This window comes from Ovis aries, chromosome Y, assembly GCF_016772045.2.
Source record: "Ovis aries strain OAR_USU_Benz2616 breed Rambouillet chromosome Y, ARS-UI_Ramb_v3.0, whole genome shotgun sequence".
In the NCBI taxonomy this organism is placed as follows: Eukaryota; Metazoa; Chordata; class Mammalia; order Artiodactyla; family Bovidae; genus Ovis; species Ovis aries.
In genome coordinates this window covers 9,771,857-9,916,035 of record NC_082741.1, presented here as the reverse complement: position 1 = coordinate 9,916,035, position 144,179 = coordinate 9,771,857, and the positions used below count along the sequence as shown (strand labels likewise).

The 144,179-nt window shown below is 44.9% G+C and overlaps 2 pseudogenes; one reads left to right on the top strand and one right to left on the bottom strand.

Moving 5' to 3' along the window:
• LOC132658891 (MYND-type zinc finger-containing chromatin reader ZMYND8-like) overlaps window positions 1-42,543 on the bottom strand; it is a 71,312-nt pseudogene extending 28,769 nt beyond the window's left edge.
• A 7,280-nt stretch (window positions 42,544-49,823) lies between these two features.
• Window positions 49,824-139,797, top strand: LOC132658890 (testis-specific Y-encoded protein 1-like; annotated as a pseudogene).
• The last annotated feature ends 4,382 nt before the right edge of the window (window positions 139,798-144,179 follow it).

Here is a 144,179-nt window from a genome sequence, read left to right as displayed (position 1 = left end):
CTTTAGGGATGGACTCTGCAAAAGGTGCACATCTGTGAGGCTGGGGTAAGCACGCCCCTCCCCCACCCCTCCCCCCAAATCCCACTGCTGCCCATGGCTTGCACTTTGGAACCAAGGTGAGCACCTCTGTAACTGAGGTAACCAGGAACTCGGTGTCAGCTGTGTGGATCCCTGAGTACATGGAGTCACCAGCTGACCCAGAGGCAATTCTAAAACACTTGAGGATGTGACCGCACCTAATAGTTGAACCCTTCCTGTTCTGAAACTCAGAAACTTGATAAAAATTCTTCTTTTATTCAAAATGAGAGGATAGATATACTAAATAAGAGACATAAGCCAAAGGCTTGGATTTTATTTCTTTAGCCACACTGACTCTTCAGCGGGGTTGGTTTAAAAAGCCGCATGTAAGAACAATCAGTCTGTGTACACCCAAGAGCTGGTCAGCAGGCCTGGTGTGAATTCACAAGTGAGCTAAAGCCAGGTCAAGAGGGTATTCTAGATCCAGGCTGCTACCATTCAAATGCCAATTAGACATCCACAGGTTATGTGACCCTGGACAAGCTGTTTTACCTGGCCAGATCTCAGTGTGCTCATCTATAAAATGGGTGTGAGGATGTCCCTGGAAGTCCAGTCTCTGAGACCTTGCTTTCCAATGTGGGGGGTACAGCTTTGATTCCCTAGCCAGGGAGATAAGATTCCACATGCCTTGTAGTCAAAAACCCAAAACATTTTCAAAGAACAGAAATAAAGCAATATTACAACAAACTCAAAAAAGAGTTTAAAAATTGTACACATTTTTTTAAAAGTTACTGATGAGAAGCCCAAGGAGACATGAGGCAGCAACCTGCTTTCATCCTACAACTATGTAGCAATTACTGTTCTAGGTCCCTGCATGGATCAGAAGGGACTCCCCAGAGACCTGCAATTCTGATGGGGATTTTGAGTCACCCGGCTCTATGATATGAACCTGCATATCACTCCAGAGCACGCTCATCTGACAGCAAGGAGATCTGCAACTTTACTTGCCTGGACTCAACGGTGAGCAAAATAGCACTTGGCAAATTAAGAGACAAGTAGGGAGGAGGGCTTGGGTGTGGGCAAATGGGACACATTGGGAATCTGAGACTATCAGATGTCAATTATTATACAGAGAATAAACAGCAAGCCCCTCTTTAATAGCACAGGGAACTACAATCAATATCCTGTGATATACCATAATGGAAAGGAATATGAAAAAGTGTATGTGTATATAACTGAATCATTTTCTTTTACAGCAGAAATTAATATATTATCTATCACTTATACTTCAATAAAATAAATTTTAAAAGACAGAAGACAGAACCTAAATGGAGAGTTTTCCCACAAGTGAACACAGAGCAGGCAAGGCTGCCTGCCACATCCCTAACAAGGACCATGCCATGAGAACAGGCGAGTCAGGGAGGGACTCCACCACTTCCTGGTCCCCTTTAGTTCCTGGAAAGATCCAAGGCTGGCCCTCCACTGTTCTGCCACTGACACCTGGCTAGTGTATTTGGTAGTGTCTGCAGCCACATCAGAGGAAGCGGTGGTAATGGGCAGGACTGAATGAAGATGCAAGGGTACTCGTGGACCCTGAGCTGGTGACGAGGGGCCACGACTAGGTGCTGGTCACCAGGGTAATGGTGGAGTTGGATGGGTTCTGTGTGATCCCTTTCTGCTGGACAGCTGTGAAAGCAAATGGTTCTTGGTCACCCCACTGCCTGAGGAAGGCTGTCCCAGTTCGAAGCTGTGGTGGGAGCCAGGGCCAATCCACACTCTCAAGTTTCCCTGCTTTCAAGAGACAATGATTTTCCCATTGACCAAACTTGAGCATAGTTCCAAGGAGCCCTTTCTCAGCAAGGCCTCCATGTAGGTCTTTAAGGACTTAATAGTTTCCAGCAGCTCAAGGCTGCATCCCTAGGATGACCCACACCCCTTTAAAGTCCCACCTAAGAAAACTCAAGGCTGCCAATAGAATTGCCTATTTGCTCCAGTCAATACCTAAGGATAGGGCCCTTTGCCCTGTCTCTATGAGAGGGCAGAAGCCTACCTTTAAGAGGAACTGAGTTAGCAACCTCACATATTTCACATGAACCCAACACCCCCTTCCCACTTTGTGTAAAATTGTCGTTTTCTGACTCTGTAGAATTCCCATGATTTCCCCTCCGTATTCCTTAATCCCCTTTTAAATCCCCAGTCCCCTGTGTACACATTGAAATTGACTTCAGTTCACGCTGGATGTTTTGCCCTTTTGCAATAGTAAATAGCAGATTAAAATCTATCCTAACTACTTGAACTAGTTCTGGCCCGTTTTGGTTATCTTTAACATGACAATCTGGGAATTATGAACAATACCAACAATGAGCTCCTTTTTGCCAGCTCCCAAGTTCCCCTGATTCAGCAGCCTGGAACTCCCCATTCCAGCCTGAAAGATCCCAGACGTGGTTCTGCCACAGCAACACTTCAGACAGTAGGATCAATCCGGCTGTACTCCCATACTCTGTGTTCAATCCTGTGCTCTTCCTCCACCCCAATCTTTGAAGAGTTTCACTGGGGGCCAGTTCCATATCTGGCTAATCTTTCACTTCACAACCTGCTGCAACTGTTACCAGTTCTCCTCCTCATGGTGCACTCAGTATGTGAGAGTTTCAATCCAAGAGCCCAGTAATGAAGAATCTCAGTGCAGGTTTCCCCATGAAACAAGACCAGTATCAATCCTCATGAGAGCCAGACAAACTGGTCCCCATCAGATCAGCACTTTGTTTGGCTTACATCAGCCCAGAAAGAGACCCCTGCTGGGAGCTGTCATTCTGCTCTTTGGCAATGGTTTGATGCTTGCTCTTCTTGCATTGGCTGGTGGGTGCTAATCCCTAGTTATTAAGGTATCCTTTACCATCCACTTCTCATACTGTACTCTTTCAAAAATTATGCCTAGTGGGTCACGGTCATGCACAAGGAAACTTACACAAAGGTATTCGTTGCAGGGCTGGTTACAACTGGTAAAAACTGGAAGCAACCTAAATGTCTATCTGTAGGTGAATACTTTATTAAATAAATTGTGGGATATTGTATACCAGTGCTATATGCACTGACATGGATTGACCTCCAAAAAGGTGGGGGAAGGTGCTGAAAGGTGGGGGAAGGAAAAGGCAAGCAATTTACCATTTTGATGTTTTCAAATAGAAAAAAAACAAAAACAAAAAACAAAAAACAAACCTAACCTGTATGAAGTCATATATATATATATACATATATATATGTATATATATATATATATATATATATATATGCATATATGAATTAGAAAAAGACCTTATGGTTAACAATACTTTTGAGAAAGGGTGGAGTATGAAATAGAAAGTCAATAAAGACAACAGATTTTTGTTGTCTAGACATCCATTTCACCCCGTTCTAAGAAGATGTGTACATACCGTTTATGAAATGAACAGGAAAAAAGAAAACTTCAAAACAAAGCTGGAAAATAATTTTTAAAAATAATACCAAATGATACGTGTCAGGCCTCCAGGATACAGTGGGTGGGCAACCACAGGAACTAAAGAAAGAAACCAAGAATGATTTTTCTCATGTCCATGTGGCAAAGAAGGACCGGGTGCCATGGAGAACAGAGCAAGGAGGCTCGGTACCTTTCACAGCCTATCTGTTCTGATATCTTGTTCCCTGGGAAGACTGAAGCTGCTGCTGGCTCTGCTGCTGCTGCTGCCGCAGACACTGCATCTTCTGCATGTGCCACTCTCAGGAGGGCGTTTGAAACTTCCCTGATGAGTTCCACACAACCTGCTGCATGGCCAGGGCAGTCTCCTTCCGCAAACGTGGCCTCTGCTTTTTCACTGGGTTTCCCATGGTGCTGGCGGTAGTGATGGTGGCCATGCAGGTAGTGATGGTGGTGGCCGTGTCCCCAGCGCTGGGTGTTTGGGATGATGAGTGGTTGAGGACCAGCATTTCAGGGGCAGACTGGCAGCCCGCTGTTGTGGATGGTGGAGCTTTACCTGCAACTGAAGCCAACACATGAAAAACCAAACAGAAATTAGACGAGACTCAGGCTGACCTGCAGGGTCTCCAGGCCAGTGAGTTCTAGGTCACCATCCCAGGATACCATGCCAAGGACCTCCCTGATAATTAGCACATTCTCACTTTATACGTGTAGGCCAATCTGCAGCATGTTCTAGCTTAAAACATCAGCCTCCTTGGGTTACATGCTTCCTCACATTTGAGATACTTCACAAGGCCTCTGGGTGACTGAGGCCAACATGACCCAATCCCTGGCCTGGAGTTTCCCACCTGCTAGTCGATGAACCAGTGGATGAACAGAATCTTGCAAGTACCTTGTTTTACAAAGTTAGAGTTCACTAAGCAATTTGAGAAAGCCAAAGTCCATCTGGACATTAACAGGAACACTTTCTTTGGCCAGGAAACCTACAGGAATCAGACAGCCTCCCAATGGCCAAAGCACCGAATAACAATGAATCACCTAGAATGAAGGGTATTGTGTTTCATCTCTTCTAATTCCTTCCAGAATAGTCTCAGCACGGCCTGGCACCTTGACACATAACACTCAAGGGAACTCCACGCCAAGGATAGAACCATCCCCAGCACAATGGTATTTATGGAGAATTTAGAAGCATTGCTTTTGTTTTGACTGCAGTTATCTATCGTGCATCTTTTATGCAGAGCACAAAATACAGTTTTACCTAAAGTCTTATAGTCAAGTTTAATTGCATAATTGAAATCAATTTTTCTTTAAAGAGCTGCTGCTCTAGATAAAACATATATTAGGGAAGTAATTGTATCAGCAGGTTGGGAATGAGAAAAAAAATGAATATGAGTGACTAGAGTTTGAATAACACTGCCTTTCAGAATGTATCTACCTGAAGGAACTGGGCTATGAGTGTGGAAGGCAGGCTCCCCCATCCCTGGGATTCTCCAGGCAAGAACACTGGAGTGGGTTGCCATTTTTTCTGCAATGCATAAAAGTGAAAAGTGAAAATGAAATTTCTCAGTCATATCTGACTCTTAGTGATGCCATGGACTGCGGGCTACCAGTCTCCTCTGTCCATGGGGTTTTCCAGGCAAGAGCACTGGAGTGGGATGCCATTGCCTTCTCCCCCATCTGTAGTGACCTCCATATCATGACAACAGTCAAAAATCACACCCCTGTAATTTTTCAGTCATCGTTCTTCTTCAAGGACTAGAGTCGCCTAGTCTAGGGTCATCCTCCCTTAGTGAGCCAGGAGGAGGTAGAGCTGACAGAGATGCCTCTTTATAAACTAAAGTGAAGATAAGTTGTCCATAGGTGTGTGGATTTATCTCTGGGCTTTCTATTTTGTTCCATTGATCTATATTTCTGTCTTTGTGCCATTCACACCAGTCAGAATGGCTGTGATCCAAAAGTCTACAAACAAATAAATGCTGGAGAGGGTGTGGAGAAAAAAGACCCCTCTTACACTGTTGATGGGAATGCAAACTAGTACAGCCACTGTGGAGAACAGTGTGGAGATTCCTTTAAAAACTGGGAATAGAACTGCCTTATGACCCAGAAATCCCACTTCTGGGCATACACACTGAGGAAACCAGAATTGAAAGGGACATGTGTACCCCAGTATTCACTTCAGCATTGTTTATAATAGCCAGGACATGCAAACAACCTAGATGTCCATCAGCAGAGGAATGGATAAGAAAGCTGTGGTACATATGCACAATGGAGTATTACTCAGCCATTGAAAAGAATACATTTGAATCAGTTCTAATGAGGTGGAAGAAACTGGAGCCGATTATACAGAGTGAAGTAAGCCAGAAAGAAAAACACCAATACAATATACTTGTTACGTAAGATGACCAGGACACTGAAAAGAGTGTCTTACAGGCTTTTTGATGGTGAAGCGCTCCCAGGAAGGGTTCCCAGACCTGAACGAGGCAGGTTGAGGAAGTCTGTGCCCGGACCGTGTTGGAGGCGGCTTATATACATTCATTGCGAGGGATGGTCAGGTTAATGGATGGGGGTTCAGATAGGTCTCCAGGCCGAGGCGTCTCAGGCTGATAGGTCCTTCTACGTGGCAGGGGTGGGGCGGCTTTAGCTGGTGAAGTGTGCTGAAGTTGGTCCCCAGGATCCAGGAGGCTCCTTCCATTAGTGACTTCCCCCGTCGGCAGGAGGGAGAGGAGGGGCGGCCCATAATGGCTCCCAGTGTCCGGCCTTACATTTTGACCCTTTTGATAGGATAAGGGGTGCCATTATTGCTTCTGGCTACTTCCTGCTGAACTGGGGTGCCGCTGGGGCTGAGGGTCATGGCCTGGTCCTGGTGACCGTTAGGGGGCCTTAGGGTCTCTGGATGGGAGTTTGGAGTATGTGGCCACCATCAACATCTGTCCAGTAGCCATCTGGTCATCTCCCTGACTCTCCAGAGGATGATCTGAAAGGCACAAGGTCCTGTTGACAGGATGAGAACAAGGCTGTGAGGGGTCCAAGAAGTGGGAGAAGTCATTTTGCCCAAGACCACTTCCACCATCCCAAGAAACTGAAACCACCTGACCCGGCCTGTCTAAGTCTGATGTTCTCTATCAGCTCTCGGACCTTGTTCTGAACTATCCCTGAGACATTAACAAAAAAACAAGAGTCTGCCCTTAGGAACTGACACGTTCCCCTTTTTCAGCTGTTAGCAGGTCTAGGGCCCTTCGATTTTTGGAGAGCCACTGCTGCCAGAGAGGTTATCTGGGTCTATAATGCCACTAGGGAATTTGCCACCTTGTCCAGGTCTCGATTGAGGTCTGCGGACAGCTTCTAGTAGGAGTGTGTGGCTGATCCCAATCCTCCTGCTCCCAGTCATAAAGCTGTGAATAGACCTCCCCTGAGGAGCAGGGGAGTTGCAGCCAATGTCCTCCGGTGGTCGTGGGTTTGGCTGGATCTGGTCTTCCATTGCCTGCAGTGTCAGAATGGTCAGGTAGGGAGTAAGGAAGACTGGGGTGTAAGGCTGAATCCAGTTGCGCAGGAAAGATTGTAATAAGGAGGTTTGATTACAGAGAAAGAATATCCCAGGTTTTCCACATATCGGAGGGTTTGGAGATAGAGGGTCTCGTCTTGAGCCGTCACAGGCCACTGTGGTTAATGAGGTGTCCTTGGCCAGGATACAAGAGACATTGGCTGGAAGGTACAATATCTCAGTGGTCAAGGGCCCCATTGGCATGGTTACTTCAGTGACATTTCGAGTGAGATTTTGGGCCTCTATCCATTTGCTGGGGATTGGTTGAGCAAGGAATGGTTGGGGTCTCAAGGGAAGATAGAGCCATCATGAGAGGTTTGGTGAGGTTTCAGTCAGGGTCTGATAGGTGTCATTGAGGCTGGTGAAAATTTGGGGTGAAAAATCTAGGGGTTTGAGTGCCTGATGAACCTGGTCTAGGAGTTTGTTGGGATCATGGTGTGGTTCAGAGGCTTCAGTTGCCAACTTTATGAGGTCCTCTTGAACCTTATTTTGGATTTGTTCTCATCTCTGTCATTCCTTAGTGAGTTTGCATGGTAAACCACAGATTTTTGTCCCTAGCTTTATAGCAGTTAGAGGCTGAGCTTGATTTGGCTGTTTCAAGGCTCTTGGCTGCCCAATATCATTTACCCCCTTGGGAGCATGGCTGGGCGGGTAAGACACGACAGTCTCGGTGGACATAAGTGTAGGCTGTGAAGCCAGTGCCCCAGCGGTCTTGTTTGGTGCCGCCCCGGGGCCAGGGCATAGGTAGCCCCGGGGGCAGGGCATAGGTTGCCCCGCCCATATTATCATGGCCAGGAGAAATAGTGGCAAGAGCATTTTAAGCTATAATATTAGAAGGAGAGTGATAAAAGTGAAGAAGTCAATTTGAGATTCTATAAAAGGAGGAAGGTCCCCTGCAAGTGTAGATCAGAAATTGCCTGAAAGAAAGAGTCACAGTCGGTGATTGGGGTAGCCAGCCAAAGGTCCTGTTAGTAGGGCCAAGATAAAGTCTTCAAGGCAGGCCAGGATGAGAGACATATGGCCAGGTCAGGCTGTCCCAATGGAGTAGCATCCCAGGAATAGTGAATAGATAGTAAGATAAGCAAGGGCTAGTAAAAGTCAAAGTATGAGCGGCCAATCCTGGGGGTCTGTGACAGCCAGTCTAATGGCAAAGAGTATAGCCAGAGTTGCGATTGGCAATAGCCACAGCAGATGAGACCAGACAAGCATTGGATGGGGCATGTCAGTCACTGGTGGGAGGCAAGGATGTCTTAGTAATGGTGACCTTGGTAGGTCCCAAGATTTTAGAGGTGTGTAAGTCTCCAGGGGTTTGGGAGAAGGTAGCTGTGTAGTAGAGCCCACTTGAGCCATGTAATGTGATACCATGGCTCATGTCCCCACAGTTTGGCTGCTGTAGGGGTGGTGAGGACCGTCGTGAAAGTCCCAGTCCAGCAGGGTTGAAGTGTTTGAGGCATCAGCATTTTTAGGAGAACCTGATCTCCTGGTGCCAAAGCAGGGGATGGGATTGCCTGGGCATGGTCTCTGACAGGTTGAGAGAGGACATGGTCAGTGTGTTTTCTAAGCAGGGACCTCAGGAGAGTGAAATAGGACAAGTAAGTATCTAGAAGGGAGTTGGGGAATCCAGAAGTTTAGTCAGCAGATATGGCCTACCGTACGGCAGTTCAAATGGTATCAAACCAGTCTTGACATGAGGAGTTGTCCGTATGTAGGTCAGGGCTGCTGGAAGGAGATCAACCCAGGAGAGACGAAGTTCTGCCATTAACCTGGTCAGATGAGCCTTCAGGATGCTGTTAGCTCATTTTACCTTGCCTGATGACTGATGCCAGCATATACCAGAAGGTCTGATGTCTAGGCATGTGAGTAAAGTCTATCTGCCAATCCTGTCCCTGCAGGTGTCCCCTCAGCTGGTGAGTTTCTTGTGGCGGTCTGAGTCCTCCTTGAGGAGAGGTCTCGGCACAGATTAGGCAGCGATGATGGACTGCCTGAATGGTAGGTCGGAGGTGTAATGGGGGAAAGAAAGGGCTAAGGAAGGTCAAAAGTGTGTGGGGCCCAATGTGTAAAGTCGTGGATCAGGGTGATAATGGACATTGTCTGTCTTTCAGGACAGACTAGTTTGTCATGGAGCGTGATCCATCCTGAGGGGTGTTTGGAAGTGCCCTCCTGTGAGAAGAGGGCCTCTATTTTGGCCTTTGAGTAGTTAGGTGTAAGGGAGGTCTTAAGAAATAGTATAGGCAGAGGCCCCTGTTGTAAGGCTATCTGTCTGGCCATCTGGTCAGCCTCATTGTTGTCTAGGGAAACCATGTCATGAGTCATCTTATGTCATTTGTAGTGCAGGATGGCTACCTGAGTGGGCTGTGAGATGGCCTCCAGGAGGTGGCTATTAAGGGGGCCTTAGAGATGGGTGATCCCTTGGTGGTGAGGAATTTCCTCTCTCTTTTTTGCATTTGCATAGAGAGAAGCTGCTGCTGCCAGGGCACATAGGCAGGGGAACCATCTCTGAGTGGTGGGGTCTAACTGTTTGGAGACAAACATCATTGGCAGCATTTCAGGGCCTGCAGGCTATATGAGGGCTCTAAAAATTATGCTCCCTTTTTCAACAGTGTATAGGTGATAGGGGAGGTTGGGATTGGGCAGGAACAGTGGGGAAGATGACAACAAAGCTGAGTGGAGGTTGTAGAATGCCTTTTTGACCTCTGTTTTTGGAGAGAGTGGTCTAGTAGGGGTGTCTTTTGCGGCTGTGTAGAGGGGTTTAGCCAGCGAAGCATAGTTGGGGACCCAGTGCTGGAAGAATCCTGTTAACACCAAAAAGGATAAGATTTGTTCCCCAGTGGAAGGGGGGCAGAGGTCTCAGAGAAGGCTGAGTCTGTCAGTAGTCAGAGCTTTAGTTGTTGGGATAATCTTTAGACCTAGGTAAGTTACAGAGGTCTGGGTGAGTTGGGCCTTTTGTTGAGATGCTCGGTATCCTTTAGAGCTCAGGAAGTTAAGAATAGTGGTACGTGTCTGAGAGAGAGCTTGTGAGGGGCTGCAGAGCAGAAGGTCATCCACATACTGTAAGAGGACACTCGGGGCCAAAGGGCATGTAGCGCGATCCTGGGCCAGAGCCTGGCAAAATATATGGGGGCTGTCTCTACCCCCTTGGGGGAGGACTGTCCATGTTAGCTGGGAGGACTGTCAGGTTTCTGGGTCGGTCCATGTGAAAGCAAAGAGGAATTGGCAGTCTGGGTGTAAGGGAATAGTGAAAAAGGCATCTTTGAGTTCTGTGACAGTAAAATGAGTTGTACTGCTAGGGATGTCACAAAGTAAGGTATAGGGATTGGGGACAATCAGATGGGCAGGGATCATGGCCTCGTTCATCAGTCAAAGGTCCTGGACCACTTGGTAGCTGCTGGCATCTTTCCGTACGGGAGAATGGGGGTATTGTAGAGCGAGGGCGTGGGGGCTAGGAGGCCCTGGCCTAAGAGATGGGCTATGATTGGTTTAAGACCACATAGGTGAGTCTGAGAGATGGGGAACTGAGGGTAAGTGGGAAGGATCACGTAGTTTAATCAGGATGGGGGTGTGATGGGTTGTTACCAGAGGGATTTCAGTGTCCTAGATGTTAGGATCAACAACGGGAGCCTCAGGGGAGCAGAGGAGGAGTAGGGGCAAGGTGAGAGATTGGGAAAATGAGAGAGGTAGGTGAATGGTGGCCCTAAGCTTAGCTAAAATGTCCTGCCCCAGCAGGGGAGTGGGGCATGAAGGGATTATCAGAAAAGAGTGTGTGAACAAGACGTGGTCAAGCTGACAAGGCTGTGGCCCAGTCTGCAAGGGTCTTGAAGACGTACCATCTATACCCACCACTGAGACCTGTGAAGGATGCAAGGTGCCCCTGAAGGAGGGAAGGATCGAGTAAGTAGCCCCTGTATCTATCAAGAAATTGATAGACTTACCCACCACTTGAAGCATTATCCTGGGCTCGGCTTGGGTTATGGGGGTCCCAGAGTCTGGGCACCATCAATCTTCATCAAGGAGAGAAGTTCCAAGGTGGGGTGCAGGGAGGAAATGTCCTTTTGGGAGCCCAGAACTCAGCCCAGTAAGGCTGGGGCCTCAGTCGCCTGGTGACAATCACTCGCCCAATGTCCCGGTTGTTTGCAATGAGGGCATGGATTTGTCGGGAGCTGGGGGTTTGGGCATTGGCAGGCCCAGTGGCCCTCATGACTGCATTTGAAGCAGGCTCCTGGTGGTCGCTTCTGAGGAGCCAGCTTGTGTCCTGTAGCCAGCCACAGGGCTGCTACTAGTGCCTGGGTGTGTCTCCCAAGGAGGTTAGCCTGGAGGTTAGCCTGTAGTTCAGCTTTTTGTTTAAGCTTTACCTTGGGGTTGGCTTCTGTGACTTCCACTCAGGTGTTATAAACCTTAAAGGCCATTTTACCAGGTCTTGGAGGGGGGTCTGAGGCCCATCCTCAACCTTGGAGAATTTCTTCTGATGTCTGAAGCTGACTGGAATATAAAATGGTTGGCTAGGGTAGTAACCCCCTCCAGAGAATCTGGGGCAATCCAGGTATAGGTGGTGAGAGCCTCTGTCAGCCTGTTAAGAAAGGCTGCTGGGTTCTCATCAGGGCCCTGGGTTATTTCATCTAGTTCAAGTAGGTTTATTGCTTTGAGGGAGGTGGTCTCCATTCCCTCCAATAGGCATTTTGCCATGTATTGAATGTTGGCTCTTCCTCTTTGTCCCTCCTGATAGTCCCAGTCTGGGTCTATGTCTGGAATAGCAGCCACTCCAGGTGGCTAGGCTGGGTCTGCTGGGTTAGCTAGATAATTTTGGTCAGCCACCACTTTTATCGCAGCCCATATGGGCTTTCTCTCCTCTAGGGCAGTGGTGGACCTCAGAATGGCAAATACCTCCTGCCAGATAAGGGCATAATACTGAGGCAGCTGGTGAAGTTTTTGATGTGGTTAGAGGAGTTGGCCAAATAGGAGCCTAGACGTTGTTAAATATGGGCGAGATATTGGAGTGAAAAAGGCACATGGACATGGGCGAGACCCTTCAGGCCAGCCGCCTGGTGGAGAGGAAGCAGGGGAGCTGGCAGTAGATTGGGAGCGGTCTGGGAACTTGTGTGTGAGCTGATCGGTGAGTCAGAAAGGGGTGGGCATGGAGGAAGTGGTGGATATAGAGGCAGAGCCAAGGGAGCAGCGGGAGGCATAGTCACAGGAGGGCTGGGCTGTGAGGATGATGGGGGAGGAGTGGATATGGAGGAAGTTGCTGAGGGCGATAGAGGGGGAGTTGGTGTAGGGCTAGGAATGGCCATGGTTAGGAGAATTTCAGAAGGGGAACAGTGGTTATATAGGGTGGGACGGGAGCTCAACAGCCAGAAAGCCTGTACACAGGGTACCTCAGACCATTTTCCCGTCCTCTGGCAGTAATTACCTAAGTCACGGAGGACGTTAAAATCAAAAGTTCTGATTGGCGGCCATTGTGAGCCATTATCTAAAGAATGTTGGGGCCATGCCTCAGAACAAAGGAATGTTAAGCATTTGGAGCGAATTTTTCCAGAGATATATAGAGTTCTGAGGTTGGTGAGTAAACATTTTAGCGGTGTAGATCAGGGTTGGTCAGCCCTGGAGGCATCCGTCCCCATGGCGAATATGAAATGAAGGTCCTAGACCAATCGTTAGCAGGGCTGGGAGTGGTCTGGTCAGGCGTCCCTGAACAGGCCACCAACTCAGTGAGGAGAAGGCCACTCAGCCAAGACGGACATCTCCGAGATGACTGGAGCCAAGGAATAGCAGGCCTGGCCTGTGGAGGAGGAGTACGGATACGTCCACAATTTAAAAGTACTGAGAAACCCAAGGTATAATCACCATGGGAGCAACAACACCCAGAACCTGACCAATAGAACTTACCCCATATCCTGCCAGATGGTTGAATGGTCCCAGAGGGGTGATGGGGTGACCTGGTCCGGCGCGGTTCAGACCTGAGGAGGCCGCAAATCCCACTTGTCGCAGGATGGCCCCTTGTCTCAGGCTCCACATTGGGCACCAAATGTTAGGTAAAGATGACCAGGACACTGAAAAGAGTGTAAACAGGCTTTGTAATGGTGGAGCGCTCCTGGGAGGGGTTCCTGGACCAGAACGGGGCAGGTTGAGGAAGTCTGCCCAGACCATGTTGGAGGTGGCTTATATACATTCATTGCGAGGGATGGTCAGGTTAATGGATGGGGGCTCAGATAGGTCACCAGATAGGTCGGGCTGATAGATCCTTCTAAGTGGCTGGGGTGTTGCAGCTTTAGCTGGTGAAGTCATTGGTCCCCGGGATCTGGGAGGCTCCTTCCATTAGGGACTTCCCCTGCCAGTGGGAGGGAGTGGAGGAGTGGCCCATCTGGCCCCCAGGGTCCGGCCTTACAATACTAACACATATATATGGAATTTAGAAAGATGGTAACAACAGCCCTATATGCGAGACAGCAAAAGAGACACAGATGTATAGAACAGACTTTTGGACTCTGTGGGAGAGGGAGAGGGTGGGATGATTTGGGAGAAAGGCATTGAAACGTATATCATGTAAGAAATGAATCACTTGTCCAGGTTTGATGCAGGATATAGGATGCTTGGGGCTAGTACAGGGAGGGAAAGAGTGATGGTGTGGGGATGGAGGTGGGAGGGGGGTTCAGGATTGGGAACTCATGTACACCGGTGGTGGATTCATGTTGATGTAAGGCAAAACCAATACAGTATTGTAAAGTAAAATAAAGTAAAAAGAGAGAGAGAAATCTAAGTAGATTTTAACATAAAAATGGAAATATTTGAAATTATTCTGAGATTCAAAAACAGTTTCAAAACTCCACCATTGATATGTAAAGAGATAAACTTGGGCTGCAAAGAAACACCATTTCAAACTTCCAAGAAAAGCTGAAAAATGGGATAAGAAATATATATAAAATAACTTGATAAGCTTTCTGATCCTAAATCTAAGACTTGTAAGCACTAAGGGACTGGAATACCATGAACATGTTATTTAGAGTGCATATAACTGTTCAGTTTAGTTTTAGTTCAGTTCAGTGCAGTCGCTCAGTCGTGTCTGACTCTTTGCAACCCCATGAATCGCAGCATGCCAGGCCTCCCTGTCCATCACCAACCCCCGAGTTCACTCAGATTCACGTTCATCGAGTCAGTGATGCCATCCAGCCATCTCATCCTCTGTTGTACCCTTCTCCTCCTGCCCCCAGTCCCTCCCAGCAACAGGGTCTTTTCCAATCAGTCAACTCTTCACATGAGGTGGTCAAAGAACTGGAGTTTCAGCTTTAGCATCATTACTTCCAAAGGAATCCCATGGCTGATCTCCTTCAGAATGGACTGGTTGGATCTCCTTGCAGTCCAAGGGACTCTCAAGTGTCTTCTCCAGCACCACAGTTCAAAAGCATCAATTCTTCGGTGCTCAGCCTTCTTCACAGTCCGACTCTCACATCCATACATGACTACTGGAAAAACCATAGCCTTGACTAGATGGACCTTAGTTGGCAAAGTAATGTCTCTACTTTTGAATATGCTATCTAGGTTGGTCATAACTTTTCTTCCAAGGAGCAAGCGTCTTTAAATTTCATCGCTACAGTCACCATCTGCAGTGATTTTGGAGCCTCCCAAAATAAAGTCTGACACTGTTTCTACTGTTTCCCCATCTATTTCCCATGAAGTGATGGGACTGGATGCCATGATCTTCGTTTTCTGAATGTTGAGATTTAAGCCAACATTTTCACTCTTCGCTTTCACTTTCATCAAGAGGCTTTTTAGTTCCTCTTCACTTTCTGCCTTATGGGTTGTGTCATCTGCATATCTGAGGTTATTGATATTTCTCCCAGCAATCTTGATTCCAGCTTGTGCTTCTTCCAGTCCAGTGTTTCTCATCATGTACTCTGCATAGAAGTTAAATAAGCAGGGTGACAATATGCAGCTTTGATGTACTCCTTTTCCTATTTGGAACCAATCTGTTGTTCTTCGTCCAGTTCTACCTGTTGCTTCCTGACCTGCATACAGATTTCTCAAGAGGCAGGTCAGGTGGTCTGATATTTCCATCTCTTGAAGAATTTTCCACACTTTATTGTGATCCACATAGTCAAAGGCTTTGGCATAGTCAATAAAGCAGAAATAGATGTTTTTCTGCAACTCTCTTTCTTTTTCAATAATCCAGCGAATATTGGCAATTTGATCTCTGGTTCCTCTGCCTTTTCTAAAACCAGCTGGAACATCAGAAAGTTCACGATTCATGTATTGCTGAAGCCTGGCTTGGAGAATTTTGAGCATTACTTTGGTAGCATATGAGTGAGTGAAATTGTGCAGTAGTTTGAGCATTCTTTGGCATTGCCTTTTTTGGATGCTTCAGTTCAGTTCAGTTCAGTTCAGTTCAGTCGCTCAGTCGTGTCTGACTCTTTGCGACCACATGAATCACAGCACGGCAGGCTTCCCTGACCACCACCAACTCCCGGAGTTCACTCAGATTCGCGTCCATCGAGTCCGTGATGCCATCCAGCCATCTCATCCTCTGTCACCCCCTTCTCCTCCTGCCCTCAATCCCTCTCAGCATCAGGGTCTTTTCCAATGAGTCAACTCTTTCCCTTAGGTGGCCAAAGTACTGGAGGTTCAGCTTTAGCATCATTACTTCCAAAGGAATCCCAGGGTTGATCAGAATGGACTGATTGGATCTCCTTGCAGTCCAAGAGACTCTCAACTCCAACACCAAAGTTCAAAAGCATCAATTCTTCAGTGCTCAGCCTTCTTCACAGTCCAATTCTCACATCCATACATGACTACTGGAAAAACCATAGCCTTGACTTGATGGACCTTAGTTGTCAAAGCAATGTCTCTGCTTTTGAATATACTATCTAGGTTGCTCATAACCTTTCTTCCAAGGAGTAAGCATCTTTTAATTTCATGGCTGCAATCACCATCTGCAGTGATTTTGGAGCCCAAAAATAGAAAGTCTGACACTGTTTCCACTGTTTCCTCATCTATTTCCCATGAAGTGATGGGACCGGATGCCATGATCTTCGTTTTCTGAATGTTGAGCTTTAAGCCAATGCTTTCATTCTCCTCTTTCACTTTCATCAAGAGGCTTTTTAGTTCCTCTTCACTTTCTGCCATAAGGGTGGTGTCGTCTGCATATCTGAGGTTATTGATATTTCTCCCGGCAATCTTGATTCCAGCTTGTGTTTCTTCCATTCCAGTATTTCTCATAATGTTCTCTGCATATGAGTTAAATAAGCAGGGTGACAATATGCAGCTTTGATGTACTCCTTTTCCTATTTGGAACCAGTCTGTTGTTCTATATCCAGTTCTAACTGTTGCTTCTGACCTGCATACAGATTTCTCAAGAGGCAGTTCAGGTGGTCTGGTATTCCCATCTCTTGAAGAATTTTCCACAGTTTATTGTAATCCACACAGTCAGAGGCTTCAGCATAGTCAATAAAGCAGAAATAGAGGTTTTTCTGGAATTCTCTTGCTTTTTTCATGATCTAGCGGATGTTGAAGAAAATGTTTAATAATTCTCTGTTGTCTTAATATTAAAAATACATTTCAAATATTTAAAAAAAAAACTTAAGTGAGGTGGAGTCACTCAGTCATGTCCAACTCTTTGTAACCCCACAGACTATACAATCCGTGGAATTCGCCAGGTCAGAATACTGGCGGGGGTGGACTTTTGAGGGGATGGACTTTCCCTTCTCCAGGGGATTTTCTGAGCCCTGGGATCAAATCCAGGTCTCCCGCATTGCAGACAGATTCTATAGCAGCTGACCCACCAGACAATAGATAATATTTTGTGCTCTGCATTAAAGATGAAATATGGATAACTGCATTCAAAACAAAAGCCAGGTGTGTTAGGGGCTGTGCATAACCTCTCTTCTGTGCCTGGGAATCTGGCCCACTCTGTTTCTCTGATTCTTGGCATCCTCCTGAACTTCCCCCAGGTGCCTTTTTGCCTGCCTCACCTTTCTGCTTAGGGATCCATGTTTACACTTACATGCCTGTTAACACGTACAGCTTGCTCCATTGGTGAGATCCCTGGGCCATTTGCCAGGATGTCAGTGCGCCAGGATGTCAGTGCTTCAGCTGCCCCAAGGTCATTGTATCTTACACAAGCTCTTTCATGTGTTCAGTGTCCATTCTTCCATCTCCCAGCCAGGCCAGTTCAGAGAGCTCACATGCGCATTTTTTTCCAGTGCACATGTGTGCATGCACGCACGCGTGCGTGCGCGCACACACACACACACACACAATTCTGAAATGAAACTTGCAAAAATGGGAAAACGTTGGTTTACTTGTCCAGTATTATGGATTTTGGAAGCACCCCTGTTTTTTGTCCCAGTTAATTTTTTTCACTCGCTACCTGACCAAGTCAGTGCCCTCTTCTACTTCTATGATATATCCTGGAAGGTGAATGGGATTTGCTCATAAGGGTGATTGACATGCAAAGAGGTTAGCAGGATTCAAAGTACTCACTGTGGACAGCTGAGTGACCTGTGCCTGTGTTCTCTATTTCTGTCGCCTTGGACTGGTTCACAGTGCCAATAAGATTGGTGTGATTCCATTCCCTGTGCTTTCCTCCCAGAAACGACACAGAAATAGAAAGGGGCTTTGAACTTGAAATTGCTCATGCACCCCTTTTCCCTGGGACAAGAATTCCTTAACAACTTTCTCTTTACAGAAAGGCAAGCCCCAATTCCTCTCACCTGGGTGATAATTTACTGACAATCATGAAAATATTCTGCATGGGTAATATCAGTTTAATGGTTAATGCAAGAATATATTTGTAGGGGTAAAAGTCAGTGTATTTCAATCCTGAAGCAGTGTTTATAGAACACTTAACCAGTCAACCCCAAATCTTTCCTGATAGATAAAAAATTTCCTGACAGATGCATTCCTGCAACATCTCTGCCCTCTGTGATACTAATCAATATTCTCACTTCAGCAAGTGACATTCTTGCCCATTGGGCAATCCTGAGATGGCTGGATGGTATCACGGACTCGATGGACATGAGTCTGAGTGAACTCCGGGAGATGGTGATGGACAGGGAGGCCTGGTGTGCTGTGATTCATGTGGTCACAAAGAGTCGGATACGACTGAGCGACTGAACTGAACTGAACTGAACTGATGGGTATTCTTGTTTCCACATGTGGATCACTGTTACCTATTCCTGCTGTAAACATTCCTTGCTGTGTACAAATATCATGGAACTCTTTTAAAAAGTCCAATTCAAGATGTTGGAAGCAGTTGATCCAGGAATTCACATGCAATCTAAAAAAGATCAACAAACTTTTTAAAAAATGAGTGAATATGAGCAACACAATGCATGTATGTTGAATAGGGACTTGCAAGAACTCAGACAGCTGTGGCAGCAGAGCTGTGCATAATGGAAAGCATGTGTGCATCATTAAAGAAGACAGGAGGTATACACAGATCCAAAGGAAGAAACATCAACTCGCATTTATGGGCAAACACAATGGAGACATCCAGTCTTCATTCTATACAGAGAAAACATGAACTCATTCAGGGAAGAGGAAGCAAATGCAGCTTTGGGTGATTGAGCCAGAATACTCATGAATTCATCACTAATCTGCAAATGTTTCACACGTATTGATATTCAGTGGAAAAATACCTTACACAACACAGTCAATTGTGCACTCAAATCTAAAAGCACCTAGACTTTAGGGCCCAAGTGAAAGCCCTCAAGAGACTGGGATACAATTCATGGCGAGTTTCCAGATAATGACCATTCAGTCAACCATCCACAGTTCAGTTTACTAACTGATTCATGACTATCTCTGCACTCTTCACTCAAGGACGGGTTAGAGCTAAAGCCACCACTCCTGGTCCTGAAGCGCTGTTAGGAAATATTAGGCATTCAGGGACACTGTCCTAAACTGTTTTTTCTTTAACTTCTTTGCAATGCCTTGCTAAAACTCTGAGTGTGGATAATTGTCGTACAGTCCCTAGAATAAGCCCAGTCCTGAAAGCCATGCCCCAATATGCAATCTCACACCCACTGCAGAGTTATTCCACCATACTTTCAGCTTTGTTTTATTTTGAACTAGCGCTGAGAAGGACAGGTACCAGCCTGACAGGGCCTCGAGGGTTCTTTGAAGTTTATAGATTAAAAAAGTAAGAAAACATGTTTCCAGTGTCTCCTGGGCTGGTTGTTCAGAAATCACCCAGAGAAGGCCAAGCCTTGCCTTCTAGAGCTGTAGATGCTTCTCTGTAGAAGAGGCAAACTGGGGTGTAGATATTCAAATGAAAACCTGGCCCTGAGCAGGAGAACTCAAAATCCATGAACTTTCACGTTCAAAATTTACCCTTTGCCCTCAAAAGAGATGCTGCTTCAAGGAGAAAAGTTGTAGAGTGAGAACTTCAAGCGGGACAGAACTTCATGTGGGACATCACAGGCATATCCACGTTGGAACCATGGTATCTGGGATGAGAAGCCAACACTGGAGGGACAGATGTTGAACTTTCCCTACCCTATTTGTACCAGTCTGTCCTTTGCCCAATCCAGAGGTGCATGCAATACTGGAAAGCAGTCATCTACTTCAGAAGGACCACCCTAAGTGCTGAGCAGTCCTTCAGTGAGCTCCATATGCTCCAGGTGTTCCCACTGGCCCTTGAACAAAGTAGTGATATAGCCCTAGATAAAGGACAGGCCCGTTGTGGCTGAAAACATTCTTTGCTGAGCCATTCAGCAAGGAAGAGACACTGTCACTAGAGGGTTCGTGAGAAAAATGTTATTTCTACACCTTGGCCAGATAGAAGGCTTTGGGCAAAGTAGTTAAGCCTTCCTGGAAGAAGAGTTATTAACCACTGTGCCATAGCAGCAGCAACAGCAGCAGCATGGGACACAGGGCACATGGCTGGATAGGTGGGCCGTAACATCCTCATTCCCCTCAATTCTGCCCCTGCACACTTTGTACTTAAACTGAGTTCCTGGAAAAAAGTAACAAAGTTCACATGAGCTCAAACATCTATGATGGGATGTGTTTTCCTTCGTTTATCTGTTCCCTGACAATTTATCTTTTCCCTGGTCATTTTTGTCAGAAACTAATATTCTTACGGCCTTCCCACCCCTCACTTTCTCCCTAGGCCACAGCCCTCTTCCATATACCTTATTCCCCCATTCCCTAAAATGTTACTGGGAAATCTAGCTCTAGAAAGTGGATCTCAGCAAAGCTGACCATGTACTCCTATACACACTCTTATACATATGGCCTTCTAGGTTCATACTGAGTTGAATGTTAAGGCTTTCTCCTTGTTATGTACTCTTTAAGTCTGACGATATGCAACAGAGAAGATACCTGGGGCACCACCTTCCAACAAAATGGCATTCCACTCTTTCAATCTCTGGCCATTGTTCACCAGACCCTTTCCATGAACAATCACATTTCCCTTATAAAACTGCCAGAAACACAGTTGATGAGCCCCTCATCTTCTTTCTCCATCCTCCCCAACTCCCACCCCACAGGAAAAACTTCATCCCCTGACACAACCCCAGCATATGACTTAACCCCCTCTACAAATCTCCATGGACTGGTAATTCCCAAACGGTAAACTGAGAATCCTACGTGCAGCTGAAGTGTTTGTTCTGAGGAGCTGCCCAAAAATATGCAGACACATGCTAGATGCTTTTTATTTAGTTTTGAAATTATTTCCAGTTTGTGTCTCCCTGTTGATCCATTTCACCACCAGAACACTCTTCATTACTTTCCCTTCCTATGCTGGCCACTGATCTTCACATTAAGCAGCTTCTTTGGTTTACTATTTTAGGGAAGGAGGACACTGCATCATAAGTTTCTCAAAATCAAGGGTTAGGGTTGAGGACACTGCATCATAAGTTTCTCAAAATCAAGGGTAAGGGGGTTTCTTTCCAAACAGAGACAGACACAGATATGTAAACCTACCCTTTCTGAAAACATTAAAGACAGCTTTAATCTTTCAAGTTAGTTTCCAGAGGAGAGAGTCTGTGAACTTTTACATTTTCTCTAAGCACATACTAAAAAACATCTCTCACTATTCTATTTTCATCTTTCTCACTGTCTTGATTTCCATTCTATCAGTATATCACAAATCCTTTCTGGAAGGGGTGAAAACAACCACCAAACAAAATATCTATTTCAGAAAGAGAGGAATAGCATAAATGTATCATTCATAGGAACACTGTCAGGGGCTGCTGCTGCTGCTAAGTTGTATCATTCGTGTCTGACTCTGTGCGACCCCATAGACAGCAGCCCACCAGGCTACTCCGTCTCTAGGATTCTCCAGGCAAGACTCCTGGAGTGGGTAGCCGTTTCCTTCTCCATGCATGAAAGTGAAAGTGAAGTCACTCAGTCGTGTCCGACTCCCAGTGGCCCCAGGACTGCAGCCTACCAGGCTCCTCTGTCCATGGGATTTTCTAGGCAAGAGTACTGGAGTGGGTCGCCATTGCCTTTGGGACACAATTCCACAAACTTCATGGAATAAATGCCACCCCTGTTACTTTCTACAACATCAGATGTGGTCCCTCAAGCCCCAATCCACACAGAGTTGGATGTTTCAGATGCTATTCATAATTTTAAGGGATGGGGTGGTGATCCGTCCTTCCTGACTGACTCAACTGCCTCTCTCTCTTGCTGCCATGTGTCATTGAGATATATTCCATCCTCTTTCAATGAACTGCCGAACTGAGGTTCCAGAACAGTTCACAATGATGCAAACACAGGAAAAAAAATGCTCAAAACCCATCCCCCTTCCTGCTTTAAGCAGCCAGACTAGGAAAACCTAACTGAGAACACAAAACAGACGATAGCTCCTGTCAAAAGCTGTGTGTTGTGTGTTTAGTCACTAAGTCATATCCAACCCTTTGGTGACCCCAGGGACTATAAAGCCCACCAGACTCCTCTGTCCATGGAATTCTCCAAGCAACACCACTAGAGTAGGTTACCATTTCCTCCTCCAGGAGATCTTGCTGATCCAAGGATCAAATTCATGTCTCCTGCATTGGCAGATGGAGTCTTTACCACTGAGCCACATAATGAAACCTGTATGTGAGTCTGAGTGAACTCCGGGAGTGGGTGATGGACAGGGAGGTCTTGCATGCTGCAGTTCATTGGGTCGCAAAAAGTCAGACACGACTGAGTGACTGAACTGACCCCTGTATGTAACTCACAAAGTACAAGAGGTTTTATGGCTATCATCTCAAATTTGTCCTTAAGCCATGTCCCTTTGGGTCCTTAATTAATTCTTCTCTTTCTCGGGCATACCATCTCCCACTTGCCAAGCCAGCTGAGAAATTCTCTGACTGCTTTGCCAATGGGACACATATCCTTCAAATATTCCTATGTTCTATAGGGGGTCTGCCTGGATGCCTGGGGTGTGGTAGGTTTGAGAGCAGCCACTGCTGGTTCAGTCCCTAACAGCCGCAGCTGTTAAGACCTGCTAACACTCAGGCAGCAGTTCACAACTAGGGGAGATTTCGCTTTGTCAAGACACTTTTGCAGGACACCACTGGATAGATGCTACTGATATCCAGTTGGTAAAGGCCAGAGATACCGCTAAACATCCTTCAATACTCAGGACAAAGAATTATCTAGAATAAAAAGTCAATAGCGCCAAGGTTGTGAAACATCAGGCCCATGTCAGTTACATGCAAATATGGCAGACCACAGGCACAGGTGCATATCATACAATGCCCCTTGGATTTCTAGAGGCCTAAAGAACTCAGCAGTCTGGTCCCACCGACCCAAGAGGTCTTATAGTCTAGCAAGAAAATGTATTTTGAGATGCTTGGGCAGCGTAAGGGGAGGTATGGTAGAATAAATTCATCAAGGTCTTTGACCTGAACACTTTCATCAGTGTCAGTCTTGTCCAGTGTCTTAACACTGACAAACATTTTAGGTATATTTGTGAACATACTGGAAAAAGAAACTGCTTAGGTTCAAAATGACTTGACTGCTAGAAGCAACTGTTCCTTTCTAACAGATTTCTTTTCCGGTGCTCAAGGTCAACCACATTGGATATCAAAAAGGTAAAAGGTGAGCAGACCCAGCTTAAGTCCTTGTCCTGCTCAGTAACTAGCTAGGTGACCAGGAGCTAATCCAAGCTTTGTTGTGCCACACTTTCTGATGTCAGAGGGTGACACGACATGCAACACTACAAATGGCAAGGTGACATCCTCAGACCAAATCAAGAAACCAGAAACTGGTACAGTCACTCACCCTCCTCCTTGGGAGATGGTTCTCTGGCTTCCTTCCTAGATTTTTGACCCTCCTGTGCAGAATGGTGGTTTCCTAAATCTATGTCAAGTCCACTCTTTGAATCGGAGTCCAGGCCCAAAAGCACTGTTCGGGATTCCACTTCACCTTTTCCCTTCAGCATATCCTTTGTGGGATGAGGCAAGGGTTTTGCTTTGTCTGAAAAGTCCTTCTCAAGCTGGGGGCTCATCTTCTCCTAGACTGCTCTTGGGTCCACTTTCTCACTGGCTGGTGACATGCTTTCAGCTCCTCTTCCATCTCCACTGGGTTCAGCAATTTGGCTCCACTGGGTTCAGCAATTTGGCCTTTTTTCTTGACAGCACATGGATTTTTGTACATCTGAGCCCCCTCTTTTCTTCAGCATCTTCTGGCTCTTTCTTGGACCTCTGCTCCTCATCACTCATAGAGTCATTTCAACTACTATCTGACTTCTCAGAATCCCTTGAATTGCTATGTTCCACAGGCATATAAACATCTGCTGAGATTTCATGTATGCCTAAGCAAACGAACAGATAAACCTGAAACAAACAAACAAACAAAAAAACCCCAGCATGTGGTGTAGTCATAGAATAAAGAGCAGGACTAAAACTCCACAAATATTTTCCATGCTCACTGATGGAATAAAAAGGAATATACATGGCATCACACTGGCCTGGAGGGGTTAGCAGTAGACTTAAATTGCAGCTGACTACAGGGAACAAATTGAACTTGCCAGGAGAGCATCATTTACTGACAGTCAAAGATGACATGGAACCAGACTACATGAATTTCTGATTTATCCAGAGCTCAATCTTGCCCGCATATATAACACACCGAGACACAGAGAATGGGAGGCATGGAAGCAAAGGCTACACAGGAGTTGTTAAAACTCATTTAACATTTAACTGTACATTTTCAGTTCAGTTCAGTTCAGTTGCTCAGTAGTGTCCGACTCCTTGGGCTCCAGTGAACTGCAGCATATCCAACTGTTTTTCTATTTATAATTGAGTCCAGAAGAAAGTCACCCATTTCCATGACTCAAGCAAAAGGAAAACAATAAAACAGCAGGAGTTTCCTACATATACAAGCAAAAATGGGAAAATCTCTTTTCTAACAAGAATTTCATTTAACACATTTGTGTTTTCTGCTCCTGGAAGTGAGTCTCATCCATCTGTAGGTAAATAATCCGATACCCTACAAGTTTGAAAAGAGGAAATCCCCATCAACTCTGTATTGTCTTCATTCTAGAACAATGGTTACCCTGAGTGGGATCATGGAAGAGAAAACCATAAAAGGGTAAGAACCACAAACAGCCCAGCAGGATCAGGAGTGAACGATATCCACCTCCTCCAGGATTCAAATGGAAAGAATCTAAAAACCAAATTGGGTTTAATTTCTGGATCTCAGGGCTGGTGCAATTAGTAACTAAAAGTTGGCCAACAGAATGACAAGCATGGCCACACACGCTTGGATACTGGATCCCAAAGTAGGTGAATTCAGATCCTGCTCCTCTGCTTCTACTAGTTGTGTGACCCTGAATGAGTAAACTAGCTGTCTGAGCCTCTGCCCTGGATAATGGGTTTGATAATAGTATCAACCTTCCAGGACAATCTACACACAGTTCAAGGGGCATAGGAAGTCCTCTGTAAATCCTTAATAACAATGACAAAACGAGGACCTAGACCAGCTGCCTGCTAGGACCCAAGACACACACCTCACTGTGCTTTGCAACTCTCTATATCTTGTCAAGATTTGGCTGGAATCTGCTGTGAATCTGCCCCTTGGGAGAGAGGAAAAGAAAAAGGAGCAGACTCACTCACCTCCATCAGGTCCATCTCAGTCTTGCTTTGATCTTGAAGACACCACCACACTCCTGTGAGATCAGGCACTGGAGGGAAATAGCGAATAACACTCATCACTTGGCTTCTTCTAGAAAACACATTCTTGCGTTCACGAGGAAAACACTTTAAATACCTCTATTGTTTATCCCAACAATATTATCTACTTGACCGCCTGGGCTGACTTGGACATAAGAGCCTGAGAGAACATTTAGCAGGTTTCTACTGAACTATAGCCTGGGTTCAATATGGAAAATGCACTACTCCAGTCAGATGGTTTCCATGAAGCTCAGCAACATTGTGGATCCTCCAAAGTCAGAGATTACACTATTTTCAACCTCAACAACAGCTAAAAAAGTGATACTGAGTCGGGCCACTTTGCTTTGAATTTCAGGCCCAGATCAGCATGGGTCTGTAACCTAGAGCAGTGCTGAGCCACGCAGAGAATATTCTGATAAAAGATGGGCCTCTGCTCATTTACCCAGAGACTTTGTTCTTCGTCAACCTGGTCTGAAGCTCAGTATAGAAAGAAAGGGAAAATAGGAATTTCCCTGGTGGTACAGACGTTAAGACTCCATACTCCAAAAGCAGGGGACCCTGGTATGATCTCTAGTCAGGGAACTAGATTCCATAGGCCGTGGCTAAGAGTTCGCATGCCACCATTGATGGTCAAACATCCCGCATCTCACAAATAAGACCCTGCCTAACCAAATAAATATTCAAAGAACGGGTAAATAGAAGACAGGCACACACTCCAGCTGGTATGCTGTACCTCCCTTTGGCTCCTGGTATCTATCTGAGGAATAGGGACTGATTAGTCTTGGACAGAAAACTGTGTCTTCCTGCTCAGGAAAGATGTCAACTCCTCCTCAAACCGGCCATGGGCAAAGGCCTCTATTTAATGACTCAGGTCCAAAAGCCCTGCCTGCCCCTACCACCACCCCCAACCCCCGCATGTCTGCTGTGGATCCTTGTTTGACCAAGCTGGCCTAGAATCCCAAGGATCCATGAGCATGCATTTCTTGAATTTCTTCTGCACATCCTCTGCTGCTGCCTCTGCTGCTGCTGCTCCTAAGTCACTTCAGTCGTGTCCAACTCTGTGCAACCCCACAGACGGCAGCCCACCAGGCTCCACCATCCCTGGGATTCTCCAGGCAAGAACACTGGAGTGGGTTGCCATTTCCTTCCTCCAATGCATGAAAGTGAAAAGTGAAAGTGAAGTAGCTCAGTCGTGTCCGACTCATAGCAACCCCATGGACTGCAGCCTACCAGGCTCCTCCGTCCATGGGGCTTGCCAGACAAGAGTACTGGACTGGGATGCCATTGCCTCTCAGTTCAGTTCAGTTGCTCAGCTGTGTCCAACTCTTTGCAACACCATGAATCACAGCATGCAAGGCCTCCCTGTCCATCACCAACTCCTGGAGTTCACTCAGATTCACGTCCATCTAGTGACCCCCAAAACATAAAAACGGGACAAAATGGTGAAAGCAGCAAAGGCCCAGAAAACAGTGAGAGACTCTGCAAGCAGGAAGCATGGGCTTTCATCCTGACATCCCCTCCAATAGACCTGAATGCACTTGGGGTCTAGTAAGGTGTGCCAATTTCCTCTGACTGATCCCTGAAAGCAGGTCAGGAAGGATGTAGGATCCCTCAAGGATCCATCAAGGACAAAGATGAGCCATCTCTGAGCTAGGTCCACTGGCTATAAGCTCACTACCTGCTTTTTCCATCTCTTTGCTAACCCCACCCAGAATGTCACCTCCAACCACCAACCTGGTACAAAGACCAAGATACAGACTTGAGTGCTGGACTGCAGGGCTCCTCCAAAGCCTTCATTCTTCCCCTTAACATGACCCTTGCACTCTGCCCAGCACCCAAGAAGGGGGGATGTTCCTAATACCACACACCAGAGATTTACCCTTTTAAGGGGCCACAGGTAGTCACCCCAAAACCCCACCCAACCCACTCATAGAAGACTGGAGCCACAAATCGCTTCAGCGTCATTCATCACCATAACAAGGGAATATTAGGAAGGGCCCTGCCCCAAGGACACACTTGGGTTTGGCCACCAGGGAGATTCCAAAAGTGAGCTTTCAGAGCACACTGGGACAGCATCCTTGTCATTAAAGAAATGGCTCTAAAGACCCTGAACCAAGGGTGCACGTGTGCATGCTTGTGTTTGTCTGGTGTGTGTGTGCACATGCTGATCAAGGGCCTTTCAGAGAGACTCTCAGGGCTAGGACTGAAGATGCTTGCAAGGAGAATGGCTGAATGCACAACTCCTTTTGAGGGCAAAGAATATTCACTCAATTTTACTGGAGAGGCATCTTACAAAGTGAACAGACAGCATGAAAGAGGGGAAAAAAGAGTAAAAGAAGAAGGAGGAGTAGGAGGACTGAAGAACATGGAAAAGAGGAAGGTCCAACTAAACAGCCGCATGATTAGGACTTCAACAGCTGAACTGACAATATGACAGTAAAAAGGGGAAGACAGGAGGCCCATCTCATCATTTCTGCTCTCAGAAATGAGGAACCACTGCATTCCAAAGGGAAAACACAGGCAGCCTTTTCATGCAAAATGTTGGAAAGGAAGTGTCTCACAAAAATACTGCCCATGAAGCAGAGTAGCAGCAGATAGTGGTGTTGCACATGTTACAGGAGGACATCCTGCTCTCTACAACATTCCTATGTGGTTAACAGATTCCACACAGCTGTCACTGAAAAACACAACTGGCCATATCAGGTAGGGGTCAATCAATTTGTTCCATAAGGAGCCACAGAATAAATGAACTTTTGCAGGAGTATAGCCTCTACTCCAAATATGCCATAATATAATGCATGAAATGAATGTAGCTGCGTTCCAATAAAGTTTTATTTATGAAAACAAGTTGGGGGCCAGATTTGGTCCACAGGCTGGAAGCTGTGCCAGCCCCTGACTGCTAACCTTGGCTTAAAATTGAAATCGCTCCCTGTGCAGTCCAGAGGTTCAGAAGAATAACCCTGATTGCTTAACCCCACCCCAAAAGACTAAATTCTCTGGCATGAGGGAAGGTCTAAGCATTGGCCATATGAATATTCCTCAGGTGTTTACAAATGGCAGGTAAGGCTGTAAGCCCCTGTATTGGACCAATGTGAGTAAAGACAATGCCTCATGATTTGCGTTAACCCTCGTGCACCTTGTATGAAACCCTCGGGTTCATACAAACAGATCTACACATCACCGCAATAATCAAGTATGAGCATGTGTGTGTACCTGTGTGTACACTGCATTTTTTAGTTTATTTTTGCTCTTGTTTTGGCCCATGTGCTCAGTCTTGTCTGATTCCTTGAAACCGCAAGGACTGCAGCCCACCAGGCTCCTCTGTCCATGAGATTTCCCAGGCTGGAATATTGGAATGGATTGCCATTTCCTTCTCCAGGAGATCTTGGCCCAGCAATCAGACCCACATCTCCTGAATTTGCAGGCGGAGTCTTTACCATGAAGCCACCTGGGAAGCCTAAAGGGCATGTTGCCACCCTGTGTGTATCTACACTAAGTGCTGTCTCTTAACTTTAGCCTAAAAACTGAATGAAAAACAAAGCACTTCTTTTTACAATATATGGGGTCAATGAGCTATTGTAATGTTTATCCTAATGAGAAACCACCAAAAGCCAGGGAGGCAACTTCTCTAGGGTCCCTGGGAGTGGACCTTTAGGAGTTAAGTGTCTCAAACTTTCAACAGTGTATGGACTCAACTGTCCTCCACAGAGAGAAAAATGTGAGCTTATCAGGACTTATCAGAAAATTAGGTTATCAAGACTCCTTCTATCTCTGCCCTTCTATATCTGGAATATCTGCAGAATCCAACCTGGCTGTCAACATTTGAACTTCTCAGCTGATAGGAAGACAGCTTAGGCTATAAATGCAAACCAGGGATTAAAAGAGAAAGAAAGAAAGAAACACATCCACATTAGAGAAATGAGGCATGAATCTTACATTGCTGAAGGGAACATAAATTGGAACCACCTCTGAAAGGGCAATCTGGAAATATCTCTCCAAATAGCAGCAGCACAGAGCCTGTGACCCGCAGCTCCACTTCTAGGAATATATCCTGTGGATTCACTCTCACCTGGGCAGAAGGGTCCCCACTGAAGCTGTTTCCAACAGAAAAATGGGAAACTACACAATAACTTAAGTATCAGGATGTATAAGTTACTGTTCACCTTTAAAGGGAATAAAATACAGCCACTAACATAATAGCATGATAGCTCTGTGTGCGGTGATATGGAAAGTCCATCTGTTAAGGAAAATAGTAAAGGACATTAGAGCTGGCGTAGGGGAGAAAAGGAGGAAAGGAAATGCAGATATGTTCTTGAGCTTCTCATGTGGACATTTGGGCCTAGCTGCTACCGCTGCTAAGTCACTTCAGTCGTGTTAGACTCTGTGCGACCTCATAGATGGCAGCCTACCTGGTCCCTGGGATTCTTCAGGCGAGAACACTGGAGTGGGTTGTCATTTCGTTCTCTAATGCATGATGAAGTGAAAAGTGAAAGTGAAGTCATTCAGTCACATCCGACTGTGAGCGACTGATGACTGGAGCCTACCAGGCTCCTCCATCCATGGGATTTCCCAGCAAGAGTACTGGAGTGGGGTGTCATTGCCTTTTCTGTGGGTGGGGGTAAAGGGCCCTGAGGAGTTCTGGCACTGAAAAATGTTTGACAGCAATCCTGACCTCCACCTACTAGACGGCAGTAGCACTTACATCCCAGCTGGGACAATGAAAGGGGTCTAGGGGATTCCCTGGTGGTCAGTGTGTAAGACTCCATCTTGCAACTCTGGAAGCACAGGTTTAATCCTGGGAACTAAGGTTCCACATGAGACACACAGTGCAGCCCTCCCCTGGACTCTCTGCTTCAAAAGTCTCTGCGTCGTTGTTCAGTCATGCCCGACTCTAGGCGACGCTATGGACTGTAGCAAACCAGGCTCCTCTCTCCATGGGGTTCTCCAGGCAAGAATAATGGAATGGGTTGCCAGTCCCTCCTTCAGGGGATATCTCAAAAGTATCTAAACAGTGCTAAATGGGGACCAGATCACACAGACTGAGGTCGAAAAGAACTCCCCAAGGAGGCTACATAGAGCTAACAGAGACAGAGGATGGACAGGTTAAAAAAAAAAAAGATCCAACACTGGTCACTCTTTTTTTTATTTTTCCATGGGGGCGGGGGTGATAAACAGGAACAAGTGATCAGAGGTTACAGGTATAGACTGGCTTTTCATTAATCATCTTTCTGTACTTTGGCTTGGAGAAGGGGATGGCAATCTACTCCAGTCTTCTTGCCTTAAGAATTCCATGGACAGAAGAGTCTTGTGGACTACAGACCTTAGGATCGAATTTTGACTGCTTGTTCCCTTGGGCATTCATTACATGTAAAAACATGCTTTTTGTTCAATTATGTGATTCTGCAAAAATCAGAACACAATACCGAACAGCCAATTCATCCCTCTGGTGTCCCTGTAGAAGAGAACCTAAGGCTCCAGCCATAAGAGGAACAGTGGTTAATACCTTGCTTTCACTACAGGTGGCAAGGTTCCATCTCTGGTCAGGGAACTAAGATTCTGCATGCCATGAGTCATGCCACACCTCCAAAAAAGCTTTACAACAAAAATATAAGCACTTCTTTTTAAGTTAAAAAATAAAAAGAAACCACACTTCTGAGAACTCAGGGTGCACCCGAGGGCTCCAATGGGTCCTTGCATGTTCAAATAAGGAGTTCCCACCAGGCAACATGAGTTGGAGCCCCTCAAGCCACTGTCGCATCACTTCTAGGCTGCCAGACCAGGTGACTATGATAAACGAGGGCTCGGCCTCTGTGGGGAGAGAGACTCGCTCCAGCTCCACCACCTCTGTTTCTGCAGTCCCATCACTGGGGCCTCCTCTCCAGTCCTCAGTCCCTCCATCTGAAAATGGCATCCCAGGACAAGATGAGCCCAGAGGGAAATGATCACCAGAGTCTGTGGCTTCAGGCAGGTTCATTCTATCCATCCCAGTGGCTTCCCGTTCATCCCTAAAACCTGGTATATTCAAAGGGCTCCAGATAACACCCCCAAGTGTTTCTTCTTTGCTTGTCTCCTGTTCCTTTCTCAGCCTCCTCTGCTCATATTTTCTAGTGCCTACATGCACAACTCGTCTTCCTGATGGAAAAGAACCCTCCTGCTAAAGCAAGAGATACAGGTTCAATTCCTGGGTCAGGAAGGTCCCTGGGAAATGGAAATGGAATGGAATACTCCTGTATTTTTGCCTAAAAAATCCCATGGACAGAGGAAGCTGGGGGCTACAGTCCATGGGGTTGCAAAGAGTCACACAGTACTGAGCAACTAAACAACAACAACATGGGCAAGTGGCTCAGTCCTCTCACTTTCCCTTTATGCTCTGGGCCAGGGTCTCTGAACGTTAGCACTACTGCCATCACGACTGCATAATTCTCCGTCAAAGGGACTGTTCCATGCACTGCGGAAATTTAGCAGCATCCCTGGTCAGCAATCACTGCCAGCAGCATTCTTCATTTCCCACTTCCCCTAAGTTATGAGACCTACTGCTTTGAATCCAAACCCATGAATAAATCTATATTCTCAGAATTACATGTTCTGCCCTGACCTGGCCTGATTCAAGCCTCCAACAGCCCTCATGTCCTCTCCACCTAGGACTCTAGCAGGCATCTCAAACTTGCGAAATTGAAAGCTGAACCCATGGCCCTGTTTCTTGTGCCAAAACCAAATCCTTCAACCCAGGCACGACGCAGCAAATCTCTGTTGCAGGGCCTGCTCCAGATGCCAGTAGCAACAGTTTCTTCACCAAGCAGCAACAATGGCTGCAGCAATCATAAAATGGCTGGACCAAAACAGAAATGAAGCTCCACTAGGGATGTGCCTGGAGATCAAAGTAAAGATCTGACCCTGTAAAGAACAGCACTGTATAGGAACCTGGAATCAGAAGTACATGAATCAAGGTAAGTTGGATGCGGTCAACAGGAGAGAGCAAGAGTAAACCTCAACATCTTAGGTTTCAAGGAACTAAAATTGATTGGGATGAGCAATGTGCAGGTAAATGACCCAGATATGTATCATGGTGTGATCCTTCACCCAGAGCCAGCCATTCTGAAGAGTGAAATCAAGGGAGGTGATGGAGTTCCAGCAGAGCTACTTAAAATCCTAAAAGACAGTGGTATCATGGTGGTGCTGCATTCAAGACATCAGCAAATCTGGAAAACCTAATAATGGCCACAGGCCTGGAAAAGATCAATTCTTTCCCCATTTCCCAAGAAGGGTAGGACTAAAGAATGTTCGAAACACCACACAATTGTGCTTCTCTCTCATGCTAATAAAGTTATCCTCAAAATCCTTCATGCTAGGCTTCAGCTTTACATGAACTGAGAAATTCCACGTGTTCAAGGTAGGTTTATCAACATCAGAGGAACCAGAGCTCAAGTTGTCACCATTTGCTGGACCACAGAATTAGCAAATTAATTCCAGAGAAACCTCTACCTCCTTTTCACTGCCCAGTCGATAAAGTCTTTGGTTGTGTGGAGTATAACAAATTGTGGAAAACTTCAAGAGGTGGGAATCCAGGACCATCTTTACCTGGATCCTCAGAGATCTGTATGCAGGTCAAGAAGCCACAGTTAGAACAGCCTAGGGAACAACTGACTGGTTCAGGATTGAGAAAAGTTGACAAGGCTGTTGACTGTCACCTTGCTAATTAACTTAAGTGCATAGCACATCATGAGAAATGCCAGGCTGGATGAGTTACCGCTGGAATCATGATTGCTGGAAGAAATGTCAACCACCTAAGGTATGCATATGAATACCACTCTAATGATAGAAAACGAAGAGGGACTAAAGTACCTCTTGATGAGGGTAAAAGAGGACAGTGCAAAAGCAGGCATAAAACTCATTTTTTAAAAAATCACAATATCCGATTCCATCACTTCATGGCAAACAGAAGGGGGGAAAGGGAAAGCTGTGCCAGATTTCCTCTTCCTGGGCTCTCAAAGTGCTGCAGATGGTGACTGCAGCCATGATATTAGAAAACAAACGCTCATTGGCAGGAAAGCTATGACAAACCTAGACAGTGTGTAAAAGAGCAAAGCTATCACTTTGCCAGATTTCCTCTTCCTGGGCTCTCAAAGTGCTGCAGATGGTGACTGCAGCCATGATATTAGAAAACAAACGCTCATTGGCAGGAAAGCTATGACAAACCTAGACAGTGTGTAAAAGAGCAAAGCTATCACTTTGCTGACAAAGGTCCATACAGTTGAGGCTATGGTCTTTCTACATACGGTTGTGAGAGATGGATCATAAAGGAGGCAGAACACCGAAGAACTGATGCTTTCTGAACTGTGGGGCTGGAGAAGACCCTTGAGAGTTCCTTGGACAGCAAGGAGAACAAACCAGTCAATCTTGAAGGAAATCAACTGTGTATAGCCACTGGAAGGACTGCTGCTGAGGCTGAAGCTCTAATACTTTGGCCACCTGATGTGAAGAGCCAACTCACTGGAAAAGACCCTGATGCTGGGAAAGATGGAAGGCAGAATGAGAAGCCAGAGACAAGGATGAGAAGGTTGGATGGCATCACCGAGGCAGTGGCTATGAACCTGGCAGACTCCTGGAAACGGTGGAGGACAGGGAGACCTGGCGTGCTGCCATCCAAAGCTTCACGAAGTGTCAGACACGACTTGGCCACTGGACAACTAGAAGGGAGTGACCTAATTTCATTCTTTTACCTTTAGCTGTCAAGATTTTCCAGCATCACTTGTAAAAGAGCTTATCTTTTCTCCACTGCACATTGCTGCCTCCTTTGTCATAGATGAGGGGACCATTTGGTCATGAATTTATCTCTGGGTTTTCTATTGTGTTCCATTGGTCCATATTCCTGTACCTGTTTCAGTTCCATGCTGCACTGATTACTATAGCTCTGTAGTAAAGACTGAAGTTAGGGAGACTGAATCTTCCATCTCTTCTTTTTCTTTCTCAAGACAGGATAGTTCTTTAAGGTCTTCTCTATTTCCATACAGGTTGTAAAAAATTTTTTTCCTGTCTTCTGTGAAAAATGCCATTGGTACTTTCACAGAACTGGCACTGAATCTTTAAACTGAATTTCGTAGTCTAGCCATTATCACAATATTGGATTCTTCCAGTATGTGAGAGTAGTATCTCTCCATCTCTTTGCATCACCTTTGTTTCATCCATGCCTTATTCTTTTCTGTGCACCAGTCTCTTCCCAGCCTAGGTAGGTTTATTCCCAGGAATTTTGCCCTTCTTGTTGCCATGGTGAATGGGACTGCTTCCTTAGCTTCTGGGTTTTTTGTTTGTTTGTTTGTTTGTTTTTATTGTATAGGAAAGCAAGAGGTTTCTGTCTGTTAATTTCATATCCAGCAACCTCCCTAAAGTCCTTGACTAGTTCTAGTCATTTCCCAGTGGCATCTTTGGATTCTCTGGGCATAGTATCATGTCATGTGCAAATAGTGACAGTTTAATCTCTTCTTTTCCACTTTGTTTAAAAATTGTTTTCTTCTCCTCTGATTGCTGTCACTCAGAGTCCCAAGACTATACTGAATAACAATGGTGAGAGTGGGCATCTTTGGCTTATTCACAACCTTACTGGACAAGCTCTCATTTTCTTACCACTGGGAATCATGTTTACAGTGGATTTCTCCATATGTGGCAGCCTTCATTAGGAAGATTGATGAAGATTCCCTCTGATTCCACAGCCTGTCCTGGTTTTCCCATACACCCATCATAAATGGGTGTTGAATTTTGTCAAAAGTGTGTCCTGCATCTGTATTCTAAATAGTTTCAGGACCTCTTCTTGGAAAACTTAGTTATCTTTCAGTGTTCTTTCATCCTTTCACCCCCTGATGCAGAGCTGACTCTTTAGAAATTGCCCTGATGCTGGGAAAGATTGAAGGTAAAAGGAGAAGTGGTCAGCAGAGGGTGAGGTGGTTAGATAACATCATCAAACTTATAAACATGAATCTGAACAAATTCTGGGAGACAGGGAAGGGACGTCTGGCAGACTAGATCCCATGGGATTCCAAAGATTTGGGTATGATTTACTGACCGAACAACAACACAAATTTTCTCATTCCTGACTATTTCCTTTTCTAACCCACTTCACCCTATCCATATCTCAGTTATGTTTAATTTCACTCCTTATCATGCATAAATATTCAGCCACATACCACTGTCTTTATTGCCACCCCCCTGGCCCCAAATATGTGGGTTTCTCAACTGGAGATGACTCAGTGGTCTCCTATCCATTCTCTAGCATCCACGTATGTTTCTGGTACACTGTCTACCTTGCTACAATCACCAGCTAAGCCAAGTGACAGAAACCAATATCTTGAGAACTGCCAATGAGGACTCTGAATTCTACCTTACTCTCAATCTTCACACTGTTCCTTTCATTCTATTCTGCAATCACAGTGACCTTTCAGTCTGTGCTCTGTTCTTCTTGGTCTCACTGTCTCCTTATGCCACTCATTCGGCTTCTCTTGCTTTTTCCATATTATTACTATTTTTTCTCCTCAGCAACAGTAACTGTGGTGGTTACATGCTATTGATCACATTCCGATTAGGAAGAGCTTTTCAATAGTAGTCCAGGGCTCTTAATGTTGAGTGGTAGATTTCTTGGATGGATATGTCAAAGATGAGCAGTAAGTAAGGTCAGATTGTTGTTCTACCTGTGGCTATTCATCAGAAACAGAGAACCTATGTATAACTATGTCAGGAATTTGTAAGTGCTATGAATAAATATGCTCAAGTGCTCCTCACACTATTAACAACTTAGTCTAAATAGAAGTGATAGTGAAAAACGATTGTAATAAGCATGCATGATACATATTAACGCACAGACCCCAGACAGACTACAGGTCGTGATATATTTGTTGAAGCTTATAGATGTTTCTGTAAGCTTCTGAATATAAAATTATATGTGAGTTAGACCTGTAAATACGATCAGGATTTGGTAGAAGAGACTGGGAAAGAAGGGAAGGGCAATTCAGGCACAAGAAAGAATTCTGACATGGTACAGAATAGGGAAAGAATAAATTATGGAGACTCAGGGCACCTGAATGACAGGCTATGTGTGGACACTTGCAATGGGCAGGGACAGTAGAAGAGATTTAGAAACATCATAATATGTAGGTAGTGAAACTTATTAGAAATGCTTAAGTGATACGTTATGATATCTCTTCTGTGGAGGAGCGATAATAACAGACTTTTCAGGACCCACTGCCCTTTCATTTCAGAATGCTATATCTTCAACTTGTCTGAAATTAGCAGTACCAGTGGAAGAGACTAATGTTTGCCCTAGTCCTTAATTCAGGACATAACAGCAGCTCCAGCTTCAGGGCAGCAAACTAGTGGAATTTTCTCCTCCCTGGACATTTCTTGAAGGGATAGGATACAAGATGGAATAGGTATTAGGATCTAGTGAGGGAAAATGTTAGAGCCATCTTTGAAATTCTGCAGCAGCAGCCATAGTTCCGCATAGTTCTAGCAGCATGATTAAAAACATTTATTTTCGGCAGCTGTTATTTGACACCAACAGCCCAGTAAGACTTCCCCATGGGCACCGGTGCTTCTAGATACACACCAGCCCCTCTCCAACCCAGCACCAAGCTGCACTTATTATTTCAACTGTAGGTACAAAGACTACCACTGTGCCTCGTACCTACTGATCTTGTTGCAGACCATGTCCAGGAAAGGTAAGTTCTAAGAACTTCTTAATCTGCAGTTGGTTCTGCATGCCTATGTGTTCTGTGTTCATTTGGGACTTGCCAATACGTGGTCTCTAGAATCTATGACTAGAATCTATGACAAAGAACATAAACCCTAGACGTATTGGCTTATGCCTGGAGCCCTAAGGGGAAATCAGTGTCACTAGCTAAAGGGCCTGATACTACCATCCCCAAGGCAACGCAAGATCTGCAGCATCATTATCTTTGTGCTGAAGTTTTGGGAGATGAAGTCTAGAAAAGAGAAATGTGAAAATATAAAAAATTGACTGTGTTGGACACAGAGATTCACATTCCTCTTCTCTGCACCCTACTCCATCTATCTGCCTATTTCTCCTACTTCAGGTATTGGATGGTGGAAAAGAATGGACTTTGTGTGTGTGTGTGTGTTTAAATGGGACTCAATGAATTGGGAGGTAAACCAGATTTCTAGAGTTTAAGGTTTTTTTCAATCTGTCGTTCTATGCTTTGTCTCATCCCAGTCCACAATATCATAAAACTGTCTCATTCACAAGTGTACCTCTGGTATTTCAGAAAGACTCTGTAGCAAAGAGACTGCACAGGTTACTTTGTCTTGAAAGAGATGCAGGAAAATACACAGGTTAAGGTTTTCTTTAGCTCTAAATATCTAACTTAATAGAGTAGGGAATAGCAAACCACTCCTGTTTTCTTGCCTGGAAAATCCCACTGACAGAGGGTCCAAGCAGCCTACATTCCATGAGGTTACACAGTCAAACATGACTGAACACACACACACATCTAATTTACATTCAGATACAAAATTCTCCCCTGTTTTTGAAAGTGTTACATTCAGTTCACACTGGTGGGTGAAACCTTGTCTCTAAATTATCTCTGTGCTATTTTTATGGAACCAAAACTTTTTCCTCCTATGCTGAGAGACTTTTGCTTCATTTCCTCTATAAACATTTTGGAATTTCTTTCCTTTTACCTGAAATAAGGATTTCTACTTTGTCTTGGCTTTAGGAGGTCTGGTCCATTGGTATATTTTCTTTTCGGATCTGGGAATAATAAACTCTAATGTAATGTTTTCCTTGGGTAGAGCAACAGGGAGTGCAATGGAAGGCTCTGCAAATGAGATGCAATGATAACCTTGAGAACCCCATATATCTTCCTTATCTAGGAGCAGCAGGCTACTTTACAACTTGAACAGATCTCCAAAAGCACTAGAGAGCCACAAGAACTCATCTCCTAAGTGTATGTTGCTCTGCTTCCTGTGTTTGCAATGCTGTCATGCTTACTTTTACATCAGAAGTAAAGACGTTTTCAACTCCATTGTATTCCACAGTTATTTCCATAGCAAGAATGTGAATCTCCCACATATTCCTTTCTCAAAGCTAATAGACTGTGTCCAAGAATGTATCAAGAAGGCTGAAAGTCCATTCTCTGAAGGAGTTCCCGAGTGTTAGTGAAGTTTTCACAGGCATTTCACATATTTGCCTATTTCATACTGTAATAAGATTGATAAGAAGTCATGAGGTCGGTCACAATTGTCTCCATGAGAAACACATCAGAAGTACAGCTGGAGGTATCTGGGTGCTCAGAAGCTGACGTTAGCAAGATGAAAGCATGGACTCCACAGTGACATATGTGAAGGTGTCAGAAGCAATTGCTCTAGTAAAACAAAGAGGGATGGCCAGTAAGGTCAAAAGTGATCCTGTCAAGAGTCTAAGCAAGAAGTTGAAATCTGTGGTTTACACTCGAGAGCAAGCAGGATCATTGGCAGTGATGGGGAAGACTGAAGAAAAATTAACTGGGAGAAATAGGACCTTATTGATATCTATGACAAATAAACTATGTACAAGTGTTGCTGATTTCTCCTCAGAGCTTACCCCACACTGTTAAGCCAATCAGCAAACTCACAGCCCACTCTCCCATGGCCTTTCTTTATTTACAACAGTCCTCAGAAGCTTAGCATGTCTGGACTTCTGCATTTTGTCTCTCTTTACATTCACTTGTGAACGTCTGGTATGGTAGGAGGAGTTACTATAAAATGGCCCATGTTTAGTGGCAGGAAGTCATTCAGCACAATCGTTACAGATGGAAAATTGAGAGAAAAGACCTAACACAAAAATGTGGCTTCCAGGTTGTTGCTATCTTCACTTTGTGTAAGGAAAGATGTATTCAAAGGTAAAGGAAGAGAAATCCCAGATAGGTGTTTATATGATCTCTAATTGAAATATTATGAGGATGCTCCAACAAAACCCTCATCCTTATCCATTGGAAACAGATGGAATGGAAACCACAGTTACAGAAAACTAACTGTACTGAACACTTGGATCATAGCCTGTCTAACTCAATGAAACTATGAGTCAGGCGGTGTACAGCCATTCAAAAGGGACTGTTTGTAGTGGAAAGTTCTCACAAAATGTAGCCTACTGGAAAAGGGAATGGCAAACCACTTCAGTAGTTTTGCCTTGAGTACCCCAAGAATCATATGAAAAGGCAAAAAGATAGGACACTGAAAGATGAACTCCTTGGGTCACTAGGTGCCAAATATGCTTGGAACAAAGACAGAGGTTCATAACATTGTACAGGAGGCAGTGATGAAAAGCATCCCAAGAAGAACTGTAAAAAGGGAAATTTTTGTCACTCAATAGCTGAGTGAAGAAGAGAATGAAAAGCAACAGAGAAAAGGAAAAGTATATCCACCAGAATGCAGAGTTCCAAACCACAGCAAGGAGAGAGAAGATAGCCTTCCTAAGCATTCAATGAAAAGAAATAAAGGAAAATCATAGACTGCAAAAGACTAGCGATCTCATCAAGAAAGTTAGACGTACCAAGGGAACATTTCATGCAAAAAGGGGCACAATAAAGGACAAAAATGACATGGACATAATGGAAGCAGAGGATACTAAGAAGAGGTGCCAAGAATACACAGAAATACTGATAATGACTGAGATAACCATGATGGTGTGCTCAATCACCTAGAGCCAGACTTTCTGGAGCAAGAAGTCAATTGGGCCTTAGGAACCACCACTATGAACAAAGCAAGTGGAGGTGATGGAATTCCGGTGGAACTATGTCAAATCCTAAATGATGAGGCTATGAAAGTGCTGCACTCAATACCCAAGCAAACTTGGAAAACTCAGCAGTGGCCACTGTATTGGAAAAGATCAGTTTTCATTCCTATTCCAAAGAAATGGTATGTCACAGAATGTTCAGACTACCAACAATTGCACTCATCTCACACACTAGCAAAGAAATGCTCAAAGTCTCCTAGCCTTCAACAGCAAGTGAATCAAGAACTTCTAGATGCTCATGCGGGATTTAGAAAAGGCAGAGGTTCCAGAGAGTAAATTGCCAACAACCACTGGATCACAGAAAAAGCAAGAGAATTCCAGAGAAACATGAAGTTCTCCTTCACTGAGTACACTAGAGCCTTGGACTGCATGAATCACAATAAACTGGAAAATGCTTAAGGAATTGCCAACACCAAAATACCTTACCTGCCGGCCTGAGAAATCTGCATACAGGGTAAGAAGCAACAGTTAGAATCAGACGTGGAACAATGGACTGATCCCTAATTGGGGGAAAGGAGTACATCAAGGCTGTGTATTGCCACTTTGCTTACTTAACTTAAATGCAGTGTACATCATATGAAAGGGCAGACTCCATGAAGCACAACCTGGAATCAAGATAGCAGGGAGAAACATCAACCTCAGATATTCAGATATGCATAACTCAGATGTGCATATGACAACCTCAGATACGAGGATGACACCATCATTTGTCAGAAAGCGAGGAGGAACTGAAGAGTCTGTATGGATGAAAGTCAAAGTGGGCAGTGTAAAAGCTGGCTTAGAACTTAACATTCAAAAAACGAAGGTCATAGCATCTGGTCCCACCACTTCATGCTGAATAGAAAGGCAAACAGTGGAAACACTGACACACTTTACTTTCCTAAACTCCAAAATCACTCCAGATGCTAAATGCAGCCATGGAATTCAAACGCTCTTCCTCCTTGGAAGAAAAGCTATGACAAACCTAGACAACATATTAAAAAGCAGAGACATTAATCTTCCGAAAAATGTCCATCTAGTCAAAGCTATGGCTTTTCCTGTAGTCATGGTTGGATGTGAGAACTGGACTATAAAGAAACCTAAATGGCAAAGAACTTATATTTTTGGACTGTGGTGTTGGAGAAGACTCTTGAGAGTCTCCTGGATGGCCAGAAGATTAGCCAGTCAATCCTAAAGAAAATCCGTCCTAAATATTCATCGGATGGACTGATGCTGAAGCTCCAACAGTGTGGCTACCTGATGTGAAGAACTGACTTACTGGAAAAGATGCTAACACCGGGAAAGACTGAAGGCAGGAGGAGAAGAGGATGACAGAGGATGAGATGGTTGGATGGGATCACTGTTTCAATGCACACGAGTCTGAACAAGCTAGCAGGAGCTGGTGATGAATAAGCAAGCTTGGCATGCTGTAGTCCATGGGTCACAAAAAAAGCCGGACACAATTGAGCGACTGAAATGAACTGAATGGAATAATGCTTATGAGAACCATCCACTATATGGCTATGAAGTATATCAAGTATTAGAACACGTCTCATACAAAAAGTACACAAGTTCCACTGCTGCTGCTGCTTCTAAGTTGCATCAGTCATGTCTGACTCTGTGCGAACCCATAGATGGTAGTCACCAGGCTCCCATTCCCTGGGATTCTCCAGGCAAGAACATTGGAGTGGGTTGCCATTTCCTTCTTCAATGCATGAAAGTGAAAAGTGAAAGTGAAGTCACTCAGTCGTGTCCGACTCTGTGCAACCCCATGGACAGCAACTTACCAGGCTCCTCTGTCCATGGGATTTTCCAGGCAAGAGTACTACACTGGGGTGCCATTGCCTTCTCCAACAAGTTCCACAACACGCCCCAAATAGCTCTTCAATTTCTAAGTGGTGACACTGCACTTGGTCTACTTTAGTACGCTGAGGCATTGATATTGTAAAAGCTTGGATGCCATATGTCCCCAAGTCCTTCAGGCATGTCTGAAGCAGCTCCCACCCCTCAGGAAGTCAGACTGTAGCTCAGAAATCTCCCCTTCATTCTCCTTTCCAAATTCCTACATCATATCACCCACCAAAACATTCTATGTCCCTGGCCTGGGAAAGTTTCTCTGTTCTTGCAGCCTGCACTGAATTCCACAAGTGAACATGCATTGCCTAAATTTTGAGGTGCCTGCTGACTGACTGGAAACATTTGAGGAATGGAAATGAGAGGCTGGAAACAGGCCTACAGTGAAATTTATTAAGTTTCATAAAGGAACCTGTACTTCTTTTTAGCTAAGCTGAGTGCTGTTAGTGATTTGAATCCTATTGACCTCATCATCGAGGAGATGATCATTTTCTCTCTGAAACTGGTACTAAAGGCTTATAAATGGCTTCACTTTTGGTATCCCTCTTCTCCAAGGCCTACTGTATGTGTACTGTTACATCCAAATATTCTCAGTTGAGTATGCCTTGGGCCTGATGTGCTGCAGTACAGTCTTCCAGGTGTGACTAAAGTGGATGGTGGAGAGGTCTTGCTGGCACAGTTTCTCTAGTTGGTAGACGACTTGAAGTCTATAGTCTTTATCAGTCCTGGGGATGTGTCCCTGGCATGGCTGAAAGTGTTAATGGTGAGCTTGCCTGGAGCTGTGGTTTTGCTGCTCACAGTGGCCCTTGTTGGGGTTGAGGACCATGTACCTCTCCATGGGTTGGGACCCTTCAGTCTAGAGTGGATTGTATTCCTGGTTTATTTTTTCTTTCAGATATGTAGTTAGGAAGCAATCCAGAGGACTGGAGAGAGGCATGGCGGCCATAGAAACAAACTCTGCTGTGGACAAGGACCCCAACACGCCCACCTGGCCAACTGTGTGGGGGGCAGGCCCAGGCGGCTCCAATGGTTTGAGAGGCATTGAGATCCTCTAGGCTGCCTCATGGCTACTGCAGCCTAGAGTCTTGGTGAGGGGAGGTTTAGGGAGGCCTAGACCTCCCTCCTTACCATGATGTCATGGTGACCATGACATCACAACTGTGTGATTTCACTACAGCAATGGGCAGCAATGCCTTGGTCACTACCATTCGCCTCCTCGGATTTAAAAGGAGAGGACTGTGTCTTTTTAATGAGGTCAGACTGCCTTCCTGATGTGTTTGTTTTCTTCTACCACTTTCTGTGAATTATGCTAATTCTAATATTTCCTAGGTCAACTTCACCCATGAAATAGGATTACGTTCTAGCCCAGCTGAATCTCTAAAGAGACAGTGAAAGCTCTTAGGGAGCATGAGGAATCTGTGAGGATGTCCCCTGAAAATATGTGTAAGAAAAGGACACCTCTTTTGGAACTGACAGCTTCTTTCCAAGAGAAAGTACATGTACTGGTTTGCTAGGGTTGCCATAACAACGTGCCCATACGAGGTAGCTTCAATAAATATTTTCTGCAACTCCTGGATATCAAGTCAGTAATCAAAGGGTTGGCATATTTGTCTTCTTCTGACGTCTCTTTTGGATTGTGAGTGGCCATTGTTTGCCTTTATCTTCACATAGTAATGTCTCATTGTTGTTTGTGACTGATCTGTTCTTTAAAGTGCCAGTCGTATTAATCCAACTATCTATGTAGAGGCCCTATTTCTAAAAAAGCTCAGAAAGAAATTATGTCTTATGGAGTTTTACTACATATAATGTATGGAAATGCAAAAAACCTCTAATAGGCAAAACAATCTTGAGAAAGTAGAATGGAACTGGAGGAATCAGCCTGCCTGACTTCTCGCTATACTACAAAGCAATAGTCATCAATACCGTATGGTACCAGCACAAAGATGGAAACATAGATCAATAGAACAAAATAGAAAGCCCAGAGATAAATCCATGCACCTATGGACATCTTATCTTTGTCAAATAAGGCAAGAATATACTATGGAGAAAAGACATCTCTTCAACAAGTGGTGCTTGGAAAACTGGTCAACCACTCAAAAAAGAATGAAACTAGAACACTTTCTAACACCATGCACAAAAAATAAATTCAAAATGGATTGAAGATCTAAACGTAAGACCACAAACTGTAACACTCCTACAGGAAAACATAGGCAAAACACTCTCTGATGTAAATCACAGCAGGATCTTCTATGACCCATCTCCCAAAATGGGAATAAAAGTAAAAATAAAACAAATGGGACTTAATTAAACTTAAAAACTTTTGCACAACGAAGGAAACTATAAGCAAGGTGAAAAGACAGCATTCAGAATGAGAGAAAATAAAAGCAAATGAAGAAACTGACAACAAATTAATCTGAAAAATATAAAGCAACTCTTGCAGCTTAATTCCAGAAAAGTAAGCGATGCAATAAAACAAAAAGGGCCAAAGTACTAAACAGACATTTCTCCAAAGACATACAGATGGCTAACAAATACATGAAAAGATGATCAGTATCACTCAGTATCAGAGAATAGCAAATCAAAACCACAATGAGGTACCATCTATTTATTGTTACAAACAATAAATGCTGAAGAGGGAGGCAAAAAAAAGGAATCCTCTCTGTTGGTGTGAATGCAAACTAGTACAGCCACTATGGAGAACAACATAAAGATTCCTTAAAAACTGGGAAATAGAACTGCCATATGACCCAGCAATGAAGTGGATGAAACTGAGGCCTATCATTCAGAGCAAAGTAAGTCAGAAAGAAAAATTAACACATATATATAGAATTTAGAAAGATGATAACAATGACCCTATATGCGAGATAGGAAAAGAAACATAGATGTAAAGAACAGACTTTAGGACTCTGTGGGAGCAGGCAAAGGTGTGAGAGCACAGCATTTGAGAGAACAGCATTGAAACATGTATATTATCATATATGAAATAGATGGCCAGTCCAGGTTTGATGCATGAGACAGGGTGCTCAGGGCTGGTGCTCGGGGATAACCCTGAGGGAGGTGGGAGGGAGGGTCAGGATGAGGAACACATGTACACCCATGGCTGATTCATGTGAACATATGGCAAAAACCACCCCAATAATGTAAAATAACTAACCTCCAATTAAATAAAATTTTTAAAAAGGTAAAAAAAAAAGATTAGAAAATATTTTAATTGAGTGATAATAAAAACACAGCATATCAGAATTCATGAGATGCATATCTAGAAATGCTTATAATTTTAAATGCTTGTATTAAAAAATAATAAAAGCTTAAGCCATTGAAAAAAAAAGAAAGATTGCAAACTCCCTCAAAGATTTCCACAAAGGCTACATATAGAAAACGTGAGGGAGGAGTGTGATAAGTTGTTGCAAACTTCTTGCTGTCAGATATTGTTTTCTTGATGTAAGGTGATGGTCAATTAACTGAGTTCCTGTAATCCTCAAGGGAAAACGAATATTATTCCGTATGCCCTGAAAGGTGATTCCCAAAATTGACTTTCACCCTCCAAGGTCCTGGTTGTGAGGAGGGGGTCCCTGTGTAGGCCGGTTATCCTGTCTGGGAGCATACATCTAACACCCAGTCTTGTTACTTCCAGAAGTGCCCAGTCACAGCTTGAAAAGGCAGTTCTCAGTTCTCTGTGCCCTCCTCTTACCAAGGCCCCCATTACCCTGCCCAGCCACCTTCAATGAAGGAGCCAGGTACCCAGCATGAAGCTGGCTCTCAGCCTCCTTAGTCTATCCAAATGGAGAGCTGGGTCCTGTACACTGTGACCCATGGAGATTGGCACAACCATTTGGACATGGAGGTTGGGATGGGACATATTGGTCATTGCTTTGAAACCTGGGCCAGGTCACTGAGTGGCTTCAGCAAGGGCTCCGGGACTCTGTAAGACACAGACTTTCCTGGAGATTGCCCAAGCTCCACAGATTATTACCCAGCCCAAGGTCCAAGGGCCTGGAAGGCCCTGTGGGAAGGCTGTAATATATCTTTCAGTACATTCTGCTGAGAGGCTTTCTGCTGGTGGTGTTGGGTTTTCTAACTTCCCTAGTGGTCTTGGGCTGAGGCCTGCAGCTCCATTTCCCATCCTGCCTCTATTACAATATGTTCCTTGGTGATCTTATTGAAATTGTGACTGAAAGTTGGTAACTTGGGCCATCATGGGCCATTTGACTGAAGTTGGTAACTTGGGCCATCATGGGCCATTTCCACTAGCCCAATGACCACATTCTACACTGTGTCTTTAACATAGGTAATTCAACTTAACAATGTCACGTGATGTAAAATTGTTCATCTTCCTCCAACTGAAGTATTTAACTCAGCATAGTTATGACCAAGCTGAATAGCATATAGAAAAGCAGAGATAGTACTTTGCCAACAAAGGTCAATCTAGGCAAGGATATCGTTTTTCCAGTGGTCATGTATGGATGTGAAAATGGGACTGTGAAAATAGCTGAGCACCTAATAATTGATGTTTTTGAACTGTGGAGATGAAGAAGACACTTGGACTGCTTGGAGATCCACCCACCAGTCAATTCTAAAGGAAATCAGTCCTGGGTGTTCTTTGGAAGGAATGATGCTGAAGCTGAAACTCCAGTATTTCAGCCACGGTAGGGAAGAATTGACTCATTGGAAAAGACTCTGATGCTGGGAGTGATTGGGGGCAGGAGGAGAAGGGGATGACAGAGGATGAGATAGCTTGATGGCATCACTGACTCAATGGACATGAGTCTGCATGAACTCCAGGAGGTGGTGATGGATTGGGAGGGGTGGCGTGCTGCAATTCATGGGGTCGCAAAGAGCCAGACGCAACTGAACTGACTGAATGTCCCTAGGATATATATTGCAAATGGGACTACCATTTATTTATTCACTGCTGGAATTATACTTGACATGTAATGAATTTCCAACAATTATTTCTGGGCTAAAGTCATATTACAGTGTTGCTTTAGTTTTTGCTGTACGTATGTCAAAATGAATCAATTTGAGGTGTACATCAGTCAGTTCAGTTCAGTCGCTCAGACGTGTCCGACTCTTTGAAACCCCATGAATTGCAGCACGCCAGGCCTCCTTGTTCATCACCATCTCCTGGAGTTCACTCTGACTCATGTCCATTGAGTCCATGATTTCATACAGACATCTCATCCTTGGTTGTCCTCTTCCCCTCCTGCCCCCAATCTCTCCCAGCATCAGAGTCTTTTCCAGTGAGTCAACTCTTCGCATGAGGTGGCCAAAGTACTGGAGCTTCAGCTTTAGCATCATTACTTCCAAGGAAATCCCAGGGTTGTTCTCCTTCAGAATGGACTGGTTGGATCTCCTTGCAGTCCAAGGGACTCTCAAGAATCTTCTCCAACACCACAGTTCAAAAACATCAATTATTTGTCGCTCAGCCTTCTTCACAGTCCAACTCTCACATCCATACATGACCACAGGAAAAACTATAGCCTTGACTAGGCGGATCTTAGTCAGCAAAGTAATGTCTCTGCTTTGAATATACTATCTAGGTTGGTCATAACTTTCCTTCCAAGGAGTAAGTGTCTTTTAATTTCATGGCTGCAGTCACCATCTGCAGTGATTTTACAGCCCAATAAAATAAAGTCTGACACTGTTTCTATTGTTTCCCCATCTACTTCCCATGAAGTGATGGGACCAGATGCCATGATCTTCGTTTTCCGAATGTTGAGCTTTAAGACCACTTTTTTTGCTCTCCTCTTTCACTATCATCAAGAGGTTTTAGCTACTCTTCATTTTCTGCCATAAGGGTGGTGTTATATGCATATCTCAGGTTATTGATATTTCTCCAGGCAATCTTGATTCCAGCTTGTGTTTCTTCCAGTCCAGCGTTTCTTACTGCATATAAGTAAAATAAGTAGGGTGACAATATACAGCCTTGACGTAGTCCTGTTCCTATTTGGAAACAGTCTGTTGTTCCATGTCCAGTTCTAACTGTTGCATCCTGACCTAAATACAGATTACTCAAGAGGCAGGTCAAGTGGTCTGGTATTCCCATCTCTTGAAGAAATTTCCACAGTTTACTGCGATCCACAAAGTCAAAGGCTTTGGCATAGTCAATAAAGCAGAAATAGAAGTTTTTCTTGAACTCTCTTGCTTTTTTCATGATCCAGCAGATGTTGGCAATTTGATCTCTGGTTCCTCTGCCTTTTCTAAAACCAGCTTGGACATCAGGGAGTTCACGGTTCATGTATTGCTGAAGCCTGGCTTGGAGAATTTGGAACATACTTTACTAGCATGTGAGATGAGTGCAAATGTGTGGTAGTCTGAGCAATTTTTGCATTGCCTTTCTTTGGCATTGGAAAGAAAACTGACCTTTTCCAGTCCTGTGGCCACTGCTGAGTTTTCCAAATGTTCTGGCATATTGAGTGCAGCACTTCCACAGCATTATCTTTCAGGATTTGAAACAGCTCAGCTGGAATTCTATCACCTCCACTAGCTTTGTTCATAGTGATGCTATCTTGTTGAAATACTTAGTTCTTTGTATTTCTCATGTATAAAACAAAGACTGTCAACCATGAAATATGGAGTTCTCTATATTGCCTGTATCAAAATCTAGGCATCATTCTCCTTCATGAAAATTGGACTTCTTTATAGTTCACATCTGAAAGCAGAATGAACATTTTTCTGTGAGAGAAAAATCTATGCATTTCATGCGAACCGCTAGTTCTTCAGTATCTGAATCATCTGTTTGCATTTGTGTCTGTGCATTGCACACATGTGTGTACACGTGTGTAATTGTGTCACCTCTGTGTGTGTGTGTGTGTGTGTGTGTGTGTGTGTGTGAGGAGCTCTGTTCCTCTGTGAAGAACATCCACATGCACACAACCTTAGCCACCCAGATGCCTGCTCTAAGTTGCAGGCAGGGGGGAAAGGCCAGAGGCTCACAGACCATAGGCCAGGGGCTCCAGTGTGGTTTGGCATGGGGCTGCATTGTGCGGCAAAGAAAGCAAGAAGAGGAAAGTGCTCTGCTTCTTCCACTGAGCATGCCTGCATTCCTGCCACTGCTCAAGCCCAAGGCACGAGTTTAGGGACGATTCTGCAGCAGGTGAATGAGGGTGACATCAGTGTAAGCCGGCCCCCACCCTGCCCCCTCCCTCCTCATCCCCACCTCCTGCCCGTGACATTCACTTTGTATCCGAGGTGAGAACCTCTTTCCCTGAGGTACCCAGGAACCCTGTCTCACTTGTGTGGATCCCTGAGCACATGGAGTTGCCGGCTGCCCCAGAGGCAATTTCAAGCTTGAGGATGATTGCAGCGTCAGGTGGCCTGGCTCTCCCAGTCACAGGTCAGGTACTGCTGCACTGTTCATCAGGCAAATAGCTTGCGTGGACCCATCCACTTTGCGCTGGGAAGTGTTTGGTTGCAGGATCACTGGCTGCCAGAAGGTCCAGAATTCTAAGGGGCGTGTCCCAGGAGCCAATGCCTTTGGACTCCACTTGATTGGTTCTTTGATGAGGTCTGGAGGTCAGGGTGGAGAGTTCAACCCCTTCCTGCTACCATACTAGGAGTGCGTGGTGGTGCAGGGTTCTGTGCTTGTGGGTCTCCCTTTCCTTGCTCATTGGCTGTGGGGGAAGTAACCTGTTCTTCAGTTCAGTTCAGTTCAGTCACTCAGTCGTGTCCGACTCTGTGACCCCATGAATCGCAGCACGCCAGGCCTCTCTGTCCATCACCAACTCCTGGAGTTCACTCAGACTCACATTCATTTAGTCAATGATGCCATCCAGCCATCTCATCCTCTGTCGTCCCCTTCTCCTACCCCCAATCCCTCCCAGCATCAAAGTCTTTTCCAATGAGTCAACTCTTCGCATGACGTGGCCAAAGTACTGGAGCTTCAGCTCTAGCATCATTACTTCCAAAGAAATCCCAGGGCTGATCTCCTTTAGAATGGACTGATTGGATCTCCTTGCAGTCCAAGGGACTCAGTTCAAAAACATCAATTCTTCAGAGCTCAGCCTTAGTACCACATAAACTGAGGGTGGGGGGCGGGCTTTGCTGTCTGTCTGCTGTGCTCTCGTGTCCAGCTTGTTTGCAGCTAGGGGTTACAGCGAAAACACCATGCAGAGTGAGATGGGGCCAGAGGAAGGCAGCAGCACCCCCAGATCCTGGATCTTAGTTGTGAGCCTGGGTCTTCACGAGGGAGGGGCCCTGGGGCCTACCAGTCTGGAAGGGGTGGCAGAGGAGATGGAGGCCCCAGGTGGTGCACCAGAGGAGGAGTCCACCCTGTTTTGGGTGGAGGCAGTGGAGGAAGGTGTGGCCCTGGAGGAGGGAGAGGTGGCAGGAATCAGGCAGGAGTTCCAGCTGCTGGTGTTAGACATCATGGAGGAGGTGGAGGTGGTGGTGTGTGAGGAGCAGGAGCAGGTGTCCTCGGAGGAGCAGGGCCAGGAACATCCAAGGCACAGAGCCCAGAGAGACCGGCCTGCACTGGAGGTGCTGGTGGCCCTGAAGCTGGAGTTGGATCCCATGAATAAGAAAGCCCAAAGGGTGCATGCTCGCCTGAAACATAAGAACTGTCAGAGACTGAAGCTGCATCTACAACAAGGAAGCACCATCATCCAAGGAATCCCTGGCTTCTGGATGGAAGTTGTATCCCTTGGTGTGGTGCTTGTGAATTTTTTTTTAACCTGAGCTATCGCAGGAGCAGGTTACAGATCTGGCAGTTCTGGTACAAAATTTATCTTTTGAGATGATGGGTAATGGTTTCTGTCCTGCATATTTGTCTGTGATATTAGGTGTGATGTCCTTGCTGTTGCATACTTATATTAGGTGATGTCCTTACACTTTAGGCTAGCTTTGTTCTTCCAGCACTTTTCCCTCTAGCACCTAGAGGCTCCTTGACCTACAGCAGTTTATGAACCACCCCAAATGTCAGTTATGATGAGGAACCAAGATGCAGATATGATTCACTTCATGACCATCTTGAAGGTCAGGCAGGGGACACTGATGATTGTGAAAAGGAGGTGACTGGGGAGGGAAGAGAGCATGGTTTATCCGTGAAAACAGGAAAGGACAGCTCTTTTGTAAACAGATTTCACACCTGAGAAACCACCCACCCCCTGACACTTTGTCCTGGCAGGTGGAGGGATTCAGGCATCCCACTCATCACTGCAAGATCACATTGTCCATTCAGGAATAGATATTTTAAGAATGAAATGATTGTTAAGGAGTATCTGATTAGTGTCACTGGTAAGAGTCAGGTCCCTGGATTTGGATGGTTGGGGGAGAAAAGTGGAGGTTGAATTGGGAAGCGATTTAGGTCTTTCTCCCATACACCTTTTCCTGCACGATACTGAACATCTCGTTCCACTCCAGTTCAGTGGTACCAGGGGTTTGAACGTAAAGCATACAGCCACAGGCAACACAACAGCAGCGTTAACTTCTTCAACTTGTTCTTTTATCAAAACATCACAGGATCTGACTGGATTGCTGAATTGGGGTCCCATGTGGCCATTGGGCCAGAACTGGTGATTTATGGTGGAGCTGTTGGTGGTCCATGGGAGGGCTCATGGTCTGGCCATCCCTGTGCTGACCTTGCTCATTTCCCTGGCAGATCATCATAAAGGATCTGTGGCCCAATCCTTTGCAGTACTATGTGACAAGGAAGGCTGTACCACGAGAGGTACTGGGAGGACAAGAGATGAGGTGCGCCCAGGGGCTGAGCACTGGCATAAATGTTGTCCAGGAACTTGGGTCATGTATTTCTCTTGTGGATAAAGTGAGACTCCGTGGAACAGAGTGACACAAGGGCATGAGGGAATCAGCAACAGACAGCAAGGGTAGAGAACTGTAGTGAAAATCAGGTTCTAACTAGAGAAGCTTGAGATAGATGAAGTGGCCTGTCCAGGCCAGAGTCACTCCAATTTACATCTAAGTCAGTTGCACATCTCTGAACTGTCATTCCATGGCCAACAAGTCCACCCTCAGGCTCCTCTTAAATTGGGGCCCACCTACTATTCCTCATGAAGTCTCCTTTCCAAAAAGGTCTGTGAGTCTCTTTTGTGCAAGTCTGTTCCCCCACTGACCCATCATTTGATTCCATTTTGATCATCACACTTGTTCTTCTTTTTTTTAATTTTCTTTTCATCTTTTTCACCTGGTACCCTCATTCTGAGAATACTGACCACTGTGCAGGATTATGGAGAATAATCTTTTATTTATTTTAACTGAAGGATAATTGCTTTATAATACCATGACAGGTTTTGCACTACATTGGCCAGCATTAATCACCCATAGGTATACACATATCCCCACAAATGCTAAACCCACCACTCACCGCCCTCCCCTTCTAGTCTTTCTGGGTAGTGCCACAACATGACATTGGTTGCCTTGCTTTGTGCATTAAACTTGTACTGGTCATCTGTTTTACATGAGGTAATGTAAATGTTTTAGAGCTATTTTCTCAAACTAACTCACCATCACCATCTCCCCCTGAGACCAAAGTCTGTTCTTTATATGTCTGTGTCTTATTTTGCTGCCCAGCATGTTGGATGTTCAGTACCACCTACAAGGTCCTCAATTCCATACATTTGTGTGAACATACAGTGTTTGTTCTTCTCTTGCTGACTTACTACACTCAGTATAATAGGCTCCATGTTCATTCCATCTCATTAGAACTGGCCTCGATGCGTTCCTTTTTAGAGCTGAGTAACATATCATTGTGTATCTGTACACCAACTTCCTTATCCCTTCATCTACCAATGGACATATAGGTAGCTTCCATGTCCTAGCTACTGTAAATAGTTCTATGGTGAAGACTGGGACGTGTGTTTTTAAATATGTGCTTAGAGAAAATGTAAACGTTCACAGACTCTCTCCTTCGGAAACTAACGTGAAAGATTAAAGCTGTCTTTAATGTTTTCAGAGAGGGTAGGTTTACATATCTGTTTCTGTCTCTGTTTGGAAAGGAACCCCTTTCCCCCCGATTTTGAGGAACGTATGATGGAGTGTCCCCCTTTACCTAAAATAGAAAACCAAAGAAGCTGCTTCACATGAAGATCAATGGCCAGCATAGTTCTCTGGATTGGAAAGCAATGTGGAGTGTTCTGGTGGTGAAACAGATCAACAGGGAGACACAAATAAACCTGAAATAATTTTGAAAGCTAAATAAGAAGCATCTAGCATGTGTCTGCATATTTTTGGGCAGGTCCTCAGAACAAACACTTCAGTTGCATGTAGGATTCTCAGTTTACCACGTGGGAATTACCAGTCCATGGAGATTTGTAGAGGGGCTTAATTCATATGTTGGGGTTGTGTCAGAGGACACAGTTCTTCCTGTGGGGTGGGAGTTGGGGAGGATGGAGAAAGAAGATGAGTGGCTCATCAACTGTGTGTCTGGCAGTTTTATAAGGGAAATGTGGATGTTCATGGAAAGGGTCTGGTGAACAATGGCCAGAGATTGAAAGAGTGGAATGCCATTTTGTTGGAAGGTGGTGCCCCAGGTATCTTCTCTGTTGCATATCGTCAGACTTTAAGAGCACATAACAAGGAGAAAGCCTTAACATTCAACTCACTATGAACCTAGGCCATATGTATAAGAGTGTGTATATGAGTACATGGTCAGCTTTGCTGAGATCCGCTTTCTAGAGTTAGATTTCCCAGTAACATTTTAGGGAATGGGGGAATAAGGTATATGGAAGAGGGCTGTGGCCTAGGGAGAAAGTGAGGGGTGGGAAGGCCGTAAGAATATTAGTTTCTGACAAAAATGACCAGGGAAAAGATAAATTGCCAGGGAACAGATAAACGAAGGAAAACACATCCCGTCATAGATGTTTGAGCTCATGTGAACTTTATTTTTTTTTCCAGGAACTCAGTTTAAGTACAAAGTGTGCAGGGGCAGAATTGAGGGGAATGAGGATGTTACGGCCAACCTATCCAGCCATGTGCTCTGTGTCCCATGCTGCTGCTGTTGCTGCTGCAATGGCGCAGTGGTTAATATCTCTTTTTCCAAAAAGGCTTAACCTCTTTGCCCAAGGCCCTCTATCTGGCCAAGATGTAGAAATAACATTTTTCTCACAAACCCTCTGGTGACAGTGTCTCTTCCTTGCTGAATGGCTCAGCAAAGAATGTTTTCAACCACGACGGACCTGTCCTTTATCTAGGGCTATATCACTACTCTGTTTGAGGGCCAGTGGGAACACCTGGAGCATATGGAGCTCACTGAGGGACTGATCAGCACTTAGGGTGGTCCTTCTGAAGTAGATGACTGCTTTCCAGTATTGCATGCACCTCTGGATTGGGCCAAGGACAGACTGGCACAAATGGGGTAGGGAGAGTTCAACATCTGTTCCCTCAGTGTTGGCCTCTCATCCCAGATACCACGGTTCCAACGTGGACATGCCTGAGGGTAATGTCCCACATGAAGTTCTGTCCCACATGAAATTCTCACACTACAACATTTCTCCCTGAAGCAGCATCTCTTTGGAGGGCAAAGGATAAATTTTGAACGTGAAAGTTCATAGGTTTATGGATTTCCCTTCTAGATACCCTGAATGAGATCTCCTGCTCAGGGCCAGCTTTTCCATTTGAACATCTATACCCTAGTTTTCCCCTTCTTCAGAGAAGCATCTACAGCTCTAGAAGGCAAGGCGTGGCTTTCTCTGGGGGGGTTTCTGAACAACCACCCAGGAAACACTGGAAACATGTTTTCTTACTCTTTTAATCTATAAACTTCCAAGAACCCTCAAGGCCCTGTCAGATGGGTACCTGTCATTCTCAGCACTAGTTCAAAACAAAACAAAGCCGAAACTATGGTGTAATAACTCTGCAGAGGTTTTGAGATGGCATATTGAGGCATGGCTTTCAGGATCTTAGACTGGGCTCATTCTAGGGACCGCATGGCATTTATCCACATTCAGAAGCCTTAGCAAGGCATTGCAAAGAAGTTAAAGACAAAAAGTTTAGGACAGTCTCCCCCAATGCCTAATATTTCCTACCGGTGCTTCAGGACCAGGGGTGGCTTTAGCTCTAACCCGTCCTTGAGTGAAGAGTGCAGAGTAGTCATGAATCAGTTAGTAAACTGAACTGTGGATGGTTGGCTGGATGGTCATTATCTGGAAACTTGCCATGACTTGTGTCCCAATCTCTTTATAGCTTTCACTTGGGTGCCGGGGGCTAGCGTGAGGAATTCCGCCCATGGCAAAGGTCATGAGGAACGAGGCTTGGCATACGCAAAGGCATGATCAAGCCTCAGGAAACCCCCTGCTCCCGAGCATCAACCCCCAAACCAGAGTCTGTTTTATGCTCTCACCTACACCTCTGACTTTACGGGGGGCTCTCCCCCATAACCGTTTCTCTCGGAGAAGGAGTAAACGTGCAGCTCCAAGGGAATAAAAATTCCTGGGTGTGACAAGAGTGTTTCAGCTTACAGACTCCTCTGAAGGTTATCTAGCCCACCTGTATAGGTTCGTCCGGCCGCATGTGATTGTTTACAGCCTCCCAATCTGAGAGGCACGAGATGTTTTAGACTTGCTAAAGGCAAATTATTTTGGGGAGTAAGAAATTATTAGTATAGTGTGTTGGTTAGGAATTATATTGGTGAAGGGTTCTTCATTTGTTGTGTCAATAATTGCTGCTAATTCCCTGCTCTGGATGGGACAAGGATGTCTCAGGTCAAACCTCTCTGCTGACAGACTAGCTTGTGTGACAGGATTATCCATACTGCTGCCACTAGGCACATGATTGTTTACTACCTCTCAACCGTAAACAGCACAGAGAGTTTTGGAGTATTTTGAAAGTCTTAATTAGCATAGGACTTTTTCTTCTTGTTGAGTCAATGATTGCCGCCAGGCCTCCATATCCTTAGGCACCTGGGAATATATTAATCAATGTATTTGGAATATAGCGAAGGAAATATAGTAGTTTTTAAGGTTAGCAATACTAGACTTTCTGAGTTAATGGATTTTCACTTTTGTAATAGATCACTGTACTTTGTTTTAAATCACTGTGTCCTTGTTATGTAAAAATGTAACTTTATATCTTAAGACTAAATAAATCTTAAGGGGAGCATTGGTGAAAGGATTTTCATTTGTTGGGCTGATGTTTGCTGCTAAATCTCCATGAATATAACTAGCATATAGGAAGAAATAAGTATTAACCTTTAAGCATATAGGAGAAATAAGTATTAACCTTTAAGACTAATTACGTTAACCTTGGGTTAAATAAATTCCTTTCTTGATTGTAACTCACTGCACCCTCACCCTATAGGAATGTAACTTTATTTGGAGGGTGGTGCCTGGTTTAAGAAAAAACATCCTTGGAAGAAATAAGTTCTTTGGTTATCAGAAAGAAAGGATCATAAAATGTCAGCAGGTCTCACTCATGGCCAGAAGACGATGTAATATCTCGAAGACCTTTTTTTAATATACATTTATGTGAAGCAGCTGATTTTGATAAAGGTCAGGACTGCTGACCTCCACGTGACTCTGTATTCATCTCTATGTGTAACAAAAGGTGTATAAGCAAACCCAAAAATAAAGAAATCGGATCAGTTTCCGGAAAGACTGATTCCCCCATGTCGCTTCTTTCTTGCTCCCGTTTTTCTGGCTGAATTACCATCTGGAACATGGAAGCTATTCCACGTAATCCAAGTTATTCAGCCTCCTTTTCTCCACTAATCGTCCTACTACACTATCCATTTCTAATCTCTCTATATCTGTGATTAAATATGTATTTTTCCAAAGACGCCGACTCCGTCCCCACCTTCGAATCACCCTGGATCCACCGGGGCTGGACCCTGGCACTTGGGCCCTAAAGTCTAGGTGCTATTAGATTTGAGTGCACACTTGGATGTATTGTTTAAGGTTTTCTTCCACTGAATATCAATGCATGTGAAACTTTACAGATTAGTGATGAATTCATGAGCATTCTGGCTCAATCATCCTGAGCTGCATTTGCTTCCTGTTCCCTGGATGTGTTCATGTTTTCTCTGTATAGAATGAAGTCTGGGTGTTTCCATTGTGTTTGCCCATGAATGTGAGTTGATGTTTCTTCCTGAGGATCTGTGTACGTCTCCTGTCTTCTTTCTTGATGCGCACATGCTTTGCCATTATGCACAGCTCTGCTGCCATAGCTGTCTGAGCTCTTGCATGTTCCTATTCAACAAACATGCATTGTGTTGCTCATATTCACTCATTTTTTAAAAAGTTTGTTGATCTTTGTTAGATTGCATGTGAATTCTTGAATCAAGTGCTTCCAACATCTTGAATTGGACATTTTTAAAGAGTTCCATGATATTTGAGCACAGCAAGGAATGCTTTACAACAGGAATAGTTAACAGTGACCCACATGTGGAAACAAGAATACCCATACACTTACAGTAATGCCTGATGGGCAAGAATGTTACTTGCTGAAGTGAAAATATTGATTAGTATCACGGAGGGCAAAGATGTTGCAGGAATGCATCTGTCAGGAAATTTTTTATCTGTCAGGAAAGATTTGGGTTTGACTGGTGTTCTATAAACACTACTGAAGGATTGAAATACATTGGCTTATACACCTACAAATGTATTCTTGCATTGATCATTAAACTGTCATTCAGATCAGTTCAGTTTAGTCACTCAGTCATGTCCAACTCTTTGGACCCTGTGAATCACAGCATGCGAGGCCTCCCTGTCCATCATTACCCATGCAGAATTTCTTCATGATTGTCAGTAAATCGTCACCCAGGTGAGAGGAATTGGGGCTTGCCTTTCTGTAAAGAGAAAGTTGTTAAGGAATTCTTGTCCCAGGGAAAAGGGGTGCATGAGCAATTTCAAGTTCAAAGCCCCTGCTATTTCTGTGTTGTTTCTGGGAGGAAAGCACAGGGAATGGAGTCACACCAACCTGATTGACACCATGAACCAGTCCAAGGAGACAGAAGTAGAGAACACAGGCACAGGTCACTCAGCTGTCCACAGTGAGTACTTTGAATCCTGCTAACCTCTTTGCATGTCAATCACCCTTATGAGCAAATCCCATTCACCTTCCAGGATATATCATAGAAGTAGAAGAGGGCACTGACTTCATCAGGTAGTGAGTGAAAAAATTAAGTGGACGAAAAAGAGGGGTGCTTACAAAAATCCATAATACTGGACAAGTAAACCAATGTTTCCCCATGTGTGCAAGTTTCGTTTCAGAATTGTGTGTGTGTGTGTGTGTGCATGCACAAACGTGCACTGGAAAAAATGCGCGTGTGAGCTCTCTGAACTGGCCTGGCTGGGAGATGGAAGAATGGATACTGAACACATGAAAGAGCTTGTGTAAGGTACAAAGATCTTGGGGCAGCAGAAGCACTGACATCCTGGAAAATAGCCCAGGGATCTCACAGTGGAGCAAGCTGTACGTGTTAACAGGCATGTAAGTGTAAACATGGATCCCTGAGCAGAAAGGTGAGGCAGGCAAAAAGCACCTTGTGGAAGTCTGGGAGGATGCCAAGGCTCAGAGAAATAGAGTGGGCCAGATTCCCAGGCACAGAAGAGGGGTTATGCACAGCCCCTAAGACACCTGGCTTTTGCTTTGAACGCAGTTATCCATATTGCATCTTTTATGCAGAGCACAAAATATTATCTATTGTCTGGTGGGTCAGCTGCTATAGAATCTGTCTGCAATGCGGGAGACCTGGGTTTGATCCCGGGGCTCCGGAAAATCCCCTTGAGAAGGGAAAGTTCACCTCCTCAAAAGTCCACCCCCTCCAATATTCTGGCCTGAAGAATTCCACGGATTGCATAGTATATGGGGTCACAAAGAGCCAGACACTACTGAGCAACTCCACTTCACTTCACTTTAGTTTTTTTTTTGTATTTGAAATATTTGAAATGTATTTTTAATATTAAGACAACAGAATTATCAAACATTTGCTAACAGTTATACACACTTTAAATAACATGTTCATGGCATTACAGTTCCTGAGTGATCACAGGAAGTCTTAGATCTAGGATCAGAAAACTTTTTCAAGTTATTTTATACACATTTCTTATCCTATTTTTCAGTTTTTCTTGAAGTTTGAAATGGTATTTCTTTGCAGCCTAAGTTTATGTCTTTATATATCAATGGTGAAGTTTTGAAACTGTTTTAGAATCTCAAAATAATTTCAAATATTTCCATTTTTATGTTAAAAGCTACTTAGATTTCTCTGGTTGTTTTTGTTGTTGTTGTTGTTGTTTACTTTACAATACTGTATTGGTTTTGCCATACATCAACGTGAATCCACCATGGGTGTACATGAGTTCCCCATCCTGAACCCACCTCCCACCTCCCTCCACATACCACCTCTTTGAGGCATCCCCGTGCACCAGCCCCAAGAATCCTGTATCCTGTATCAAACCTAGACTGGCGATTCATTTCTTACATGATCTTATACATGTTTCAATGCCATTCTCCCAAATCATCCCACCCTCTCCCTCTCCCACAGAGTCCAAAATCTGTTCTATACATCTGTGTCTCTTTCACTGTCTCACATACAGGGTTATTGTTACCATCTTTCTAAATTCCATATATATGTGTTAGTATATTGTATTGGTGTTTTTCTTTCTGGTTTACTTCACTCTGTATAATTGGCTCCAGTTTCATCCACCTCATTAGAACTGATTCAAATGTATTCTTTTCAATGGCTGAGTAATGCTCCATTGTATATATGTACTACAGCTTTCTTATCCATTCATCAGCAGATGGACATCTAGGTTGCTTCCATGTCCTGGCTATTATAAACAGTGCTGCAGTGAATACTGGGGTACACATGTCTCTTTCAATTCTGGTTTCCTCGGTGTGCATGCCCAGTAGTGGGATTTCTGGGTCATAAGGCAGTTCTATTTCCAGTTTTTAAAGGAATCTCCACACTGTTCTCCATAGTGGCTGTACTAGTTTGCATTCCCATCAACAGTGCAAGAGGGGTCCCTTTTCTCCACACCCTCTCTAGCATTAATTATTTGTAGACTTTTGGATAGCAGCCATTCTGACTGGTGTGAATGGCACAAAGATCAGTGGAACAAAATAGGAAGCCCAGAGATAAATCCACACACCTATGGACAACTTATCTTCACTTTAGTTTATAAAGAGGCATCTCTGCCAGCTCACTAAGGGAGGGTGACCCTAGACTAGGAGACTCTAGTTCTTGAAGAAGAACGAGTGACTGTGAAAAATTCTAGGGGTGTGACTTTTGACTATTGTCATGATAAGGGGTCACTACACGTGGGGGAGAAGGCAATGGCACCGCACTCCAGTGCTCTTGCCTGGAAAACCCCATGGACAGAGGAGCCTGGTAAGCTGCAGTCCATGGGGTGGCTGAGAGTCGGATACAACTGAGTGATTTCATTTTCACTTTTCACTTTCATTCATTGGAGAAGGAAATGGCAACCCACTCCAGTGTTCTTGCCTGAAGAATCCCAGGGATGGCACTGTCTGGTGGGCTGCCATCTATGGGCTCACACAGAGTCTGACGCGACTAAAGTGACTTAGCAACACACATGGGGGAGGGGGCCTGCTTCATCTCATACTTTAGGCTTGAATGATTTTCAAATGTTCTGTCAGATAGTTAAGTAACTACAAACCTATTCATAATAACCTGAGTGGAGACCCTTATCTGCACATTGTCACATTAATTTAATAAAAGTTTTCCAGGGCTGGAATTATTGCATAAATTGGAGAAGTCTATATTTCGTTTTATTCAGAGGCTAACCATGGGTTGTTCTGCAGTTTGGGCAATCACATGGTGAACACAGTACCTCGATGGCCTTTGTGAGTGGCTGAGGCTGCACACTTGTGTCCTCCTGCATTTTTGCCAGGATGAATCCTCAGTGATGGCATATTTGGGTGCAAGGCTGTGTGCTCAAACATTTACCTACTGGAGTACGTGCTACTGTGAATATAAATACATGTGTGCTCAGTCGTGTCTAACTCTTTGTTACCCTATAGACCCAACACTCCTCTGTCCATGGGATTCTCCAGCCAAGAATACCAGAGTGGGTTGCCATGGCCTCCTTCAGGGGAGCTTCCTGACCCAGGTACTGAACCCGTGAATCTTACATCTCATGCATTAGCATGTGGATTCTTTAGCACTACCGGCACCGAGGGACCCTTGAGTAAAAATGAACTTTTCTTATTTCTTAAAAAAAAAATCAATCTGGACCATTTCTTTTTTCTTACTGTTGTTATTTTTATTGTCTTACTCTTATTTTTTGCAACATAGTTTTATTTTTTATAAATTTATTCATTTTAATTGGGGGCTAATTATTTTACAGTATTGTAGTGGTTTTGCCATATATTGACAGGAATCAGCCATTGGTGTACATGTCTTCCCATCCCAAACACCCCTCCCACATCCCTCCCCATACCCATCTCTCTGAGTCATCCCAGTGCACCAGCCCCAAGCACCCTGTCTCATGCATGGAACATGGACTGGCTGTCTGTTTCACATATGATAATATACATGCTATTTCCATGAGCTATTCTCACAAACCAACCCACCTTGCATTCTCCCACAGAGTAAAAAAGACTGTTCTATACATCTGTGTCTCTTCTGCTGTCTTGCACATAGGATTATCGTTACTACCTTTCTAAATCCCATATATATGCATTAGTATACTGTATTGATGTTTTTCTTTCTGGCTTACTTCACTCGGTTTAATAGGCTCCAGTTTCATCCACCTCATTAGAGCTGATTCAAATGTATTCTTTTGAATGGCTGCATAATAGTCGACTGTGTATATATACCCCAGCTTTCTTATGCTTTCATCTGCTGATGGACATCTAGGTTGCTTCCATTTTTGAGCTCTTTATTGAATTTGTTATCATATTACTTCTGTTTTACGTTTTGGTCTTGAGAAACATGGGATCTTAGCACCCTGTGGATAGAAGCTGCACCTCCTGCATTGGAAGGTGAAGTCTTAATCACTGGACCACGAGGGAATTCACTCCCTATTTCTTTTTGTGTTCCTAGATGTTGATATCCAGGACAGTTTTTTTTTTTTTTTATTTCTGACTGAAAATTTTCCTGGGGCAGGACATTTTGGTTTTAAGGAGGTTTTGTTATCCATCAGTATTTCATTTCAGGATAGTAAATGATCATTTCAAAACATCTGCTACACCACCCTAAGAAGCCCCCTTTAACATGAGAAGGCAAGTGAATAGTAGTGACAACTTCATGGACTCCTCTGTCATCATCCAGGTGGGAATGAGAGGGCATGTAGGGGGGTGCCCATGACCAGAGTCCTAAGCAGGTTCTCAACCTAACTTTGATAGAAGCAAAGTTTATTTTGTTCACTGTCACATGCTCAGGGCAGAGGTTCTTCTCAATTAGATCTGTACATGGAAAAGGGGCTCAAGACTCCCCCTCCCACCTCAACATAGGGCTTCAGGTAGGCTCACCGGAGACCAGCTCTTGACCTGGCACACCAGTTCTGGATTCATGTGATAATTCATGAGGTTCACACCAGTTTGGTCAAATAATGATGTATAACCCCTATTACTCAGTTCACTAGCTCAGTGGTGTCTGACTCTTTGAGACTCCATGGACTGTAGCACACTAGGCTTCCCTGTCCATCACCAAATCCTGGAGCTTACTCAAATGCATGTCCATTGAGTCAGTAATGCCATCCACCATCTCATCCTCTGTCATCCCCTTGTCCTCCTGCCTTCAATCTTTCCCAGCACCAGAGTCCTTTCCAATGAGTCACTTCTTCCCATCAGGTGACCTAGGTATCCAGGCTTCAGCATCATTCCTTCTAATGAATATCCAGGAATGATTTCCTTTAGAATGGACTGGCTGGATCTCCTTGCAGTCCAAGGGACTCTCAAGAGTCTTCTCCAGCACCGCGGTTCAAAAGCATCAATTCTTCGGCACTCAGCTTTTCTCATGGTCACCCTTATAATTCTTATTAATGTTGTCTCCTCTAAATTGAATGTATGCCTGCCATGTGGCATGTGGGATCTCAGCTCCCCAACCAGGGATCAAACCTGTGCCCCTGCATTGGGGCCAGTGAACCACCAGTGTTAAGGACAACCAGATAACAAATTCCCTCTAAATCAATTCATTTTGGAAGTTAAAGGAATCTGCTTTAAAAAGAAGTGCTTGGACTAAAAGTTGGAGTCCCTCTGAAGGGCCCCAGGCATCTCCATAGCTGCACTGCCCCCACCCACCCTGCCCTTTGCTTTGTGCATCCCTGTGGGCAATTTGGCTCTCCACAGGAGCTCCAGCCTTGGGACCTTTGAACTCCTTGTTTCCTCTCCCAAAATTCCCTCCCTCTGGTGCTCAGTTGGCTTACTTCCTCTCCTCCCACCTTTGTTCTGCTGTCACCTTGAAACCAGGCAGATCTTGATGGTGATCAAGCCTGCCCACCCCTAGAGCCAGCCCACCCCTAGAGCCTGCCCACCTCTAGAGCCTGCTCTGTTCTCCATTCTCCACTTTACTTTCCCCCAGAACTCTGGTGGTCACCTGACACACTTGATACACATAGGTGCTGACTGCTTGTCCCCAGGCTGTCCACAGCTCAGTGAGGGGTGAGACGGCCTGTGTGTTTTGCTCACTGCCTGTGCACAGCAATTGTGTAAGAGAGGCCAGCACACAGTAGGTGCTTAGCTAATGGAGCTCACACTTCACGTGGAGGGTCGGTGATGATGCCATGTGCCTCAAAGGTAACTCTGTTGACAGGATAATGCCTTGGAGGAGGAATATGGAGAGCTGGGGGAGGGACATGCAGGCAGGCCTGACTAGCTGGAACATGGGAGTGTGAGCTGGGAGGGAATCCATCCTCTGCAGTGAGGCTAAGGCTGGAAAAGGATGAGTCCAAAGAGCGGTGCAAGAGGGGGAGCCTTCCAGGATGCTGAGATGATATATGCAAAACTTTCTAGCTTTCCCTCTCAGGAACCCCTTCCTCAGGACCCTCCATCTTCTCGTGGCTTTCATTCACTGAGACCCTGAACTTTTTTGCATTTCCTTAGAACGTGTTTCTGTGGCAGGAAGGGGGAAAACAGGTTCCTCAAATTAAACTCTGGGACATTAACAATCCAGTTCCAAGCTCGCTGGGCGGGGCAGGGGTAAGGGGAGTTGTTAGTAGGTTCTCTGGGATGGTGCAGACAGGTCCAGACCTAGGACTTTACCAGCTCCTTATTTTCCAAGCATAGAGCTGTGGCCATCATAAAACCCCCTGCAATGAGAAGCCCTTGCCTCACAACTCCAGAGTTGTGACCATGACTACACTTAATCTGTGTCACATCAGTCATTTCCAGCCTTTTCTTAAAAAGTCCTTTTTTAACGTACCAGACAGTGACCTAAGTCTGATATAAGTAGGCTACTTGGGCGGGGTCGCTTTTGGAGTGTTGACCTTTAAGAAAGTCACTTCTTTTTGACAATACAGGTGATTATATACTCCCAAAGTTTTAGGACAAATACAATTTTCCTTGGCCTTTCCTCCCCCTGCTCCCGAGTAAACTATCAGTACCCTTTAGAAATTAAAATGTTTTAGTGTCTAAATTAAGACCCCCTCCAAGACTGTGTCAAGCCTGGAATGTTTTCAGATTGCATACTTCTGTTTTTGTTGTTGTTTTCTTGTTTGTTTTAATTTGGAAAATAGCTCCAGTGGGAATCTATGAGGGCAGTAACAATAGTACAAAACCAGGTATTTGCTTTTGCAAGATGAGAGAGAGAAAGGACATTTTTGTGGTTGACCTTTGCACAAGGAGCTATCTGGCTAGCTAATCAACAAGGACAGTATATTTTTTATTCACATGGCAGAAAAGAGAGGCACTGAAGTTGCTTTTGCATGTTAGATCTTGCCTGTGGGCTCTTTGTCTTTTGGAAGGGACAAGCTCAAAGCCACTCCTGTCTCTGCAAGGGGAAGGGACAGTGGCTGTGTTTAATATCTGAAAGCTTGTCCCAGGCAAGGATGGAGGCTCCTCATTCTAGGTAGAGCCCCACTCTGTGTTCCTGCCCAGGACTTTGGCTGAATTCTTCCCTAGAGGAGCAAGAGGGCCAGTCAGTTGTGTAATGACCAAGACACCTCCACCCCCAGGCAGAAAAATCAGCCTGTCAGCACACTTTTCCTTTCTCACTCCTTGGTTGCAACAGACTCAGTTAACTGATACTTGTCCTAGAATAATCAAGAACTCCTGTCTTTTCTGGGTAACAGAAATCTAAAAATGACAGGCATGGAGTCATGCAGCAGAAGCATGCTGGGCCCTAAAAGAGGTGTTGTCATTAAGGGCTTCCTTGGTGGCTCAGATAGTAAAGGATGCGTGTGCAGTCCTGGAGGCCCAGGTTTCTTTCCTGGGTCGGGAAGATCCCCTGGGAAGGAAATGGCAACCCACTCCAGCATGCTTGCCTAGGAAATCCCATGGACAGAGGAGCCTGGTGGGCTGCAGTCCATGAGGTTGCAAAATAGTTGGACATGACTGAGTGACTTCATTTTCACTCCTTTTTAAAAGTGTGTGATTATGGGTCAAGGCACATCGTCTGAGGTCAAGGATGCTGACTCGTACCTGTGTGTTTTGTGTGAACAAGAGAGGATCCTCTCTGGAGGTGCATGTTCATCTCTCCAGTTCTTGGGGCCTCTGCAGTCAGAGCTGGCCCCCTTCCCTTCACAAATGAATCCTCATGTAGCCACCGCCTCTCCACTGCTCAGTATTTCTGGCTCTAATCTGCATTCCAGCCAGTGTTTCTCACTTCCTGCCCTCACTCACCAAAATTGTGCTTATTCCTGGACATGTCTTGACTAAAACTGTTCTCCTCCAAATTTTCCCTGCTGTCTGTTGAAATCCTGCCATCCACACTCATAGACCAGTTCCTTCAGGTAGATACATTCCGAAAGGCAGGGTTATTCAAACTCTAGTCACTTGTATTCAATTTTTTTCTCATTCCTAACCTGCTAGTACAATTACTGCCTTAATATATGCTTTATCTGAAGCAGCAGCTCTTTAAAGAAAAATTGATTTCAATTTTGGAATTAAACTTGACCACAAGACATTAGGTAAAACTGTATTTTGTGCTCTGCATAAAAGATGCACGATAGATAACTGCAGTCAAAAGAGAAACAATGCTTGTAAATTCTCCATAAATACCATTGTGCTGGAGATGGTTCTATCCTTGGTGTGGAGTTCCCTTGAGTATTGTGTGTCAAGGTGCCAGGCCATGCTGAGACTATTCTGGAAGGAATTAGAAGAGATGAAACACAATACTCTCCATTCTCGGTGATTCATTGTTATTCAGTGCTTTGGCCTTTGGGAGGCTGTCTGATTCCTGTAGGTTTCCTGGCCAAAGAAAGTGTTCCTGTTAATGTCCAGATGGACTTTGGCTAAGTCTTTCTCAAGTTGCTTAGTGAACTCTAACTTTGTAAAACAAGGTACTTGCAAGATTCTGTTCATCCACTGGTTCATCAACTAGCAGATGGGAAACTCCAGGCCAGGGACTGGGTCATGTTTGCCTCAGTCACCCAGAGGCCTTGTGAAGTATCTCAAATGTGAGGAAGCATGTAACCCAAGGAGGCTGATGTTTTAAGCCAGAACATGCTGCAGAATTGGCCTATGTATATAAAGAGAATGTGCTAATTATCAGGGAGGTCCTTGGCATGGTATCCTGGCATGGTGACCTAGAGCTCACTGGCCTGGAGACCCTGCAGGTCAGCCTGAGTCTCGTCTAATTTCTGTTTTTTTTTTTTTTTTCATGTATTGGCTTCAGTTGTAGGTAAAGTTCCACCATCCATAACAGCGGGCAGCCAGTCTCCCGCCAAAATGCTGGTCCTCAACTGTTCATCCTCCCAAAGTCCCAGGGCTGGGGTCACGGCCACCACCATCACCACCTGCACGGCAGCCATCACAACCACCAGCACCATGGGAAACCCAGTGAAAAAGCAGAGGCCGCTTTTGCCGAAGGAGACTGCCCTGGCCATGCAACAGGTTGTGTGGAACACATCAGGGAAGTTTCAAACGCCCTCCTGAGAGTGGCACATGCAGAAGATGCAGTGTCTGCAGCAGCAGCAGGAGAGCCAGCAGCAGCCTCAGTCTTCCCAGGGGATGAGATACCAGAACAGACAGGCTGTGAAAGGTACCGACCGACCCTCCCTGCTCTGTTCTCCATGGCACCCGGTCCTTCTTTGCCACATGGAATGAGAAAAATCGTTCTTGGTTTCTTTCTTTAGTTCCTGTGGTTGCCCGCCCACTGTATCCTGGAGGCCTGACACGTATCATTTGGTACTATTTTTAAAAATTATTTTCCAGCTTTGTTTTGAACTTTTTTTTTCCTGTTCTTTCTATAAATAAACAGTATGTACACGTCTTCTTAGAACGGGCTGAAATGGATGTCTATGCAAAAAAAATCTGTTGTCTTTATTAACTTTCTATTTCATACTCCACCCTTTCTCAAAAGTAGTGTTAACCATAAGGTCTTTTTCTAATTCATATATGCATATATATTTATCTACATATATATATACATATATATATGACTTCACACAGGTTAGTCTTTTTTTTCTATTGGAAAACATCAAAATGGTAAATTGCTTGCCTTTTTCTCCCCCCACCTTTCAGCATGTTTTGGAGGTCAACCCATGTTAGTGCATATATCTCTCCCTTTTGCTTTGCACTGGTGTACAATATCCCGCAGTTTATTTAATAAAGAATTCACCTACAGATAGATATTTAGGCTGCTTCCAGTTTTTACCAGTTGTAACCAGCCCTGCAATGAATACCTTTGTGTAAGTTTCCTTGTGCAAGTCCATGAACCATTAGGCATAATTTTTGAAAGAGTACAGTATGAGACGTGGATGGTAAACGATACCTTAATAACTAGGGATTAGCACCCACCAGCCAATGCAAGAAGAGCAAGCATCAAACCACTGCCAAAGTGCAGAATGACAGCCCCCAGCAGGAGTCTCTTTCAGGGCTGATGTAAGCCGAACAAAGTGCTGATCTGATGGGGACTAGTTTGTCTGGCTCTTATGAGGATTGATACTGGTCTTGTTTCATGGGGAAACCGGCACTGAGATTCTTCATTACTGGGCTCTTGGATTGAAACTCTCACATTCTGAGTGCACTGTCAGGAGGAGAACTGGAAAGAGTTGCAGCACGTTGTGAAGTGAAAGAGTAACCAGATATGGAACTGGTCCCCAGTGAAACTCTTCAAAGACTGGGGTGGAGGAAGAGCACAAGATTGAACACAGAGTATGGGAGTACAGCCGGATTGATCCTACTGTCTGAAGTGTTGCTGTGGCAGAACCACGTCTGGGATCTTTCAGGCTGGAATGGGGATTTCCAAGCTGCTGAATCACAGCCCTTAGGTATAATGAGCTTCCAGGGGAACTTGGGAGCTGGCAAAAAAGAGCTCATTGATGCTATTGTTCATAATTCCCAGATTGTCGTGTTAAAGATAACCAAAAACGGGCAAGAACTAGTTGAAGTAGTTAGGATAGATTTTAATCTGCTATTTACTATTGCAGTAGGGCAAAATGTCCTGCATGAACTGAAGTCAATTTCAGTGTGTACACAGGGGAGTGGGGTTTTAAAAGGAGATTAGGGAATATGGAGGGGGAATCATGGGAATTCTATAGAGTCAGAAAACGACAATTTTACACAAAGTGGGCAGGGGGTGTTGGTTCATGTAAAATATCTGAGGTTGCTAACTCAGTTACCTCTTAAAGGTAGGCTTCTGCCCTCTCATAGAGACAGGGCAAAGGGCCCTATCCTTAGCTATTGACTGGAACAAATAGGCAATTCTATTGGCAGCCTTGAGTTTTCTTAGGTGGGACGTTAAAGGGGTGTGGGTCATCCTAGGGATGCAGCCTTGAGCTGCTGGAAACTGTATTAGTCCTTAAAGACCTACAAGGAGGCCTTGCTGAGAAAGGGCTCCTTGGAACTATGTTCGTTTGGTCAATGGGAAAATCATTGTCTCTTGAAAGCAGGGAAACTTGAGAGTGTGGATTGGCCCCTGCTCTCACCACAGCTTCGAGCTGGGACAGCCTTCCTTAGGCAGTGGGGTGACCAAGAACCATTTGCTTTCACAGCTGTCCAGCAGAAAGGGATCACACAGAACCCATCCACCTCCACCATCACCCTGGTGACCAGCTCCTAGTCGTCGCCCTTCGTCACCAGCTCAGGGTCCACGAGCACCCTTGCATCTTCATTCAGTCCTGCCCATCACCACCGCTTCCTCTGATGTGGCTGCAGACACTACCAAATACACTAGCCAGGTGACTGTCAGTGGTGGGATAGTGGAGGGCCAGCCTTGGATCTTTCCAGGAATTAAAGGGGACCAGGAAGTGGTGGAGTCCCTCCCTGACTCGCCTGTCCTCATGGCATGGTCCTTGTTAGGGATGTGGCAGGCAGCCTTGCCTGCTCTGTGTTCACTTGTGGGAAAACTCTCCATTTAGGTTCTGTCTTCTGTCCTTTAAAATTTATTTTATTGAAGTATAAGTGATATACAATATATTAATTTCTGTTGTAAAGGAAATGATTCAGTTATATACACATACACTTTTTCATATTCCTTTCCATTATGGTATATCACAGGATATTGATTGTAGTTCCCTGTGCTATTAAAGAGGGGCTTGTTGTTTATTCTATGTATAATAGTTTGCCTCTGCTAATCTCAGATTCCCAATGTGTCCCATCTGCCCACACCCCAGCCGTCCTCTCTACTTCTCTCTTAATTTGCCAAGTGCTTTTTTGCTCACCGTTGAGTCCGGGCAAGTAAAGTTGCAGATCTCCTTGCTGTCAGATGAGCGCGCTCTGGAGTGATATGCAGTTCATATCATAGAGCTGAGGGACTCAAAAGCCCCACCAGAATTGCAGGTCTCTGGGGAGTCCCTTCTGATCCCTGCTGGGACCTAGAACAGTAATTGCTACATAGTTGTAGAATGAAAGCAGGTTGCTGCCTCATGTCTCCTTGGGCTTCTTATCAGTAACTTTAAAAAAAATGTGTACAATTTTTAAACTCTTTTTTGAGTTTGTTGTAGTATTTCTTTATTTCTGTTCTTTGAAAATGTTTTGGGTTTTTTACTACAAGGAGTGTGGAATCTTATCTCCCTGTCTAGGGAATCAAAGCCGTACTCCCCACATTGGAAGGCAAGGTCTCAGCGACTGGACTTCCAGGGACATCCTCACACCCATTTTATAGATGAGCACACTGAGATCTGGCCAGGTAAAACAGCTTGTCCAGGGTCACATAATCTGTGGATGTCTAATTGGCATTTGAATGGTAGCAGCCTGGATCGAGAATACCCTCTTGACCTGGCTTTGAGCTCACTTGTGAATTCACATCAGGCCTGATGACTACAGCTCTCGGGTGTCCACAGACTGATTGTTCTTACATATGGCTTTTTTTTTTTTTTGGTAACTAACATTTTTATTCATGTTATGACTAATAATTAATAAAAAGTGTTACCTAAATATTCATATATTGATAGAAATCATTCAAAGACTAAAGTTACTGTGTGTCTTCAAATAAATGATTAAATAGTTTAGTACAAAGAGCTTATATGCTTTTTACATCTCATGATCTGACCTAGTTACCTTAAGTTCATCATTTCCAAAGCAGTGCTCCTGATATTTCCCCTCAACAGTGTCCTTCTGAAATGTCCTCATCTAGTTAAGTCCTCTTCATTCTTTCAGTTGCTCAGTACAAGATCTTGGTGTCATCATTGACTAATCTCTTCCTCTCCTCTTTCTTATTCAGTCCATCCCATCAACTCTTCTAAACTGCATCCAGAATTTGACCACTTGTCATCACTTTCACTCTCTCCACTCTAGTGCAAACCACCACCACTCTGGATTCTGACTAGCTACCTCATCCGTGACACTGGGCTTCAGCCACCGCCAATCATCAACCAAGATAAGGACTGAGAAATGGGATGATCATGGGGTTTAGCCTAGGGAGGTTGCTGACAATCAGGATACATAAAGCATTTTACTTGTATTAGAACTTTGTTTGCAACTTAATTCAGTGTCTTTCAAGGGCACTGAAAAAGTGATCAATTTTGAGCTTGTTACAGTGATGTCAGTTTGCAGTATTATGTATGACCCCCATATTGACAAGTGGGCTCAAGATCACATAGTTTCAAAGAGACTAAACCAGACTCATCACTCTATGAGTCATGAAGGTCTTTCCACTCTCCCATCCACACACTTTGCAGACATTAAATATTAGAGTATTCCCCAGGTTGCCCTCTGTCCTTCAAAAAGTGACTATTTATTTCACAACAATAAATTTATCCAAGCCTCTCCCCATTCTTAAGTCGGCCTATAAGACCCCCGGGGTAGCAAATTCTATTAATTTGTTGCCCACTGTGCACAGAGATGTACCTTCTTACCGCTGCTTCCCAGCAGAGAGGCATGCCTCTGCTGCAGACTGCCAGGATTGTTCAACAAGTCTCTACTGGAATTATACAGTCATGTGTTCTTATTAACTCAAACAATCATTTCGCTTAACCATTTCCTCTTTGCAGTTAGCTTTTATCCTTTCTTTTGAGTATCCCTTAAGGAAGGTGTTTTCTTAGGTATCAAAACGTATTTCTCTCTTTAAGTGCCGCACTCAGCTGATAGTGCCCTCTTCTGGTGGAGATGCGCAATCACTTTTGCATGTCTCAGATGATGTTCTCGGTGTTATTTCTTTTTTCATGATGCACAACCCTTGGGGACTTCTTGTGACTGTAGCTCTGGTTGAAAGAGCAAATCAGATTATCTGGACCCAACATTGTACCCAGAGGAACTGTGTATGTGGTGTTCTTTAGCCTGGATCCATGGCACCTAAATATTTTCAGTGTAGCTTAGCCTTTTAGCCACAGAAGGAAAATCCTATGCTGAGATTCCAGAATTGTTCTTTGTCTTGGTAATCTTCCAGCATGTGTTTTTACTCTTCCAAATGCCGCATCAGAGTCACAGATGGCAGCATGATTTGAGCAGGTTTGAGCTTCTAACTGCAAGCAGGCTCCCTTGCTAAGACTTCTGGGGGTGCTGGACAGTCACAGTCTGCCCCACGGGGTGCGCCAGCGGTCCACCCAGAAAGCTGAGCAGCAGCGGCGGAAAAGGTGACAAGCCGCGGCGATTGCGCTCGCCAAACTCCTGAGCTACTCGGACCTGGGAAGGGCACATATGGCTTTTTAAACCAACCCCGCTGAAGAGTCAGTGTGGCTAAAGAAATAAAATCCAAGCCTTTGGCTTATGTCTCTTATTTAGTATATCTATCCTCTCATTTTGAATAAAAGGAGAATTTTTGTCAAGTCTCTGAGTTTCAGAACAGGAAGGGTTCAACTATTAGGTGCGGTCACATCCTCAAGGGTTTTAGAATTGCCTCTGGGGCAGCCGGTGACTATGTACTCAGTGATCCACACAGCTGATACAGAGTTCCTGGTTACCTCAGTTACAGAGGTGCTCACCTTGGATCCAAAGTGCAAGCCACGGGCAGGGGTGGGATTTGGGGGGAGGGGTGGGGGAGGGGCGTGCTTACCCCAGCCTCACAGATGTGCATCTTTTGCAGAGTCCATCCCTAAAGTTGTGTCTTAGGCTTGAGCAGTGTCAGGAATGCAGCCATGCTCTGAGCAAGAAGCAAAGCACTTTCCTCGGTTTGCTGTCTGGGCCCCCCACCGCAGCCCCATGCCAAACTACCCTACGGTGTGAGCTCTTGTCCTTTCCAACCCCACCCTCCACCCATCCGCCCTGGCCTGAGGCTTACAGCAGACTCCTGAGTGGCTACGGTTGTGCACATGGGGATTCACTTCCCACAGGAACAGAGCTTCTCCCAGACACACACAAACAGATGACACAAGTGCACACATGCATGTAATGCACAGAGACACAAATGCAAACAGGTGTTTCAGCGACTGAAGACCCAGTGGTTCACCTGAAATACATAGATGTCTTTATTTCGCACAGGAAAATGTTCATTCTGATTTCTGATGTGAAATATAGAGAAGTCCAACTTTCATGAAGAAGAATAATGCCTAGATTTTGATACAGGCAATATAGGGAACTCCACATATCACAGTGGGAAGTCCTTGTTTTATACGTGGGAAATATGGAGTTAAGTATTTCACAAAGAAACAGTTGTGTCCAGAATTTCATTCATGAAAAGGAGATAATTCCAATTCCATATTGGTTCCCCAGATCTTAATTACATACTTCATGTCAGTAAAATAGCATTGAGATTTTCATATAGGAAATGAATACAATTTCAGAATTCAGGCAGGGAAGTGATTGCTCAAATTTCATATCTGAAATACATAGGAGTCCCCATCATGTAGCAAGACGTGTGCACAGATATCCCTATGTGAAACAGACATGAGTCCATATATGATAAAGGAAATTATACCAGTAGTTTTTCAAACATGAAATACAGGTTTCCAGTTTTAGGTAGAAACTCTGCACCCATATTCTCACATGGGAAATAGAGAAAAATCATCTTTCAGGTTTTCATCTGCACAAAGCAGTGCATGTAAAGCAAGTGCTCTGGAACAACCCAGAAGAATAGCATAGGAAGGGATATGGGAGTGGTTCCAGGATGGGTGGAACCGCTATATACTTTTGGCTTATTAATGTTGATGCATGGCAGAAGCCATTACAATATTGTATAGGAATTAACTCCCAGTTAAAACAAAACAAAACAAAACAAAACTAAGTTTTGAGAAAAGTGAAAGAACGACGGGATTCGACTTTGCTCCGTGGTGACCTAAATCGGAAGGAAATCCAAAACTGATGGGATGTATGTACACTTAAAATTGATTCACTTTGACATACATACAGCAGAATCTAAAGCAACACTGTAATATGATTATAGTCCAAAAATAATTGTTGGAAATACATTACATGTCAACTATAATTCCAGCAGTGAATAAATAAATTTTAGCCCTGTTTGCAATAGATGTCCTTGGGGACATTATGTTAAGTTAAATACTTCAGTTAGAGGAAGATGAAAGTTTTTACATCACATGACATTGTTAAGTTGAAATCCCTATGTTATAGACACAAGTAGAATTTGGTCATCAGTCTAGTGGAAATGGCCCATGATGGCCCAAGTTACCAACTTTGACTCACAGGTTCAGTAAGCTCACCAAGGAAGGTATTGTAATAGAGGCAGGATGAAAAATGGAGCTGCAGGCCTCAGCCCAAGACCATTAGGGAAGTTAGAAAACTCAACACCACCAACAGAAAGCCTCCCAGCAGAATGTACGGAAAGATACATTACAGCCTTCCCACAGAGCCCTCTAGGCCTTTAGGCCTTGGGCTGGGTAATAAACTGTGGAGCTTGGGCAACCTTGGGGACAGGCTGTGTCTTACAGAGTCCCGGATCCCTTGCTGAAGCCACTCACTGACCTGGCCCAGGTTTCAAAGCAATGGCCAATGTGTCCCATCCCCACCTCCATGTCCAAACAGTTGCGGCAGTCTCCATGGGTCACAGTGTACAGGATCCAGCTCCCCATTTGGGTAGACTGAGGAGGCTGAGAGCCAGCTTCATGCTGGGTACCTGGCTCCCTCATTGAAGGTGGCTGGGCAGGGTATGGGGGACCTGGCAAGAGAAGGGCACAGAAAACTGAGAACTGCCTCTTCCAGCTGGGACTGGGCACTTCTGGAAGTAACAAGCCTGGGTGATCAATGAATGCTCCCAGACAGGACAATCAGTCTACACAGGGACCCCCTCCTCACAACCAGGACCTTGGAGGGTGACAGTCAATCTTGGGACTCTCCTTTCAGGGAATAGGGAATAATATTTGTTTCGCTTAAGGATTGCTGCTACTGCTAAGTCACGTCAGTCATGTCCGACTCTGTGCGACCCCTTAGATGGCAGCCCACCAGGCTCCCAGGGATTCTCCAGGTAAGAACACTGTACTGGGTTGCCATTTCCTCCTCCAGAGGATTACAGGAACACAGTTGGCTGACCACCACCTTACCTCCAGAAAACAATATCTGACAGCAACAAGTTTGCAACAGCTAATCACAACCCCTCCCTCACATTTCCTATATATGGCTTTGCTGAAAGCTTTGGAGGAGTTTGTGATTCCCGCACCCCCGCACCCCCCCCCCCCGCCACACCATTGGCTTAGGCTTGCATTCTTTTTTAATACAAGCATTTAAAATTATAAGCACTTATAGACATGCATCTCACGAATTCTGGCCATCTGTATGTTTACTATCACTCTGTTAAAATATTTTCTAATCTTTCTATTTTTTACTTCTTCTTAAAATTTTTTATTTTAATTGGAGGTTAATTACTTTACATTATTGTGGTGATTTTTGCCATAGGATCACATGAATCAGCCGTGGGTGTACATGCGTTCCCCATCCTGACCCTCCCTCCCACCTCCCTCCCCATTTCATCCCTCAGGGTCATCCCCGTGCACCAGCCCTGAGCACCGTGTCTCATGCATGGAACCTGGACTGGCAATCTGTTTCATATACAATAATATACATCTTTCAATGCTATTCTCTTAAAGCATCTCACCCTTGCCTTCTCCCACAGAGTCCCACCCAAAGTCTGTTTGTTACATCTGCTTCTCTTTCGCTGTCTCGCATATAGGGTCATTGTTACTATCTTTCTAAATTCCATATATATGCGTTAATTTTTCTTTCTAACATACTTTGCTTGGCATAATAAGCTCCAGTTTCATCCTCCTCATTAGAACTTATTCAAATGCATTCTTTTCAATAGATGAGTAATATTCCACGGTCTATATGTACCACAACTTTCATGTCCATTCACCAGCCGATGGACATCTAGGTTGCCTCCATGTCCTATCTATTGTAAACACAGCTGGGATGAACACTGGGGAACCCATGTCTTGTAATTCTGGTTTCCTCGGTGTGTATGCCCAGCAGAGGGGTTGCTGGATCATATGGCAATTCTATTTCCAGATTTTTAAGGAATCTTTATGTTGTTCCCTGCCGGGGTCCAGCCCCAGTGGATCCAGTGAATTTGAAGTGGGGACGGAGTCGGCATCTGGGAAAGGACTATTTAATTAGAAATATAGAGAGATTAGGAAAGAATATTGTAGTGGGAAATTTAGAGGAGGAAAGAGGCTGTATTCCTTGGTTTACATAAAGCCCCAAGACAAGGGACTTGAACGGTCTACATAGGGCCACAGGCACTCGCTTGAATAGCGGAGGGTGCTGTACCTTGTGCTTCCTCTCGTGTGGGTCTTAGAAACCCAGGCAAATTTATAGACATGGCTAGCCTCTATGCTCCAGATGGGAATCAGCCAGAAAATAGGGTAAGAAAGAAAAGAAGACATGGGGGAACCAGTCTTTCCAGGAACTGGCCTATCCTTTATTGTCCAGAAAACTTTTTATACTTTTGGATGTACATAGAGATCAATAGATAATGCAAAGCTATGCAGCATCAGCAGCCCTGACTCTTCTTGAGACCAGGCTTTCTCTCTGCATACCTATCTGTATGCACAAGTCTTAGGTGATTTACATAATCTTCTGGCCAGGAGGCCTTTAGCATTTTATGGCCCTTTTCTGATAAGGGTCCGTCAACCAGAAAACTTATTTGCCTTAAAAGGGTTGTTCTTCCCAAAGTCTTGTGCCACTCTCAGAAAGCACTAATTAAGGTTACATTCTTACATAGCAAGGACACAACAATTTATAACAAGGAAAGAGGAGTACAGTGATTTATAATAAAGAGAAAGTTCACTAACTCAAAAGTCTAGTGTTGCTAACATCAAAACTACTATATTCCTTTTTCTATATCCCAATTACATTGATTAATATCCTCCAGGTAGCTAAAAGATAAAGAATATGGAGGCCTGGAAGCAATCATTGACTCAACAGTGAAACCCATCATCAATATCATTTTTAGCTCTTTAGAAAAGACTCTATATCTTTAAGATGTTTTAAGCTTCGTGCCTCTCGCAGTTGGGGGGCTGTAAAAAATCACAAGTTATAAAAGTCTCTAACTGTCATGCAATTTAGAGAGCCATCAGAGGGATTTGAGCTGAGACACTCCTTTCATATGCAGGAGACCAGTTGAAGCTCTAACTTAACTTTTTCCAGAGAAAGGTGGTCAGGGATAGCCCCCTGTAATGTCAGAAGAGTATAGTATAACAGAGAGTAAACAGACAGATTTTGTTTCAGGGTAGCTGCTCAGGAAGAGAACCCCGTGAGACCTGACTCGCCTTGCCCCGTCAAGTCTCTCCGCATGACCTTGTCATGGGTGGGAACTCCCGTGCTGGCACCCACTATTGACTGTACTAGTTTGAATTCACACTGAGAGGGTTCCTTTTTCTCCACACCTTTTCCAGCACTTATTGTTTGTAGACAATAAATAGATGGTACCTCATTGTAATAATAAATAGATGTTTGGTAATACAAAATAAATATATGTTTGTGACAATAAATAGATGGTTCCTCATTGTGGTTTTGATTTGCATTTCTCTGATAATGAGTGATATTCATTACCTTTTCATGTGATTGTTAGCCATCTCTATGTTTTTGGAGAAATGTCTGTTTAGTTTTGGGCCGATTTTTTGCTTGGGTCGCTTACTTTTCTGGAGCTGAGCTGCAGGTGTTTGCTTGTATATTTTTGAGACTAATTCTTTGTCTGTTGCTTCATTTGCTATTATTTTTCTCCTAATCTGAATGCTGTCTTTTCACTTTGCTTATAGTTTCCTTTGTTGTCCAAAAGCTTTTAAGGTTAATTAGATGCCCCCTCCCCCCCTTTTTTTTTTTAGTTTTCCTTTATTGCCATTATTCTGGGAGGTGGATCATTTTGTTGTCATCAGGTCTTACTTGAGGACCACTTACTATTTTGAAAATTTTGTAATGAGCTGATTGGCTAGGTCGTATATGTAGAATATATATTTTGTCTTGTCAGTCTTTTAGTAGTTTTCTTACCATGTGTATCACATTATGGTTTAAATCATGCTCCAGGATAGAAATGCTTATGCCATGGAGAAGGGCACCCAAAGTGAAATTATATAGAAGACTCTAGTGCCAGTTTCAGAGAGAAAATGCTCATCTCTCAGCATGTGATTGACATCAGAGAGTGTTTTGCCTTTGTTTCATCTATGAGTGTTATATTTTGTGTTCTTACGTTTAGATTTTCAATCCATTTTGAGTTTATTGTTATGGTGTCAGAAAGTGTTCTAGTTTCATTCTTTTGAGAGTGGTTGACGAGTTTTCCTAGCACCGCTTGTTGAAGATATTGTCTTTTCTCCGTTGTATATTCTTGCCTTCTTTGTCCAAGATAAAGTGTCCATAGGGCATGGATTTATCTCTGTGCTTTCTATTTTGTTCCATATATCTATGTTTCTGTCTTTGTGCCAGTACCATACTGTATTGATGACTATTGCTTTGTAGTATAGCATGAAGTCAGGCAGGCTGATTTCTGCAGTTCCATTCTTCTTTCTCAAGATTTCCTTGGCTATTGGAGGTATTGTGGATTTCCATACAAATTGTGAAATTATAGGTTCTAGTTCTTTGAAAATTACCCTTGGTATCTTCAAAGGGATTGCATTCAAGCTATAGATTGCTGTGGTAGCATATTCATTTTCACTATATTGATCCTTCCATTCCATGAATCTGGCCTATTTCTCCATCCATTTTTGTCATTCATCAGTGTTTTATAGTTTTCTATATATAGGTCTTTTGATTGCCATTTTTAAAGGCATAAGCCACATATATCCTTGCATTGCTCTGCAGTAAAGCATAACTCTGCTTTAAACTCCAATGTTTCAGTATTGCTTGGCTTAAGGATGTTCGGTGCATAGTTATTTTGTTACAGTAGCAAGTTATCTCTCAAGTCTATGGAAGGTAACAGACTCTCTGAGAGAATGATTCATTTCAAAACCACATACACTCAGAAAATGTATGAGCAGTTTTTTTTCCTTCTGTGAAAAGAAAATTAGCAGACACTTAGAGCTCTCCCAATTGCCAGGTGAATTTAGGACAAAGTGTGACAAAGTTGTCATCAGGTGTTACTCGAGGACCACTTACTATTTTGAAAATTTTGTAGTGAGCTGATTGGCTCATTACAAAGAAGCCTTTAGTACCAGTTTCAGAGAGAAAATGCTCATCTCTCAGGTGATCAGGTCAATAGGATTCAAATCACTAACAACACACAGCTTAGCTAAAAGAAAATGCAGGTTCCCTCTATGGAACTTAATATATTTCAGTGCAGGCCTATCTTCATCCTCTCATTTCCATTCCTCAAATGTTTCCAGTCAGTCAGCAGGCAGCTCATAATATGGACAATGGATGGGCACTCGTGGAATTCAGTGAAGCCTGCAAAACAGAGAATCTTTCCCAGGCCAGGAACAGAATGCTACAGGTGGGTGATATGCTGGGCAGAGTTGGAAAGGAGAATGAAGGGGAGATTTCTGAGCTACGATCTGGCTTTCCGAGGTGGTGGCAGATGCTTCAGACGTGTCTTCAGGCCTTGGGGGCATATTTCCTAATTTAATAAAGAAATGTAGCCACTGGTCTCCGAGCTTTTACCGTTAATGCCTCAGTGTGCTAGACTAGACTAAGTGCAGGGTCACCAGTTAGAAATTTAGGATATTTAGGGAGTTCTGTGGAACTTGAGAGAGACTTGCTGTATCAGATTTGATCCAACACTTTGAATACTTCATAGCGCAGGAGCCAGGACTCAGCTATAGTGGTTGGATCTCATAAGCATTATTCAGTTCAGTTCAGCTGAGTCGCTCAGTCATGTCCTACTCTTTGTGGCCCCATGGACTACAGCACCACAAGCTTCTCTATTCATCACCAGCTCCCCACCAGCTTGCTCAGACTCGTGTGCATTGAATCAGTGATGCCATGCAACCATCTCATCCTCTGTCATCCCTTTCTACACCTGCCTTCAGTCTTTCCCCAGGGTTAGCATCTTTTCCAGTGCATCAGTTCTTCACATCACGCAGCCACACTGTTGGAGCTTCAGCATCAGTCCTGCCAATGAATATCAGGACCTATTTTCTTTAGGATTCACTGGCTGATCTTCTGGAAATCCAGGAGCCTCTCAAGAGTCTTCACCAACACCACAAATCAAAAGCACCAATTCTTTGGCTTTCAGTTTCTTTATGGTCCAGTTCTCACACCCATCCATGACTGTGGGAAAAGCCATAGTTTTGACTGGATGAACCTTTGTTGGTAGATTAATGTCTCTGCTTTTTAATGTGCTCTCTGTGTTTGCCATAGCTTTTCTTCCAAGGAGCAAGTGTCCTTGAATTCCATTGCTGCATTCAGCATCTGGAGTGATTTTGGAGTTGAGGAAAGTAAAGTCTGTCAGTGTTTCCACTCTTTGCCTTTCTATTCAGCATGAAGTGATAGGACTGGATGCCATGAGCTTCGGTTTTTGAATGTTGACTTATAAGCCAGATTTTTCACTGTCCACTTTGACTTTCATCAGTACAGACTCTTCTTTTCTTCCAAGGAGCAAATATCCTTGAATCCCATGGCTGCATTCAGCATCTGGAGTGATTTTGGAGTTGAGGAAAGTAAAGTCTGTCAGTGTTTCCACTCTTTGCCTTTCTATTCAGCATGAAGTGATGGGACCAGATGCCATGACCTTCGTTTTTTGAATGTTGAGTTCTAAGCCAACCTTTTCACTGTCCATTTTCCAGTGCATCAGTCCTTCACATCACGTAAGTTCTTCACAGACTCTTCAGTTCCTCCTCACTTTCTGACAAAAGGTGGTATCATCCTCATATCTGAGGTGGTCATATGCACATCTCATAGGCATATCTGTGGTTGATATTTCTCCCAGCTATCTTGATTCTGGGTAGCGCTTCATCGAAGCCGGTCTTTCATATGATGTACTCTGCATATAAATTAAATAAGCAAAGTGGCAATATACAGCCTTGATGTACTCCTTTCCACCAATTTGGATCCAGTCCATTTTTCCAAGTCCAATTCTAACTGTTGCTCCTTCACCTGCATACAGATTTCTCAGGCAGCAGATAAGATGCTTTGGTGTTGGTGTTTCCTTAAGCATTTTCCAGTTTGTTGTGACCCACACAGTCCAAGGCTCTTTTCTACTCAGTGAGGAGAACTGCATGTTTTACTGGAATTTTCTTCTTTATCTGTGATCCAGCGGATGTTGGCAATTTGCTCTTAGTTCCTCTGCCTTTTCTAAATCCCGCTTGAGTGTCCTGAAGTTCTTGGTTCACTTGGCGTTGAAGACTTGGAGACTTTGACCATTCCTCTTTCAGTATGTGAGATGAGTGCAATTGTTGGTAGTCTGAACATTCTTTGACATGCCGTTTCTTTGGGATAGGAATGAGCGCTGAACTTTTCCAGTAGTGTGGCCAATGCTTAGTTTTCCAAGTATGCTGGCCTACTGAATCAGCCCTTTCACAACCTCATCATTTAGTATTTGAAATAGCTCAGCTGGAATTCCATCACCTTTACTAGTTTTGTTCTTATTGGTGGTTCCTTAGGACCAACTCAATTCTCATTCCAGGAAGTCTGGCTCTAGGTGAGTGAGCACACCATTGTGGTTATCTTGGTCATTATCAATAGTTCTTCTGTGTATTCTTGCCTCCTCTTAGTATCTTCAGCTTCAGTTCAGTCCATACGGTTTTTGTCCTTTATTGTGCCCCTATTTGCATGAAATGTTCCCTTGGTATGTATACCTTCATATAGAGATCTCTAGTGTTTCTCAGTCTATGGTTTTCCTCTAATTCTTTGCATTGAATGCTAGAGTTCAGTTCAGTTCAGTTCAGTTGCTCAGTGTTGCATGACTCTTTGTGACCCCATGAATCGCAGCATGCCAGGCCTCCCTGTCCATCACCAACTCACCAACTCCATGGACAGGGAGGCCTGGCATGCTGCGATTCATGGGGTCACAAAGAGTCATGCAACACTGAGCAACTGAACTGAACTGAACTGAACTCTAGCATTCAATGCAAAGAATTAGAGGAAAACCATAGACTGAGAAACACAACTCCTGGAGTTCACTCAGATTTGTATCCATCGAGTCAGTGATGCCATCCAGCCATCTCATCCTCTGTTGTACCCTTCTGCTCCTGCCCCCAATCCTTCCCAGAATCAGAGTCTTTTCCAGTGAGTCAACTCTTCACATGAGGTGGCCAAAATATTGGAGTTTCAGCTTCAGCATCATTTCTTCCAAGAAATCCAGGGCTGATATCCTTCAGAATGGACTGACTGCATCTCCTTGCAGTCCAAGGCACTCTCAAAAGTCTCCGACACCACAGTTCAAAAGCATCAATTCTTCGGCTCCCAGCCTTCTTCGCAGTCCAACCCTCACGTCCATACATGACTACTGGAAAAACCATGGCCTTGACAAGATGGCCCTTAGTTGGCAAAGTAATGTCTCTGCTTTTGAATAGACTGTCTAGGTTGATGATAGCTTTCCTTCCGAGGAGTATGCGTCTTTTAATTTCATGGCTGCAATCACCATCTGCAGTGGTATATACTCCTAAAGTTTTCCCCGCCACCACTGCCCCCAGTAAACCATCAGTATCTGCCAGGATCCAGCCCAGTGGATCCAGGGAAATTCTAAGGATGAACGGCATAGGTGAGGAAAAGTTATTTATTTAATTAGAAATTTAAAAGAAATTAAGAAGAAATAGTATAGTAGGAAAGTTTAGTGGAGAAAAGATGCTGAATAACTTGGCTTACAGGGAAAGCCCATAAAACTCCAGGACAAGAAGTCTGCACCATCTACATTAGGCCACTGGCACTCGTTTAAATCGTGGAGGGTGTCCCACCTTTGGCTCCCTCTCTCACGGGACTTAAAAGCTGGGGCAAGTTAGTATACTTGGTGAGCCACCCCACTCCAGATGGGAATTCAGCCAAACAAGGAGAGGAATGGAGAGAGAGAAAGAGAGAGAGAGAGAGAGACACAGGGGGACCCAGATTTTCAAGAAACTAGTTCGAGAGACTAGTCTGAGAAACCGGTCCATCCGTTATTGTTCAGAAGGCTTTTTATGTTTGATTGTACATAGAGATCAATAGGTAATACAAAGTTACACAGCATCAGCAGGCCTAACTCTTATCGAAACCAGGCTTTTCTCTCTGCATACCTATTTGTATACACAAGTCTTAGGTGATTTACATCATCTGACCAGACAGCAAATTAGCATTTTACAGCCTTTTCTCTGATAAGGGTTTGTCAACCAGAAGACTTATTTTTGTTGTTCTTCCCAAAGTCTGATGCCACTCTCAGAAAGCACTAAATAAAGTTACATTCTTATATAGCAAAAGTACAATAATTTATAACAAGTAAAAGGAGTACAGTGATTTATAATGAATAAAAGTAATTAAGTCAAAAGCCTAGTGTTGCTAACATCGAAACTACTCTATTCCTATTTCTATATCCCAATTACATTGATTAATATCCTTAAGATGCCTAAAAGATAAAGAGTATGGAGGCCTGACAGCAGTCATTGACTCAACAGTGAAAACCCATCACCAATATGATATTTAGCTGTTTAGAAAAGGTTCTGTATCTTTAAGATGCTTTAAGCTTCGTGCCTCCTGCAGTTGGGGGGCTGTAAACAATTCTCAAGTTGTAAAGAAAAAAGTCCAGGGGAACCTGTTAGGCAAGTTAGAGAGGCATCAGTGAGGGTTTGAGGTGAAACATTCCTTTCAAATACAGAAGACTGAAGCCCTAAGTTAACTTTTTCCAGAGAGTGTCAGAAGTGTGGAAAATACAGTACAATAAGGCAGGAAGAGTCTGGTTTTTGGGGGGTAGACGTTCAGGAAAATCCAGGGGAAACCCCTGAGTCCTGACTTGCCTTACCCATCAGGTCTCTCCACATGACCTTGTCATGGGTGGGATCTCCCGTGCTGGCTCCCAGCCTCTCCCTCTTTTTCATTTTTTAAAAGTCAGGTGTGGTTCAGTTGCAAGACTCTGAATGCTCTGCCAAAGAATCCTGACAATACAAGGAAGAATGATTATGAGGAGCAAGATTAGAGCACCCACAGCAACATAGCTGAAAACAGTAGACAGAATAGTCTTTCCAGAAATGAAGTTAGAGAAGGTGTGGGAAAAGTCATTGGCTTCTCCTGCAGCAGTAAAATCTAATCGGGAGTGTTCCAAGATCTGTATCTGATTACCAAGTTTCCCCAAGTCTAAACTAATATCTGAGCTGTTCCAAACACCCAAAATATGATTTTTGATTCTTTCCCATTCAAAATCTGCCTCATTTACTTTCAGGGATGTAACACATATCCACCGGTAGTCAGCATGACATGAAAGAGCCATTTTTAATTTTAGACTCAGTCCCAATATGCATTATTGCTTCTTCTGGGCCATCAACTCTCATTTCTAGTTTCCTATCTATAACTTTCTGTGTTGCCAGCGTTAAAGAAACATTTTTTGGACACCGTATCAACATATTGGGCAGTGTGCATTTGTTGAGTCAATGATACTGCTGCCACGGTACCAGAAGTAATTACAGTTATCAAAGCTGATATTCCCAGAATAAGTAAGCCCACAAACCATCGTGTCCACATTAAGTCTTGTTGCTGTTGCAGTACAGCAAAGCCATTGTTATCATACCAATACGTGGTTACAGTTACAGGCACCATGAGATAGGGTGGACGTTTTAAAAGCACAAAAGAACAGACATTATATTGAGGAGTTAAACGAGATGAAAGCATACATTGTTCACAAGACACTACATTGGGTCCACCTGTATAATTCAATTGTATATTGTCTTCCAGAGTCATTAGTAAAAAGAAAAACATAAGGAGAGGGTAGACAAGCTAATAGAGTAAATAGAGTCCGGTCGGGTTAAAGTAATAGGGGCAGTAGCGGCAAGGGCTCTCCAAGTTTCTGGCTGCCAAAAGTTTTTGCCTTTAGCTGTATAAGACAGCATAGGGGGAACGAATTGATTATGATGCCATCTAGTGGCTGCTAATGGCCAAGAAACTGAATATTCTTTCCAATTGTCCAATCTATGATAAAGTCATCGTGGGACACTGGGTCCTGACCTGGATTTGGGTTGCTCCAGTCCTGAATTGTATAATTTCTTCCTCCCGGTATTCTGTAAGCAATTCTCGAATTATAAGTACAAGATTTCCAAGTGGGATATCCTAAATGATCATCTATAGTTTTCCATATGACATCTGAGGGAGCAACATCATCACAATTTGGATATTCTGGTGGAGCTTTGAGAAACAAGGACTTATAAGGGTCAAGCACCCCAGGCATAGGAGCTTGTAATATCCAAACAGACCGACCCCTTTAGATGCAAATTTAGAGGTTGGGGAGTCTGTCATAACTGCTTTTTTAGAGGCTTCAACACATCCTTTCTTGGTAACAAAGTTTCCTGTATGGCCAGAAGGAAAATTAAGGCAAACAGGAAAATCATCTGCTAGTCCCTTAAAGGTATAATTGAAATTAATAGAGTATTGGTCTTTTATATAGAAAGTATAAGATCCTCCCAAAAGGTGAGGTTGGCCGGTATTAACCCATATGGGGTCACTGTTCCAAGTAACAACTTGGAAAGTTGGAGGATCCAGGAGAAACGCCCAATATTTGGTTGGAATGGGAGAGGCGCTTATCTGGCAAGGGAGCAAAGCAACCGTGGCGATAAACACCTTTTCAGGAGAGACTGAGAGACCCCTGTAGGGAAACTATCCCCTGTGCCTGGTGACAGAGCTCCCTAATCTGTCCCCAGCTGGGTACGGGGGCTAGTTGAGTTGACTGAGCTGGGCGTCCTGGTGGTCTCCTGCGAGACAAAGAATTAGGAGGACCCAATATTCTGTATATGAAGTTGTGACATCTGTCTGGTGGGTGGCTCCGTTCCTTGCTCATCCGGGATTTCTGATGTCAGCTGTCCCGAGGTCAGCAGCACGTCCCATGCCAGCGGAGGGAGCAGGGATAGAGGAGGCTTCTTCCTTTTTAGAGATCGCGGTGGCTGGGGAATCTGGTATTTGGGGAGCTGAGACATGGCGAATCCGTCTGTCTGGAACCCAAATTGGAGAGCCTGCATCCTGTGGAAAAATAGAAGCATACCCTCGACCACTGGTTAAAAAAGAGTCGGGACCTTTCCATTGTCCGGAGAGGAGGTCCCTCAATTTTACTAACGGTTTTGCATTCGATTGCTCCAGGCACCAATGGCAAAGTATTGCAGTGTTTCCGGATGAGTCAGCATTCAAGTTATTTATTACGAGAAGAGAATGTTGCAAAATCTGATCGGGGGAACTGTATTTAAATTCCCCTTCTTTTAGTTTTTGAATATGGATCTTCAGTGTTTGATGTGTTCTTTCCACAATGGCTTGTCCCTGCGGATTATAAGGGATGCCAGTGTTATGTTTAATTTGAAACTTTGTACAAAATTGCTGAAAAGATTTAGAAGTGCAAGCCAGGGGCATTATCAGTTTTAAAAACTTTTGGCAGGCCCAGATATGAAAAACATGTAAAAAGATGTATTACATCTTTAACTGCTTCCCCTGTACGAGCAGTTGCAATAATAACATGAGAAAAAGTATCCACAGTTACATGAACTAAAGGCAATTTTCCAAATGAAGACGCATGAGTTATACCCATTTGCCAGAGTGCACTTAGGTTTGAGACCGTGAGGGTAAACTCCCAGAGGCAAAGTATTCACAGTAGTAGGACAATGTGAACAAGAACGAACAATCTCTTGGGCAGATTCTTGAGGAATTTGAAACTGGTATCATAAGGCAGTGGCATTCTGATGATTAAGTGAGTGAGAAGCTCGGGCTTCTTGGAAAACAGAAGCCACTGAAATCCTGGTTAGCAAATCTGCCAACTCATTGAAAGCATTTAAAGGGTCAGGCAAAAAAAAAAAAAACAAACAAAAAAAAAAAAATAAAGGGTCAGGCAGACCGGGATAAGCCCGAATGTGGCCGATAAAAAATGGTTGATTTCTTTCCCAAATTTGCAGCTGTAATCAAGTTAACAAATGGAAGACAGCAGTTTTGTTTTTGGGCAGAACTGCAGTCTCAATGTGTGGAAACAGCCTGACCACATACTGAGAGTCAGAGTAAAGGTTAAATTCCTCCTCTGCAAACATAAAAAGGCCTCTATAAGAGCTGTGATTTCAGCTCTTTGAGCTGAAGTTTCCTGTGTTTCCAAAAAACTTTCTGATGATTTCTTGTAACTATGGAGGCTTTACTGTTTGGTGACCTGTCAGTGAAGGCTATTTGAGCATCTGGAATAGGGAAGTGTCTACATCTAACAGGAAAAATAACTGGATGTTTGAACATAAAGTTTAGCAAAACATGTGAGGGTAAAGGATGCAAAATTTGACCACAATAATTCCCTATAGCAATCTGCCAGTCATCGGCCAAACATTAGAAGAGCATCAAGCTGCTCCTTATTATATGGAATTACAATCTCTGATGGCTCTTTACCAAACAATTCAATGCTCCGATTCCTTCCTTTTAGTATTAATGTGGCAACTAGACAGGGATAAGAAGCCACGGATTTTTAGCTTGGGCGGGAAGATGGACCCATTCTAGAGGGCCGCTTTGCCACAGATTGATGGACAGGGAAGCCTGGTGTGCTGCAATTCATGGGTCACAAAGAGTCGGACACGATGGAGCCACTGTAATGAACTGAACTGAACTGAATCAAAAAATGGGCCAAAGAACGAAACAGACGTTTCCCCAAAGAAGACATACGAATGGCTAACCAACACATGAAAAGATGCTCAACATCACTCATTATCAGAGAAATGCAAATCAAAAACACAGTGACGTATCATTTCACGCCAGTCAGAATGGCTGCTAGCTAAAAGTCTACAAGCAATAAATGCTGGAGAGGGTGTAGAGAAAATGGAACCCTCTACTAGTACAGCCCCTATGGAGAACAATGTGGAGATTCCTTAAAAACTGGAAATAGAACTGCATATGACCCAGCAATCCCACAGCACTCATGCGCGAGCTCCACTTTCCTGACCATGCAGCTCTGCGCGAGACCCTGTTTCCTTGGGCGCGTGGCCTGAGGCCCCCCGCTTCTTGCGTTCGCGGGGACCACAGGGACAGGTGCCCTGCCCTCACATGAAGGGTTCCCCAGTCGAGGGCCGTATTCCCTCAACTCCCATTAAGTGGGGTCCCCAATCGTGGGCCCCGCGGCCTCCACTGGCCACGGAGGTGTTCCCACACGCGGGCCATGTGTTCTCAACCGTGCACGGAGTGGTCCTCACCTGCGGGCAGCACACCCTCAACTGGGCATGGAGGGGTCCCCTGAGCCTGCAGTCGGGAAAACTGAGCCTAGATCCTAGGAAAGATTCAGGGCAGGAGGAGAAAGGGATGACAGATGTCGAGATGGTTGGTTGGCATCATCCACTCGATGGAGATGAGTTTGGGCAAGCTCCAAGAGTTGGTGATAGACAGGAGGCCTGGCAGCTGCTGTGATACATGCGGTCCCAAAGAGTTGGAGATGGGACTGCAGCCATGAAGTTTAGAGATGCTTACTCCTTGGAGAAAAGTTATGACCAACCGAGAGGGCACACTGAAAAGCAGAGACATTACTTTGCCACAAAGGTCTGCCTAGTCAAGGCTACAGTTTTTCCAGTGGTCACGTATGAATGTGGGAGATGGACTGTGAAGAAAGCTGAGCGCCAAAGAATTGATGCTTTTGAACTGTGGTATTGGAGGGGACTCCTGAGAGTCCCTGGACTGCAAGAAGATGGAACCAGTCCATTTGGAAGGAGATCAGCCCTGGGTGTTCTTTGGAGGGAATGATGCTAAAGCTGAAGCTCCACTACTTTAGACACCTCATGCAAGGAGTTGACTCATTGGAAAAGACGCTGGTGCTGGGAGGGATTAGAGGCAGGAGGAAAAGAGGACGATAGATGTTGAGATGGCTCGATGGCATCACCGACTCCATGGACATGAGTTTGTGTGGACTCCGGCTGTTACTGATGGACAGGGAGGCATGGCGTGCTGCGATTCAGGAGGTCACAAAGAGTCGGACACTACTGAGCCACTGAACTGAACTGCATTGCAATTATGGAAACATTCCACATGACGGCGATGTACATAAGAAATGAAAAAAAGGATGTCCTGCACCCTGACTCACCTTTCCTAATGTGAACATTGAGCAGAATGATAGAGCACACTTTTACAACTAGGATGTGAACCACAGTTCAAAAGCATCAGTTCTTCAGCACTCAGCTTTATTCAGTCCAACTCTCACATCCATACATGGCTACTGGAAAAACCATAACCTTGACTAGATTGACCTTTGATGGCAAAGTAATGTCTCTGCTTTTCAACATGCTATCTCATTTGGTCATAACTTTTCTTACACGGAGAAAGCATCTTTTAATTTCATGGCTGCAGTCACAGTCTTCAGTGATTTTCGAGCCCCCAAAATAAAGCCTGGCACTCCTTCCACTGCTTCCCCATCTACCCATCTATTTCACACCAACTGATGGGACCAGATGCCATGATCTTCACTTTCTGAATGTTGAGCGTTAAGCCAACTTTTCCGCTCTCCCTTTACACTTTCATTAAGAAGGTTTTTAGTTCCTCTTCACTTTCTGCCACAAGGGTGGCGCCATCTGCATATCTGAAAGTTATTGATAATTTCTCCCCGCAATCTTGATTCCAGCTTGTGCTTCTTCCAGCCCAGGGTGTCTCATGATGTACTCTGCATATAAGTTAAATGAGCAGGGTGACAATAACAGCCTAGATGAACTTGGAACCAGTCTGTTGTTCCATGTCCAGTTCTGTTGCTTCCTGACCTGCATACAGGTTTCTCAAGAGGCGGGTCAGGTGGTCTGGTCTTTCCATCTCCTTCAGAATTTTCCACAGTTTATTGTGATCCACACAGCCAAAGGCTTTGTCATAGTCAATAAAGCAGAAATGGATGATTTTCTGGAACGTTCTTGCTTTTCCCATGATCCAGCGAATGTTGACAATTTGATCTCTGGTTTCTCTGCCTTTTCTAATACCAGCTTGAACATCTAGAAGTTCATGGGTCACATATTGCTGAAGCCTGACTTGGAGAATTTGAGCATTACTTTATTAGCATGTGAGATGAGGGCAATTGTGTGGTAGGATAGGGACATTATGAGTGGATTTTATGCTCTATAAAATAGAGACCAGTGCAAGTTTAATGCATGAATCAGGACACTCAAAGTCAGTGCTCTGGGACAACCCAGAGGGGAGGGGTGGGGGTGGAGGTGGTAGGGGCATTCAGAATGGGGGACACATGTGCACCTGTGGCTGATTCATGTCAATGTATGGCAAAAAAATCACAATTATGTAAACAAATTATCCTCAAGTTAAAATAAATTACTTAATTTTAAAAAGGAAGATCTCAGAGATCCAACTAACCTATTCCTCTGTATGAGAATGCAGAGAGAAGACAGTCACTTATTACCTGAAAAAAATGAAAGCTCTTTACAGCAATGGTCCCCAGGTCCCTGCAATGACCAACCGGAACAGTAGGATGTGAGGGGTATGTGAGTGAAGCTTCATCCGTTTAACAGCCAGTCCTCATTGCTCACATTACTGCCTGAGTTCTGCCTCCTGTGAGATCAGCAGTGACATTACATTATCATAAGAACAGTTCTGTGAAATGCACACAGATGGTATCTATGTTGCAAGCACCTCTTGAGAATCGAAAGCCTGATGATCTGAGGTGGATCTGAGCTGGTGATGCTAGCACTGTCCTCAGTGCTGCAAAAAGCGATTACCATTAGCAGAAAGATTTGACTGCACAAAGTCATGATACGTCAACTGTTTGCAGACTCCTATCAAAACTCTATCACTGACAGGCAAGTAATAATTGAATTACATCTGGTGCAGGTTTTAAGTCAAAATCCGACACTTGTTTTAGTGCATTCATGGTCTGCCATTGTTTTCTTTACCACTTCCAGCGCTGCCTCTGTCCCATACTGCACTTGTGTTGGTCCCGGTTTCCATTAGCCCATAAGCTAACGCAACCCAAAATAAGTAAAAAATAAATGTCTCGGGAGAGCTTCTTCGAAAGTGGTGAAGGCCCAATGATGGGAAAGCAGAAGACTCTATGACTGTCAGCACGAGGCAAGTGGCATTTGAAAGAAAATACCAAGAATCCTCCATGTTCATTACAACCACGGATTCATACTCTCCAAGCCCACTTTGTATATGTGATGACTGGTTATCCAGCAAAGTCACAAAATCATCAAAACTACTTCACCAGATGGAGATCAAGCACCTTGCATTAAAAGAACAAGTCTTTTGAGTTTTCCAAAAGAGGAAAAAAAGTGAACACAAAGAATAGAAGCAACTGTTGAAGGCCACCACTTCACTGAACATGTCTGCACTGAGCCAAGCATTCTTACTGGCTGATTTCATTGCTAAAGCTAAGAGGCTCTTTACTATTGGTGAGGGGTTGACCCTGCCTGCTGTTAATTTAAATTGGTTGTGAATTTTAGGAGAAGCTGCAATTCCAAAGGTGCCACATAGTCCTCTTTTGCCTAGAACCATTACTGCTGCTAAGTCGCTTCAGTCGTGTCCAACTCCGTGTGACTCCACAGACAGCAGCCCACCAGGCCCTCCCATCACTGGGATTCTCCAGGCAAGAACACTGGAGTGGGCTGACATTTCCTTCTCCAACGCATGAAAGTGAAAAGGGAAAGTGAGCAGAGCTAGAAAAATTATTTCCAATTGTGTGGAAATACAAAAAACCTCGACTAGCCAAAGCAATCTTGAGAAAGAAGAATGGAACTGGAGGAATCCACCTGCCTGACTTCAGGCTCTCCTACAGAGCCACAGTCATCAAGACAGTATGATACAGGCACACAGACAGAAATATAAATCAAAGGAACAAAATAGGAATACCAGAGACAGATCCAGGCATCTGTGGACACCTTGTCTTTGAGAAAGGAGGCAAGAATACACAATGGAGAAAAAATAATTTCTTTAACAAATGGCGCTGGGAGAACTGGTCAAACATTTGTAAAAGAATGAAACTAGAATACTTTATAACACCATACATGAAAATAAACTCAAAATGGCTTAAAGATCTAAACATAAGACCAGAAACTGCAAAACTCCTAGAGGGGAACATAGACAAAACACTCTCTGACACAAATCACAGTAGGATCCTCTCTGACCCACTTCACAGAATATTGGAAACAAAAGCAAAAATAAACAAATGGAACCTTCTGCACAACAAGGGAAACTATGAAAAGGCAGCCTTTAGAATGGGAGAAAATAATAGCAAATGAAGCAACTGACAACGATTTAACCTCAAATATATACAAAAGAAACTCCTGAAGCTCAATCCAGAAAAGCAAATGCCCCAATCCAACCAATTCTTTCTGAAGATCAGTCCTGGGTGTTCTTTGGAAGGAATGATGCTAAAGCTGAAACTCCAGTACTTTGGCCACCTCATGCGAAGAGTTGACTTGGAAAAGACTCTGATGCTTGGAGGGACTGGGGGCAAGAGGAGAAGGGGACGACAGAGGATGAGATGGCTGGATGGCATCACTAACTCGATGGACGTGATTTTGAGTGAACTCGGGGAGTTGGTGATGGACAGGGAAGCCTGGTGTGCTGCAATTCATGGGTCGCAAAGAGTCGGACACGATGGAGCCACTGTAATGAACTGAACTGAACTGAATCAAAAAATGGGCCAAAGAACGAAACAGACGTTTCCCCAAAGAAGACATACGAATGGCTAACCAACACATGAAAAGATGCTCAACATCACTCATTATCAGAGAAATGCAAATCAAAAACACAGTGACGTATCATTTCACGCCAGTCAGAATGGCTGCTAGCTAAAAGTCTACAAGCAATAAATGCTGGAGAGGGTGTAGAGAAAATGGAACCCTCTACTAGTACAGCCCCCTATGGAGAACAGTGTGGAGATTCCTTAAAAACTGAAAATAGAACTGCATATGACCCAGCAATCCCACTGCTGGACATATATACCGAGGAAACCAGAATTGAAAGAGACACATGTACCCCAATGTTCCTCACAACACTGTTTATAAAAGCCAGGACATGGAAGCAACCTAGGTGTCCATCAGCAGGTGAATGGATAAACGAGCTTTGGTAACTATACACAACGGAGTATTACTAAGCCACCAAAAAGAATACATTTCAATCAGTTCTAATGAGGTGGATGAAACTAGAGCCTATTATACGGAGTGAAGTAAGAAAAAAAAAAACATACAGTATGCTAACGCATATATATGGAATTTAGAAAGATGGTAATGATAACCCTGTATGTGAGACAGCAAAAGAGACACGGATGTACAGAACAGTCTTTTGGACTCTGTGGGAGAGGGTGAGGGTAGGACGATTTGGGAGAATGGCATCGATACATGTATCGATATAATATAATATAATATTATACACACACGTATAATATCGTGTGTATTAACTAATCGCCAGTCCGGGTTCAATGCATGATACAGGATGCTCCGGGCTGGTGCACTGGGTTGACCCAGAGGGATAGGATGAGGAGGGAAGTGGGAGGGGGGTTCAGGATGGGAAACACGTGTACACCCATGGCAGATTCATGTTGATGCATATCAAAACAAATACAATATTTAAAGTAATTAGCCTCCAATCAAAATAAGTAAATTTATATTAAAAAAATTAAATTATAAATCTCCCCCCCCAACAAAAGGGCATAAAAACAAAGCCCAAGCAAATATTTATTTTTTACCTATTAATAATAAGGTAAAAGCTTTCCGTTCATATTGCCTTCATTAATAGAAAGGGAATGCCAAAGAATGCTCAAACTACTGCACATTTGCACTCACTTCACACGCTAACAAAATTCTCCAAGGGAGGCTTCTGCAATGTGTGAGTCATGAACTGCCTGATGTTCAAGCTGGTTTTAGAAAAGGCAGAGGAACCACAGATCAAATTGCCAACATCCGCTGGATCATCGAAAAAGCAAGAACGTTCCAGAAAATCATCCATTTCTGCGTCATTGACTACGGCAAAGACTTTGACTGTGTGGATCACAATAAACTGTGCAAAATTCTGGGAGAGATCGAAAGACCAGACCGCCTGACCTGCCTCTTGAGAAACCTATATGCAGGGCAGGAGGCAACAGTTAGAACTGGACATGGAACAACAGACTGGTTCCAAATAGGAAAGGAGTTCATCTAGGCTGTTATTGTCACCCTGCTTATTTAACTTATATGCAGAGTACATCATGAGACACCCTGGGCTGGAAGAAGCACAAGCTGAAATCAAGATTGCCGGGAGAAATATCAATAACTTTCAGATATGCAGATGACACCACCCTTGTGGCAGAGGAACTAACAAGTGAAGAGGAACTAAAGAGCTTCTTGTTGAAAGTGAAAATGGAGAGTGAAAAAAGTGGGCTTAACGCTCAACATACAGAAAATTAAGATCATGGCATGCGGTCCCATCGCTTCATGGGAAATAGATGGGGAAACAGTGGAAAGAGTGCCAGGCTTTATTTGGGGGGGGGGCTCAAAAATCACTGCAGATTGTGACTGCAGCCATGAAATTAAAAAATGCTTACTCCGTGGAAGAAAAGTGATGAACAACCTAGATAGCATGTTGAAAAGCAGAGACATTACTTTGCCGGCAAAGGTCCGTCTAGTCAAGAGAATGGTTTTTCCAGTCATCATGTATGGATGCGAGAGCTGGACTGTGAAGAAAGCTGAGTACCGAAGAATTGATGCTTCTGAACTGTGGTGTTGGAGAAGACTCTTGAGAGTCCCTTGGACTGCAAGGAGATCCAACCAGTCCATTCTAAAGGTCAGCCCTGGGATTTCTTTGGAAGGCATGATGCTGAAGCTGAAACTCCAGTACTCTGGCCACCTCATGAGAAGAGTTAACTCATTGGAGAAAACTCTGATGATGGGAGGCATTGGGGTCAGGAGCAGAAGGGGACGACAGAGGATGAGAAGGCTGGATGGCATCACTGGCTCGATGGACGTGAGTCTGGGTGAACTCTGGGCATTGGTGATGGCTTGGTGGAGCTTGGCATGCTGCGATCCATGAGGTCCCAAAGAGTCAGAAACAATTGAGCGACTGAACTGAACTCAACACCCCATTGAAAACTGATCTTCTCCAGTCCGATGGTCAGCTTTCAGTCCAATTCCAGAAAACACAATGCCCAAGAATATTCAAACTACTGCACAACTGAACTCATCTCACACACTTGCAAAGTAATGTTCAAAATTCTCCAAGCAAGGATTCAACAGTACATGAACAGGGAACTCCAAGAAGTTCAAACTCAATTTAGAACAGCCAGAGGAATGAGACATTAAATTGCCAACATTTGCTAGATCATAGAACAAGCAAGGGAACTCCAGAAAAACGTCTACTTCTGCTGTATTGATTTTTGCCAATGCCTTTTACTGTGTAGATCTCTGCAAACTGTAGCAAATTCTTCAAGAGATGGGGATACCAGGCCAACTTACCTGCCTTTTGAGAAATCTGTATGCAGGTCAAGAAACAGCTGTTATAATGGGGTATGGAATGACAGTCTATGTCTAAATCAGGAAAGGAGTACATCAAAGCTGTATAATGTCACCCTGAGAATGTGGTGGAGCGTCCTTTAAAACCTGAAAACAGTGCTACCATATGATCCAGCAGTCCCACACCTGGGCATATATCCAGAGAAGAATATAATTCTAAAAGATACAAGCAGCCCAAAAGTTCATAGCAGCATTATCTAGAATAGCGAGGAACATGGACAAATGGATAAAGATGTATGAAGTAGCCCCCAGCCTGGGCCATGGTCACCACTCCATGAGTATCCTCAGCTGAGGTCAGGTTCCGAAGTTCACAGTGTGGCCATGGGGCAGGCTTGAGCCTCCTGAGAGCACAGGAGCTATGATGCCCACCTGGCACTCTTACCTTCATCCCTTGTGTTATATTTGGGAACGTCTTTTCAAATCTTGCACGCCTTCTGGGAGCCAACCTCTTCATGCCATGAAAGTGTGACACCGGGGTCATCAAGGCGGTTCTAGTGGAAACCAAGGCAAGCGATTACAAAGCTGCAAAAAAAGATTTCACATTAGAGATTTCAGCAAAATAACCTCAAGTGTACTGCTTTTCCCAAAGGCAGAATGAAATTGCTGCTCCTTTGCTATGATATCACTTGGGTAATTATGCAATGAAGCCTTTCTAGCTTCATAAGGCACATTTTAAGGGGAAACACAAAAGCAGTGAGTGCATGTTCAGTCAACAAGTCGTGTTCCACTCTTTGCGACCTTATGGATGGTAGCCTGCCAGGCTCCTCTGTTCATGAGACTCTCCAGGCAAGAATACTGGAGTGGGTTGCCGCTGTCTTCTCCAAGCAATCTTACCGACCCAAAGGTTGAAACTGCTTCTCCTTCAGGCAGATTCTTTACCGCAGGGCCACCTGGGAAGCCAAAAAATCCAGTAGATACTGCAAAAGATTCTTAGACGGGACTTCCCTCGTGATCCAGTGGTTAAGACTCCATGCTGCCAATGCAGGGGGCACAGCTTTGATCATTGCTCAGGGGAACTCAAGGGCATGGCAACCCACTCCAGTATTCCTGCCTGGAGTATCCCATGGACTGGGGAGCCAGGCGGGCTACGGACTATGAGATCACAGAGTCGGACAGGACTGAAATGACAGCACACACAGGGTAGCTAAGATCTCACACGCTGTGCAGCACAACCAAAAGGTAAAGGCATTTTCCCCTACCAAAAATGTGTAACAGGGGATTTAAATAATAATAATAATTAGGGAAGGCATGGTGAACTTGAAATTCTAACAAGCTCTCTATACAGTGCTGAGTCTGTTGGTTCATTTGACAGCACATTGTTAGAACCAGGGAAGAAAATGACAGTCAGGAGAATCTGGATACTATAGGAGGGTCCAGATACCTTTAGACCACAATAAAGTTTATCTCTGGGCCGGGAAGATCCCCTGAAGAAAGAGACGGAGAAGCAAATGGCAACCCCACTCCACTGGTCTTGCCTGGAGAATCCCACGGACAGAGGAGCCTGGTGGCTATGTTCCAAGTGGTCAAAAAGAATCGCTACTTAGCACAGTCACACACAGTTTACCCCGTTTCCTCCTTCTCACTCCCAGTACAGTCACAGTCATACACACACACACACACACACACACACACACACACACACAAAAGGGACCAGTCATCTGTCACTAAAGCTGATAATTCAAGGCCCTCACAGGAAGCAGGATGCTGAAAAGGAAGCCTCTGCTTCTTCAGTGTTCCTGGGGTACTGTTTTTGATGCTGAAAATTCCTTCACTGGCCTCTGGCCAAAAATGTCTTTCAACTGAGTCTATGTGACCCCCTTCAAGGAACGTAGCTGATTAGCGGTAGAGACAACAGAAAACGATGGAGGACCTCCGTCTGAAAGGTGGTGGAATTTTTACTGCAACAGAGACTTCTTCTGGGCACACATAATATGTTTCTAAAAGTTGGATAGGCTGACATTCCTCGGTTCAGGTCAGTTCAGTCAGTCACTCAGTTGTGTCTGACTCTTTGCGACCCCATGAATCGCAGCATGCCAGGCTTCCCTGTCCATCACCAACTCCCGGAGTTCACTCAGACTCACGTCCATCAAGTCCGTGATGCCATCCAGCCGTCTCATCGTCTGTTGTCCGCTTCTCCTACTGCCCCCAATCCCTCCCTGCATCAGAGTCTTTTTTCAGTGAGTCAACTCTTCCCATGAGGTGGCCGACGTACTGGAGTTTTAGCTTTAGCATCCTTCCTTCCAAAGATTTTCCAGGGCTGATCTCTTTCAGAATAGACTGGTTGGATCGTGATGCCATCCAAGGGACTCTCAAGAGTCTTCTCCAACACCACAGTTCAAAAGCATCAATTCTTTGGCACTCAGCTTTCTTCACTGTCCAACTCTCACATCCATACATGACCACTGGAAAAACCATAGCCATGACTAGACAGACCTTGGCAAAGTAATGTTTCTGCTTCCAGGTTGGTCATAACTTTCCTTACCTCTGCACAATTAGACTGTTGATAGCCTGCAAGAACTGTTGTGTGGCTTAAAAAACATTACAGTTCTTATGTTTCAGGATAGTTTCATATGGGGACTTACCTGGTGGTCCAGTGGTTCAGACTCGGTGCGTCCACTGCGGGGGCCTGGATTCCCTGGCAGAGAAAGTAAGATCTCCAGGAAATGAAGATCTCACCTGCCCTGTGGCGTGTGTCTGTCTCTTTCTCTAGATAAAAGCGTTATTGGTACCATGCCTCCTCCTTTCAGTTACCTTCTGACAGTAGCTACTCTGGAGCTCCCAGGGCAGTGGTGGGTAACTGCCACAGAGACCATGCAGCTAATATTTAGCAAAGGGTAAAATATTTACTTTCTGGCCTCCTCAGACCAGGACTTCCCTAGTGGCTCAGCTGGTAAAGAATCTGCCTGCAATGCAAGAGACATGGGTTCAATCCCTAGTTTAAGAAGGTCCCCCAGAGAAGGGAAAGACTACCCACTCCAGTATTCTTGGGCTTTCCTGGTGGCTCAGCTGGTAAAGAAAGCACGTGCAAAGAGGGAGACCTGGCTTTGATCCCCAGATTGGAAGGATATCCTGCAGAAGGAAAAGGCTACACACTCCAGTATTCCGGCCTGGAGAACTCCATGGGACTGTAAAGTACACGGGGTTGCAAAGAGTCAGAGACGACTGAGTGACATTCACTTTCCTTTTTCCCTTCAGAATAAAGTTTTCTGACCCCTTAAGAGACTCAAGTGCTGTCACTAGTTTGATAAACTGGGATTACGTACATGGTTCACTGTGGATGTTCAACCAAGGGCATCACAAAAGAACCCAAAGACCAAAAGGGAAGAGCCACCACGTTCAAACCATGGGCCCCCTCAGGGGGTGGACTGACCTAGACTTTGTGAGTGCCTTTTGGAGCCTCTGAGATGGAGATGTCACCTTGGGCTATGTATCAGACACATGTTTCTGCCATGTGTGCAACAACCAGCTGCACGTAAATCTGTGTCATCTGCAAGCAGGAGTTCTGGCCACAAGCGAAGCCCTTGAGGTTCGTGTGGATTTCCTATCACCTGCTCATGGCTGCTTCCATAAGAAATATAGCAGTCATTTCGAAATTAGTGAGAGTCTGTGGTTAGTGAGCAGACTGCCTTTTTGTTAGATATCTGCGCTGTGACATCAGAGCACATGGCTGCCCAGAAAGTTATCTCACTTTACTACGTTAGTAAACTGTGCTGCAGAAAGAAACATAATGTTTAAACGAAGGCTGAGATATGCAATGTGTGTATATGTGTCAATGGACATGAGTTTGAGTAAACTCCGGCAGTTGGTGGTGGACAGGGATGCCTGGCGTGCTGCAGACCTTGGGGGTAGCAAAGAGTTGGACACGACTGAGTGACTGAACTGAAGTGATATATGCGTCCATCCTATAGACCTCCCTGTGGGGCCCTATACCAAGGTCTCAGGTGTGGAGCCCTTGGACCAAGGTCACAGGATAAAACTCTCTGGAACTGATCAAATCCTATAACAACTGTTGCCCTGAACTCCCAGATCTAAACTGGCCAGTTTCCTGACACCAGATGAGCTAAAATACCCACTCTTACCTGCCCGATAGCATCCTAGGGGTTTCTCAGCTGGCACTTGAGGGAAACACACTGCTTGCCAATGCATGAGACATAAGAGACTCGGGTTCGATCCCTGGTTTGGGAAGATCCCCTGGAGGAGGGCATGGCAACCCACTCCAGTCTTCTTGCCTGATGAATTCCAGGGACAGAGGAACCTGGTGGGCTACAGCCCATAGGATCACAGAAAGAGTCGGACATGAGCGAAGCAACTTATCACACGTAGCATCCTAACCAAACACCTAATGCCACCCTTCTAGTAGGAATTTACTGTATTGAGGCTATAAAAATGGGCCGCTGGCCCATCAAAGGGGTCAGCTCTCCCTTGAGCCAGCCCCCGTTCTAACACCATCTTCCGCTCTGATAAACTCTCCTTTCCTCTCATTCTGCCTCATTTCTGGAAGCTTTTCCAACCAGCACACGGACCACAACACTCCCCCCAATACACACTTCCTTCAAACCGTGGTGACATTCAGATGCCATCATATCTGAGACCAGCTGCAACCTGCCTCCAGCCTCTCAAAAGTGGACTTCTTGCTGCTTCAAGCTGCAGGAGATGAAGGTTTGATCCCTGTGTTGGGAAGATGCCCTGGAGGAGGAAATGGCAACCCACTCTAATATTCTTGCCTGGAGAATCCCATGGACAGAGGGGTCACAAAGTGTCAGACACGACTGAGAAACTACACAATAACAAGTGGCCTCTGAGCTATACTGCAGTCTGAGAACCACCGTGCTAGTATTTTCCTTCCCCCATCCTTTAATTACACGTGCAATCCTTACCTGAGATTTAGCCAACATCAAAACAAGCTGGCTAAAAAAAAAGAAGAAGAAGAAGAAGAAGAAAGTTATTGATTCATTGGTATATGTACTTACTAAAATTGAATTTAAGTACATCTGTCCACGGGCTAAAAGAACCCGCCTGCCAATGCAGGAGACACAAGAGACGTGGGTTCAGTTCCTGAGTCTGGGAAGATCCCTTGGAGGAGGGCATGGCACCCACCCCAGTAGTTTTTGCCTGGAGGATGGCATGCACAGAGGACCCTGGGGCTACAGTCCACAGGTCACAGAATCGAACACCATTGAAGGGGCTTAGCATTGCAGCACGTCCCTGCCTTGCTTCTCCTGGGAAGGTCCTTCCTCCGCACCCTCATTTGTCCTCAGCAGAAGGGAGTCTGGTTCAAAGTGCCAGGCAGGCCTTCCATCTGAGAGCCCTTCATCTCTTCTGCCTACATGTGTGAGTACCAGGCGGGACTTGCTGGACCAGTGCAGCAGAGCACATGGGGGGAATCAAACACCTGCCTGCCCCCAGGCCACATCCGAGCCTAGGCTTCTAAGGGTGGCCACGTGTCTGCAGAGGATTTTCAGGGACACGCGATGACATCAGCAGAGGGGACGGAGCACCCTGACCCTACACTCCGGCGCTGGGATGACATTGGGGGCAAGAAAGGCCATCTGGAGCCTGCACCCTGGGGCAGGGATGTCATTCTTCTGAGTATAGGTCTGGGTCCAGCTGCTGTACAGCACCTGCTTCTGGTGGTTGTTCTGCTACGTGATGGGTTGCCTACCCAGTGATCCAGCGGTTGCCCAGACAGAGGTATTCAGGGCAAGCGGCCGGTTTCTTCTGCCCTAGCTCATTGCCCAAGGGGAAGGTTGGAGAGGCTACGAGCAATCTTATTTCTGTAGGGTAGAAATGGAAAATGAAAGAGAAGAGCGAAAAAGTTGGCTTAAAGCTCAACATTCAGCAACCTGAAATCATGGCATCTGGTCCCATCACTTCATGCAAATAGATGGGGAAACAGCAGAAATAGTGGCAGCCTTGGTACTCCCTTGGTAGCTCTAATTTTCTTGAAGAGATCTCTAGTCTTTCCCATTCTGGTGGTTTCCTCTATTTCTTTGCATGGATTGCTGAGGGAGGCTTTCTTACCTCTCCTTGCTATTCTTTGGAAAGCTGCATTCAGATGCTTATCTCTTTCCTTTTCTCCTTTGATTTTCACTTCTCTTTTTCTCATTTTGCTTTCTTGTATTTCTTTGCCATGGGGATTGTCTTGATCCCTGTCTCCTGTACAATGTCATGATCCCCCTCCATAGTTCATCAGGCACTCTATCTAGCCCCTTACAAGTCATCAAACAAAACAAAACAAAACAAAACAAAAAAAGATAACGTTCTGTTCCTAGACCTTTAAGTGGATTTCAGGACAGTGGCATGCACTAAGAGGATAACAGCTCTCACGGTTTTCTGGATCCGCTTTTCAGCTGATGCAGGAATTCCTTTCTGTGGTTTCTGAGAGATGGCTTTGGGTCAGGCACTTTCAGTAATACATTGTTCATCCCACTGCTATGTGACAAAGACAAGGGGAGGGGGGCTCCCCCTCATTTACAGCAGGGCTGGGCCACCGGCCTCTCTCCCCACTACCCCATTCTCTGCAACTCCACAGGAAAAAACCCACTGCCACTTCCTCCCAAGTCCTGTCTTTCCCAGGCCAGACACACAGCCACACTTCGTGGGATCATGGTCTCCAGAACCCTGAGTGTATCCTATGTTCACTCCTGGAATCTGTTTAGCTTGTGTGCCTCAAGGTTCTTATGAAAATATTCTACTGGGAGTGCCACATTGTATCCTGCCTGAGGTCATACCGGGACTGGATGCAGAATGCAGCCTCAGTGATGAGCTTTTGTGGACTTCTAACCGCTCTGCTCCCTTCTGGTGTGTCACTGACTAGTCCTCTGCATCTGATTCTGGTGTCTTAGGGGTTTTACTACATAAACCAGGGGTCACCATCCTCTGGGACCTGATGATCCAAGGTGAAGCAGATGCAATCGTAACAGTAATAAAACGCACAGTAAATGTAGTGCATTCAAATCATCCTGTAAATCTTGGAAAAGTGATTTTCCACAAATCTGGTCCCTGGTGCCAAAACATCCAGAGATAGCCAGGATGAATGGTTAGGCTAGATCTGGTGTTGGCTGGGTAACCTTTATGACCATTCAACATTTTCACTACCCACAGCTCTTAGTGGGGCCAAGCAAACCAAGCCCAAAGTAAAGGGAAATGAACTGAAAGTCACTCAGCCGTGTCGAACACTTTCGACCCCATGGACTATACAGTCGTTGGAATTCTCCATGCCAGAATACTGGAGTGTGTAGGCTTTCCTTTTCCAGGGGATCTTCCCAACCCAGGGATCAAACCCAGGTCTCCCACATTGCAGGTGCATTCTTTACCAGCTGAGCCACCAGGGAAGCCCCAGTACACTGGAGTGGGTAGCCTCTCCCTTCTCTAGAGGATCTTCCTGACCCATAGATAAAACTGGGGTCTCCTGTGTTGCAGGCGGATTCCTTACCAACTGAACTACACGGGAAGCCCAACCAAGTGTGAGGTCCAAGCTAAATTGCTTCCTTTCCTCAGTCATAGTAAAAACCTTCACCAAAGCAAAATGCTGGGAGAGTGGATGTAGGCAATACCTCTCTCCAGCCTCACGGTTTAAAGTATCCTTATTTCAACTTAGCCATCATGTGATAACCTCTATCTCCTGGCTCTTTCACAGTGAGCTGTCTCTCCATTAACTTTGAGTTAGTTTCTAAGTTACTCTGAGTGTGAGTCATTCTACTGCTGCAAAGTCGCTTCAGTCGTGTCTGACTCTGTGCGACCCCATAGACGGCAACCCACCAGGCCCCTCCACCGTCCCTGGGATTCTCCAGGCAAGAACACGGGAGTGGGTTGCCATTTCTTTTGCCAATGCATGAAAATGAAAAGTGAAAGTGAAGTCACTCAGTCGTGTCCAACTCTTAGAGACCCCATGGACTGCAGCTTACCAGGCTCTTCTGTCCATGGGATTCTCCAGGCCAGAATAGTGGAGTAGGGTACATTTTTCCCATCTCCAAGGGAACTTCCCAACCCAGGGATCGAACCCGAATCTCTTGCATTATAGGCAGACTCTTTAGCATCTGAGGGCATAAACTCATTTGCAAGCCACACTGACAGCATCTCCTGGGTCTCTTCAGGACATGAGTGACTTTTACCGACCGCGTGTTTGGAGCAACCTCAGCTGCCAAGGAGCCGGCCTGATGGTATATCTTTTCGCTGTGCACCTGAAGGTCGTGGACACATGTGTCCTGCTTCACACTCCAGATCTAGGGGACGCAACGGGTACGCGGTGAGCAAAGGCTGACTCTCCCACCTGAGGAGGTTCGGCACCATCCCTGCCTGGAGTACTGCAGAGGTTTCTCTGTCCCTGGGAAGCTCACGTCCAGCGAGATGGGTGGCTGACAAGGGGCAGGTGTTTCCCAGGCAGAGGCGTCTGCTCACCACCAGGGGGCGCCCGTCAGAAAGGCCAGGGGGATGTATTCTACCCTAGTCTGATCTCCGAAGCTAGGCAGGGTTGGGGCGGGTCTAGTTAGTACTTGGATCCGAGAAAGGCCTCAGGAATGGAAGGAGGCTCCACAGGACCCTCGACTGATAAACTGGGGTTCACTGCCAGGACAAGCGGCACATCCTTTGTGAACAGAAAAGACGACAGAGGCAAGCAAGAGGGCTCACAACACAGTGGTCAGCTGCGGGAAGAGCGCTGGGACTGAAGACACAGCACGAGGCCCCGGGGGTCACCAACGGACACACGGCCTTGCTTTGCAGCCTTATATTCAATGTCATGTTATCAGAGAAGGAGGCTAGCAACATGCCAGAGGGATCCCATTTGATAGCATTGACCTCATTCTGCAAGAGAGCCAAAGGTTTAGAAAAACAAAAGAAGAAGAAATGAAAGACTGGGTGTAGTAAACATAAGCGTCCAGCAGGCGGCAGGAGTGCATTGTCCACATTGCAAAAGCTCAGGGACCTGTAACACAATTTGAGTGCGGACTTCCAAAGAATAGCAAGGAGAGAGAAGAAAGCCTTCCTCAGCGATCAGTGCAAACAAACAGAGGGAAACAACAGAATGGGAAAGACTAAAGGTTTCTTCAAGTAACTTACAGATACCAAGGGAACATTTCACACAAAGATGAACTCAAAAAAGCATAGAAACGGTATGGTCCTAACAGGAGCAGAAGATATTAAGAAGTGGCAAGAATACACAGAAGAACTATATGAGAAAGATCTTCATCACCCAGATAATCATTATGGTGTGGTCACCAACCTAGAGCCAGACATTCTGGACTGCGAAGTCAAGTGGGCTTTAGGAAGCATCACTACGAACAAAGCTAGTGGATGTGATGGAATTGCAGTACAGGTATTTCAGAACCTAAAAGATGATGCTGTGAAAGTGCTGCACTCAATCTGCCAGCAAATCTGGAATTCTCAGCAGTGGCCACAGGACTGGAGCTCAGTCCTGAATATACTTTGGAATGACTGATGCTGAAGCTGAAACTCGAAAACTTTGGCCCCTTGAAGCAAAGCACTGACTCAGTCGAAAACACCTTGATGCTGGGAAAGACTGAAGGCAGGAGGAGAAGGGGACGACAGAGGATGAGGTGGCTGGATGTCATCACTGGCTTAATGGACATGAGTTTGAGCAAGCTCCAGGAGTTGGTGATGGACAGGGAGGCCTAGTGGTCTAAGTCTACGGGGTTGCAAAGAGTCGGACAGGACTGACCAACTGAACTGAAATGAACTGAACTAACACAACCTGCCAGCAGGGGGCAGGAGCGCTCTTTCATCTCTGCAAGAAGCCAGCTTGCATTCACTCTGGATAAGCAAGTGCCACCCCAGGTTTCAGGCATGTTTCCCTTTCTCCTTCCTCTTTTATCCAAAGTGCACAGCCATACTCCCTACACAAACAGCCACCCTCAGCCATATTTCTCCAAGGGAGAAAAAACAAAAACAAAAACAAAATCACATCTAAGAAGGAAGCCAAATGAATTTATCTAGAAACTAGGATAAAACCACTAAGTTATTTCAAAGCTAACTTTAAAAGTAATTTTCCTACTCACTTATTTTCCCTTTGTGTCCTCAGACATTTTTGTAATACTTTAGTGTCCTTCCTGCAAAATCCAACACCTGGCTCATGCCAGATAATTTAAAAAGAACAAACAAACAAACAAAAAACCGCCACTGCCAACCCAGGTGGATAACTTACCGCCAGAGGTAGCAACTGTAGTCCCGAAGAGGCTGTAGGAGAATGAATTGGCAGTCACAGTATGTAGGCTTTTAATCCTAGGCAGAGACCAGCCGGTTTCCCAGCTTCCCACACACCTTTCGTGAACCCAAGGCCCCACAGTCAGGACTGAAACTCACCGTGTCCCTGGAACGATTTGACGGGTGGTTGCAGCCAAGTCTGCAAACATGAATACACTTGTCCGAGCTGTAAGAGGCAAAGGTAGCGTTCTGGCAGTCCATGTCGAGAGCAGGGGCTGCAGAGAAGCAAAGGGCAGAGGGCTGGGGGAGAGGGGACAACACAGTCATTTAGCAGGTGTGCACAGAACTCAGCTGACTCAGAGATAGCAGCAGCAGAGCTGAGAAAGCTGACAATATGATAAAGCAACACTCGCAGTGCCAGCACAGCCTCGGTCCATCACAGACCCTGAGATCTGCCATTTATAGTTGCAAGGATAACCAGATGGCTGCAGAAAGAGACCCAACCCCCACCAAAGCATCCCCCAAAGTGATACTTTGGATGCCCTGAGCACACAGCTACTCCCTCCCCTGGTGCAGGTGAGACAGTAGGGGAGAAGCATACTGTTGTTCCCAGGAACATCACCAACCTGGGTGATGGATATTCTTTTGGTGGGGAAGGGAGAGAGCAGAGGGAAAAGACGTCACAGCCTATGTTCAAAGTGTGTGTGTCTCTCAGTTATATCTGACTCTTTGGGACCCCATGGACTGTAGCCCACCAGACTTCTCTGTCCATGGGATTCTCCAGCCACAAATACTGGTGTGGGTTGCTATTCCCTTCTCAAGGGGATCTTCCCTGATCCAGGGATGGACTCAGGTTTTCTGCACTACAGACTCTTTACAATCTGAACTATGAGCAAAGCCCCATGTTCAGGGTATCAGGGTTGAAAGAAATGCCCCATGACCCGTTACTGCACTCTACAACTTGAAGATACTGAGTTGAGAAGAACATCAGAGCGGAGACAAGTGGCCTTAGGATCGACACCATCTCTTGGACCTGGGCCTTTCTTAGGGGTCTCTGGCTTGAAGACCTCCATGATTGTTTGGGGGATGTGACGGCTTGCTTCCCTCTGCCATCGTCCCCAGGAGACCATTCAGCACCCTTGTTCTCTCTGGATACACCCCTGCTTCGATGGAAAGGAAGGATTGAGTCCTGCAAGCCTCTGCTCGGATCTTCATCAACTGATCAATACCTAACCTTGTCTCCCATGTTTCTTACACGTAAGTCAGCACAGAAGTGGGACAAGAATCCAGCTCACCCAGGATATGACAAATTGGACAACCACCCCCCACCACCGTTAGCCTTCATCATATACTTATTAATTTTTTAAAATTTATACTTTGGCCACCTGATGCAAAGGGCTGGGGATGACGGAGGGTGAGATGGCTGGATGGCATCACAACTCAATGGACATGAGTGTGAGCAAACTCCAGGGGTTGGTGATGGACGGGGAGGCCTGGCGTGCTACAGTCCATGGGTCACAGACAGTCAGAGACAACTGAGCAACTGAACGATTTCTGGCTGTGCTGTGACTTGGCTGCTGTGTGTGTGCATTCTCTAGCTGAGGTGTGCGGGCTTCTCATTGAGGCGGCTTCTCTTGTCCAGGGCCACAGACTCAATAGTCAGAGGGCACGCATTTACTTGCTCTTTGGCACATGGTATGTTCCCCGGTTGGGGATCCAACCCGAGTCCCCTGCCTTGCAAAAGTAGACTCTTAACCACCAGACCACCAGAGAAGCCCCTGTCCTTAACCTTCAAACCAGAGGTGCACCCTGTCCACCCTCCTGCCTTCCAGAACTGCAGGACAGATCCCATAAGCTTCCATGTCTTAGCACCACCCCTTCACAGAGCCTGTGGTGGGAGGGTTTTGCATAGAGGAAACGCTGGCTTTTTCTCAACCACCCATGAAAGGGGAGTTCAGCAGACATCCACAGCTCTTGTTGAATTTGCCACACGAGCCCAGTGGAATGAAGCAGCCAGGAACGCTTGGTCAGCAGGATGATCCAGGGAGTGAGGAAGCAAAGCCCTCCGCTGCCCTTGTTTATAACAACTCACGCATGAGCAACGTCACAGATTTCTTGAGAGGTCCTCTGCATTTGGTCATGAATTAATATGCCTGGAATGGTGACAATCTGGCGTGCGGTTTTGGGGACGGTTAGCGGCACCTGGTGGAGAAGGCAATGACAACCCACTGCAGTAGTCTTGCCTGGAAAATCCCATGGACAGAGGAGCCTCGTGGGCTGCAGTCCATGGGGTCGCTAGGAGTTGGACACAACTGGGTGACTTCATTTTCACTTTCACTTTCACGCATAGGAGAAGGAAATGGCAACCCACTCCAGTGTTCTTGTCTGGAGAATCCCAGGGATGGGAGAGCCTGGTGATCTGCCATCTATGGGGTCGCAGAGAGTCGGACATGACTTAAGTGACTTAACAGCAGCAGCAGCGGCTCCTGGCCATGACAACTAATGTGTGCTGAGCCCCAGCCATCTAAACGGAGGATGCTGTGTACTCAGCTGACTGGGTCTGTGTACTGTGCTGTTGGGACCCTTCCCTTCCCCGATTAGTCACGATCCAGGGCTCAGCTGTTCGACCCGGGTGGGTGACCTTCCTGCTGACACTTGGCCAATCACATTTGACCAGCAGCACTGCTCTAGTTAGAGGCAAGCTTCACTTTGCTTTTTCCTCTTAACTTTTACTTGAGAATATGTTATAGAATTGATGCCTTGGAACTGTGGTGCTGAAAGAGACTCTTGAGAGTCCTTAGGACCACTAGGAGAACCAACCAGCCCATCCTAAAGGAAATCAACCCTGAATATTTATTAGAAGGACTCATATTGAAGCTGCAATACTTCTGGTCACCTGATGGGAAGGACTGACTCATTGGAAAAGACCCTGATGCTGAGAATGATTAAAGGCAAAAGGAAAAGGGAATGACAGTGAATGAGATGGTCGGATGGCATCACCGACTCGACGGACATGGGTTTGAGCAAACACTGGGAGATGGTGCAGGACAGGGAAGCCTGGTGTCCTGCAAGTCTGTGGGGTGGCAAAAGTTGAACACGGCTGAGCAACTGAACAGTTAACAACAAATAGAATCCCAAGAAGGTGCAGAGATGTTACAGGAAGGCTCTACCTTGAATCTGTCACCCAGTGGTTGCATGTCACAGCGCTGCAGTAGTGGGCTGGACTTGGAAGGTGAATAGGTCCAGACACAGCTGTGTATCCAGTGTCATAATTGATTTCAAGGGCCAATGCCAGGGTCAAGTCCCATTGGATCCAGAGTAATTCGAAGTGCGGACTGTGTGGCGAGGGTAAACTTATTTATTTATAAATATAAAAGAGAGATTAGGAAAGAAGAGTGTAGCAGGAAAATTTAGTGGAGAAAAGAGGCTGAATAACTTGGTTTATGGGGTAAGCCAATAAAACTTCAGGACAAGAAGTTCGCATCATCTTTGTTAGGCTACTGGGGTCCGTTTGAATAGTGAGTGGAGAGTGCCCCACCTTGGGCTCCCTCTCTCATGGATCTTAGAAGCCAGGGCAGGTAAATAGACATGGCTAGCCTCCTTGCTCCAGATGGGAATTCAGCCAGAAAAGGAGAGAAGAATAGACCACACAGGAGAAACCAGTCCAGTGACTGGCCCATCCACTAGTGTCCAGGAAGGCCTTTTATACCTTTTTTGTACATAGAGATCAATGGATAATATAAAATTATGCAGCATCAGCAGCCTGACTCTTATTGAGACCAGGCTTTCTCTCTGCATACTTAGTCGTACACACAAGTCTTAGGTGATTTCTATCATCTTCTGGCCAGAAGGCCAATTAACATTTAATGGCCCTTTTCTGGTAAGGGTCTGTCAACAAGAAGACTTACGTATGTGGTTCTTCCCAAAGTCTGGTGCCACTCTCAGAAAACACTAAAGTTACATTCTTACATATCAAGGACACAGGAGGAGTGCAGTGATATATAACAAAGAAAAACGTAACCCAAAAGTCTAGTGTTGCTAACATCAAAACTACTATATTCCTATTTCTGCATCCCAGTTACATTAATATCCTCCCAGGTGCCTAAACGATTAAGACTATGGAGGCCTGGCAGCAGTCATTGAGTCAACAGTGAAAACCCATCACCAGTGTAATTTTTAGCTCTTTAGGAAAGGCTCTGTCTTTTTAAGATGCTTAAACTTTGTGTCTCTTGCAGTTGGGGGGCTGAGCAGTTCAGTAGTTGTAAAAAGTCTGGAGGAACTTGTCAGGCAAGTTAGAGAGCCATCAAAGGGGTTTAAGCTGAACCATTACTTTCATATGCAGGAGACTGAGGCCCTAAGTTAACTTTTTTCCATAGAATGTCATTACAGTACAATAAAGAAGCACAGTACAATAAAGCAGGCCGTCTCTGGTTTTTGGGGGGTAGATGTTCAGGAAAAGCCAGGGGGTACCCCTGAATCGAGATCACACCTTTGCATATGTCTGGTTTCCTTCCTCATGACCATTGCCGTGGACAGGATTCCTCACGCTGGCTCCTGGCATCTCCCCCCACCCCCCACCCCCCCGTCCCTTTATTTTTTTAGTTTTTTAAAACAGCCAGGTGTAGTTCAGCTGTGAGCCTCTGAATGCTCTGCCAAAAAAATCCTGACAATACAAGGAAGAAGGATTATGGGAGGAGTAAGATTAGAGCACCCACAACTGCAGAGCTGAAAAGTGTAGACAGAATAGTGTTTCCAGAAATGAAGTTAGAGAAAGTGTGGGAAAAGTCATTAGCTGCTCCTATGGCAGTAAAATCTAATCAGGAGTGTTTCGTGGTCTCTATCTGTGAAGTTTTCCCAAATCCAAACCTATGTTGGAGCCATTCCATACCCTCAACACGTGATTCCCAATTCCCTCCTGGTCACAATCTGTCTCGTTTACCCTCAGGGATGCCACACAAATCCACCACAGTGCACAGAATAAGACAATGTTAACTCTACTTTCAAAACCTACAATTCAGTCCCACCATGCATCATCACCTCCTCTAGGGCATCCACCCCCACTTCTCACTTCCTTTCTACAAACTCCTGTGTTGCCAACACCATAGAAACATTTTAGGATATAGTATATACATTAAGTTTTCTGGAATCATCGGTAAAAAGAAAAATATAAGGAGAGGATAAACAAGCCAAAATAGAGTAAATAGAGTCATTTTCTGGTCCGAGTTTGCGCTGCAGCAGCCGTCTGTCCTGCCGGGATCTTGATGTTTATCTTGCCTCCCTTGCCGGCGCTCGCAGGTGCCATTTTTGCCATGTCCTCCGCTGAACCGGCATTGGGTCTAGCGGTGGCCAAGCTACACAAAAAATCTGAGCAAATAGTATACCATTCCCATATATCTCCTTTCCCCATCAACCCTTCATATCATAGTTTGGCAGACAGAGGCTGGCGCTGCTACCGGCTGCGAGCACGGCACACTGGGTCCCGTCAATCAGCCAGGCCCCGCTCACGGCTCCTGGTACACAGATGTTTTGTGCAGAGGTGGTGGCAGAGGAGTTCCCTTTTTCTTTTGTGGTGAATCAGTCTGTCCAGGATCCAAAGTGGCGAATCTGCATCCTGTGGAAAAAATACGAGCACATCCTCGACCGCCAGTTAATGGGTCGGGACCTTTCCATTGTCCAGAGAGGAGGTGGACTTCCACTTTACCAATGGCTTTACGTTTTGTTGTTCCAGATGAATAAGCAGTTAATTTACTACAAACAAAGTATGCTGTAATATCTAATGGGGGAAAACTATACTTAAATTCTCCTTTCTTAATTTTTGAATTAACACAGCATGTGAGGGTAAATGATGTAGAATTTGACCACAATGATTTCCTATAGCAATCTGCCAATCATCATCAAACATTTGAAAAGCATCAAGTTGTTCTCTGTTATATGAAATTATAATTTTTCATGTCTCTTTACCAAACAATTTAATAAATCAATATACTTGAATTAATCTTTATAATTAATATATTAATTTACATTGCAGCAGTATAACATGCACACAATACCAACCAACACAAACCAATGTACTGTAATAACATATGTCACACGCACATAACATAACTATACAGCATATATGATATATGTTATCGCAGCACACCAATCTCTACCATTTAATATCAGCCACATACACATTACAGTGCCACTATATATATATAATATATATAATTATACAGTATATATCTAATATGTGTATATAGTATACATATTAATTTATTTACCAATCAAGTATAAATTTATTAATAGAATTAGGTATACCTTTATTATATTTTATTTATACCCATACCTAATTAGGCAAATATGTTTACCTTATGTATTTATAACAATATATAAAGTATTGTTCATTGTACTGCCTGTTGATAACTAAGAAATTGAGAAATCCCTTTTCCGAGCAACTCCTATTTGAGACAGCACGTCCCTCCCCCATAGAGTAAAGGGGAGCGAAGGAATTATATAGAGTTGGGAAGTTCCACAGGTATCCTCAAACTGCCAATCTACCATTTTCACACTTTTATCTACTGTGCGGGCTTGATGGCAAATGAAGCTAAATTTGACCCCTGAAATCTATCAGGGCAACTTGCCAATCATCACTATTTTGTAAAAGACTTACAGTTGATCCTCATTGAATGGAATTAATATATTTGTTACTTCTTTTCCAAAAAGTTCCACACTTCTTTTTCTTCCTTTTAAAATTAATTGTGCCAACAAGCTGGGATAAGATAAAACTGTTTTTCTTGGGGTCACTGGCAGATGGGCCTTCTTGTCATAAGCATCCTGTTTTTTGGCAAGAATAATTTAATCTCTTCTTTTGGTAATATTAATCTTAATTAACTGATCATTTAAAGCCTCATCCACTGTAACAAGAGCCACCTCTGTCTCACTAGTCAACTTTCTCTTAGAACTGGGAATAGGATTTTTTTTAAGCAATCAAACAAAAGGCTTTAAATCTGCAGTAATCAGTTTAAACGTGGGCATATCCAAATAATATCTCCTAATAATTTCTGGAAATCATTTAAAGTTAGTAAACAAACTCTCTTCAGCTTTAAAGGGGTATTATCAGTTTTCAAAACTTTTGACAGACCTAAATATAAGAAGCAAGTAAAGAGGTGTTACACAACATCTTTATAAGCTTTTCCAGTTATCCTGCCATAACCTAAATCTGGTCTATAGCTTTTTAGATGACAAGCAACCATCTAATCCTTGCTTGAGTATCCCCAGCAATGGGGAACTCACTACTCGCCAAGGTTCTCAACTCTTTCTCACCTTTTCCTCTACAACATACCCCATCCTGCATACCACTTTCTCTAATCCCACCAACTCATTTTCAGCAAGCACTATGTGTTGACCAGGAGCTGGGCCAGTCTTTCCCAGCAATGCAAGAGACATCTGTTCTAGTGTCTAACAGCTATGACCTTTTATTTCTTTGAATTAAAACATCTTTTAAAGGCCTAGAGGCTGTAATTTTTTGCACCCAAGAAGCTAGATCTAAATCCTCTGGGACCCCTAACTTGAGAAGTCAAGGTTTTTCTTGTCTGATAATAAAGTAAAAGCAAAAGCTGTGCTATTCTTTAACCTTTATTAATTTGCACAGTTTTAGCAGGTGGCGAGATCAAACTTTAATTTCCTTAGTATAATCAGAATCTGCTACACCAGACACCAGTGAAATTCTTTGAAAAGAAAGCGAGCTACACCCTAGCACAAGTCTTACAATGTCCTCAGGCAGGGGGCTAGCCGTTCCCATTGGAATAGGAGTAACTGGCATGTCAGGGGTTAACATTGTTGCCATGGTGGAGCTGAAGTCTAGTCCTGAGCTACCTGGGGTTAATTGGTAAGGCTTTTTGTCTCTGTTTAGCAGGACATTGCCAGCAAAAATGTTCCATTTGGCCACAAGAGAAACATTTTGTATTTGTAAAATCCTTATTACTATGATTATTTTCCTTTCTTTTCTCTTTTTTGTTTCCCTCTCTCTCTCTCTCTCTCTCTCTCCCTCCTTTTCTCTTTATTTTTTGCTTGGGTGAGGCACCCCTCACCGCGCCCCCCCCCCAACGAGGGAGTTTTCTCCAGGGATCAGGCTCTGTTTTAAAAGCTCTTTTGCTCAAAAATATTCTATCTTTTTCAATCTTAAACAATGTTCTGGGAGGCTTTGGATGGAAAGTGGGTGAATTCTTAAGCCCTGGGGAGGCTCAAGCAGAGGTGGGGTGGCTGCTTTAATTCAGAAAATGTTGGCTAAATTTTTAAAGGTTTGTGTAGAGGGGGAGGGAGCTCGCCAGGGTGCTCGGCCACAGCGTCCTGTAAGCTCTCTCCTTCATCAGGAGATAGAACAGTCTCCCTCTCTTTGTTTGTCAATGGCAGAAAAATATGATCTGCGTAGAAGGTGGAGACCACTACCATCCACTGCTATAGCCTCTCCCATAGGTGATCTAACAGCCTCATGACGGGGGTCCAGAGCATTTCTAATCATATTCCACAGCGCAAAAGCATTTACAGGCACTTTTTCTGGCTCATGTAAACTATAAGTTTTTACCTGTTTTCCTAGCTTCACTCAAGTATCTAAATCCCTTTTCTGGAAACCGAGGACATTGCCTTTGCAACACTAGCCTTTTAATCTTTAATTTCTCTTTTGTTTAACAGTTGCAAAATTACTTCTGTAAAGAGTTGTCATTCTTTTGACTCATTGTTACCCGTGTCAGAAAATGAAGATTTGTAGAAAAGTTTACCTTGTCAAGGTTTTACCTTAGCCAAGGGAGGTTTTCTTTTTAACCCGTAAAAGTCTGCCTTGTCAAGGTTTTTACACCTGCCAAGGGGGGGTTTCTTTCAACCCATCGGTTTCTTTCAACACTTCAACTAGGTTTCTTTCAACCCAAAACTTCCGACCCCTCTTTCCCTACCTATCTTATGTGTGTGTGTGTGGGGGGAGGGGGGTCTGTGACACCCTAAGTGGAGTCCTAGCTGTCCCAAAAACTGCGCACTGGTAGGTCTCTACCTTGGAATAGCCTGTTCCGAATGCCACTTGCCGGGGTCCAGTCCCATTGGATCCAGGGTAAATCAAAGTGGGACGGCGTGGCGAGGGTAAGCTTATTTATTCAGAAATATGAAAGAGAGATTAGGAAAGAATAATGTAGTAGGAAAATTTAGTGCAGAAAAGAGGCTGAATAACTTGGTTTATGGGGTAAGCCAATAAAACTTCAGGTCAAGAAGTTTGCACCATGTATGTTAGGCCACTGGGGTCCGTTTGAATAGTGAGTGGAGAGTGCCCCACCTTGGGCTCCCTCTCTCATGGATCTTAGAAGCCGGGGCAGATAAATAGGCATGGCTAGCCTCCTTGCTCCAGATGGGAATTCAGCCAGAAAAGGAGAGAAGGAGAATAGACCACACAGGGGAAACCAGTCCAGTGACTGGCCCATCCACTAGTGTCCAGAAAGGCCTTTTATACCTTTTTTGTACATAGAGATCAATGGATAATATAAAATTATGCAGCATCAGCAGCCTGACTCTTATTGAGACCAGGCTTTCTCTCTGCATACTTAGTCGTACACACAAGTCTTAGGTGATTTCTATCATCTTCTGGCCAGAAGGCCAATTAACATTTAATGGCCCTTTTCTGGTAACGGTTTGTCAACCAGAAGACTTATGTATGTGGTTCTTCCCAAACTCTGGTGCCACTCTCAGAAAGCACTAAAGTTACATTCTTACATATCAAGGACACAGGAGGAGTGCAGTGATATATAACAAAGAAAAACGTAACTCAAAAGTCTAGTGTTGCTAACATCAAAAGTATTATATTCCGATTTCTGCATCCCAGTTACATTGATTAATATCCTCCCAGGTGCCTAAAAGATAAAGATATGGAGGTCTGGCAGCAGTCATCGAGTTAACAGTGAAAACCCATCACCAATATAATTTTTAGCTCTTTAGAAAAGGCTCTGTATCTTTAAGATGCTTTAAGCTTTGTGCCTTTCGCACTTGGGGGGCTGTAAGCAATTCAGAAGTTATAAAGTCCAGAGGAAGCTGTCAGGCAAGTTAGAGAGCCATCAAAGGGGTTTGAGCTGAAATATTCCTTTCATATGCAGGAGACTGAAGCCCTAAGTTAAGTTTTTTCCATAGAATGTCAGAAGAGTGGAAAGCATAGTACAACTAAGCAGGCTGTCTCTGGTTTTTTGGGCGTAGATGTTCAGGAAAACACAGAGGGAACCCCTGAAGCTAGATCACACCTTTGCATATGTCTGACTTCCTTCCTCATGACCATTGCCAGGGGGCGGGATTCCTCACACTGGCTCCTGGCATAACAATCCATGTAACCACCACCTCGGTCAAGAGCCAAAGGATGTTCCAACACCATCAGGACCTCCCTTGGGCCATGTTACTTCCCTGGACTGAGATATAAATGGTATCTCACCCAGGATTTGTTCCTTGGAGGGTGACTTTATTTATTTTTTTAACTGCAGAAGCCCCTTGAGACCTATCCAAGCCTTTGGGTATTACCCACCTTATGAGGCACTCAGTTGTGTCTGACTCTTTGTGACCCCAGGGAGTGTAAAAGCACACCCGGCTCCTCTGTCCATGGGATTGTCCCAGCAGGAACACTGCAGCAGGTTGCCATTTCCTTCTCCAGGGGATTCCTCCCGACCCAGGGATCAAATCTGGATCTCCTACATCGCATGCAGTGTTTTTAGTGTCTGAGCCACTAGTTAGCACTGTGTGAGCCATGATTTGACCCTCGTGGCTCAGGCAGTATTATCAAGAGTCTATCGAAAACAAATTTTTGTTAAGTCTTTTGATAATCTATTCCTTTTCGTGGCTGAGTGGGAGAACATTGTTAAAAAAAAAAATCAGCTCCTCAGTTTTCACTGTTTGGGACTCCATGGTCTGTAGCCTACCAGGCACTTTGATTCACAGAACTCTCCAGGTAAGAATAGTGGAGCAGGTTGGCATGCCCTCCTCCAGGGTATCTTCCTGACCCAAGGATTGAACCTTGGTCTCCTGTATCACAAACAGATTCTTTACTGTCTGAGCCACCAGATAATCTCCTGCACTTGTTTTTAACCTGTTCTTTCTTATCGCTTAAAAGGTCCCTTGGACCCCAAGGAGATCCAACCAACCCATTCTGAAGGAGATCAACCCTGGGATTTCTTTGGAAGGAATGATGCTGAAGCTGAAACTCCAGTACTTTGGCCACCTCATCTGAAGAGTTGACTCATTGGAAAAGACTCTGATGCTGGGAGGGATTGAGGGCAGGAGGAGAAGGGGATGACCGAGGATGAGATGGCTGGATGGCATTCCTGACTTGATGGACATGAGTCTGAGTGAACCCCAGGAGTTGGTGATGGACAGGGAGGCCTGGTGTGCTGTGATTCATGGGGTTGCAAAGAGTCGGACACGATGGAGTGACTGAACGGAACTGAACTTGATGTGGTGGAAACTCTTAAGGTCTAAGGCATTAATGCTTCCTGCTGACTGAGGGCACCCCCACCAGGCCTTCATGGGGAACAGCTCCAGAGAAGCAAGACAACTGCTGACGATTAACACATCAGCTTGTACAAAAGCACGCTCCCTTGTCTTCCATGTTGGACAGTGTCTACCACACCACTTCACGCTAAAGAGAGAGAGCAAATAACACCCAGAGCCAACCCAGCAATGGGATACGGGTCGACCCCGTGGGCAGCATCACCCCAGGTGAGAAGCTCCCTGATGGCAGAAGAGACACGTGGTCCATGGGATAGAAAGCCTTGGACCTTGGGAATGCTCTGGGGAAAATTCACTTCCTGCTGAAAGACTCAATACACGAATCCTCAAGATGAAAACTGGTACAGGAAACTTATTGTCATATTCCTCTCAGAAGAACTCAGAAGCCAGAGCTCTCTGTGTTACAGACATCTTCCCCATCACGTGAGCACACTGGTGCTCAGCACCAAGAATAAGAACCCTGGCAGGCTTCTGCCCCGTCACTGAGTCCCTTCCCTACAACAAACCTCGAGATGGTCTTAGCCTCTGTCACGAAGTTGCAATCCCAAAGGGGGCTCATGCAAAACCCAACAGAAATCCACCACGTTCACCTGCCATGGTCTGCTATGTCTATGGCACAAACGGCCGTGAAACGCATGGATCAAATCGTGGAGATTGAGTTGTCAGGGTTGGGGAGAGGGCCACTAGAGAGTGCGTTCTTCACGGGTAAAGTGTATCCTTCTGGGGTGACAGGAATATTCTGGAGCTAGACAGCGGTGAATGCTCTGTACATCCACCCCACTGTAAACACACATGGACACAGACATGCAGACCTACACACAGAGACACACACAGAGAGACACTCAGACCACCCACCCCTGCAAGAGACACAGATCCCCAAAACAGAGACATACACCCACAAAAACACACCCACACAGACATGTCCCTCCGGAGAGATACCCACACCCACAGAACCCTCAAAAGACACATCCCTTCCCACACACAGAAACACATCCACACATAGACAGCTTCCAAAAAGACAGACACACTCCCACACACAGATGCACACCCCCACACAGACCCCTTCCACAAAGAGAGACACACACCCACACCCAGACACAAACCCACACATAGACAGCCATTTCTTTCTCCAGGGGATCTTCCCCATCCAGAGATTAAATCCGGGTCTTCCACCTGGTAGGCAGATGTTTTACCATCTGAGCCACTAGGGAAACCCCTGTAAATTTTAAAAACACACTTTAAAATGTAAAAACGTTCTAAACTCATGGGTTGTACATAGAAAAGCAGGCAGGATGTAGCCTAGAGACTGCAAGTTTGCACACCTGTGATAGAAAACCCAAATTTAGATAGATAAAGATACAAACAAGAAAATAAAATTTTTATCATATATACGAAGTTTTTTACCTGATCCTGCCAGTTTGGACACAAATGCATATGTGTGCTCCCGGGCCTGATCATCTTAAGCATTAGTCTCTCACTGGTGGAACAATCAGGGAACCCTTGTATTTTCTGGATTTTCCTTCACAGCACTGCCTAAAGTTACCCTAGTAAGAGCAGTAACAAATATATCCAAGCGTTAAAAAAAAAAAAAAAGAGGTCTCCGGAAGCAATTTTTACCAATCTTGTGTTGCAGATTCCACTCGTCCTCCCATTGTGTCCCTGGGAAGCCATCTCTGCATCAGTCCTCCCAGCGCCCAGCCAGGTGCTGTCAACCACGCACAACCGGTACGTACTCCTAGGGGCCGATGTCCTCGTTTGCACACGTAGTGGTCCCCATGCATGGGCCACGGGCCCTAAACACACACCACCGCCTGCTAGGCACCCCTACTCGTACACAGGTATCCCACTTGCAGGTCTGGCATCCTCACCCGCATATGGAGGGGCCCCCAGTCCCAGAGACCAGGCTAGCTCAACCATGCATGGAGTGGTCCCCATCTGCAGTATGTACATCCTGAACCATGCACACTACTCCCGGGACGGGTGTCCTTGCCTGCACATGAAGGGTTCCCCACTTGAGAGCCGTGTTCCCTCAACTCCCAAAAAGGAGTCCCCACACTTGGGCCCCATACACTCAACTGGGCATGGAAGGGTTCCCACCCGCTGGCCGCGTGCCCTCAACTGTGTACAAAGAAGTCCCCGTTCACTGGCTGGGCGCCCTTAAGGGCACACAGAGGAGTCCTAACCAGAGGTGTGTGTGCCCTGAAAACTGCCTTGAAGGCTCCCTGCTCCAGGGACAGGCATCCTCAACTGCACTCAGCAGTGGTCCCCTCCACTGGGCTGTGTGCCCTTAACTGCGGACATAGGCATCCCCACTTGCGGGCACCATGCCCTCAAGCACAACGGGGGTATCCCCACTCGAGGGCTGCGGGCCTCAGCTGGGCATGGAGGAATCCTGACACGCACTAACTGCGCCCTGGAAAACGCGCAGACGGGCCCCAACTCGGGGCCAGACGTCGTCACCTGCACACGGAAGACTTCCCTCCCACGGGCCGTATGCCTTCAACTGCGCATGCAGTGGTCCCCACCACAAGGCTGTGTGCCCTAAACTGCTCACGCATTGGTTCCCACTCACAGACAGTGTGCCCTCATGCCCACAGAGAGGGATTCCCATTCACAGGGCAAGAACCATCAACTGCATATGAATGGGTCCTCAAGGCTGTATGCCGCCCTCAACTGCACACCAAGGGTTCCCCACCTGTGGGCTGTGCACCCTCAACCATGCATGGAGTGGTGCTCACCACAAGGCTGTTCACCCTCAACTCTCATGAAGGTAAACACTTGAGGACCGCATGCTCTCTACTGGACACAGTGAGGTCCCCACTCGATGGCCATAAGCCCTCAACTGGGCACGGAGGGGTTCCCACCTATGGATTGGTGCCTTCAACCGCTCACGCAGTGGTTCCCCCTGCGGGCTGGGCGCCCTCAACCGCACATGGAGGGGACTCCACTCTCGGGCCATTGGCCCCCAATTGGGCATGGAGAGGTCTCGACCCATGGACTCGACCCCATGAAAACGCACAGATGGGTCCCTACTCGTGAGCCTGGCATCCTCAGCTGCACAGGCAGTTGTCCAGACCTACGACGGGCCGTGCACCCTCAACTACAATGAAGGAGTCACCTGGGGTGGCCCTCACTCCATCAACCTCACACAGAGGCCCACCCACGGGGCCCTCAAATGCTCATGTAAGCGCACCCTGAAATAATGCACAGGCGGGTCTCTATTTGGGGGACGGGCCTCCTCACCTACAAACGGAGGGAGCCCTACTCACAGGCTGCACACGCTCAACTGCTCTCAGAGGGGTCTCCACCGTGCAGTGTGGGCCCTGAACCACACACGGAGTAGTCCCAGGCCATGTGAAGAGTGCTCCCTCGTCCCCCACCCTCGCTAGTCGCACGCAAAACCAGGCAGCCGACCAGGAGCTAGCCTTGGCAGTGCACACAATGTGCACGGAGAAGTGGCCGCGGGCTGAGGTCAGTGGCAACCCTGGGGACGGGGGCCTGCTCCAGGCGGCAGTTGCAGGAGGTCCAGCACCAGGCGGAGCACGTTGCTGCCCAGGCCAGCGGAGGGAAGGCCCGCCGCTGGAAGCCCAATGCAAGTTACGTGGCGGTGTCCCACGTGGCGCAGCAGAAGGCGCCCAGTCGGGGACGTGGGCGGCTCCGGTCTGCCGGGATTCTGAGGACTGGCCAGGTGGTGTGAGTCTTGGGCTGGGCACGGGGGCCGCGAGGAGGGGGCATTATGTGCCCTGGGCCTCCCGCAGCCCCCGCCCAATTACCGCCCTGCATTGGCAGTAAAGGAGCCAGGCTCGGTGAGAGCAGCGCAGAATGCCACCAAGCCACAGGAGCGTGATGCTTGGTAAAGAGGAGGAAGGGTGGGGCAGAAGGCTCGGGGTCGAGGAAGTCCACTCTCTTGCCCTACAGCACGCCTTCCTGGCGTGGGGTTGGTTAATCTCCAGAACCCAGAGTCCTCAAAAGTGCTGTCTGATCTTAACACATCTCCCCCAGAAAACAAGCGCTCTTGCCAGATCTGAGCAGTCTGAGTCTCTGACATCCTTCATTTTGATCCCTTGCTAGTTCATAAACAGTGACCCTGCTGTGATTAGCATGAAAATACTGCTTTTCTGTGGCCCCTCACTACCAAGGAAGTCACCCCACAGAGCCAGGACTTTTGCTTGGAATCAACAAACCTTTGAAGAAAGGGGAAACTCTTTTGTCAAATTGGACACACACACACACACACACACACACACATGCACGCACATTTTATACCTTCAGGTCCACTCCATTTGTACTTATCTCAGCAATGTAGGGTTAGGTTTTTCACATTGTAACACTGTTGAGGGGAAAAAAAGTTCAAGTTTTCAGATTTTCTTTAGTGTGATAGTCCCTTATTCGTATTCGAGTCTTTGCGACCCTGTGGATTCTAGCCTGCCAGGTTTCTCTGTCCATGGGATTCTCCAGCAAAATCACTGGAGTGTGTTGCTGTGCCTGTCTCCAGGGGATCTTCCAGACACAGGGATTGAACCCAGGGGACTCCTTCATTTCAGGTGGATTCTTTACCAAGTTAGCCATCGGGAAAGCTAAACTGCTTTAATTTAGAGGAACTGCATTAAACATTGGAAATCATGCTGAATTCTATATACACAAAAGTTTCAAAATTATATTAGTATCATTGGTAGTATACTGAGTGGACTTTAAAAAGAAAACAACTCTTCAGGCTTGAAAATAGAAGAGCCACATCTAAGTTATGGCTTTACTAAAAGTAAATGTGAAAGGTGCTCAGTGGTGTCCGACTCTTTGTGACCCCAGGGACTATACAATGCATAGAGTTCTCTAGGCCAGAATACTGGAGTGAGTAGCCTTTCTATTCTCCAGGGGATCTCCCCAACCCAGGGAGCAGCCCTAGGTCTCCCGCTCTCAGCTTTACCAGCTGAGCCACCAGGAAAGCCCAGGAATACTCGAGTGGGTAGTCTTTCCCTTCTCCAGGGGATCTTCCTAACCTAGGGACTGAACCCATATCTCCTGCACTGCAGGCAGATTCTTTACCAGCTGAGCCACCAGGGAAATCCTGTTCTGAAGAGGCCAGAAAGTAAATATTTTAGCCTTTCCGAGCTGCATGGTCTCTATGGCAATTACCCACCACCGTGCTGGGAGCCCCAGAGTAGCCATGGCAGAAGGTAAATGAGTGGGTGAGGCATGGTACCAATAAAGCTTTATTTAGAAAAAGAGATAGGCACACACCACAGGGCATGTGGTATCTTAGTTTCCTGGAGATCTCACTTTCCTTGCTGCGGAATCCATGCCCCCTGCCCAGAGTCTGAACCACTGGACCACCAGGTAAGTCCCCATCTAAAACGATTCTAAAACGTAAGCAACTGTATTGTTTTGAAAGCCAATCACACATTAGTTCCTGCAGGCTTTCTACAAGTCTAATTGTGCAGAAGTAAGAAATGACAACCTATGCAACTTTTAGAAACATGCTATGTGTGCCCAGAAGAAGTCTCTCCATTGTAGTGAAAATTCCACCACCTTTCAGACAGCGGTCCTAGGTCATTTCCTGTTATTTCTACCACTAGTCAAATACGGCTATGTTCTTTGAAGGGGGCGGTCACATAGACTCAATGGAAAGAAATGTTTTGGCCAGCGGCCGATGAAGGAATTTCCAGCATCCAAAGCAGTAACCCTCGAACATCAAAGAAGCAGAGGCTTCCTTTTCAGTGTCCTGCTTCCTGTGAAGGCCTTGAACTATCAGCTTTGAGGATAGATGACAACTCCCTTTTGTATGTATGTGTGTGCACATGCGTGGGCGTATGACTGTGACTGTACTGGGAGTGAGAAGGTGGAAATTGGATATTCTTTCTATGTCTGTGTTAAGTCATGATCTTCCAAGCTCCTCTGTCCATGGGATTCTCCAGGCAAGACTAGTGGAGTGGGGTTGCCATTTGCTTCTCCTCTTCTTCTTCCTTCAGGGGATCTTCCCGACCCAGAGACAAACTTTATTGTGGTCTAAAGGTATCTGGATTCTCCTATAGAATCCGGATTCTCCTGACTGTCATTTTCTTCCCTGGTTCTTAACAATGTGCTGTCAAATGAACCAACAGACTCAGCACTATACAGAGAGCTTGTTAGAAGTTCAAGTTCACCATGCCTTCCCTAACAACCTTTTTCTTTCTTTTAAAAAATCCCTTGTTACACATTTTTGGTAGGGGAAAATGCCTTTACTTTTTTATTTTTTTGGATGTGCTGTACAGCTTGTATGATCTTAGTTACCCTATGGGTGCTAAGACACTTCAATGGTGTTCATCTGTTTGTGATCCGATATGTTTGCCTGTGTGCTAAGTCAGTTGAGCCCTGTTTGACTCTTTTTGGTCTCATGGACTGTAGCCCACCTGGCTCCTCTGCCCATGGGATTCTCCAGGCAGGAATACTGGAGTGGGTTGCCATGCCCTTGAGTTTCCCTGAGCAGTGATCAAAGCTGTGCCCCCTGCATTGGCAGCATGGAGTCTTAACCACTGGACCACGAGGGAAGAACTGTCTAAGAATCTCTTACAGTATCTACTGGATTTTTGACTGCCCAGGTGGCCCAGTGGTAAAGAATCTACCTGAAGGAGAAGCAGTTTCAATCCCTGGGTCGGTAACATTGTTTAGAGAAGACAAAGGCAACCCACTCCAATATTCTTGTTTGGAGATCTCATGGACAAAGGGGCCTGGCAGGCTACCGTCCATAAGGTCGCAAAGAGTGGAACACAACTTATTGACTGAACATGCACTCACTGCTTTTGTGTTTCCCCTTAAAATGTGCCCTATGAAGCTAGAAAGGCATTTATTGCATAATCACCCAAGTGATATCATAGCAAAGGGGCAGATATTTCATTCTGCGTTTGGGAAAAGCAATACACTAGTGGGTATCTTGCTGAAATCTTATATGTTTAATCTTTTTCTGCAGCTTTGTAATTGCTTGCCTTGTTTTCCACTAGAACTGCCTCGATGACCCCGGTGTCGCATTTTCATCCAGCAATTTCGCTGGCAGAACTGTCCCCAAGTTACAAGTAGCTTGGATCCCAGAAGGTGTGCAGGATTTGAAAAAGACATTCCCAAATATAATACGAGGGATGAAGGTAAGGGTGCCAGGTGGGCATCAGAGCTCTTGTGCTCTCAGGAGCCTCGAGCCTGCCTCTTGGCCAGAACTGTGATCTCCAGACCCTGACCTCAGCTGAGGGTACTCATGGAGTGACAACCGTGGCACAGGCTGAGGACTACTTCATACATCTGCTTTATCCATTCATCTGTTGATGGACATCTAGGTTGCATCCTTCCCTTTGGCTATTCTAAATAATGCTGCTATGAACATTTCAGCTCCATGTATCTTTTTGAATCGTGTTCTTCTCTGGATATATGCCCAGGAATGGGATTGCTGGAGCATATGATAACTCCATTTTCAGGTGTTCTCCATAGTAAATGCATCACCTAACCTTCCCACCAAGTGTAGGAGGGTCTGTTTGACCCACCCCTTCTCTGGCATTTATTATCTGCAGACTTTTTAAATAATAGCCATTCTGCCTGGTGTGACATAATACCCCAGTGTGGTTTTGACTTGCATTTCCCTTTATTGGTGACGTTGAGCGTCTTTTCTTGTGGCCTGTTGGCCATTTGTATGTCTTCTTTGGGGAAATGTCTACCTAGGTCTCCTGCTGATAGGTATCCCAGATCTTGGAGAAGGCAATGGCAAGCCACTCCAGTGTTCTTGCCTGGAGAATGGAGAATAGGTTGGTCATAGCTGTTCTTCCAAGGAGCAGGAGTCTTTTAATAGCATGGCTGCAGTCACCATCTGCAGTGATTTTGGAGCACCCCCAAATAAAGTCTGTGACTGTTTCCGTTGTTTCCCCATCTATTTCCCATGAAAAGTGATGAGACTGGATGCCATGATCTGAGCTTTTTAAGTGTTGAGTTTTAAGCCGACTTTTTCACTCTCTTTAACTTCCATCAAGAGACTCTTTAGCTCCTCTTCACTTTCTGCCATAACGGTGGCATCGTCTGAGTATTTCAGGTTGTTGACATTTCTCCTCGCAGTCTTAATTTCAGCCTTGTTTCATCTAGCCCAGCGTTTTGCATGATGTATTCTGCCTATAAGTTAAATAATCAGGGTGACAGTATACAGGTCTGACGTACTCCTTTCTCGATTAAGACCAGGACTCTCGTTTCATGTCCCATTATAACAGCTGTTTCTTGACCTGCATACAGATTTCTCAAAAGGCACGTAAATTGGCCTGGTATTCCCATCTCTTGAAGAATTTCCCACACTTTGAAGAGATCTACACAAAGGCATTGGCAAAATCAATACAGCAGAAGTAGATGTTTTCCTGGAGTTCCCTTGCTTGTTCTATGATCTAATTGTTGGCAATTTAATCTCTGATTCCTCTGCCTTTTATAAATCGAGTTTGATCGCCTTGGAGTTCCCTGTTCATGTACAGTTGAAGCCTTGCTTGGAGAATTTTGAACATTACTTTGCTAGCGTGTGAGATGAGTGCAGTTTTGCAGTAGTTTGAATATTCTTTGGCATTGCCCTTTTCTGGGATTTGACTGAAAACTGACCATCGGACTGGAAAAGGTCAGTTTTCAATGGAATATTACTCAGTCTTAAAAAAGAACACATTTGAGTCAGTTCTAATGAGGTGGATGAATCTAGAACCTATTATACATACTGAAGTTAGTCAGTAAGCTAAAGTATTGCATACTAATGCATATATGCACGGAAGAGGCAATGGCACCCCACTTCATTATTCTTGCCTGGAAAATCCCATGGATGGAGAAGCCTGGTGTGTTAGAGTCCATGGGGTAGCTAAGTCAGACTTTACTGAGCGACTTCACTTTCACATTTCATTCTCATCCACTTGAGAAGGAAATGGAAACCCATTCCAGTGTTCTTGCCTTGAGAATTCCAGGGAAAGGGGAGCCTAGTTGGCTGCCGTTTATGGGGGTTGTAATAACTTAGCAGCATATATGCAGCATCTAGAAAGTTGGTACTGAAGAATTTATTTGCAGGGCTGAAAATGAAAAAGAGACATAGAGAACAGAATAAAAGAAATGGGGAGAGGGAAGGAGAGGGTGAGAAGTATGGAGAGAGTTACAGGGAAACTTACTTGACCATATGTAAAACAGGGAGCAATTGGAATTTGCTGAATGCCTCAGGAAACTCCAAAAGTGGCTCTTTATCAACCTAGCAGGGTGAGATGGGCAGGTAGATGAGAGGGAACTACAAGAGGGTGGGGATATATATATATATATATATATATACACATACATATACATTACATATACACGTATGGCTGATTCATTTCGATGTTTAACAGAGAACAACAAATTTCTGTAAAGCTATTACATTGAAATTCTATTTACATTTTATATAAAAGCCGTTAAAGGAAAAACAAATTATTAAATTATAAATAAAGTTTAACAATAAATAAATTAAAAAGAGAAAAAACAATTGAAATGACTCAAATGTCCATCACCTGTTGAGCGAATAAGTAAAGCGTGCTATGCACTATTATTCAGACATCAAATAAAGGAATTCTGATACACACTATAACATGCTACAGTTCTGAAATGATTATGTTAATTAAAAGAACCCAGATACAAAAGGTTACATATCGTGTTATTCCATTGATATGAATGAAATTGTCCCAGATTAGGTACCTCACTAGACAGAAAATAGAGGAGCCGGTGGCAGGGCCCAGGTGAAGTGGTAAATGAAAAAGTCTGACAACTGGACAGTATTTCCATTTGGAATGATGAAAATATTTTATGATGATGGCATGGTTATTGCTATGCAACTCATGAAGAAATAACAAATAAATGAATTATATAATTTAACTGGTAAATTCATGCTACATGCACATGTCAATAAATAAAACGTTTTCTTTTTTTTTTTTACTTCTAGAAGTTTTATTGTAGCTCTTTTTTTTAATTTTAATTTTTACTTTATTTTACTTTACAATACTGTATTGGTTTTGCCATACATTGACATGAATCCACCACGGGTGTACATGTGTTCCCAAACATGAACCCCTCTCCCACCTCCCTCCCCATAACATCTCTCTGGGTCATCACTGTGCACCAGCCCCAAGCATGCTGTATCCTGCATCGGACATAGACTGACGATTCGATTCTTACATGATACTATACATGTTTCAATGCCTTTCTCCCAAAGCATCCCACCCTCTCCCTCTCCCTCTCCCTCTGAGTCCAAAAGTCCATTATACACATCTGCGTTTTTTTGCTCTCTTGCATACAGGGTCGTCATTGCCACCTTTCTTAATTCCATATATATGTGTTAGTATACTGTATTGGTGTTTTTCTTTCTGGCTTACTTCACTCTGTATAATCAGCTCCAGTTTCATCCATCTCATCAGAACTGATTCAAGTGTATTCTTTTTAATGGCTGAGTAATACTCCATTGTGTATATGTACCACAACTTGCTTATCCATTCATCTGCTGATGGACATCTAGGTTGTTTGCATGCCCTGGCTATTATAAAAAGTGCTGCGATGAACAGTGGGGTACAGGTGTCTCTTTCAATTCTGGTTTCCTTGGTGTGTATGCAGAGCAGTGGGATTGCTGGGTCATAAGGCAGTTCTATTTCCAGTTTTTAAAGGAATCTCCACACTGTTCTCCATAGTGGCTGTATTAGTTTGCATTCCCACCAACAGTGTAGGAGGGTTCCCTTTTCTCCACACCCTCCCCAGCATTTATTGCTGGAACTTTGCTTCTATGTCCAGAAAAATAATCTTTCATCAGTGAAGGAGAAGCAGATAGTCTCATATGAACAAAAACTGGTAATTTATTCTCAGCAGATATCTGGTCTGTAAGAAATGTTAAAAGGAGGTATTTACACAGAGTAAGATGGTATTAATGAAACTGGAGCTGATTATACAGAGTGAAGTGAGCCAGAAAGAAAAAAAACCAATGCAGTATACTAACACATATATATGGAACTTAGAAAGATGGTAATGACAACCCTGTATGTGAGACAGCAAGAGAGACACAGATGCACAGGACAAAATTTTGGCCTCTGTGCGAGAGGGAGAGGGTGGGATGATTTGGGAGAATGACATTGAAACATGTATACTATCATGTAAGAAACAAATCGCTGGTCTAGATTCAATACAGGATACAGGATGCTTGGGACTGGTGCACTGGGATGACCCAGAGAGATGATATGGGGAGAGAGGTGGGAGGGGGGTTTCAGGATTGGGAACCCATGTACACCTGTGGCAGAGTCATGTCCATGTATAGCAAAGTAAACTAAAAATAATAATAAGTGAAAGCAAAACAAAAGGAAAGCTTTTTCCTTATTATTAATTGGTAAAAGAAAAACGATTGCTTGGGCTTTTTGGGGGGGGGAGTGCTTCTTTTCTTGGGATTATAACTTCATTTTTTAAAAATATTAATTTATTTACTTTAATTGGAGGCTAATTACTTTAAACATTGTATTGGTTTTGCCGTACATCAAGATGAATCTGCCATGGGTGTACATCCATGGGTGTTTCCCATCCTGATAGTCCCTCCCACCTCCCTCCCCATACTCTCCCTTTGGGTCAACCCAGTGCACCAGCTCCGAGCATCCTGCATCGTGCATTGAGCCTGGACTGGCCATTCGTTTCACAGATGACATACATATTTCAATGCCATTCTCCCACTTCACCCCACCACCAGCCTCTCCTACAGAGTCCAAAAGACTGTTCTATACATCTGTGTCTCTTTTGCTGTCTCGCATACAGGGTTATCGATGCCATCTTTAAAAATTCTATATATATGCGTTAGTATACTGTATTAGCGTTTTTCTTTCTGGCTTACTTCACATCCACCTCATTAGAACTGATGCAAATATATTCTTTTTAATGGCTGAATATTACTCCATTGTGTATAGGTACAACACGTACCATTCATCTGCTAATGGACATCTAGGTTGCTTCTATGTCCTGGCTATTATAAACAGTGCTGCGAGGAACATTGGGGTCATGTGTCTCTTTCAGTTCTGGTTTCCTCGGTGTGTATGCCCAGCAGTGGGAATGCTGGGTCATATGGCAGTTCTATTTGCAGTTTTTTAAGGAATCTCCACACTGGTCTCCATAGTGGCTGTAGTAGTTTGCATTCCCACCAACAATGTAAGGGTGTTCTCTTTTCTCCACACCCTCTCCAACATTTTTTCCTTGTAGACGTTTGGATAGCAGCCATTCTGTTGTCATGAAATGGTACCTCATTGTAGTTTTGACTTGCATTTCTCTAATAATGAGTGATGTTGAGCATCTTTTCATGTGTTTTTAGCGATCTGTAAGTCTTCTTGGGGGAAATGTCTGTTTTGTTCCTTGGCCCATTTTTTGATTCACTTCAATTCAGTTCAGTCGCTCAGTCTTGCCCAACACTTTGTGACCACATGAATTGCAGCACGCCAGGCCTCCCTGTCCATCACCAACTCCCTGAGTTCAGCCGAACTCACGTCCATTGAGTCTGTGATGCCATCCAGTCATCTCATCCTCGGTCGTCCCCTTCTCCTCTTGCCCCCAATCCCTCCCAGCATCAGAGTCTTTTCCAATGAGTCAACTCTTCTCACGAGGTGGCCAAAGTACTGGAGTTTCAGCTTTAGCATCATTCCTTTCAAGGAACACCCGGAACTGATCTTCTTTAGAATGGACTGGTTGGATTGGGTCGTTTATTTTTCTGGAATTGAGCTGCAGGAGTTGCTTGTATATTTTTGAGATTAGTTCTTCATCAGTTGCTTCATTTGCTATTATTTTCTCCCATTCTGAATAATGCCGTCTCCCCTTGCCTATAGTTTCCTTGTTGTGCAGAATTTAACTTTAATTAGGTCCCATTTGTTTATTTTGCTTTTATTTCCAATATTCTGGGAGGTGGGTCATAGAGGATCCAGCTGTGATTTGTGTCAGAGTGTTTTGTCCATGTTCTCTTCTAGGAGTTTTACAGTTTCTGGTCTTATGTTAAAATCTTTGATCCATTTTGAGTTTATTTTTGTGTGTGGTGTTAGAAAGTGTTCTAGTTTCATTCGTTTACAAGTGGTTGACCAGTTTTCCCAGCACCATTTGTTAAAGAGTTTGTCTTTTCTCCATTGCGTATTCTTGCCTCCTTTGCCACAGATAAGCTGTCCATGGGCTTTCTATTTTGTTCCATTGATCTATATTTCTGTCTTTGTGCCAGTACCATACCGTTTTGATGACTGTGGCTTTGTAGGAGAGCCTGAAGCCAGACAGTTGGATTCCTCCAGTTGCATTCTTCTTTCTCAAGATTGCTTTGGCTAGTCAAGGAGGTTTTTTGCATTTCCAGACAAATTGTGAAATTATTTTCTAGCTCTGCTCACTTTTTCCCTTTTCCCTTTCATGCACTGGAGAAGGAAATGACAACCCACTCCAGTGTTCTTGCCTGGAGAATCCCAGGGACAGGAGAGCCTGGTGGGCTGCTGTCGCTGGAGTCACACAGAGTCGCACACAACTGAAGAAACTTAACAGCAGTAATGGATCTATGCATAAGAGGGATATGTGGCACCTTTGGAACTGCAGCTTCTCCTAAAATTCACAACCAATGTCTTTAGCAGCAGGCAGGATCAACCTGTCACCAATAGTAAAGAGCTTCTTACCTTTAGCAATGAAGTTAGCCAGTAAGAATGGTGCTCTCAGTGCAAACATGTTTAGTGAAGCAGTGGCCTTCAACAATAGCTTCCATACTCTGGGTTCACTTTTCTTTTCTTTTGGAAAACTCTAAAGACTTGTTCTATAATGCAAGGTGCTTGATCTCCATCTGGTGAAGTAGTTTTGATGATTTCGTGACTTTGTTGGATAACCAGTCATCACATATACAGTGGGCTTGGAGAGTATGAATCCCGGTTGTAACGAATATGTAGGATACTTGGTATTTTTTTTTTAATGCCACTTGCTTTGTGTTGACAGTCATAGAGGCTTCTGCTTTCTCATCATTGAGTCTTCAACCCTTTCGAAGAAGCTCTCCTGAGACATTTATTTTTTACTTATTTTGCGTAGCGTTAGCTTGTGAGCTAATGAAAACTGGGACCAACACAAGTGCAGTGTGTGAAAGAGGCAGCGCTGGAAGTGGTAAATAAAACAACGGGAGACCATGAGTGCACTAAAGCAAGTGTTGGATTTTGACTTAAAACCTGCACCAGATGTAATTCAATTTTTACTTGCCTGTCAGTGATAGCAGTTTTGACAGGAGTCTGCAAACAGTTGACGTATCATGACTTTGTGCGGTCAAATCTTTCTGCCAATGGTAATCGGCTTTTGCAGCACTGAGGACAGTGCTAGCATCACCAGCTCAGATCCACCTCAGATCATCAGGCTTTCAATTCTCAAAAGGAGCTTGCATCATAGATACCATCTGTGTGCAGTTCACAGAACTATTCATTGTTCAAGTTCCTATGATAGATAATCTAATGCCGCTGCTGATCTCACAGGAGGCAGAACTCAAGCAGTAATGTGAGCAATGAGGACTGGCTGTAAATACGGGTAAAGCTTCACTCACACACCTCTTATATCCTACTGTTCAGCTTGGTCATTGCAGGGACCTGGGGACCATTGCTGTAAAGACCTTTTATTTTTTCAGTTTATAAATGACTGTCTTCTCTCTGTGTTCTCATATGGAGGAACAGGTTAGTTGGTTCTCTGAGATCTTCCTTTTTAAAATTAAGTAATTTATTTTAACTTGAGGATAATTCGTTTACAATATTGTGATTTTTTTTTTTTGCCATACATGAATTAGCCATAAATGAATTAGCCACAGATGCCCATGTGTCTCCACATCCAGAATGCCCCCTACGACCTCCACCCGCACCCCTCCTTTCTGGGTTGTCTCAGAACACTGGCTTTGAGTGTCCTGATTCATGCATTAAACTTGCACTGGTCTCTACGTTATAAGAGCCTAAAATCCGCTCATTGTATCCCTATCCTACCATACGATTGCACACATGTCACACACTCATAAAGCAATGCTCAAAATTCTCCAAGCCCGGCTTCAGCAATACGTAAACCATGAACTTCCAGATGTTCAAGCTGGTTTTAGAAAAGGCAGAGAAACCAGAGATCAAATTGAAAACATCCACTGGATTATTGAAAAAGCAAGTGAGTTCCAGAAAAACATCTATTTCTGCTTTACTGACTATGTCAAAGCCTTTGAATCTGTGGATCACAATAAACTGCAAAATTCTGAAAGAGATGGAAAGACCAGACCACCTGACCTGCATCTTGAGAAACCTGTCTGCAGGTCAGGAACCAACAGTTAGACCGGACATGAGAAAACAGACTGGTTTCAAATAGGAAAAGGCATACCTCAAACTTGTATATTGTCACCCTGCTTATTTAACTTATATGCAGAGTACATCATGAGAAATGCTGGGCTGGAAGAGGCACAAGCTGGAATCAAGTTGCCGGGAGAAATATCAATAACCTCAGGTATACAGATGACATCACTCTTATGGCAAAAATGAAAAGGAACTATAAAGCCTCTTGATGAAAGTGAAAGTGAAGTGTGAAAAAGTTGGCTTAAAGCTCAACATTCAGAAAATGAAGATCATGGTATCTGTTCTCATCACTTCATGGGAAATAGACAGGCAACAGTGGAGTGTCAGACTTTATTTTGGGAGGCTCCAAAATCACTGCAGATGTTGGCTGCAGCCATGAAATTAAAAGGCGCCTATTTCCTGGAAGAAAAGTTTATGACCAATCTAGACAACATATCAAGTCAAGGCTATGGTTTTTCCAGTGATCATGTACGGATGCCAAAGTTGGACTGTGAAGAAAGTTGAGGATTGAAGAATTGATGCTTTTGAACTGTGGTGTTGGAGAAGACTCTTGAGAGTCCCTTGGACTGCAAAGAGATCCAACCAGTCCATTCTAAAGGAGATCAGTCCTGGGTGTTCTTTGGAAGGAATGATGCTAAAGCTGAAACTCCAGTACTTTGGCCACTTCATGTGAAGAGTTGACTCATTGGAAAGACTCTGATGCTGGAAGAGATTGGGGTCAGGAGAAGAAGGGGATAACAGAGGATGAGATGGCTGGATGGCATCACTGACTCGAAGGAAGCGAGTTTGAGTGAACTCCAGGAGTTGGTTTTGGACACGGAGGCCTGGCATGCTGTGATTCATGGGGTCGCAAAGTGTCGGACACGACTGAGTGACTGAACGGAACTGAACTGAACTGAACTGAAGCGTCTCATCAGCTCCCCAATGCCTCTACCTAATACCATCATTTGGGGGGACTGATTTTTATGTTTCTTGAAAATGACTTTTTTAAACCTTTTAAAGAAAACATTTAAGTTTAAGGTACACATAGAGAGTGTATGTGCCTAAGATGTAAAGTATGATCCATTTTGATAAACTTTTTGTGGCCATATTACTAGCACCCGGGTCAAGAAGTAAAACAGGTACAGTAAAACATTAGGCCTCTTTCAGGGCCTTAGGGCATATATACTATATGCCACAGTATTAATGTGCTACAATTCCTGTATCTACCCTTCTGGTCAAGTTGAGTCCAAGGTGTACACTACTGCTGTAAAATCTGTGTACATGTGTTATTGTGTGCATACTTTGCATTTCTGTCAAGTGTGTAAAAGAATAGGGTGAATGTATTGTAAGGAGTGCACTTGTTAACCCCTGATAGAAAAGTGTTAGTATTCCAAAATGGTTTCACAATCACCACTGCTGTAATTTTTATTTCCTTGCTTAGACTACCAGTTAAATTGGAAAAAGTGTGGAGAATAGGCAAAAAAAATTATTTTCCGACTAATTATGTTTTACATGAGCAAACATAGACCTGGGAGAATATGTAGTAGTTGCTTACTCGATTCCGTGCCGCAAACTAAGTTCTAGCGAGACAATTTCTTATACTCTCCAAAGAAACGGATGCTTCTGTATACACATGCACATATAAAATTTTAAAGCAGACAAAAATTTGGAGAGATGTCTGAATCATGCTTATTATAAAATGTGTTTTTAAAATATAATCGGTCTTTTAATAAAATGGGTGTTTTAATAATGAAGAATTATTGCAAATCAATAAGAAAAAAAGAGCCTTGAAGACAAAATGAACAGATATCATGGTATTTCAGTTTAAGCATGTCATTCCTTATTAATAATTAGACTGAAGTGACTTAGTAGTAGTAGTAGAATCTGTTAGAAACTTTTGAAGAGTGATTGATGCCTCCAGGAATTGCCTTGAACATAAATATGACTGGTTGTGTGTTTTCTCTCATAAAAGACCCTGATCTTGAGATGGTAATTAAGTATTGTTGACTGAATAGCAGTAAGTCAAAAGAGAAGAGATGGAAAGAAAAATTTAGTGAGAAATGGAGAAAAATAGAAAGACAACCAGTTTTGTGTATTGAAAAATCTCTCTCAAGGGCACTAGATGATTTACTGCCAACACCTATTATGCAGTTGTGTACACTGTTGCTACACTATCTGTGTTCAAATCTCCACACACCACATATCGTCAGAGTCATCTTGGCTTGCGTTAGCACATATATGTCTAAAATTTCTAATCTTAAACATGGAGATAATTAGTACCAGCCTCATAGAAATGTCAGGAAGATTATACATTGTCGACCCTTCACAATATTCACTGATCTCAAAATACTAAATTAACATTAGTGATGATAGTAATACTGTACCTTATATCTGAATAGGTAAAAGAGTAGATCTTAATAGCTTTCACTGCAAGAAAAACATTCTGTAACTATGTAGGGTTAGATGTGATATAGATTTAGAATGGTGATCATTTCTTAATATATGTAACATATAAAATCTTTACATTGCACACCCAAAACTAATATAATACTTATGGTAGTTATACCTCAACAAAAAGAAAAATGTTAAATATAAACTGCTACTGCTGCTGCTAAGTCACGTCAGTCGAGTCCGACTCTGTGCGACCCCATAGACGGCAGCCCAACAGACTCCTCTGTCCCTGGGACTCTCCAGGCAAGAACACTGGAGTGGGTTGCCATTTCCTTCTCCAGTGCATGAAAGTGAAAGTGAAAGTGAAGTCACAGTCGTGTCCGACTCTTTGCGACCCCATGGACTGTAGCCTACCAGGCTCCTCCATCCATGGGATTCTCCAGGCAAGAGTACTGGAGTGGGTTGCCATTGCCTTCTCTGAAATATAAACTATATATATATATATATATAAAATTTATACCCCAGGAGAAGGGAGAAGTACCTCGTGTAGAACTGAACAACCTTTAATAGAAAGAGCTCTGAACTGAAAACTGCTCTGCAAAGAAAGGATTTATTTCTCCAAAATAATAAAACCCTACAAGGGCCTGGGAAAGACAGGTCATCTATGCAGGTGAAACAGGACACAGAAGAAATGTGGGATAAAAAAGAAGCCCTGAAGATGACGGATGAGTAGGCGGACATGGAATACATCTCTCTCCACAGATACACCAGGAATACACACACCTTCAGACACAGAAGTGCCTGCAGAATATCACAGGAGAGCGGACAGGAGTATCTGATCACTGGAAAAAGATATATACAGACCTCGCAAAACTTGGTAGGATGAAGGAACTAGGTGCGGGAAACAGCAGTGTTACCAGGACTGGACCTGCCCTTGGCGGGTGGGGGAGCTAACGCAGGGTTGTGACCTCCACATTGGGGCAATTGTTGCGGTCAGAGGAGAAACATTTAAGGCTGAGAGTGAAGCAGCGGTTCCGTGGCAGCCTAAATGTAATGAGAGTCAGACAGTCCTTCCCACAACCACACATACCCCAGACAGGGATGCAACTTCGCTAGAAGGTGGGGCAGCTGGCAGCTGGTTTAAGGGTTGTGGAGCAATCTCAGGGCGAGGGCTGCTGTTGAGTGGTGAAGAGAGGGATGCAGGGCCCATGAACGAGGAGACTGTGGTGGAAGTGCCTGTGGAGGAAAGCCAGGCAGCCTCGGAAGCAAGCCAGTACAGCTGAGTCATGCATAGAGGTCGGAGCCATCACTGTAGCCACTCTGTCTCCACATGACAGCATTTGCTGCTGAACAATAGAGACTGGCCAATCAAAGCAGCTGATGTGTGGAACAACAGAGTAGGACCCCACCCAGGGTGCCCCTTTAAGTGCCTGATGCACTGAACAACAGGGAAGGACCCCAAGCAAGGGAGGCACGGAGAAAGACTAGCCTAAGAGGCCTTCTGATGGCCAGCCAGACTCTGATAGGGTCATAAATCCTGCACCTGAGGCAGTCTGTGTCCCTGCACACGTGGTGCCATCAGGATCCCCATGGCTCAAACAGCTGTGCCACCTTCAAGCTCAACCCTCACTGGGGCAGAGCTGCCACAGGCAAAAAAGTCTTGGGTCTATGCACCTGGGGTCGCTTCATTAGTGAAGGACTTTGAGAGCTCCCACAAAAGAAAATTATATATGTGGATACTGGGGGCAAGACCACATAGGAGTGGGGCCAGATTAGAGTCTGAGGTTGCCCTGCAGCAGGTCCAGAGACAAGGGCAGTGTTGGAGGGCATTTTAGGTGGACTGCGGCTCCCAGAGAGGGAAAGGATGCTGACCAACAGACACTCAAGAAATACCCTTATTATTCTTATATTTTTACTTGTTCTGTATTAAAATCTTTTTTCTGTTATAATTTTTCCCCCACCTCTGTTGTAGCTGTCGATTTTATTGGCACTATGCAATCTAATTAAGTCTTTGAATTTTTCTTAAATCCCACTTTTTGTTGCTACATTTGCATTCTGAGGCGATTTCCTTCTTTTTTCAAATTGTAATTAAAAATAATTTAAACCTATTATATTTTTTCTAACATTTATTCCTTTGTTTGCTTTTCCCATGGTTCTTTCCCCCTTGCAGTTAATCTTTAACATATATCTCTTTTTAGCTACCACTATTTAGCTTTGCATTGCTACTCTTTCTTACATTCCCTTCCCCCCCCCACTATATATTTTAGTTTTGTTTTCATTTCTTTATTTTTCATTTAGTGTTGATTGCTTTAGTTTTGATTTCTAGGTTGTGCTTTTTTGATTTCTAGTTTTGCTCTTTTATAAAATGTTTTAAAATACAAATTTATTTATTTTAACTGGAGGCTACTTATTTTACAATATTGTAGGGGTTTTGCCATACAGTGACACGAATCTTCCACGGGTGTATGTGTGTTACCATCCTGAACCCCCTCACACCTCCCTTCCCATCTCATTCCGCTGGGTCATGCCAGGGCACCAGCCCCAGGCACGCTATCTCAGGCATCAAACCTGGACTGGAGATTCGTTTCACATATGACAATATACGTGTTTCAATGCCATTTTCCCACTTCATCCCACCCTCACCCTTTCCCACAGAGTCTAAAAGACTGTTCTATACATCTGTGTCTCTTTTGCTGTCTCGCATACAGGGTTATCATTAGCATCTTTCTAAATTCCCTATATACGCATTAGTATACTGTGTTGGTATTTTTATTTCTGGCTAACTTCACTCTGTATGATATGCTTCAGTTTCATCCACCTCGTTAGAACTGATTCAAATGTATTCTTTTTAACGGCTGCGTAATACTCCATTGTATATGGACCACAGTTTTCTGATCCATTCGTATGCCAGTGGACATCGTTCCTTCCATGTCCTGGCTCCTATAAATCCCAGCAGTGGGATTGCTGGGTCATAGGGCCATAGGGCCATTCTATGTCCAGTTTTTTAAGGAATCTCCACACTATTCTCCATACTGGCTGTACTAGTTTGCATTCCCCCAAGCAGTGTAGGAGAGTTCCCTTTTCTCCAAACCCTGGAGAGGCCTTTATTGCTTGTAGACTTTTGGCTAGCAGCCATTCTATCATAAAATGGTACCTCATCGTGGTTTTAATTTGCATTTCTCTGATAATGAGTGATGTTGAGCATCTCTTCATGTGTTAGCCACCTGTATGTCTTCTTTGGAGAAATGTCTGTTTAGTTCTTTGGCCCATTTTTTGACTGGGTCATTTATTTTTCTGGAATTGAACTGCAGAAGTTGCTGATATATTTCTGAAATTAATTCTTTGCCAGTTGCTTCGCTTCCTATTATTTTCTCCCATTCTGAAGGCTGCCTTTTGACCTTGCTTATAGTAGTTTCTATTATTGGGCAGAAGGTTTTAATTTTAACTAGGCTTTTATTTCCAATACTCTGGGAGGTGGGTCATAGAGGATCCTGCTGTGATTTGTGTTGGAGAGTGTTTTATCTCTGTTTCCCACTAGGCATTTTATAGTTTCTGGTCTTACATTTAGATCTTTAACCCATTTTGAGTTTATTTTTGTGAATGGTGTTAGAAAGTGTTCTAGTTTCATTCTTTTACAAGTCGTTGACCAGTTTTCTTAGCACTACATGTTAAAGAAATTGTTTTTTCTCCTTTGTGTATTCTTGCCTCCTTTGTCAAATGTAAGGTGTCCATAGGTGTGCTGTATTATCCCTGGCTTTCTATTTTGTTTCATTAATCTATATTTCTGCTTTTGGCTTAGTAATAGAACCTGAAGTCAGTCAAGTTGATTCCTCCAGTTGCATTCTACTTTCTCAAGATGGCTTTGGCTATTTTAAGTTTTTTGCATTTCCATACAAATTGTGAATTTATTTGTTCTAGTTCTGTGAAAAATAGAGGGGGAAATAGTGGAAACCGTGTCATACTATATTTTTCTGGGCTCCAAAATCACTGCAGATTGTAATTACAGCCATGAAATTAAAAGACACTTACTCCATGAAAGGAAGGTTATGACCAACCTTGATAGCATATTCAAAAGCAGACAATTTGCTTTCCCATCAAAGGTCGGTCTAATCAAGGCTATGGTGTTTTTAGTAGTCATGTATGGATTTGAGAGCTCGACTGTGAAGAAAGCTGAGTGCTGAAGAATTGATGCTTTTGAACTGTGGCTCACATTCTAGTTGTAATAGCGTGCTCAATCATTCCGCTCAATGTTCCCATTAGGAGAGGTGAGGCATGGTGCAGGACACCTTTCTTTCATTTCTTATGTCAGAGTGCCGTCATGTGGAATGCTTTTGTAATTGCAGTTCAGTTCAATTCAGTTCAGTTCAGTTCAGTTCTGTTCAGTCCACTTCAGTTCACTTAATGAATCGCGGCACCTGCTAGGCCACCTGTCCATCACAAACTTCCGGAGCTTGCTCAAACTTATGTCCATCGAGTGGGTGATGCCAACGAACCGTCTCATCGTTTGTCGTCCCCTTCCCTTCCTGCCCTCAGTCTTGCCGAGGATCTAGTACCACAGGCTCGGGACCCCTCCGTGTCCAGTTGAGGGTGTGCTGCCCGCGAGTGGAGACCACTCCGCGCACAGTTGAGAACCCCTCCATGCCCAGTGGAGGCCATGGGGCCAGCCAGTGGGGCCACCCTTAATGGGAAGTAAGGGAACAGGATCTCGATTGGGGAGCCCTTCCTGTGCCCGGAAGGACACCCACCCCGGGGGCCCCGCGAGAGCAAGAAGGGGCGTGTGGCGCCATGTGCCCAGAAAGCAGGGGCTCCCGCCATGCCGAGTGATCAGGAAGGGGGCACTCGCGCCGCGCGTGCTGCGGGGAGGGATGGTCCGTTCAGGCAGGAAAGTTTCCAGGGGTGCTCGGGCTCCACGCATAGGAACCTGGGTGCTGGCCCTGCGGCTCGTGAGTATCAATGCGGGGTGAGGGCTCGCGCCACGCTCTCGGGAGAAGGGCTGGCTCCACACGCATACAGGAACGCGGCGGGCTCCGTCCAGCGGTGCGCGCAGCAAGTGCTGTTTTAAACGGCCCGTGTCAGGAGGCCTGGAGCACTCAATAAGTGGGGGCTTGCGGCGAGCCACGCGCGCATAGGAGAGGGCTGATACCATGCACCCAGGAAGAGGGGCTCGTGTCGCCTGCAGTGTGGGGCCCCGGGCACGAAGGCAGGGAGAGCTCGCCGCCTGCAGCATGAGCAGCAAGGGGGGGGCGGTCTCTGCCGCGCACCAGTGGACCCTGTGCCCACAGGAAAGGAGGGCACGTGCTGCGTCCAGCTTGCGCGCGGCTTGACAATCTCTTCCACCTCCGAATCAAGAGGCAGGATGTGCTAAAGCTGCTGTGAGCTGTCCAGAGGGTGGGAGGAGCGGATGACGTGCTCTTGGGACTTCCCGTCACCCGTGGGGAGTAGGGAACTGTGGGCTATGGCTGCAGTTCGCCGTCACGGTGCCAAGGAAGAGCGCGGGCGTGAGTCGCGCTCCAAGTTGGGCCAGAGGTCTGGCTGGGGCGGTGGCTCGAGGGGGCCAGCTGGCGCTCCAGAGGTTGTTCGGGCGGAACCATGGAGGGCGACGACCGCGCAGGTGAGGCCGCCAGCGCCCAGGAGTCCCCGAAGTGGTCCCGCGTCCGCCCGTTAGTCCCCTGTGCTCCCTGCAGTGGACCCGGAATGCCTGGTCCTTGGAGCCCTCTGCACGCGCCCCCGCGGCGTTTCCAAAGCGCTGGCCGTCAGGCGGTGCTCGGAAGTTGTGCGGTAGGAGAAGGGGTCTTGCTCTCCCATGGGGGCTGCCAGTACACCCTCAGATTGCCCAGTGCGGCACGCAGCCCAAATGTGGAATGGCCTCTGTGGGCACTACCTGTAGTTTCTGCTCAGCGAGTCTTTGCCCTCAAACCCTGCGGTCGCTTTAGCACAAGTTTAACGACGAGGACATCAGCTGGTATATGACTGTGCTGTAGCTGGGCGCTGGTGAATACCTCTGATCCCGCCAAGAAGTGTCAGCCAAGTGTTGTGCAGAAAGAACTTGGCAAATTCAACCCGGGAGAGCACAGACAGAATGGTGAGTCAGAAGTCTTGGCAGGTCCCAGAGGATGTCGCATCTCAGCAGGAGTGCCAATGTCTTTAGGGATCAAGAGCGGGATCTATATTCTCCGGTTCTGTGGCATCTTACGCAGACACCTGGGGACGGCGGGCCTAGCTAGGTGGACATGGACTCCAAGCTTCAGTGTCCACACAGCCCCCGGGTATTAGTATGAAATAACTTCTCCTTTGTAAAAGGAGTGTCCAGGAGAGCGCCTGTGAGAAGCAGGCTCTGGTGGACTTTGGCTGTGGCGGGTCCGTTCAGGTGCACAGAACTCAATACAGGCATGTGCTGGATGGTATCAGTGTTCACATCCTGCTTGTATCATTCTGCTCAGCATTCGCATTGGGAGTGGTGAGGCACGGAACAGAGCGTCCATTTTTTTCATTTCTTATGTTAGAGTGCCATCACGTGGAACCTTGTTATAACTGCAGTTCAGTTCAGGTCAGTGCCTCAGTCGTGTCCAGCTCTTTGCGACCCAATGAAACGCAGCAGACCAGGCCTCCTGTGCATCACCAGCTCCCAGAGCTTGCTCAAATTCATGTCCATTGAGTGGGTGATGCCAACCAACCATTTCGTCGTCTGTCGTCCCTTTCTCCTGCCCTCAATCTTTCCGAGGATCGAGTACCACGGGCTCGGGCCCCTAGTGCCCAGCTGAGGGCATGCTGCCCACTAGCGGGGACCATCTTCATGGGAGTTGAGGGAACACGGCCGTCGACAGGGGAATCGTTCCTGTCTGGTGTGTCTCTCTGTGTGGAAGACGTCTGTGTGCAGTGTGTCTCTGTGTGTGGTTGTGTGTCTCTATGTGGAAGGGGTCTGTATGTAGGTATGTCTCTGGGTGTGGGTATGTGTCTCTTTGTGGTAGGGGTCTGGGTGTGGGGTTTTTGTGTGTGTGGGAGGGTTGTATCTCTGTGTGCCTGTGTGTCTCTCTGTGTAGAAGGGGTTTGTGTGTGCACGTGTCTGTTGTGTGGGTGTGTGTCTCTCACTGTGGAAGGCATCTGTGAGTGTTTCTCTGTGTGTGAGTTTGTGTCTCAGTGTGTGTAAGGGGTCTATTTGTGTGTGTGCGTTTGTGAGTGTGTGTCTCTGTGGAAAGGGTCCATGTGTGTGTGTGTGTCTGTGTGGAAGTTGTCTGCGTGAGGGTGTGTCTCTCTGTGTGCAAGTGGTCATTGTGTATATGTGTCTCTGTGAGTGGGTGTGTGGCTCTCACTGTGGAAGGCATCTGCGTGTGTGTCTCTGGGTGTGCACATGTGTCTCTCTGTGTGTAAGCAGTCTGTGTGTGGGTGTGTGGCTCTGTGGAAGGGGTCTGGGTGTGGGTGTGTGTCTGTGTGTGAATGTGTGTCTCTCTTTGTGGTAGGGGTCTGTGAGTGGGTGTGTCTCTGTGTGGTTGTGTTTCTGTCTGTGTGGAAGTGATCTTGTGTATGGCTATGTGTCTCTCTTTGTGTGTGTGTGGTGTGTGGGGGGGTATGATTCTGTGTGTTTGTGTGTCTCTCTGTTGAAAGGGTATGTGTGTGTGTATCTGTGTGTGAATCTGTATCTCTTTGAGGAAGTGTTGTGTGTGTGGGTTTGTGTCTGTGTGTGAGTGTGTGTCTCTCGATGTTGAATGGGTCTCTGTGTGGGTTGTGTTTGTCTGTGTGGAACAAGTCTGTGTATGGATGTGTGTCTCTTTGTGGAAGTGGTCTGTATGTGAGTGTGTGTCTGAGTGCGGATGTGTGTCTCTCTTTGTGGAAGGGGTCTGTGTGTGGGTGTGTGTCTCTCTTTGTGGAAGGGGTCTGTGTGGGGGTGTATGCCTGAGTGTGCGTGTGTGTCTCTCTTTGTGGAAGGGGTCTGTGTGTGGGTGTGTGTCTGTCTTTGTGGGAGCTGTCTAAATATGTATGTGTTTCTGTGTGTGGGAAGGGATGTGTGTTTGGGGGTTCTGTGGGTGTGGGTATCTCTCTGGAGGGACGTGTCTGTGGGGGTGTGTGTGTGTGATTGTGGGTGTGGGTCTCTGTTTGTGGGATCTGCGTCTCTTGGGGGGGGCGTGGTCCGAGTGTCTCTCTGTGTGTGCCTCTGTGTGTAGGTCTGCGTGTCTGCGTCCATGTGTGTGTTTCCAGTGGGCGGAATGTACAGAGCATTGACCGCTGTCTAGCTCTAGAACGTTCCTGTCACCCCAGAAGGATACCCCTTACCCATGAAGAATGCGCTCTCTAGTGCCCCTCTTCCCAGGCCCTGACAACCCAATCTCCATGATTTGATCCATGCGTGTCACGGCCATCCATGCCATAGACAGAGCAGACCATGGCAGGTGAGTCTGGTGGCTTTGTGTCAGGTTTGATGTGAGCCCCCTTTGGGATTGCAGCCTCATGACAGAGGCTAAGACCATCTCGAGGTTTGTTGTGGGGAAGGGACTCAGTGATGGGGCAGAAGCCTGCCAGGGTTCTTATTCTTGGTGCTGAGCACCAGTGTGCTCACGTGATGGGGAAGATGTCTGTAACACAGGCAGCTCTGGCTTCTGATTTCTTTTGAGAGGAATATGACAATAAGTTTCCTATACCAGTTTTCATCTTGAAGATTCATGTATTGAGTCTTTCAGCAGGATGTAAATTTTCCCCAGAGCATTCCCAGGGTCCCAGACTTTCTATCCCATGGGCCACGTGTCTCTTCTGCCCTCAGGGAGCTTCGCACCTGGGGTGCTGCTGTCCACGGTGTCGACCCCATTGCTGGTTTTCCTCTGGGTGTTATTTGCTCTTTCTCTGTAGTGTGAAGCAGTGTGGTAGATACTGTCCCAGATGGAAGACAAGGGAGCATGTTTTTGTTCATGCTGCAGTTGCCTTGCTCTCTGGAGGTGTTCCCCATGAAGGCCTGGTGGGGGAGCCCTCGGTCAGCAGAAAGCATTAGGGCTCAGAGCTTAACAGTGTTCCACCACTCAGCAATGAGAAAGAACAGGTTAAAAATAAGTTTAGGAGTTTCCCTGGTGGCTCAGGCAGTAAAGAATCTGTTTAGTTCAGGAGACCCAGGTTCAGTCCCTGGGTTGGGAAGACCCCCTGGAGGAGAGCATGCCAACCCACTCCACTATTCTTACCCAGAGAATTTTGTGGAGAGAAGAGCCTGCTGGGCTACAGTCCATGGGGTCTCAAAGAGTCAAAACCGAGGAGATGATTTTTTTTTTCTACAGTGTTCTACCACTCAGCCATAAGAAGGAATAGATTATCAATAGACTTAAAAACATTTTTTTGATAGACTGTTGATATTACTGCCTGAGCCACGTCGTGGTTCACACAGGACCTTACTAGTGGCTCAGACGCTCTGTGTGTGATGTAGGAGACCCAAGTTTGATCCCTGGGTCAGGAAGAATCCCTCGGAGAAGGAAATGGAAAGCTGTTCCAGTGTTCCTACCTGGAGAATCCCATTGACAGGGGAGCCGGGTGTGCTATTACAGTCCCTGGGGTCAAAGAGTCAGACACAACCGAGTGATGCATAAGGTGGGTAATACCCAAAGGCTTGGATAGGTCTCAAGGGGCTTCTGCAGTTTGAAAAAAGAAATAAAGTCACCTTCCAAGGAATAAATCCTAGTTGATATACCATTTATATCAGTCCAGGGAAGGGATGGTGGGCCAGAAACATGGCCCAAGTGAAGTCCTGAAGGTGTTGGAACACGCCTTGGCTCTTGACCGAGGAT